The following is a 144,179-nucleotide window of genomic DNA, read 5'->3' as shown; positions in this document are numbered from 1 at the left end:
CTAGAAACCAGATCCTTAGTGCCCTCAATACCCGGATGTCCACAAAAGGCAGAATCGTGACACTCACCCAACAGCTGGAGACAAAATTGTACGGGAACAAACAACTTATCTGTTGGGGTGGATGCCGGTGCCAGATGTTGTTCAGCCTTAATGCGAGCCAAGATATCCTGGGTTAGAGCCGCTAAGAAAATGTTTGCTAATAGGATGGATTCAGGCGGCGTCTCAGTGGGTTGAAAAGCATGGAAGCTCCGAGATAATGTGTCTGCCTTCACATTTTTACTTCCCGGCCTGAACGTAATGGAGAAATCAAAACGGGTAAAAAACAGAGCCCATCAGGCTTGTCGGGGATTCAACCTCTTAGCGGACTCTAGAAACATTAGGTTTTTATGGTCAGTGACAACAGTTACTCGATGCCTTGCCCCCTCCAAAAAATGTCTCCACTCCTCAAATGCCCATTTAATGGCCAACAGCTCCCTATTCCCTATGTCGTAGTTTCTCTCCGTGGGAGAGAATTTCCTAGAGAAGAAGGCACACGGTCTCAGGTTCGTGAGGCTAGCAGGACCTTGTGAAAGGACTGCTCCTGCGCCGTCCTCGGACGCATCCACCTCCACAATAAAGGGTCTCTCCTGATCAGGCTGGATCAGAATGGGAGCGCTACTAAATGCCTTTTTTAATGTTTCAAATGAAGAAATGGCCTTGGTAGACCAATTCTCCAAATCCGCCCCTTTCTTAGTAAGGTCGGTCAATGGCTTAGCAATTACAGAAAAATTCATGATAAATTTACGGTAGTAATTAGCGAAACCCAAAAACCGTTGTAAAGCCTTTAAGGATGAAGGCCTTACCCATTCCTTAATTGCTAAAACCTTACCAGGATCCATCTTAAAGGCGTGAGGAGTCAAAACATGCCCTAGAAACAGTATGTCCTGTACACCAAAGACACATTTCTCTTGCTTAGCGGATAGCTGGTTCTCCCTCCACACCTCTAATACTTGTTTGACATGGGACACATGAGATTCGAAATCAGGAGAGAATATCAAAATGTCGTCAAGATAGACAATAATAAATTTACCTAAGAACTCCCTAAGAATATAGTTCATTAAGTTTTGGAATACAGCTGGGGCATTGCTGAGTCCAAAAGGCATCACCTGATATTCAAAGTGTCCTATCGGAGTATTGAACGCTGTCTTCCATTCGTCTCCCTCCTTGATTCGGATTAGATTGTATGCCCCTTTCAGGTCAATCTTGGAAAACCAGGTTGCCCCCAAAAACTGGTTAAATAAATCCGGAATCAATGGGAGAGAGTATCTATTTTGGACAGTGATTTTATTTAATCTCCGGTAATCAATACAAGGCCTAAGACCACCATCCTTCTTTTTAACAAAGAAAAACCCTGCTCCCATAGGAGAGACTGAAGGTCTAATATGCCCTTTAGCAAGGCTCTCCTTAATATAATCCTCCATAGCCTTGCGTTTGGGCCCTGAAAGATTATAAATTCGACCTTTAGGAAATTCGGCACCCTCAATTAGCTCTATGGCGCAATCATAAGGTCTATGGGGGGGGTAGAACCTCTGGAGTAAGTTACGAGAACACATCAGAATATTCCTTAATAACAGAGGGTAATGTATTAGACCTTACTGAAACCCCAGCCTGGACCACGGACTAGCATGAGTCACACTTAGGTCCCCATTTCACCAACTCTCCTTTGGACCAATCAATTGTGGGGTTATGTAAACGGAGCCAAGGCAACCCTAGTACCACCTCAACCGGTAGGTTCTCCAGGACTAGAAGAGAACATCTCTCAGAGTGGCACACACCCACGGACAGAGAAATTTCAGAGGTACATGACCTCACCGTACCACCAATCAGGGGAGTAGCATCAATAGCCATGACATGGATAGGTGTAGGTAAAGCAAACATTGGAATACCCAATTTACAAGCAAACTCAAAGTCAATAAAGCTGGCCGCTGAACATGAGTCAATAAAGGCCTTACCCGGCCACTTATTAACCCCCAGAGAAATTGTTATGGGTACCAAAAGCTTACCTTTAGAAAATTCAGGGTGTACCTGGTCTTTAGGTTGTCTTGCTTTAGAAGACTTGTCAGAGAGGTCCCTCTTAGGACACTTGTTGATCCAATGGCCAGGATCTCCACAGTAGAAGCACTCTCCGCGTCTGCGACGAAGATTACCCCGGGTCATGCCAACCTGCATGGGTTCCTCGGTGGAGACCTCAGTGTTGTCCCTGGAAAAGGCCTCTGGCTGGACCACCATCTGAGAACAGAACTGTCGTTCTTGTCGTCTCTCTCTAACTCGTCTGTAAAGTCGGACAACTAGGGTCATCATCTCCTCTAAGGTCTCAGGAATTTGGTAATTGACCAATAGATCTTTTAAATTATCAGATAGACCAGACCTAAACTGACTCTTCAGGGCTGGTTCATTTCATCCTGAGGGGACACACCACCGTCTGAATTGGGTGCAATACTCCTCCGCAGGGAGATGGCCCTGAACCAGTGCCCTAAAAGCTGTCTCGGCTACCAGGGCCCTGTCTGGTTCGTCATAGAGGGTACCCAGGGCCTGAAAAAACCCCTCCACAGAAGTTAGACAACTGGCCCCAGGAGGTAACGAAAATGTCCAGTCCTGGGGATCACCCTGTAGTAGAGAAATGATAATCCCCACGCGTTGGCTCTCGGGACCGGAGGACACGGGGCGCAAACGGAAGTAGAGTTTGCAATTCTCCTTAAAGGAGAGAAACCTCTTCCGGTCTCCAGAAAAGGGTTCTGGGAGCTTGATCTGGGGTTCAAAATATGGACTGGAGGACAGAGGAGTGGAAGAACCTTGCCCTAACTCACAAGAACGGAGTTTCTCTCCTAGCTCCTGCACCCTCTGTGTCAAGTTAGAGACATGGTCAGTCAGGGTAGTAAGAGGATTCATGATACAGTGGTTATTGGGCCTGTTAATCTGTAACGGTCACGTCCACACACACACAGGGGGAAGGGTAGTGACCACTGCGCTCCACCCTCACCCCTGGCCCTGCCTACTTGCCTCACGAGTCCTGATGACAGGGGACAACTGGACGGCAATCCCTAACTTAGGATATGTGCAGGGAAGACAGACAAGACAAAATACGGAACATGAACGGACCGGGTCAGAACCAAGAGAGCTACGCAGTACAACGGATTAAGCAAAGAATGGTCAGGAGAAGCCGGGGTCAAATACCAGGAGAATAGCGAAGTACAAGAGGAGTAGTAGTCAGGTGGGAGCCGAGGTCACAATACCAGGATGTATGCGCAGTACAGGAGGAGCAGGCAGAGGATCGTCAGGGAACAGGATCAGGTAAATATTCAGTAGTCCAACAAATAGCCAGGAGCCTAGAAATTAACAGGCAACCTGTAGCCAGCAGGCTGCCTGTATTTATAGTGGGGAGTGAGGGTCATGTGACGTGGCCAGCATCACATGACCGACAGACCAACCAGTCGAGCACCTAGTGATCAGCTCGGCGCTCAAGGCAGACTAGGAGCAGGGAGCCACCCAGCTAGTAAAGCCGCCCTGGGAATGAGGTCAAACACAGAACCTCATTCCAAAAGCTAAGCAACAGTTCTGCGGGCAATGGGGGACCGAGTGCACCTTCGGAACCCCGTGACAAAAGCGTGAGAAGTAGTTTGGAATCCAAATGCGTAAAAAATGCCCTGTGAAATACTAAAGATACTCATTGGAATTTGGGCCCCTTTGTGCACCTAGGCTGCAAAAAAGTGTCACACATGTGGTATCGCTGTACTCAGGAGAAGTAGGGCAATGTGTTTTGGGGTGTATTTTTACATATACCCATGCTGGGTGAGAGAAATATCTCTGTAAAATGACAACTTTGTATAAAAGAAATGGGAAAAGTTGTCTTTTACTGAGATATTTATCTCACCCAGCATGGGTATATGTAAAAATACACCCTAAAACACATTGCCCTACTTCTCCTGAGTACGGCGATACCACATGTGTGACACTTTTTTGCAGCCTAGGTGAGCAAAGGGGCCCAAATTCCAATGAGTATCTTTACGATTTCACAGGGCATTTTTTACGCATTTGGATTCCAAACTACTTCTCACGCTTTAGGTCCCCTAAAATGCCAGGGCAGTATAAATACCCCACAAGTGACCCCATTTTGGAAAGAAGACACCCCAAGGTATTTCGTGAGGGGCATGGCGAGTTCATGTAAAATGTTATATTTTGTCACAAGTTAGTGGAATATGAGACTTTGTAAGAAAAATAAAAAAATAAAAAATAAAAATCATTTTCCGCTAACTTGTGCCAAAAAAAAAAAATTCTAGGAACTCGCCATGCCCATCACGGAATACCTTGGGGTGTCTTCTTTCCAAAATGGGGTCACTTGTGGGGTATTTATACTGCCCTGGCATTTTAGGGGCCCTAAAGCGTGAGAAGTAGTTTGGAATCCAAATGCGTAAAAAATGCCCTGTGAAATTCTAAAGATACTCATTGGAATTTGGGCCCTTTTGTGCACCTAGGCTGCAAAAAAGTGTCACACATGTGGTATCGCCGTACTCAGGAGAAGTAGGGCAATGTGTTTTGGGGTGTATTTTTACATATACCCATACTGTGTGTGAGAAATAGCTCTGTAAAATGACAACTTTGTATAAAAAAAGGGGAAAAGTTGTCTTTTACACAGATATTTATCTCACCCAGCATGGGTATATGTAAAAATACACCCCAAAACACATTGCCCTACTTCTTCTGAGTACAGCGATACCACATGTGTGACACTTTTTTGCAGTTTAGGTGCGCATAGGGGCCCAAATTCCAATGAGTACTTTTAGGATTTCACAGGGCATTTTTACGTATTTGGATTCCAAACTACTTCTCACACTTTCTCACACTTTAGGGCCCCTAAAATGCAAGGGCAGTATAAATACCCCACAAGTGACCTCATTTTAGAAAGAAGACACCTGAAGGTATTCCATGAGGGGTATGGTGAGTTCATGTAAAATTTTATTTTTTGTCACAAGTTAGTGGAATATGAGTCTTTGTAAGAAAAAAAAAAAATTTCTGCTAACTTGTGACAAAAAATAAAAACTTCCATGAACTCTCTACGTGGGGTGTTTCTACTGTCTGGGCATTGTAGAACCTCAGGAAACATGACAGGTGCTCAGAAAGTCAAAGTGCGTAAATTCACATTTTTGCACCATAGTTTGTAAACTCTATAACTTTTACCCAAACCAATAAATATACACTTTTTATTTTATACACTTTTTATAGAAATGTAGTTTTATTTGAAAAAATTTACAACAGAAAGTGAAAAATGTATTTTTTTGCAAAAATTTCGGTCAATTTTGATTAATATCAAAAAAAGTAAAAATGTCAGCAGCAATGAAATACCACCAAATGAAAGCTCTATTAGTGAGAAGAAAAGGAGGTAAAATTCATTTGTGTGGTAAGTTGTATGACCGAACAATAAACCGTGAATGTAGAGTAGTGCAGAATTGTAAAAAGTGGTCTGGTCATTAAGGGGGTTTAAGCTAGGGGAGCTGAGGTGGTTAAATAAAAAATAGTTCCTCTTCAGAGAGAACTCAAGAAATTTGAGGACCAAGTGGTTATGGTCAATAAATTGACGTCCCAGTGTAGATAGAAAATGTGCCACTGCGTGTAGGCACCAATCATGTGGCATGGATGAGTATAAGGCCTCCACATCCACACTTCCTAATATGCACTCTGCTTCCAGTTGGATCCCTTCGAGTTGTTTAAGAAGGTCACCAGTATCCCTTACATTTGAGGGAAGGGATAACACGAAGGGTGCCAGGATTTTATCCACATATATGCCTACATTTTGGCTCAGGCTATCAACACCTGAGACAATTGGACGCCCCTTGAGTGGGTCGCATCCTTTGTGCACCTTAGGGAGGCTGTAGAATGTGGCAATCTGTGGATACTGTGGGAGGAGCAGATCATATTCATCTTGATTAATGAATTTATCATTTTTGGCCACTTCCAAAATGTTTTTTAATTCCATTTTTTACATTACAGTTGGATCGCCCTCTAAAATTTCATAACACTCTCGTGGTGCAAGTAAGGTCTCACACATCGACTGATAGTTAGTAGTATTTAGGATAACAGTGTTTCCACCTTTATCCGATGGTTTGATTGTTATGTTTTTATTTTGGGCCAGGTCATTTAATGTACTCAATTCTTCTTGTGTGCAATTTGGCGATGCAGAGTGTAAGCATGCCGTTTCCAACTCTGTGCTCACCAAATTTAAGAACACATCGATACAATTAGTCTCACCAACCGGTGGTGTTTTTTTGCTCTTAGTTTTAAGGGTCGTAAATGGCCCTTCGCCCACTGCCAATTCATTTTGGGCCGTGAGACTTTGTAATAATTTTACATCGGACACCATATCAGTAGGAACACCCATTTCAAGGCCTTGTTTTTTCTCAATATTACAGAAGTATGTGAACAACCTCAATTTGCGTGCAAAGAGGTTCAAATCAACTATGGTCTTGAATGGGTTGTATCTTGATGTTGGGACAAATGAGAGACCCTTTTCTAGGACATTTGTTTCGGAGAGTGTTAGAGAGTGAGAGGACAGATTAATTATTTTTGGGCCAGTGTTATTGGCGGCTGTTGTTGCGACTTCTTAGGGGGTAGGTAGGGTTCTGATCTAAAAAACCTTGAGCCCCTCTGTTATAGGAGTTGCCCCTGTAGTTTCTTCTTCCCCTACCTCTTCCTCTTATTGGGTTTTTCCTACTCCCTATCTGTTGTTCATTATCAGATTCAGAGTGTTCAGTTTCTGTTGACGATAAATCTGTATCTCTTTCAACTGCCCGCCTTCTCTCGCTGACAAGTGTGTAAGCTTTATTTTCTCTAAAGTCAGATAGATCGCGTGTGAACTGTTTGTGTTTTCTCTCTTTCAAATGATATTGAAATTTCTCCAATGGTGTCTGAAGTTGTTTCTCCTTAGTCCCAAATTCTGATTCTTGAGCAAAAGACTGGGTTATACTAATTTGTTCTTTTAGTTTTATGTCTGGACCCTCAAGTGTGTGGCGTTCTTGTTCAATCAGTAATTTCATGAGGCGAAGGGAACTATTGGTGGCCTCCAATTCCCATTTTGTCATTAATGAGGCATTCCTATAGCTGGCCGAGGGGGTTAGTGTGATTCTCAGACCCCTTTGTACAATGTTATATTCTAGGTAATGTTCAAGGCTCTGGACTTCCCACCATGAAACTATTTGATCTCTGTAGATCTTCTCCAGTTCCTTGAATGCTGCCCCAAAGGATGGGGTATATTTTTTATGTCAAAATATTTTGACAGAAAAAAACCTCTTTGGCTTCTGTTAGCCAACTCTCCAAATCAAAGCCTGTACTCAGTAATCCAGCCATATCCACAAATAATCGTATGAACAATAAATGAGTAGTACCTTCCGCACTAGATAGACGTGCAGAGGTATATGATCACAACCCAAACCAATAATCAAAATATCATGTGAACTGGGTATCTTAAAACATAACTTTTACTATGTATTTGTTAAAATAGGTTTTGAGTGAACCACATTGTGAGACAAGACACAAATAATTAAGAATGCCACCCATTAATTCCATAGGATGAATGGAGAAAAAGAGAAAAAGGGTGGATCTTACCAAATTAAGTAGGGAGATCCACACCTGATGGCGTGATGGTCCTTTCGAGGATGACAGAAGGACAGTTGTGACCGGCACTCAGGTGGTAAACAGCAGTGATGGAATCTCCTATTGTGCCCTAAAATAAAGGGCCTACCTGGATGGGGGTTAGGGACTAGACAGTTCACCTGCCTACCAGACACAGAGCACCTGTCCCTGTATTGGGGCCTATTCCCTATTATTCCCTATTTTACAAAGCCCTACATGCCATGTTTCATCCCGAATTACCAGAACTCATCAGGGGACTTCAAAGAACTTAAGGGAATACTAAAAAAGAGAAAAAGAAGGAAACAAAAAATACACAAAACATTGGTCACTAACAGTCCTATATGACGGACTATATATAGGACTAGCTATTAGATCATAAATGTCAAGATATACTTACTATAATTGACTAAGGCAGGTTCCCCGTCGTATTCGCTGTATGGACTTTTAATAGCAAGCGTCCAAATTCAGGTGTAGGGAAGTGTCCCCTGTCCTCCTGTGTCTCACTGCCAATTGTAGTCGTTTGGGAGAGCGCTGAATTGCGCTAACTCCCCCATTTAAAATGTCCAGCTAATCTAACCCCTAATTGCCCGCCTCACCTGGCTTTCAAAATGTGGTGCGTTTCACGGCACCGGAAGCAAGCGTCACGTGATCGCGGGTTGCTGGAAGTGGGGTGGGAACCAGTGTGTGAACGTCGCCCGCAGCTTAGCAACCAAGCGACCTAGATGTGGGTGGTCTTTAAATAGAAGATCCATTTAGCCTCACACTGGAGAATTCTCTTCTCAAAGTCGCCACGTCTTACCCCTGGTTTGATTTTTTATATACCCATAAATGAGAGGCAATCTGTCCTCCCACCATGCTCAGTTCTTACATGGCGCGAGACAGAGGTGTCCCTGGCATTTTTCACGTCACAGATATGTTCGCCAATCCTCCTTCTTAATTCTCTTGTTGTCTTACCGACATACTCTTTACCACAGTCACAGGTGATCAACTCCTATGGATTTACAATTAATCAGATCCCTGATTGTGTACGTCTTATGGGTATTATTGCTCCTAAAAGTTTTGGCACACTTCATGTACCTTCACGCTACACAACCCCCACATCTGTAGTTGCCATGAACACCTCTCTCTAGCCACGTTTTATTGGTGGGTGCTGGTTTAAAATGACTATTTACCATCCAGTCACGGACACTCCTTGCTCTCCTATACGTGATGCTAGGGTGCTCCTTTATCACTCTACAGATCTCCGGGTCCATCCTGAGTATATGCCAGTGTTTTGAAATTCTCTCCCTAACTGCAGTGGAAGACCCATTATATGTGCTAATGAGACGTATTTCCCTTGTGTTGCCTTGTGGAGCCCATGTAGGCACACAGGGTGGACCGTTCTTCCTCACTGAGGGTAGTTATGCGGGCACTCTTTTCTGAAATCCAAGCTGGCCACACCCATACCATCGACGAGCAGGTCCGGTATCTCCCCCTGGCCGGTGGGTGGGTACCCCTCGCCTGAGAGCATTACGCTAGCCCTGGGAGCTGCTTCTATGCCTTTAGCCACAAAGGTTAACGTGTCAAGAGGAACAGAACGATACTCTGGGCGAGCAGTCTTTAGAGAACTTTGGATGTGAGGTAAAACCCATCGGCAAAAGCACTAGACAGCATTCTAGTTTGTACTGGGTCCTGTTTAGAGAACCCCAGGTCCTTAAACATTTACTCCATTCGGTTTGCAAATTTTTCCACTGACTCTGTCTTATCTTGAGAGTTCACCAGATTGGTGGTCTGTGTGGGTTTAAAAGTCACGTATCTCCCCTGATGGTTTATTTCAGGGGGAGGCTTAGGGGTCTGGGCTTGTCTGGTTAGGACCTCTATTTGTCTGGCTAATCTGGCCACCTCTATATCTCTTTCTCTCTCTCTCTCCATCTCCCCTCCCTTTCTGGCACTCCACATCTCCTCTGTCTCCCCCCTCTGCTGCTCCTGGCAGGTGCATGAAGGAAGGGGGGCTGACAGGGGCACTGACTGCTGGGTCTTGAGGAGGTTTTGTCTCTTCCCCCTCCTGCTGCTCTTTCTGTCCCCACGTCTTCACTCCCATCATGATGGGCACATTCACAGGATTCAGGGGTGCAGTAAGACAGACAACCTGACCCACGGACCGGAGCTGTGTCGTCACAGAGGTCCTCCCACTACTGGAAGAGTGGGCCGGGGGCACCACAAGCAAGACATGTATCTCGGGCATCAGGATTCTGCTGCCTACAATGTGCGCACTTCTATCCTACTGGTTCCCTCACTGCCACCCCACTCGGTGGGCGGAGCCCCTCATAGTGGGCAGAGAGTGCGAGTGTCCAATGGATTTATCCACTTACAACCAAGACAGAAGCAGGCACCTCCTAATTCACACTCCCAAGCAGAGCTCACCCCTGTGCAGGATATTAACTGTTTCCTACCTGGTTACCACGTCTGGTCTGCCAGTCCAGGACTAACCCTCCGCCACTCCAGGCAGATAATTTATAGTCCTCCTGGGACTTCCCGGGGCCACACCCTCTGACAGATAATTTATTGGCCCTTAATTTGAGTCCCACCCGGGGCTAACCGGGCTCACTCCCTCCGTCACTAAGACAAATAAATCAGTAACCCCTAAATCAAGCCCCGTCCCCCGGAGCACCCCGGGACTACTCCCTCTGTCTGGACAGGACAGATAATTTAGTAAACCCTAATGCAGCTCCGCCCCCCCTGCCGGGGGAAATCTCTTGCTCTGCTTAACCATTAACTGTGAAGGTGCCTAACACGAACCACACAGACAAAACACAAACCACAACCACAGAAGAGCAAACTCAAACTTTCCCTCTAAAGTTCTAGGAACTCAGGATTTTACATCAACCGAAGTTTCTACTGCGTACGTAACATCAACACCCTTATTTCTGATATTTAAGGACTGTATACTGACAGGGAGTGTTCCACAGGATTGGTGCATAGCAAATGTGGTGCCAATATTCAAAAAGGGTCCAAAAACAGAGCCCGGAAACTATTGGCCGGTAAGTTTAGCATCCTTCGCGGGTAAACTGTTTGAAGGTTTTCTAAGAGATGCTGTCTTGGAGCATCTCAATGAAAATAAGCAAATAACGCCATATCAGCATGCCTTCATGAGGGATCGGTCATCATGTCAAACTAATTTAATCCGTTTCTATGCGGAGCAGTGATGAGCAAGTATGCTCGGCCGAATACCTGTTCGGTTCGAGCATTGCTATGCTTACTCGGCCGAGTACCACCTGTGCTCTAGAGGCCTGCTCAAGTTTCCTCCCCGCAAGTTTCGCGGCTGCTAAGCAGCCAATAAACGTGCAGGTTAGTACTGCCATCACTGTAATGCCAGTAGCCATGTTGGCTGCTGGGATTACAGAGATTGGCTGTCCGGAACGTGTCATCGGGTGTTATATAGCACCGGATCACGCGGGTTCGGCTCATTGCGAGTCAGGGAGAGCTGCGCTTAGGAAGGGACAGATAGTGTAGGGAGATTGTGATCGTAATATATTCCAGTGAATAACGTTTCAAAGACCCAAAAGTTCTTTTAAGTGCTATTGTGCGTGGTGGTGGCAGCAATTTAATTGTGCAAAGTAGTACTCAAATATTTTTTTATACTTTGCGAAATAGCAATTATTTTGCTACATAGAAGGTGTCTGCAGTAACTTGTGACATCTGTGCAGCAATACCTTCTGTGTGTCAGGGGCAGAGATAGGAAGAATATTAGTAATAACAATAATTTTTTTCCCATAATCCGCATTTTTGCTGTCAACGGTGTAATCCGTGAATTGTGTGATCTGCGCTTCAATACCTTGTGTGGTTGTCAGACCCAGATATAGGGAAAAAATTTTTATACAGAAAACATTTTTTTTGGACCATAATCTATGCACATTTTTGCTGTCAACGGTGTAATCCGTGAATTGTGTGATCTGCGCTTCAACACCTTGTGTGGTTGTCAGGCCCAGATATAGTGAAAAATATAAATATAAACTACATCAGAAAACAGTGTCTGTACCGCAGATTCCAATAATCTGGGGCTAAAATAGTGTCCATATTCTGTGGTGTTCTGTGACATATACAGTACACCATCCGAAATCTGTTTCTTTAGCATAAATTTTAATTGTGGTAGGAGCTAATCGAGGAACAGAGTAGGCATGCCTATGTACTGCCCTGAACCAACTGGCTGGAGTGTGCCCGGTGCCAGTGATGAGGTAAGCCCTAGATAAGTGGGCCACCCAGGAGGAGTTAATGAAAAAGGGGATGGGAGGGAGGGCAAAGTAACGAGCGCCCTCCTGCTTGGACTAGGGGGTTTAAATGGGGGAGGTCGCTCCACCCACAATTACAGGCTGCACGCAGCCTTAACTATTTGTGGTAGGAGCTAATCGAGGAACAGAGTAGGCATGCCTATGTACTGCCCTGAACCAACTGGCTGGAGTGTGCCCGGTGCCAGTGACGAGGTAAGGCCTAGATAAGTGGGCAAAGAGAACCGGCCCGGAGTAGGGAGCAATGTATCTATTGGAGCATCATGGAACCCATAAAGCCCAAAGAACGAAAGGCTCTGACAATCTCAACTCGCGGATTGTGAATGTACCTTGCGTAGCAGGACGACCGTTAACAACCCCCCCTGCGGGTGACGTGTGCCGGTACCTGATGACTGGATGCCGCGGAAGCGGCCCCTACGCGAGAGGAGTGCCCGAATACTGCGCTAGGGTTGAACCCCAACCCTGCCGTCAGGGTGCGGACATTGGAGACAAACTGGGCTGAAGAAGAGGGCCTACCGTTGATTGGGAGCAACGGGTCGACTAACGCGGGAAACTGGAGTGAGGCCAGAAGCTCTTGGAGCGTCTTGACGGGACACCGACAGTTGGCCGAAGGGAAGAACTCTACCTTGGTGGGAGGACCAGCCTGATTGGACTTAATGGCTGGGATGGACATTCAGGCAATGCGAACCACCTGTGGGAAAAGACCTGAGCGATTCAGGGAATATGCCACCTGAGTGAAACAAGAAAACACACAACCTGGAAATACCGCCAAACTGAAGACAGGAAAACAAAACCTGGGTGATTCCGAAAAATACGTAACCTGGGTGAATCAGGAAAACATACCACCTGGAGATACCGGCAACCTGAAAGACAGGAAAATACAAAACCTGAGCGATTCAGGGAAATACCTAAACCTGAGCGATCCAGGAAATACCCGACCTGAGATTCAGGGAAACGTAAAACCTGAGTGACCTGGGCACATACATAACCAGAGCGACCCAGAAAACATGAACCCGGGCGGTTCTGGAAACATAACCCTAGGAACTCAGGTAAATACATGCATCCGGGCGACCCAGGGAAATGCATGGACCCGAGCAATCCAGGAAACACGTAAAACCCGTGCGACTCCGGGAATTACAGGGAGTGCAGAATTATTAGGCAAGTTGTATTTTTGAGGATTAATTTTATTATTGAACAACAACCATGTTCTCAATGAACTCAAAAAACTCCTTTATATCAAAGCTGAATATTTTTGGAAGTAGTTTTTAGTTTGTTTTTAGTTTTAGCTATTTTAGGGGGATATCTGTGTGTGCAGGTGACTATTACTGTGCATAATTATTAGGCAACTTAACAAAAAACAAATATATACCCATTTCAATTATTTATTTTTACCAGTGAAACCAATATAACATCTCAACATTCACAAATATACATTTCTGACATTCAAAAACAAAACAAAAACAAATCAGTGACCAATATAGCCACCTTTCTTTGCAAGGACACTCAAAAGCCTGCCATCCATAGATTCTGTCAGTGTTTTGATCTGTTCACCATCAACATTGCGTGCAGCAGCAACCACAGCCTCCCAGACACTGTTCAGAGAGGTGTACTGTTTTCCCTCCTTGTAAATCTCACATTTGATGATGGACCACAGGTTCTCAATGGGGTTCAGATCAGGTGAACAAGGAGGCCATGTCATTAGACTTTCTTCTTTTATACCCTTTCTTGCCAGCCACGCTGTGGAGTACTTGGACGCGTGTGATGGAGCATTGTCCTGCATGAAAATCATGTTTTTCTTGAAGGATGCAGACTTCTTCCTGTACCACTGCTTGAAGAAGGCGTCTTCCAGAAACTGGCAGTAGGACTGGGAGTTGAGCTTGACTCCATCCTCAACCCGAAAAGGCCCCACAAGCTCATCTTTGATGATACCAGCCCAAACCAGTACTCCACCTCCACCTTGCTGGCGTCTGAGTCGGACTGGAGCTCTCTGCCCTTTACCAATCCAGCCACGGGCCCATCCATCTGGCCCATCAAGACTCACTCTCATTTCATCAGTCCATAAAACCTTAGAAAAATCAGTCTTGAGATATTTCTTGGCCCAGTCTTGACGTTTTAGCGTGTGTGTCTTGTTCAGTGGTGGTCGTCTTTCAGCCTTTCTTACCTTGGCCATGTCTCTGAGTATTGCACACCTTGTGCTTTTGGGCACTCCAGTGATGTTGCAGCTCTGAAATATGGCCAAACTGGTGGCAAGTGGCATCTTGGCAGCTGCACGCTTGACTTTTCTCAGTTCATGGGCAGATATTTTGCGCCTTGGTTTTTCCACACGCTTCTTGCGACCCTGTTGACTATTTTGAATGAAACGCTTGATTGTTCGATGATCACGCTTCAGAAGCTTTGCAATTTTAAGAGTGCTGCATCCCTCTGCAAGATATCTCACTATTTTTGACTTTTCTGAGCCTGTCAAGTCCTTCTTTTGACCCATTTTGCCAAAGGAAAGGAAGTTGCCTAATAATTATGCACACCTAATATAGGGTGTTGATGTCATTAGACCACACCCCTTCTCATTACAGAGATGCACATCACCTAATATGCTTAATTGGTAGTAGGCTTTCGAGCCTATACAGCTTGGAGTAAGACAACATGCATAAAGAGGATGATGTGGTCAAAATACTCATTTGCCTAATAATTCTGCACGCAGTGTAGACCTGGGTGAAATGGGCAAAAAAAAACAAACATGAATTCTGAGCTAATCCGGGAAATACATGAAACCTGAGAATCAGAAGGAAACAGAAATGAACATGGTATGGAAAGGATCGCAACCTAACCGAATCAACGGACAGTGCTGCCAACTCTCCGGCGATACTGAAGACCTAGGAATGGTGGCTTGTGATAAATGAAGGAAGGCTCTGAGCTGCGGAGAAGCGTCACGCCGCCACTCGGCTGGAACTTACCTGAATCCCGGCACCGTGGAGTGACCGGGCATGGGGGAGCCCTGCAATATAACTGAGGATGGATCGACATTCCGGTGGCCTGAGGCCCTGCTCACAGGAAAAATAAGCTTGCGTCGGTACGAGACCCGGAGAGAGGTGCGATCTGGTGGCACTGGAAAGAGGCGATGGAGAATCGGGATGCAGCCTGGGCGGCATGGCCAACTGCTGGGTGACCCTGGACAGCCAGAATCAGAGCCCGAAGTCGCGCCGCATGCAACAAACCTGCGGAAACAGAAATCCAAACACACAGGACACGAATCGGGTACCCAGGAACCAGCCGGACGCTGCTGAACAAATCCCTGAGCGTTACAGGTTGATGCATAGAACCTGCGTCATTCGGGCGATGCACTGACTCCTGAGCGGTTCAGGCGACATGGAATCCTAAGCAACGCAGGCAATTACATGCACCTTCATGAAGATGACGGACACCTGGGAGGGTCGGGCAGTACCTTGAATCTGGTTGGACCTGGCCACTACCTACTCCCTGGGAGACTAGGGAAACACAGAAGCCTGAGCGAATCAGGCTAACCTGACCTTCGTGAATCAGGGGAATACATAACCAGACTGTTGAGGAAAATATGCAACCTGGGAACAACCGACCTGGAAGAGGAAGGAAAACAAAACCCGAATCAGGGAGAACATGGCACCTGAGCGATTTCAGGGAAATACATGACACCTGAGCGATTCAGGGAAATACATGACACCTGAGCGATTCAGGGGACACGCAAGACCCGATCGATTCAGAGAACCTAACCCCTAAGTGACTAAGGGAGGCAACACCAGAGCGATTCAGGGACCTGGCCCCTGAGTCACTTAGGGAAGAAATGGCACATGCGATTTTGGGAACATGACCCCTGTGAATTGGAGAAAACATAATCCTGAGTGATACCGGGAAGACATGACACATGCGGTTCTTGGGTAAATGACACCTGCAATTTGGAGAAAACACGACGCCTGAGCGAATCAGAGAAGACAAAACCTGAATGATTCAGGGAAGACATGACACCTGTGACTCCGGGAACATGACCCTTGCGATCTGAGGAAAAACATGACATGTGAGTGTTTCAGGGAATATTACCCCCGAGCGGCTCAGGGACGACATTACCCCCGAGCGATTCAGGGACGACATTACCCCCGAGCGGCTCAGGGACGACATTACACAAGAGCGATTCAGGGACGACATTACACAAGAGCGATTCAGGGACGACATTGCACCTGAGCGATTCAGGGAAGACATTACACCAGAGCGATTCAGGGAAGACATTACACCAGAGCGATTCAGGGACGACATTACCCCCGAGCGGCTCAGGGACGACATTACACAAGAGCGATTCAGGGACGACATTACACCAGAGCGATTCAGGGAAGACATTACACCTGAGCGATTCAGGAAAGGCATTACACCTGAGCGATTCAGGGAAGACATTACACCTGAGCGATTCAGGGAAGGCACTACACCTGAGCGATTCAGGGAAGACATTACACCTGAGCGATTCAGGAAAGGCATTACACCTGAGCGATTCAGGGAAGGCATTACACCTGAGCGATTCAGGGAAGGCATTACACCTGAGCGATTCAGGGAAGGCATTACACCTAAGCGATTCAGGGAACATATGACACCCGGTGGTTACCGGGACGACATAACATCAGAGCGGATCGGGGAACAAGTGACACCTGAGCGGTTTCAGGAATGACATCACGCCTGAGCGATTCAGGGAAGACGGGACCCCTGGGCCATTTTAGGGCCGCCGTAACCCTGAGGTTCAGGGAAAACCTGGCCCCTGAATTCAAGGAATACCACAGCCCCCCAGGGGGTGACGCTATTATAAACGTAATAGCATGAATGGCATAGGAGCCCAGGGTGACCGGGGCCTGCACCTGGCAGTAAATCACAATCCTCCTTTCCTTCAGCAGTCCGGGGGTTAAGGGCAGCAGGCCAAACAGCCAGGCAGCCAGCGACTCGCCCGCACGGAGAAGCGGCGCCCACTGCAGACAGGGCGGCTGTGCTGCTAGTCCTGCCGCCCGGGACCCCTGCACCAGGGAACATAGTCAGGAAGAAGGCATGACCGCCACAGTGCCAACCTTCCCTGGCAGCCACAACAACCCAAAACTGGTCAACAGATGACTTAACCACAGTAACCACAGTGCCGCATCTGAACTTCCTAACCTTGGTTGGCTTGCAGGCGTCTGAAGTATCGATGTAAATTGTCTTTAGTGCAGGTAGAGGGAAATGAGGAAGGGTAATAAAAATGTTTGTAAGATAACGTACTTACTGTATATTAGTAGTGCGTTTGTGCTGTACTTCTACAGCCAATATTAGGTCTTATAATATAGTAACGAGCGCCCTCCTGCTTGGACTAGGGGGTTTAAATGGGGGAGGTCGCTCCACCCACAATTACAGGCTGCACGCAGCCTTAACTATTAATCTGGGCCTAATCTAGTGTCCATATAGTTTGTGTTTCTGTGACATATACTCTCCTGTATCTGAAAACTGAGTTTTTATTGCAAATTCCCAAAATCTGGGCCTAATCTAGTGTCCATATTCTGTGTGTTTCTGTGACATATACTGTCCTGCATCCGAAAACTGAGTTTGTATTGCAAATTCCAAAAATCGGGGCCTAAGCTACGGTCCATAGTGTGTGGCTTTCTGTAACATATACAGTACTCCATCCGAAAACTGTTTCTTTAGGGCAAATTCCAATACTCTGGGCTTAATATAGTGTCCATATTCTGTGTGTTTCTGTGACATATACTGTCCTGCATCCGAAAACTGATTTTTTATTGCAAATTACAAAAATCTTGGCCTAATTTAGTGTCCATATTCTGTGTGTTTCTGTGACATATACTGTCCTGCATCCGAAAACTGAGATTGTATTGCAAATTCCAAAAATCTGGGCCTAATCTACGGTTCATAGTGTGTGGCTTTCTGTAACATATACAGTACTCCATCTGAAAACTGTTTCTTTAGGGCAAATTCCAATAATCTGGGCTTAATATAGTGTTCATATTCTGTGTGTTTCTGTGACATATACTGTCCTGCATCAGAATACTGTAAATAAATCTGTGCCACATCTAGTGACAAAACCATTAATATGAAGTAGGCGAGCACTAAGGGACGGGGAAGTGGGCGTGATGCTGATGGTGCTTGCAAAGGCCATGGCCCTGGGCGCAATGAAACTGTGCCTGCTGCCAGTGCACCAGAAAAAAAAAAACATCCACCGTACCCAGCTTCATGTCCAACTTAGCTGGGCGGCGGAGGACAACACTGTCCATGTTGGACCAGTGCGAACAGTTGGTCGGTTGAATTGCTGAAGATAATGCTTCCAGTCGGTTAAGCACCACCCTCTCTTCCACCAAGTCTAGTCCCTGTAGCCAAGAGTCTGGTCAACTGGATCCTCTCTCTGATCATCCTTCCTCCCACCATGGAGAGGCTTGCCATATGAGTGATCGCACACTTGGATATTCCGAGGAGCTCTTTCCAGCACCACTATTACATTTGGCCCTTGTGCCCAACATGCGTGAAGAGGGACCTGAGATATTGTGCCCTGATTCCCAACCTCTTGAGCCTTCACAGTCTCAAGAAGATGACGGTGGTGAACGACAATCATTTGTTCACGAGGTGGATGATAATGTGACACAGTTACCAATCACTGAGGTTGTGGTTAGGTCAAGTCAGGAGGATTAGCAGAGTGAGGAAGTGGAAGAGTAGGTGGTTGACGATGCGGTCACTGATCCAACATGGGAAGGTGAAAAGCCGAGCAAGAACAGCAGTAGAGAGGGGGAGGCATCCGCAGCACCGCAACAGGCTGGAAGAGACAGTGGGGTTGCAAAAGGGAGAAGTCGGCCCACACCAAACAGGCCCGCAACCGTTACACCGAGCACCCCTATGCGTAAATCTACCTTGCCAAGGGGTAGCTGTTCCGCAGAATGACGCTTTTTTAAGGAAAGTGCAGACGACAAAAGAGTGGTAATTTGCAACCTGTGCTGTCCCAAAATGAGCCAGGCGTAAACGCTAGCAATCTCACCACCACCAGCATGATCCACCACATGGCATCCAAGCACCTTAATAAGTGGGCTGAACACCTGGGTCCACAATCTGGGTCTGCGGGTCACACCACTGACTCCTCTTCCCCTGTGTTACGCACTGCTGGCCGAACCCCTTTGGAAGGCGCAGGCCGGAGGCCCCTTGCCCTGCACCTGGACCTTTGCATAAACCATCAGCAACTACATCCACTTCCCTGTCCCAGCGCAGCTTCCAAATGTCCATAACACAGTCATTTGAACGCAAGCACAAATACCAGCCACAGGCCATAGCACTAAATGCGCAACTTTTGAAATTACTGGCCCTTGAAATGTTGCCATATAGGCTTGTGGACACTGAGGCCTTCCGCAGCCTGATGTCGGCGGCCATCCCTCGGTACGCAGTCCCCAGCCGCCACTATTTTTCACAGTGTGCCGTGCCCGCCTTACACCAGCATGTGTCCCAGAACATCACCCGTGCACTGACCAACGCAGTTACTAGGAAGGTCCACTTAACACATGGACAAGTGCTGGTGGCCAGGGATGCTACATTTCCCTGACCACACACTAGGTGAATGTTGTGGAGGCCGGGAGTGAGTCGTACCCTGGGATGGCACAGGTGCTACCCACGCCCAGGATTGCGGGCCCTACATCCATCAGGGTCTCCGCCAGCAGATATGTTACTGGCTCCAACCCCCAATTCTCCTCGCTGTTCACAATTAAGGACGATGCTCTGAATGTGGCAGACGAGGAAACGGGGGAGGACATTACACAGAGTGATAGCCAGCCCACCCTCAGTTCGTCTTCTCAGCGCAAATTGGACCATTAAGAGGAGGAGGAGCTGGAGACAGTTGCCTCTGCTACAGAGGGTAGTACCCATGGAACTTTAATTCCATCTGTTCAGCGTGGATGGGCAGAAGAGGAGGACGAAGAGAAGGATGAGGAGATGGACAGTCATCCTGATGTCGACATCGATGTCTTGCCTGTTGGCACACATGGCTGACTGCATGTTAGGGTGCCTATCTCGCAACCCTTGCGTTATACACATTTTAGATAACATGGATTACTGGGTGTTCACCCTTCTCGACCCCCGCTACAAATAGAACTTCTCATCATCAGTTCCAACAAAGGCATGGCAACAATCTCCAAGGCATCGGACACTTTTATGACACCCCGCCAGCAACCTCACTCTGAAGGGCGGCCTAGTGGTACAAGGAGGGAAAAGTTTTGGAAGATGGTGAAGGAATACATAGCAGACCGTGCCAGCGTTCCTAAATGATCCCTCAGTGCCTTACAACTACTGGGTGACCAAGCTGGACATGTTGCACGAACTTGCACTCTACGCCTTGGAGGTGCTGGCCTGCCCTGCCGCAATCGTATTGTCTGAGCGTGTATTTAGTGACTCAGATAAAAATGAACAAGGCCTGGATTGCCCCTGACTTCTCAACTCTACCAGAGGACAGCTGAGCTGATGATGAACATAAAGGCAATTTCAATCTATCATTTATAATGTACTCAATCTACTGTAGTGTATTCTCATGCACCTTTTCCACCACAGAAAAAGAGTATATGCTTGAATCTTGTTTTCTCCTCATCCTCATCCAGATTGTATATATTCCCCCCACTCTAATTTTTTTTAATAGGGTCAGCTCAACTGCAGGCCCTCAATCAAATTTTTTTAATAGGGTCAGCTCAAGTGCAGGCCCTCAACTCAAATTATTTTATAGGGTCAGCTGAAAAGCATGCACTCGCATATAATATTTTAGAGCGTCAGCTAAACAGTAGGCCCTCGCCCCTAATGTTTTAGAGGGTCAGCTCAGCAGCAGGCCCTCGCCCCTAAAGTTTTAGAGGGTCAGTTCAGCAGCAGGCCTTCGCCCCTAATGTTTTAAAGGGTCAGCTCAGCAGCAGGCCCTCGCATATAATGTTTTACAGGGTCAGCTCACCAGCAGGCCTTTGCCCCTAATGTTTTAGAGGGTTAGCTCAGCAGCAGGCCCTTGCATATAATGTTTTACAGGGTCAGCTCACCAGCAGGCCCTCCCCCCTAATGTTTTAGAGGGTCAGCTCAGCAGCAGGCCTTCGCATATAATGTTTTACAGGGTCAGCTCATCTGCAGGCCCTCGCATATAATATTTTAGAGCATCAGCTCACCAGCAGGCACTCACATATAATGTTTTAGAACGTCAGCTCACCAGCAGGTCCTCGCCCCTAATGTTTTAGAACATCAGCTCACCAGCAGGCACTTGCATATAATGTTTTAGAGCGTCAGCTCACCAGCAGACTCTCGGCCCTAATGTTTTAGAGGGTCAGCTCAGCAGCAGGCACTCGCATACAATGTTTTAGAGCATCAGCTCACCAGCAGGCCCTCGCCCCTAATGTTTTAGAGGGTCAGCTCAACTGCAGGCCCTCACATATAATGTTTTACAGGGCCAGCTCAACTGCAGGCCCTTGCATATAATTTTTTACAGGGTCAGCTTACCAGCAGACCAGCACCTAAAATCTTTTACTGGGTCAGCTCACCTGCAGACCCACAACTCAAATCTTTTACAGGGTCAGCTCCCCTGCAGGCCCGCAACTCATGCTGCCTTGCTTTGAAGTAGTAGTCGTTTATTAGGCTCCCTCTCTGAAATCGAACAATGATTCCCCGTTACCGGTGGTCACCATGCTAGGCACATAAAAGAACATCGAAAATTAAAAAGGAAGATATCAAAATGGATCGTGGACATCACGGAGACGTGCGATCAGGCAGAAGTTATCTACCGTCAACAAAGTGGCAGCAGGGCCTCTCCTGTATAACGTTTCCTCATCCAAAATACCGCAGTGATATTCCCAGTAATTTTTACTCATTCCAATAACAGGGCATCTTAAGAGTACTTTATTGTTATTTATCGTCACTACCTAGTCGGAAGTGGGTAATTGTCGCTCACCTGCTGCCTTCCTTGGATTCTTGAACTTTAATAACTTGACCCACCCTCTCTGGGTGGTTCACAATTAGGAAAAAAGTGGCAAGGAAACAACAGCCAATCAGATTTCAGCCATTGACTTTCCTTGGATGTGGTATTCCTTTCTCAAGCTTCTCATCGGCATCGAACCCTGATTCCCTGTTACCCGTGATCACCATGGAAGGCGCAGAAAAGAACATCGAAAACTGATAGGGCAGACATCCAAATGGATTGTCGCCGTCACGGGGACGTGCAATCGCCTAGAGGTTATCTAGAGTCACCAATGCGGCAGAAGGCCCTTGCCACTAAGGTTTTAGATGGTCAGATCAGCAGACCCTTGCTCCAAATGTTTTTGAGGGTCACCAGCAGGCCATCAATCATAATTTTTCAAGGGTGTGTATGATGCCCTCCTTTATGTGTAACAAAGGGTGTTTTGGAGTGTCGGTTCCTTGTAATTTTTGGCAGCCCTTTCACTTAGTGCATAGACTTTTTTAGTGTAGGACTCCCACTACCTGAACAATTGTACCGCAATGTGAATGAGGCCCTCCTTTATGTGATATACATGCTGTTTCGGAGTGCCTCTTGCTTGTAATTTTTTGCAGCACTTGCACTTTATATACAATTGAATATACAGGAAAGAATGTTTCCTAACAATTTTTGCTGTAAAATTGATTTTTTTGGGGGGTTTTGTGCGTATTTTTGTCATTCTGTAAAAGTGGCATGCAACTCGGACAACATGGTTCCCAGCAGCGACCTGGGAGTCCAAGATGCATCCAGACATTGTCCCTATGCTGTTCCCAATCCATTTCGGTGGTGTTTCTGTCACTTTCTGACCTTTTCCAATGGACCAGGCACCCTCCCCTCTTCAGAGCAGAGGGTGCCTGGTTGTCTCCCATTGACTTCCATTATACTTGGGTGCTCGGCCGAGCACACGAATATAGCAATGTGTTCGGCGAACACCCGAATACTTTGGTGCTCGATCATCACTAATTAAGAGGTAAGTTCTAGACTTGACAGCGGCGAATCAATCAATGTCGTATATCAGGACTTCGCCAAAAGCATTTGACACTGTACCGCATAAAAGGTTAGTATATAAAATGAGAATTCTCGGACTGGGAGAAAATGTCTGTATATGGGTAAGTAACTGGCTCAGTAATAGAAAACATAGAGGGTGGTTATTAATGATACACACTCAGATTGGGTCACTGTCACTAGTGGACTACCTAAGGGGTCAGTACTGGGCCCTATCCTCTTGAATATATTTATTAATGATCTTGTAGAAGGCTTGCACAGTAAAATATAAATGTTTGCAATTGACACTAAACTGTGTAAAGTAATTGACATGGAAGAGGACAGTATACCGCTACAAATGGATCTGGATAGATTGGAGGCTTGGGCAGAGAAGTGGCAGATGAGGTTTAACACTGACAAATGTAAGGTTATGCACATGGGTAGGAATAATACAAGTCACCCGTACATACTAAATGGTAAAACACTGAGTAACACTGACATGGAAAAGGACCTAGGAATTTTAGTGAACAGCAAACTAAGCTGTAAAAACCAGTGTCAGGCAGCTGCTGCCTAGGCCAAAAAGATAATTGGTTGCATCAAAAGGGCATAGATTCCTGTGTTGAGAACATAGTCCTACCACTTTACAAATCACTGGTCAGACCACACAGGGAGTACTATGTACAGTTCTGGTCTCCTGTGAACAAGGCAGACATAGCAGAGCTGGAGAGGGTTCAGAGGAGGGTAACTAAAGTAATTACGGGAAAGAAGTAACTACAGTACCCTGAAAGATTATAAAAAATAAGGGTTATTGACTTTAGAAAAAAGACAACCGAGGGGAGATTTAATTACTATGTATAAATATATCAGGGGTCAATTCAGAGATCTCTCCCATCATCTATTTATCCCAACTATTGTGACTGTGACAAGGGGACATCCTCTGCGCCTCGAGGAAAGAAGGTTTGTACACAAACATAGAAGAGGATTCTTTACGGTAAGAGCAGTGAGACTATGGAACTCTCTGCCTGAGGAGGTGGTGATGGTAAGTTCACTAAAAGAGTTCAAGCTAGGCCTGGATGTATTTCTGGAGTGTAATAATATTACAGGCTATAGCTACTAGAGAGGGGTCATTGATCCAGGGAGTTATCTGATTGCCTGAATGGAGTCGGGAAGGAATTTTTTTCCCCTTAAGTGGGGAAATGTGGCTTGTACCCCACAGGTTTTTTTTTTTTGCTTTCCTCTGGATCAATTTGCAGGATAACAGGCCGAACTGGATGGACAAATGTCTTTTTTCAGCCTTATATACTATGTTACTATGTAACAGCAGAACAGATTACCACAGCACAGTGGAGTAAACAAGAGGCAGATGAGATGACCAGAATTTTCTCACCTTGTCTCTGAGGCTGCAGTCGTCGTCCTCAAGTGTGGTCCACCATGCTCTGGTGACCCCAAACTTTGGCTAGCAATGATACTTCTCCTGAGCCCCACATTGGGCGCCAACTGTTGAAGATGGTCTTAATCAGGGCTGATTATGTTTGCTCTACTGCTCCAAATCAATAGTAACCAAAGGGTTTTTTGTGCATGGAAGAAAATAACTGTGACACACACACTGGGGTCAAAGCAAATTCTTATTTATTACAGGAAGTACAGCTGTTTAAAAAGACATCAGAGGGGCATTCCCCCTGAGGCATGTGGCATTGTTACATTGGCTAGAATATGAAAATATGAAAAGAGATAACACTTGGCATCTGCATTGTTTTACTAACTCTGGTATGTGAACTATGTAAATATCTAATTAAAGGCTCCATCTTGCAATGGAGTCTTCACTAACAGCAGAAAAGCATATATGATGTAGCAAGGAGGTGTGTTCTCTTCGGTAGGATGAAACCTTCGTGCACTGGAGAAGATAAGCTGTTGTCTGAGAGCTGGAGTATATGGAAGCTTTCTTAGCTGAATGAAGTCCACATCTCTATCAACCCCTTTAAAGCTTTAACGACCTTATTGTGGCAAAAAAAAAAAAAAAATCTCAAATTATGGTGCACGTCATATTTACACCATAATTTGCAACTTTTTGAGCTTCTGAACCTTTTTCTTAAGTGGAGTGCACAGGGGTGAGGCTTAGCAGGAGGCTTCAAACTGGCTGCCTGATTTATTATAACTTTTGCCAGAAAGTGGCATAAGTTATAGCTCATCTGACTTTCCAGCTCCTGACTGGAGTAGACTTGAGTTTGTGTCATGTCCTGCTCAGACTATGTACGGAGGTCTGCCAGATTAGCAGCACGTGTCTAGTCATTTGTTTTGTTTTGGAGTCGTGCTAGATCCGCCTCCCTTTAGGTTCACTGGGTGGGGTCGTTGGTTTAAATTACTCCCCTCCCAGTGTTCCGCACGAGTTATAGCTTCTCTCAGGCTGTGGAAGCAAGGAGTGAAGGATTGGCTTTTCCTGCTCAGATAAGATAAGTTGGTTTCTGATTTCTTTGGTTTGCTGTCTAGGCTGTTTGTGTGTCGTCTGTCCCCTCATGGTTCTGAGGAAGCAGACTGCCCCTTTTCCCTTTCACCATCTCAGGAATTCTAGGGTATTCTCAGCCCAGGCACGAGGACACATTATTCCCACCTTCAGGGTCTGAATGTAGGCAAAGCAGAATAGGGAGAGCAGTTAGGGATTTGCTAGGAGGTGACCTTATCCCCAGCTTCTCGCCTAGAAAACTTGTTTGTTTAGTTATCTGTGTATCTTATATCCTGTCCGCCGTGACATTATAACCCACCATACTTTGACTGCCATTACTCAGCGGTTTTGTGATGGCGTCAATTGATGCGCTAGTTGACCGCATGCAGGGATTATGTCTAGAGGTTGCGGATCTGCGTAGTTCGGTCACATGGTGTCAGAATGCTCTGGCATCAGGTGCAGGTCAAATTTGTGGGGAGCCTAAAGTCGCTCTTCCTGAGAGATTTGCAGGGGGTGCGGATGATTTTATCAGTTTTAAAGAGTTATGCAAGTTGTATTTTCGGCTGCGTCCATCTTCGTCAGGTGATGAAAGTCAGAGGGTTGTTATAATCATTTCTCTGCTTAAAGGGGACACGCAATCCTGAGCCTTTTCTCTGCCGCCCGATTCTCTGGCCCTCCGGTCGTTGGAAGAATTTTTCAAAAGCCCTGGGATTAATTTACGATGACCCAGATCGGGTCTCGATGGCGGAATCTAAATTGCGTAATTTATTGCAGGGTGAACATACTGCAGAGGTTTACTGCGTTGAGTTTAGAAGATGGGCTACAGAGTCAGAGTGGAATGACCCCGCGTTACGTAGTCAGTTTTGTCAAGGGTTATCTGAGAGGTTGAAAGATGCCCTGGCTTTTCATGAGTACCCAGATACTTTAGAGAATGCTATGTCTTTGGCAGTACGGTTAGATAGACGTATTAGAGAGAGGTGTAAGGCTCCCTCCACGCAAGGGATCCCTTCTGTGAGTGGTTTTGTCTCACCTGCTTCCCAGGGTGATATTACATATAACTCTGGGGTGGGGGAGGAACCCATGCAGCTGGGTCAGATATCTTTCCGTTCTGGTAGTAGAGACTTTAGGAGATTGCATAAACTATGTTACTACTGTGGGAAAAGTGGTCATTTTGTTTTTGCTTGTCCTTTTGTTAAACCGCATGATGATAAGAAAGAGAAAAAAAAAACGTCCTGACTCTTGGTAGCGTGAATAGAGTGGTGGAGCAAGCAGGTATGCAAGCTCCCTGTAATACTCGTTTTCTCCTTCCAGCTACGGTGGCGCTAGACTCAAGAACATTTTTTTTTTTTTTTGTTTTACCACCTCCGGACCGCTGTACGCACAGACGCGTCCTGGAGGTGGTTGATTCATTCCGAGTGGACGCATATACGCGTCATCTCGCGATGGCCGAGATTTCCTGTGAACGCGCGCACACAGGCGCGCGCGTTCACAGGAACGGAAGGTAAGAGAGTTGATCTCCAGCCTGCCAGCGGCGATCGTTCGCTGGCAGGCTGGAGATGTGTTTTTTTTAACCCCTAACAGGTATATTAGACGCTGTTTTGATAACAGCGTCTAATATACCTGCTACCTGGTCCTCTGGTGGTCCCCTTTGTTTGGATCGACCACCAGAGGACACAGGTAGCTCAGTAAAGTAGCACCAAGCACCACTACACTACACTACACCCCCCCCGTCACTTATTAACCCCTTATTAGCCCCTGATCACCCCATATAGACTCCCTGATCACCCCATATAGACTCCCTGATCACCCCCCTGTCATTGATTACCCCCCTGTCATTGATCAACCCCCTGTAAAGCTCCATTCAGATGTCCGCATGATTTTTACGGATCCACTGATAGATGGATCGGATCCGCAAAACGCATCCGGACGTCTGAATGAAGCCTTACAGGGGCATGATCAATGACTGTGGTTATCACCCCATATAGACTCCCTGATCACCCCCCTGTCATTGATCACCCCCCTGTCATTGATTACCCCCCTGTAAAGCTCCATTCAGACGTCCGCATGATTTTTACGGATCCACTGATAGATGGATCGGATCCGCAAAACGCATCCGGACGTCTGAATGAAGCCTTACAGGGGCATGATCAATGACTGTGGTTATCACCCCATATAGACTCCCTGATCACCCCCCTGTCATTGATCACCCCCCTGTCATTGATTACCCCCCTGTAAAGCTCCATTCAGACGTCCGCATGATTTTTACGGATCCACTGATAGATGGATCGGATCCGCAAAACGCATCCGGACGTCTGAATGAAGCCTTACAGGGGCATGATCAATGACTGTGGTGATCACCCCATATAGACTCCCTGATCACCCCCCTGTAAAGCTCCATTCAGATGTCCGCATGATTTTTACGGATCCACTGATAGATGGATCGGATCCGCAAAACGCATCCGGACGTCTGAATGAAGCCTTACAGGGGCATGATCAATGACTGTGGTTATCACCCCATAAAGACTCCCTGATCACCCCCCTGTCATTGATCACCCCCCTGTCATTGATTACCCCCCTGTAAAGCTCCATTCAGACGTCCGCATGATTTTTACGGATCCACTGATAGATGGATCGGATCCGCAAAACGCATCCGGACGTCTGAATGAAGCCTTACAGGGGCATGATCAATGACTGTGGTGATCACCCCATATAGACTCCCTGATCACCCCCCTGTAAAGCTCCATTCAGATGTCCGCATGATTTTTACGGATCCACTGATAGATGGATCGGATCCGCAAAACGCATCCGGACGTCTGAATGAAGCCTTACAGGGGCATGATCAATGACTGTGGTTATCACCCCATATAGACTCCCTGATCACCCCCCTGTCATTGATCACCCCCCTGTCATTGATTACCCCCCTGTAAAGCTCCATTCAGACGTCCGCATGATTTTTACGGATCCACTGATAGATGGATCGGATCCGCAAAACGCATCCGGACGTCTGAATGAAGCCTTACAGGGGCATGATCAATGACTGTGGTGATCACCCCATATAGACTCCCTGATCACCCCCCTGTCATTGATTACCCCCCTGTCATTGATCACCCCCCTGTAAAGCTCCATTCAGACGTCCGCATGATTTTTACGGATCCACTGATAGATGGATCGGATCCGCAAAACGCATACGGACGTCTGAATGAAGCCTTACACGGGCGTGATCAATGACTGTGGTTATCACCCCATATAGACTCCCTGATCACCCCCCTGTCATTGATCACCCCCCTGTCATTGATCACCCCCCTGTCATTGATCACCCCCCTGTCATTGATCACCCCCCTGTCATTGATCACCACCCCTGTCATTGATCACCCCCCCTGTCATTGATCACCCCCCCTGTCATTGATCACCCCCCTGTCATTGATCACCCCCCTGTCATTGATCACCCCCCTGTCATTGATCAACCCCCTGTCATTGATCAACCCCCCTGTCATTGATCACCCCCCTGTCATTGATCACCCCCCTGTAAGGCTCCATTCAGACATTTTTTTGGCCCAAGTTAGCGGAATTATTATTTTTTTTTCTTACAAAGTCTCATATTCCACTAACTTGTGACAAAAAATTAAATCTCACATGAACTCACCATACCCCTCACGGAATCCAAATGCGTAAAATTTTTTAGACATTTATATTCCAGACTTCTTCTCACGCTTTAGGGCCCCTAGAATGCCAGGGCAGTATAAATACCCCACATGTGACCCCATTTCGGAAAGAAGACACCCCCAGGTATTCCGTGAGGGGCATATTGAGTCCATGAAAGATTGAAATTTTTGTCCCAAGTTAGCGGAACGGGAGACTTTGTGAGAAAAAAATAAAAAATATCAATTTCCGCTAACCTGTGCCAAAAAAAAAAAATTTCTATGAACTCGCCATGCCCCTCATTGAATACCTTGGGGTGTCTTCTTTCCAAAATGGGGTCACATGTGGGGTATTTATACTGCCCTGGCATTCTAGGGGCCCCAAAGCGTGAGAAGAAGTCTGGTATCCAAATGTCTAAAAATGCCCTCCTAAAAGGAATTTGGGCCCCTTTGCGCATCTAGGCTGCAAAAAAGTGTCACACATCTGGTATCGCCGTACTCAGGAGAAGTTGGGGAATGTGTTTTGGGGTGTCATTTTACATATACCCATGCTGGGTGAGATAAATATCTTGGTCAAATGCCAACTTTGTATAAAAAAATGGGAAAAGTTGTCTTTTGCCAAGATATTTCTCTCACCCAGCATGGGTATATGTAAAAAGACACCCCAAAACACATTCCCCAACTTCTCCCGAGTACGGAGATACCAGATGTGTGACACTTTTTTGCAGCCTAGGTGGGCAAAGGGGCCCATATTCCAAAGAGCACCTTTCGGATTTCACTGGTCATTTACCTACTTACCACACATTAGGGCCCCTGGAAAATGCCAGGGCAGTATAACTACCCCACAAGTGACCCCATTTTGGAAAGAAGACACCCCAAGGTATTCCGTGAGGGGCATGGCGAGTTCCTAGAATTTTTTATTTTTTGTCACAAGTTAGTGGAAAATGATGATTTTTTTTTTTTTTTTTTCATACAAAGTCTCATATTCCACTAACTTGTGACAAAAAATAAAAACTTCCATGAACTCACTATGCCCATCAGCGAATACCTTGGGGTCTATTCTTTCCAAAATGGGGTCACTTGTGGGGTAGGTATAATGCCCTGGTATTTTAGGGGCCCAAATGTGTGGTAAGGAGTTTGAAATCAAATTCTGTAAAAAATGACGAGTGAAATCCGAAAGGTGCTCTTTGGAATATGGGCCCCTTTGCCCACCTAGGCTGCAAAAAAGTGTCACACATCTGGTATCTCCGTACTCAGGAGAAGGTGGGGAATGTGTTTTGGGGTGTCATTTTACATATGCCCATGCTGGGTGAGATAAATATCTTGGTCAAATGCCAACTTTGTATAAAAAAATGGGAAAAGTTGTCTTTTGCCAAGATATTTCTCTCACCCAGCATGGGTATATGTAAAAAGACACCCCAAAACACATTCCCCAACTTCTCCTGAGTACGGAGATACCACATGTGTGGCACTTTTTTGCAGCCTAGGTGGGCAAAGGGGCCCATATTCCAAAGAGCACCTTTTGGATTTCACTGGTCATTTACCTACTTACCACACATTAGGGCCCCTGGAAAATGCCAGGGCAGTATAACTACCCCACAAGTGACCCCATTTTGGAAAGAAGACACCCCAAGGTATTCCGTGAGGGGCATGGCGAGTTCCTAGAATTTTTTATTTTTTGTCACAAGTTAGTGGAAAATGATGATTTTTTTTTTTTTTTTTTTTTCATACAAAGTCTCATATTCCACTAACTTGTGACAAAAAATAAAAACTTCCATGAACTCACTATGCCCATCAGCGAATACCTTGGGGTCTCTTCTTTCCAAAATGGGGTCACTTGTGGGGTAGTTATACTGCCCTGGCATTCTAGGGGCCCAAATGTGTGGAAAGGAGTTTGAAATCAAATTCTGTAAAAAATGACGAGTGAAATCCGAAAGGTGCTCTTTGGAATATGGGCCCCTTTGCCCACCTAGGCTGCAAAAAAGTGTCACACATCTGGTATCTCCGTATTCAGGAGAAGTTGGGGAATGTGTTTTGGGGTGTCTTTTTACATATACCCATGCTGGGTGAGAGAAATATCTTGGCAAAAGACAACTTTTCCCATTTTTTTATACAAAGTTGGCATTTGACCAAGATATTTATCTCACCCAGCATGGGTATATGTAAAATGACACCCCAAAACACATTCCCCAACTTCTACTGAATACGGAGATACCAGATGTGTGACACTTTTTTGCAGCCTAGGTGGGCAAAGGGGCCCACATTCCAAAGAGCACCTTTCGGATTTCACTCGTCATTTTTTACAGAATTTGATTTCAAACTCCTTACCACACATTTGGGCCCCTAGAATGCCAGGGCAGTATAACTACCCCACAAGTGACCCCATTTTGGAAAGAAGAGACCCCAAGGTATTTCGTGATGGGCATAGTGAGTTGATGGAAGTTTTTATTTTTTGTCACAAGTTAGTGGAATATGAGACTTTGTAAGAAAAAAAAAAAAAAAAAAATCATCATTTTCCGCTAACTTGTGACAAAAAATAAAAAGTTCTATGAACTCACTATGCCCATCAGCGAATACCTTAGGGTGTGTACTTTCCGAAATGGGGTCATTTGTGGGGTGTTTGTACTGTCTGGGCATTGTAGAACCTCAGGAAACATGACAGGTGCTCAGAAAGTCAGAGCTGCTTCAAAAAGCGGAAATTCACATTTTTGTACCATAGTTTGTAAACGCTATAACTTTTACCCAAACCATTTTTTTTTTACCCAAACATTTTTTTTTTATCAAAGACATGTAGAACAATAAATTTATAGCAAAATTTATATATGGATGTCGTTTTTTTTTGCAAAATTTTACAACTGAAAGTGAAAAATGTCATTTTTTTGCAAAAAAATCGTTAAATTTCGATTAATAACAAAAAAAGTAAAAATGTCAGCAGCAATGAAATACCACCAAATGAAAGCTCTATTAGTGAGAAGAAAAGGAGGTAAAATTCATTTGGGTGGTAAGTTGCATGACCGAGCAATAAATGGTGAAAGTAGTGTAGGTCAGAAGTGTAAAAAGTGGCCTGGTCTTTCAGGGTGTTTAAGCACTGGGGGCTGAGGTGGTTAAAAAGCTTTATTTTCAAATTAAGAAAATACAGTATAAACAACACCAACAGTGGTGTAATATGGTACCGAGCACATACATAGCATTTATGATATAGACAGTGCGAACACAGACATATAGCTGTTACAGTTCAGAAAGTTGGAAACACAGCCTGATTATTCAGTTTATCACAATCAGCATGTAGCAGAAAAAGGATCATAATTCCATGTGGATGGACACTACCTTCTTTTATGGAAGGGAGGGTTATACTGTAGATATAAATCCCATGTTCAGGAATTTTTGAAGTGGTAAGACTAAAGGTTGTAGAGGTGATTTAGTATGACCTATAGAGATTATAATCTTAGGTTTATGATGGATTTATAGCGGTAGAAGGGAACCTGTATTGTGTCCAAGGTGACCATTTTTTCATAAATATCAAGTGCGTTCTTGATTCCCATGAGGCTAGCTCTTCAAATCGATGAATTTGATCGACCTTAAGCCTCCACTGTTCCATTGTGGGAACAATTGTTTGTAGCCAATATTTAGGGATCAATAAGCGAGCTGCTAACAAGAGTTGCATAAAAAGGTAGGAGGGAGCTAAGGAGGTCTCTTTGTCAAAAAGAGTAAGCAGCGCCCCATATGGAGTAATGGCCACATTTGAAGAGCAAATCTGGTTACATAATTTGAAGATCTCTTTCCACCATTTGTTGATGGGGGTGCATGACCACCATATGTGAAGGAAGGTGCCTGGTTCTTCTTGACATCTCCAGCATATATTAGAGGAGGGTCTGGTAAAGTGTGCTGATTTAATAGGCGTAATATACCATTGCGACAATATCTTGTAACCGTTTTCTTGGGTTCTTACGCATCTAGATAATTTATGAGGGGTTTCAAATAATGAAGGCAGGGTTTGAAAAGGAATCTCTAGGCCCGTCTCCTTCTCCCAATTAAGGATGAAAGCCGGTTTGGAGGTTAGGGGAGGGGATCTCAGTTTATTGTAGATAAGAGAGATAGGTTTTTTTGGTGGGTTCGAGTTTATAATTAACGCTTCAAACCATGTAAGAGGTCGTTGGAGCTCACCTTTTGAGTTATTTTTTCGAATGAAGGTTTTAATAAGCGGAATAAGCGTAAGATCACAGGGTTGAGGTTTAAGTAGTGATTTGATGGTGTCGGATGTGGGCATTAAGCTTTGAGGCTCTAAAAGATGTAATATAGGGACTGTAGAAGATCTGATTGAATTGGAAAAGGTATTGCGAGGTCCAGAAGAGGCTGAACCTAGAATGTCACTAATCGTGGTCAGCGGGGAAGTAAAGGGGACTGAGCAATGTGATTGGTTCCACCATTTCCATGTTTCAATGGTGGCTTTAATTATTGGATATGACTGAAGGCTGGTGGTGGGAGGAAGATCAGAGCCTAAGCATATGGCTCTTGTTGGCATGCCAATGATGTTTTGTTCTAGAGCGACCCAAGGTTTGTTTTTTGAGTTTCTCAACCAATCAATGACTCTAGTCATTGATATGGCTCTCCCGTATAGTTCGGGGTCTGGCAAACCAATTCCACCTGAAGCTCTAGATCGAGATAGGAAGGAGTAGGAGAGTCTGGCTCTTCTGCCGTTCCATATGAATGCACTGAATTTTTGTCTGAGGGCGGTATAATAAGATTTTGGGATAGGAATTGGTAGTACTTGCTGAAGGTAAGTAAGACGGGGAATGACAAGGGAAGAGAGAAGATTTTTCCTGCCAAACCAAGAGAGTGTCGGAGCTGATTTGTTGAGTTTGTCTAATGCATCAAAAAGGATGGACTTCATGGGGGTAAAATTGAGTGAGAAGAGATCAGAGATGTTTGGACTAATCTTTACTCCTAAATAAGTTACAGTGGGGGATGACCAGTTGAATGGGGAGTCTACCATCAAACAGCGTTTAAGTTGAGGAGATAGACCCGTACTAATAATGATGGATTTGCTTTCATTGATCTTGAAATCTGAAACTTCACTGTATTTCCTTAGATGCTCCTGGATTAAAGGAAGGGAAACTTTAGGGTTGGAGGTCATAATCATAACGTCGTCTGCAAAGGCGGCTAGTTTATGGCTTCTATCTCCCAGAGACGATCCCTCAATCCTAGTGTCTGTTCGAAGTTTTATTAAGAGAGGTTCCATAGCTAGGATGAATAGGAGGGGGGACAATGGGCATCCCTGGCGTGTACCATTGTGTATACGAAAGGGAGTAGAAAGATCTCCATTGACCATGACCTGAGCTGTGGCCTGCTCGTACATGGCAAATACCGCCTTGATATATGGACCAGGCAGGCCGAACAGATCTAGAACACTGTTTAGATAGTTCCAGTTTATGCGATCGAACGCTTTTTCAGCATCAGTACTGAGGAGTAATAGCGGGGAAGAAGTGCATTTGGCATGGCAAAGTATATTAATAACTCTGGCCGTATTGTCCCTACCTTCCCTACCACGAACGAAGCCCACCTGGTCCACATGTACCAAAAGAGGGAGAAGGACTGCCAAACGGTTAGCCAGAAGTTTCGCTAGAAGTTTAAGGTCAATGTTGAGTAAAGATATAGGCCTATAATTAGCACACACTTTGGAGTCCTTCCCCTCTTTCGGAATCAAAGCGATATGTGCAGTCGTCATGTCTCTAGAAAGAGGGATGTTTTGCAGGGTATGATTGCAGACTTTGAGTAGATGGGGTAGGAGTTGTATCTTAAAAGTCTTGTAATAAGAGGCAGGGAGACCATCTGGTCCAGGGCTTTTACCCTGGGGCATTTGGGCCAAAGCTGTGGATAGCTCCCTGATGGAGAATGGGGCCTCTAGGGAATGTTTCTGTTCAACTGATAGGGATGGACATGACAGAGGTTTCAAAAAGGTGTCAATTAATGAAGAGTGAGCCAACGGGGAGAGTGAGGAAGGGATGTTATAAAGAGCTTCATAAAAGTCTCTAAATTGGGCCGCTATTTTTGATGAGGCAAAGATTGACTCGCCTTTCGGCGAGGAGAGTTGGTGTATATAATTGTCTGCCCTCCTGACCTTAATCCTACTTATTAGAAATTTGGTGGCTTTATCGCCGTGAGCATAGAACTTGAATTGGGAGTTAAGGTAGTACTTTGCGGTTTTACTCTGTAATAAGGCCCTCAGTTCTGCTCTAGCTTTGGACAATTCTTGAAGTTGGTTCTCAGACCTAGTTTTTTTTATGGCCTGCTTCAAGCTTTCTTATTGTGGAGAGGAGGCTGTTTATTTTGCCTTCCCGCAGTTTTTTTAAGTGGAAGCCAATGCTAATAAGTTCGCCTCTAATAAAGGGTTTGTGAGCATCCCAAGTGACTTGTGGAGATAATTCTGGAAGGGAGTTAAATTTAAAGTATTCATCTAATAACTTGGTTATTTTTTTAACAGATTCAGCGTTACCTAGGATGTATTCATTTAGTCTCCAGCTGAAGCTTTTGGGTTTTTGCATAGGGAAGGTTATCATTAGATATATAGGAGCGTGGTCAGATAAGTGTATAGACCCTATGGAAGCTTTTTGGCATAGTTGTAGGTGCTCTTTAGATACAAAAATGTAATCTATACGGTGATATGAACCGTGGACGTGTGAGTAAAATGTGTAGTCCAATGTGCTAGGATATAGGGTACGCCACACATCTATCAAGTGAAGATCCCAGAATATGTTCTTAATGAACTTTAGGGAGCGCCTAGAATGGGGGGTTTTATGTGAGGAAGAGTCTAACTGCGGATCAAGGGCTGTATTAAGGTCTCCTCCCACTAAGACTATACCTTCCCTGAAAGAGGAGATTGTTTGAGCAATGGAAGAGAGCCATTTAGCCTGGTTACTATTAGGGGCATACAGGTTGACGAAAGAATACATTTGGGAACCTATGTAACCTTTCACCATGATAAATCTGCCCTCTGGATCTAGGAGGTGATTGGTGGGTTTGAAAGGTATTTTCCTCTTAAAACCAATACTGACTCCTCCAGACGAGGAAACCAAGTGGGGTAGTGAGAAAATTCTATGTTGGGGTAGTGATTAAATCTGAAGTGTGTCTCTTGGAGGAACAGCACATCTGCTCTCTCCTTGCGCAGGATGGAGAAGATCTGGCTTCTCTTAGAGGGTGAGTTGAACCCCTTCACATTATAGGATGCTATATGGATGTCAGCCATAGTTGAATATTATTGTGAACATTAGGGTATCATGTGTGCTGAACCTCCAAGAGAGGACACTTACGGTTTGAAGAGGTCCTACCCCGTCTGGAGGAGAAGCTGGGAAACCGCCAACCTGCATGCACCGCTGATTGATCAAAGAAGTCTGTGTCAGGTACTTAAAATAAAGTAACGGGACAGGGGGAACAATGAGAACAAAAGAAAAATACAAAAAATAACATGAAGTGGAGTGAAAACCACTAGTGTAAAGCATGGGGGATATTTGGTCAAAGACCAGTTTACATGACATTCAGCACATATGAGTGCAACCCAGTAACGGATTATTATTTTAAACAAATAACTGATAGGAACCCTGGTGGGTAAAAGAAAAGAAAGAAAGTAAAGGCCTATTTTAGCTACAATAAAGGAGCCTAGGGTTAAAAGTATAGAGGAAGGCCTATTAAGTATTGATGGTGGACAGGGGTAAATGACATATAGACATGTGTTATGTAAGCAATGTCTAACAATAGCTAACTTGTACATGACAAATAAGAGGCTATATAGTGGATCTACTAGCAGAAATGAATAAAACTGTGTAGTAAAAGGCTAAAGCTCTGGATAGATCCACTGAGGTCCTGCAAATGAATATCACCCCTGTTCATGGTTGTAACTAGGAGAGCAGGAGAGTCAATCTTGAGCCAGTCTCTTAGGTGTCAGTTGACGGCTTCTCTTCCCTGTTTTCTGAGCCTTAGGAGTATGTTGAAGGGAGAAGGCTGCCACCTCCGGGACTTCTGGTAAGGCACAGAGGTCTTGGAATTGATCCCAATTATCTATTTGCATAGGTGGGACTTGAAGATGGTCGTAAACGGCTCCCAGGTCAGCATGTGAGGCAATGTTGAAACGTCTGCCTCCTTGGGAAAAGGACAGGCCAAACGGGAAATTCCACTTGTATAAGATTCTGTTAGCCCGCAACCACTCCGTTAGGGGCTTAAGGTGTTTTCGCTTTTTCAAGGTGGATGGGGCCAGATCTTGAAAGATCGAGATTAGCGCACCTTCAAATAGGATGTCGGATTTATTTCTGGCTGCTTCTTGGACTGCAGACTTAATCTGGAAGTTCAAAAACCTACAGATAATGTCCCTTGGTGGTTCATCCATTTTCGGTTTAGGCCGCAACGCTCTATGTGCCCTCTCAATTGTAATCTCTGAGGTGAATTCAGGGCCTAGGAGGGAGGCACAGAGGGAAACTACAGCCGCAGGAACATCAGAAGGGAGGACGGTTTCAGGGATCCCTCTAATCCGCAGGTTGTTCCGGCGTCCCCTATTCTCCTGGTCCTCCAAGGCGTTCTGCATCTCATTCAGGTATGTACTGCATTTTCGGAATGAACTTGTTGTGGCCCTCTGGTGGTCCAGCATCTGGGCCTGGTTATTTTCTAGCGTTTCGACCCGCTCGCCCACTTGCCTCATATCTTGTCGCATTGCTGCAAATTCGTTGAGCAAGGGCTCCAGCGCTTTGTTTAAAGTGTTCTTCAGGTAGTTTCTAGTAATCGGAAGAGCCCCTCTACCTTGTAGTTCTTCGGTTTCGCTCTCCTCGTCCGATTTATCATGCTGGCCTGCTTTCTGTTGCTGAGTCGGCGCCATCTTCGGGTCTCTAGCGACAAAAGCTGCAGCCGCCTTTTTAATAAATCTGTCCATGTCGCCCCCTTGGGCATGGTTCTTATTGGAGCTGGAGTGTTCCCCTGCCTTGGGGTTACCTATTTTCACCATTTTCGGGTGGAAGGCAAAAGATTGCTTGTGCTGAGTACTGTCAGTGAAACGGAGCTCGGAATCAAGCTGCCATCTCAGACCGGCGCAAGCTCCGCCCCAGACTCAAGAACATTTTTGTTGATGTATTCATTGACTGTGGTGCTGGGGTAAACCTTATTGACTTTCTTTTTCTTCAAAATCTGGGTCTAAGTACTTGCACTTTAGAAAGAGAGATTCCGGTTTTTGCAATTGATTCTTCCCCTCTTTCTCAAAGGAGTCTCACTCATATTGCTCATGGTATTCAGTTAAGGGTGGGTGATTCACATGTTGAGATTATGTCTTGTTTTGTCATGAAGGATTTGCCCACTCCTATAGTCTTAGGGTTACCGTGGTTGACAAAACATAACCCAATTATAGATTGGCAAGCAAGACAAATCATTGGTTGGAGTGAATTTTGTTCGGATAATTGTCTTGGCACATCTATCTCTGGTGTGTCCACTACAGCTCTACCTCAGTATCTCTCAGATTTTGTGGATGTCTTTTCGGAGGGTGGGGCTCAGGAATTGCCCCCTCATCGTGACTATGATTGTCCAGTTAATCTCATTCCTGGGGCTAAGTTGCCAAAGTCTCGGCTTTGTAATCTTTCTCAACCCGAAAGAGAGGTCATGCGGAAGTATATTGCCTAGAGTTTGGCAAAAGGTCATATTAGGTCATCTAAGTCTCCGGTGGCAGTAGGTTTATTCTTTGTAAAGAAAAAGGATGGATCGCTGAGACCTTGTTTGGATTTCCGGGAATTGAACCGTATTACGGTCCGGGATCCATATCCCCTTCCTTTGATCTCAGACCTTTTTGATCAGATTGTTGGTGCCAAGGTGTTCTCTAAGTTGGATTTGAGAGGGGCCTACAATCTGATCAGAATCAAGGAAGGGGATGAGTGGAAAACGGCCTTCAATACGCACGAGGGTCATTTTGAGAATCTGGTTACCGCCAGCGGTATTTCAGCGATTCGTCAATGAAATTTTTCATCATTTGGTGGGGAGGTTCCTGGTAGTTTACTTGGATGACATTTTAATTTACTCTCCTGATCTGAAGACCCATCAGGATCATGTGAGACAGGTTTTGACGATCTTTCGGAAGAATAAATTATATGCCAAATTGGAGAAATGTGTGTTTTCTGTGCAGGAGCTTCCGTTTTTGGGATATCTGCTTTCTGACTCTGGTTTTCGTATGGACCCCGAAAAAGTCCGGGCAGTTCTGGAATGGGACCGACCAGAGAATCAGAAAGCTTTGATGCGGTTTTTGGGGTTTACTAATTATTATAGAATTATTTTTTTAAAATATTCTACCATTGTAAGACCTCTGACTGATAAGACTAAGAAGGGCGCCGACGTCTCTGTTTGGTCGGATGAGGCATTGCAGGCCTTTTCGACTATTAAGGAGTGTTTTGCGTCTGCTCCCATTCTGGTGCAGCCCGATGTGTCTCAGCCATTCGTGGTGGAGGTTGATGCATCAGAAGTGGGGGTTGGAGCGGTGCTGTCGCAGGGTTCATCTCCTGGCAAGTGGGTCCCGTGTGCTTTTTTTTCCACGAAGCTCTCGGTCGCCGAGAAGAATTATGATGTGGGAGATAGAGAGTTGTTGGCCATCAAGTTGGCCTTTGAGGAATGGCGTCACTGGTTGGAGGGGGGTCTCACCCCGTTACAGTATATACGGATCATAAGAATTTGGCTTACCTGCAATCTGCCAAGCGTCTGAACCCTAGACAGGCCAGATGGTCACTGTTTTTTACCAGGTTCAATTTTGTGGTTACTTTTCGCCCGGGGGTTAAAAACTTCAAGGCAGATGCGTTGTCTCACAGTTTTCCTGGGGGATGTGATTCAGAGGATCCTGCTCCGATTTTGGCTGATGGGGTGGTGGTCTCCGCTCTGTACCCTGAATTGGAGATGGAGGTGTTGGGAGCCCAGGAGGGGGCTCCTGGTTCTTGTCCCCCAGGACTCTGGGGTCGAGTGGAGGGTGGACCATAGGCGCAAAACACAACCAGAGTTTGTTTCAAACCAATAGGTTTTTTTAATTATTTTTGTTATCGTGACAACGCGTCACAGCATCTGGACGCCGCACGTGCCAGAAGCTGGGAGCAGCGCAATTTCCATCAGCAGCATTTTCACCGACTTGAAAAAGGGGTCCACAGTACCCCGAAACGCGTTGTCACGATAACAAAAATAATTAAAAAAACCTATTGGTTTGAAACAAACTCTGGTTGTGTTTTGCGCCTATGGTCCACCCTCCACTCGACCCCAGAGTCCAGTGGATACATACTTCATACACTGACCCGGACGGCGGCCTGGCCCCCGCCAAAGGTGAACACGCACCAACCAGCAACACTTAAACCACTTCTACTTGCCTCCAGTACAGTTGCACCGAACATTAGGTGCAACAACAACAGGTGAGCAGTACCACTCTTCCTGTATTTGGAAGCTTGTTCTGAACCTACTCACCCTATGAGTGCCTTTTTCCTCCTTTGGCCACTTCTTACTTGTCCCCCAGGGAGGTTGTTTGTTCCTGAAGAACTGCGATATAAGGTATTCAAGGAACTTCACGATACTGTCCTTGCTGGACATCCTGGTGGTAAGACCACCTGTAACCTTGTGTCCCGGAGGTTCTGGTGGCCCGGGTTACGTAAGAGCATTGAGGATTACGTGGCAGCTTGTGAAACCTGTGCACGGTCAAAGGTTGCTCATACTCGACCGGCTGGTTCACTTCTTCCTTTGTCGATTCCGTCTCGTCCTTGGACGCACTTGTCGATGGACTTTATTACGGATCTGCCGAGTTCCTCCGGGAAAACAGTAATTTTGGTGGTAGTTGACCGTTTTAGTAAAATGTCTCACTTTATATCGTTAACTAGTCTGCCTAATGCCAAGACTCTTGCGCAGATTTTTGTTGATAATATAGTGAAATTGCATGGTATTCCTTCGGATGTGGTTTCGGATAGGGGCACGCAGTTTGTCTCCAGGTTTTGGAGGGCGTTCTGCTCTCGGCTTGGCATTCAACTTTCATTCTCTTCGGCTTTTCATCTGCAGTCGAATGGACAGACAGAGCGTACTAATCAAAACCTGGAGACCTACTTGAGGTGCTTTGTGGCTGAGAATCAGGAGGACTGGTCCTCATTCTTGTCCCTAGCAGAGTTTGCTTTGAATAACCAAAGGCAGGAGTCCACGGGTAAGTTGCCATTTTTTGGCGCATACGGTTTTCATCCTCAGTTTGGTACCTTTTCTGGGACTAGTTCCTCTGGGATGCCAGAGGAGGAGAGATTTTCTTCTGCCTTGTCTTCTATCTGTCGGAGGATCCAAGTGAATTTGGAGAAGATGGGTGAGAGGTATAAGCGAATGGCTGACAAGAGACGTGTGACTAGTCCGGACCTGTGTGTGGGTGATCTGGTGTGGTTGTCCACTAAAAATATTAAACTGAGAGTGCCATCTTGGAAACTGGGTCCAAGATTTATTGGTCCGTACAAAATATCTGCGGTGATCAATCCAGTAGCGTTTCGGCTGGATCTTCCGCAGACTTGGAGGATCCATGATGTGTTCCACAGGTCTTTAGTGAAAAAATATGTGAAACCGGTGGAACTATCACCATTGCCTCCTCCCCCTGTTCTGGTTGATGGAAATTTTGAGTTCAAGATCTCCAGGGTTCTTGACTCTAGAGTTCTTCGGGGTTCCCTTCAGTACCTGGTACACTGGAGGGGATACGGCTCTGAGGAGAGGATGTGGGTTCAAGCGCTGGATGTCAGTGCCAGCCGACTGGTGAGGGCTTTTCACAGATCCCACCCGGATAAGGTTGGTCCGGGGTGTCCGGAGGTCACCCGTAGAAGGGGGGGGGGGCTACTGTCATGTCCTGCTCAGACTATGTACGGAGGTCTGCCAGATTAGGAGCACGTGTCTAGTCATTTGTTTTGTTTTGGAGTCGTGCTAGATCTGCCTCCCTTCAGGTGCACTGGGTGGGGTCGTTGGTTTAAATTACTCCCCTCCCAGTGTTCCGTGCGGGTTATAGCTTCTGTCAGGCTGTGGAAGCAAGGAGTGAAGGATTGGCTTTTCCTGCTCAGATAAGATAAGTTGGTTTCTGATTTCTTTGGTTTGCTGTCTAGGCTGTTTGTGTGTCGTCTGTCCCCTCATGGTTCTGAGGGAGCAGACTGCCCCTTTTCCCCTTTCACCATCTCAGGGATTCTAGGGTATTCTCAGCCCAGGCACGAGAACACATTATTCCCACCTTCAGGGTCTGAATGTGGGCAAAGCAGAATAGGGAGAGCAGTTAGGGATTTGCTAGGAGGTGACCTTATCCCCAGCTTCTCGCCTAGAAAACTTGTTTGTTTAGTTATCTGTGTATCTTATATCCTGTCTGCCGTGACAGTTTGTCATTAAATTTTTTCCTGTAGAGAAGGTGTTGGAAAAACGCCTAAAGAACGCTACAATATGCTATTTTTCTGAAAAGAAGCATTGATAAACAAAAAAAATTGCCTATGGGTCTTCAGAGCTGAAGTTTTTACAGCAAAACACTGCAAAACCATGTGTATAAAAACTGCAGAAGCAGTTCAGAAAATACCACTAAATATCTATATCTGAATGCACTCTAAGACTATGTCCACATGTGACAGAAATGTTGTGGATTTGCCATTGCAGATTTTAATGCAGCAAATACATTGCATTGTACAGTTCCAGCAAAACTGATGACATTACCCTATTTTCACCCTTTGCAGTGGAGGGGGTAAAGCTAATTGCTGTGCCACGAGCCACCAGTCACAGCTCCAGCAGTACCAGCCACCAGTCAATGCCTGCCATCTCAGCTATCAGTCAGTGCCAACAACCACCAGTCACAGTGCCAGCCGTCTCAGCCACCAGCCAATGCCAGCAGTCTCAGCTACCAGTCACTGTTGGCAGTCTCAGCACCACCAGTCAGTGCCAGCCATCTCAGCCATCAGTCAGTGTCACTAGCCACATCCACCAGTCACAGTGCCAGCAGACCACCTAAGTAGATTTTCAAAATCTTATCTACATAATAAATTTTTTTAAATGTGCAGCATGTCATTTGAGCAGATTTTCTATGCAGATTTCACCCATTGCAATGCCACAACAAAATCCATGACAAAATCCACAGGTAACACATGAGGGTTTTGGTGTGGATTTGGTAAGAAACCGCAGGGAAATCTACTGCATGAAAATCCACCTGGAACATATCCACCAGTGCATATGCCATTAAAAGGGTTGTCCGAGTTATTTTTTTTTTATTCATTCTATGTTTCTAACTAGGCAAATGAAACAGCTTTCCAATAAACTCACTTTATCTCCAGTGGCTGGCTTCTCAGATTTCACTGAGGGTCACATGACCTCTGATGTCAGCTTCTCTCCCTGCTCTGATAATGTTGATGCACAAGCCTGAGAGATCTGTACACCAGACATCACTGTGCTGGCCACGCCCCCCTGCACTGCCGGCTGCTGCTTATTGCTCTCTCCCAGGATTCTTAACCCCTTCAGCTAAACAGACTAAGGGCTGAAGTGTTTACTGTGTAGCTGCAGGTAGTGAGGAGACAAATGCTGGGCACAGGAGCTGAAAGAGAAGTTCTGCAGAGAAAGGGGTAGGGGCAAGATCCTGTGTGTATTAGCAGTGTCATTGTACAACTAGGACTTGTAGTTTTATATACACTCACCTAAAGAATTATTAGGAACACCATACTAATACAGTAATGGACCCCCTTTTGCCTTCAGAACTGCCTTAATACTACGTGGCATTGATTCAACAAGGTGCTGATAGCATTCTTTAGAAATGTTGGCCCATATTGATAGGATAGCATCTTGCAGTTGATGGAGATTTGAGGGATGCACATCCAGGGCACGAAGCTCCCGTTCCACCACATCCAAAAGATGCTCTATTGGGTTGAGATCTGGTGACTGTGGGGGCCATTTTAGTACAGTGAACTCATTGTCATGTTGAGGAAACCAATTTGAAATGATTCGAGCTTTGTGACATGGTGCATTATCCTGCTGGAAGTAGCCATCAGAGGATGGATACATGTTCTCATTCTGTTTACGCCAAATTCGGACTCTACCATTTGAATGTCTCAACAGAAATCGAGACTCATCAGACCAGGCAACATTTTCCCAGTCTTCAACAGTCCAATTTTGGTGAGCTCGTGCAAATTGTAGCCTCTTTTTCCTATTTGTAGTGGAGATGAGTGGTACCCAGTGGGGTCTTCTGCTGTTGTAGCCCATCCGCCTCAAGGTTGTGCGTGTTGTGGCTTCACAAATGCTTTGCTGCATATCTCGGTTGTAACGAGTGGTTATTTCAGTCAACGTTGCTCTTCTATCAGCTTGAATCAGTCGGCCCATTCTCCTCTGACCTCTAGCATCCACAAGGCATTTTCGCCCACAGGACTGCCGCATACTGGATGTTTTTCCCTTTTCACACCATTCTTTGTAAACCCTAGAAATGGTTGTGCGTGAAAATCCCAGTAACTGAGCAGATTGTGAAATACTCAGACCGGCTCGTCTGGCACCAACAACCATGCCACGCTCAAAATTGCTTAAATCACCTTTGTTTCCCATTCTGACATTCAGTTTGGAGTTCAGGAGATTGTCTTGACCAGGACCACATCCCTAAATGCATTGAAGCAACTGCCATGTGATTGGTTGACTAGATAATTGCATTAATGAGAAATAGAACAGGTGTTCCTAATAATTCTTTAGGTGAGTGTATACAACATGCTGCTGAGTCTCCCAGCAGGCAGAAATGTCACTCAGGGCAGCACTTATATTCACTCCCTTAGCAGTGCAGGGCCAGAAGAGAACCAGGGAAATGAGAAAATAGATATTTTTTGCCTAAAACTTGCTTAGCTAAGTTATATATCGCTGACCATCAGATTTACAGTGCTATATCTTTTTTTTCCATAACTCGGACAACCCCTTTAAGATACTCACCTATTTTTTATGTAGCATACTTACGTATGCTTTAAAAACAGAGTTTAAAGGTGATTATTGCTTTTTCTAGTTGCTATGTACAGTAAATGCAACACTGCCTGTGTGCCAGTAGATGGTAGCATTTAGCTGCCTTTTATATGCTAACTAGTCTTATTCTTTAGTGCAATGCAAATATAGGAAAATATCCTCAGAAATATATTTCTCCAAATTAATTCAGCTAAAAAAGCCTATGTACTGTAAAGCATTTAACTTCACATTCTCTGTTACTCAAACATTTAATTTATTAAATTAAATAGTCTTGCAACTTGAATGTATGTTGTTCTCAGCAAATTGGAATTTGCTAACGACATGAAAGTCACAGCAGTTAATCAGAGATGCTTAAAAAAGTGTATTTTATTATTTCATGTGGCAGTTTGTATGAAGCCTGATGCATGTTATATGGCACCACATTACAGCAATACTTTTAGGGCACAATGCCTTCATAATTCAACATCCAACAGAGCATTATATTTACAGATAAGATAAGTTTTCAAACATTCAATTTGGGCACTTTGCCGAATTTGTCCAAAAAGTTTTGTTTGTTCTGAATTAATTTGTTCAGCTATTTCCCAGCTTCAGGGAGAGTGTATCTTGAGGTACATCACTGTGCATTGAAACAATATGCATAGCTAGTTCCTTTCTGGTAGTGTAACACTTACTGTGCGTCAGTATGACAGGCAGGACACATACAGTATATGGATGAGTTCACACTTCACTTATTTGGTCCGTTACAGGTCCAAAACAAAGAACAGATACCTTCCTCATGATACCTTATCTGAGAGTAGGATTGGTTCCTGATTTTGGATCACCATACAGTAACTGCTGGAATTAAAGGGGTTGTCCGGGCTTTTAATATTGATGACCTATCCTCAGGATAGGTCATCAATATCAGATCAGCAGAGGTCCAACACGTGGCACCCATGCCAATCAGCTGTATGAGGAGACGGTGCGCACAGTGTGCATGTGTCGTCTCCCTTTTCTCTTCCTGCTCGCCGTGCAGCGTGCCAGTCCCTAGGGGTAGAACATGTGAGGTGCACGGTGGGCCGAAATGTACATACAGTTCATCGGTTACTCAATGGGTGCTGAGTGCTTGTGCGACTGGGCCCCTGGTTTAGGTTTTGTCATGATGCCAGCACCTTGATGGTGCAAAATGTTGAGTGTAGATTGGTAGTGGTGTGGAGTTAGAAGAAGGAGGCAGGTTTAAATCCAACTAGGAACTTTACTATAACCAGGTTCTTGATAACAGTTTACATAAAGTTATTAAACAGTCTCTGATACACATGCAAGTTGGATGTGATTAATCCCAGTAACAGGCTGTGCTGGTGGTATTTAGAGATGTCCCGAACTATTTGCCGGCGAACAGTTCCCGGCGAACATCGCTTGTTCGCGTTCGCCGCATATGCGATGTTCGGTCTGCCCCCTATACATCATCATTGAGCAAACTTTGACCCTGTACCTCACAGTCAGCAAACACATTCCAGCCAATCAGCATACCCTCCCTCCCAGACCCTCCCACCTCCTATCAAAAAGCAAGGACAGCATCCATCTTAGATTCATTCTGAAGCTGCAGTGTTAGTTAGAGCAGGGAGAGTGCTGCTGCTGCTGAATTAATAGGGAAATCTTTAGCTAGGCCAGTGTTCTGTGACCACTCCAGTCCTCAAAGACTCATCTGCTGTAAGGACAGCGTCCTGACAGCACCCCAAAAAGCCCTTTTTAGGGCTGGTACATCAGTCTGCTTTTTTTTAATTTTATATATATATATATATATATATATTGCAGTTGCCTGCCCGTGTGTGAGAGGCCACAGGCCCACAGACTGTACTGTGTGAACACCACTCATATCGGGTGGCACAGTACCTTGCAGATAAAAAAGTCATAATTTTTTTTCTCTGTAATATAATTGCAGTTGCCTGCCAGTGAGTGTCAGGCCCACAGACTGTACTGTGCCCACTGCCCACCACTCATATTGGGTGGCACAGTACCTTGCAGATAAAAAAGTCATTTAATTTTTTCTCTGTAATATAATTTCAGTTGCCTGCCTGTGTGTGTCAGGCCCACTGACTGTACTGTGCCCACTGCCCACCACTCATATAGGGTGGCACAGTACCTTGCACGCATAGTACCACTAATCTAAAAAAAAATGACAGGCAGAGGCAGACCACCCCACAGGGGGCCGTCATGGTCATGGTGCTGTGATTTCCTTTGGCCCTAGAATAATGCCCAGTGTTCAGAGGCCACGTACCCTGAACTCGAAAAATTCTGAGGACATAGTTGACTGGCTTAGACAGGACACCCAATCTTCTACAGCTTCCGCTCGGAACCTTGACGCACCATCCTCCTCCAGCTCAGCTTCGGGCACCTCTCAAGTTACCACTCGCCTGCCCGCCGCCACCACCAACACTAGCACCACAGCCGCTTCACTTGATCTGTCAGAGGAGTTATTTACACATCAGTTGGAAGAAATGAGTGATGTGCAACCATTATTGCCAGAGGATGTAGATAACAGGGATATGTCTCAGTCAGGCAGCATTACACACATGGACGTACGGTGTGATGATGATGATGTTGTACCCGCTGTTGCTTCCTTTGCTGAGTTGTCAGATACAAGTGAAGCGGTTGATGATGACGATGTGTCTGTGGATGTCACGTGGGTGCCCGCTCGAAGAGAAGAAGAACAGGGGGAAAGTTCAGATGGGGAGACAGAGAGGAGGAGGAGACGAGTTGGAAGCAGGGGGAGGTCATCGCAAGGAGCTAGTGGCACAGTCAGACAGCATGTATCGGCACCCGGGGTCAGCCAGACAACACGCCAATCAACGCATGCTGTTGCCACCACCAGAATGCCGTCATTGCAAAGCTCAGCAGTGTGACATTTTTTTTGTGTGTCTGCCTCTGATAACAGCGATGCCATTTGCAACCTGTGCCAAAAGAAACTGAGTCGTGGGAAGTCCAACACCCACCTAGGTACAACTGCTTTGCGAAGACACATGATCTCACATCACAAACACCTATGGGATCAACACATGATGAGTACAAGCAGCACAGAAACTCAAAGCCACCATCCTCCTCCTGGTCCAGCATCTTCAGCCACGTCAACCACTGCTGTCCTCCTTGCCCCCTCTCAACCATCCGCCACTCCGCCTCTCACCTTCAGCAGTTCCTGCTCATCTGCCCACAGTCAGGTGTCTGTCAAGGAAATGTTTGAGCGTAAGAAGCCAATGTCACAGAGTCACCCCCTTGCCTGGCGTCTGGCAGCTGGCTTGTCGGAACTCTTAGCCCGCCAGCTTTTACCATACAAGCTGGTGGAGTCTGGGGCCTTCAAAAAATTTGTAGCTATTGGGACACCGCACTGGAAGGTACCCGGCCAAATTTTTTTTTCACAAAAGGCAATCCCCAACCTGTACTCTATTGTGGAAAAGGAAGTCAGGGCATGTCTGGCACACAGTGTTGGGGCAAGGGTCCATCTGACCACTGATGCCTGGTCTGCAAAGCACGGTCAGGGCAGGTATATCACGTACACTGCGCATTAGGTAAACCTGCTGATGGCTGCCAAGCATGGAATGCGTGGCTCTGCAGAGCAGTTGGTGACACCGCCACGACTTGCAGGCAGGCCTGCTGCCACCTCCTCTACTCCTCCTACTCCATCCTCTTCGCTAACCTCCTCGGCTGAGTCCTCTTCTGCTGCTGCGTCTTGCTCCACATCAACTGCACCCCCCAGCTCCCCAGAGGCTATTCCACATCCTGGATACGACAGTGTCACGCCGTCTTGGGGTTGACTTGCCATGAAAGAAGAGCGTCACACTGGACCAGCGCTCCTGTCCGCCCTGAACACACAGGTGGATCAGTGGCTGACCCCTCACCAACTGGAGATTGGCAAAGTGGTGTATGACAATGGAAGCAATTTGTTGGCGGCATTGAATTTGGGCAAGTTGACACATGTGCCATGCATGGCACATGTGTTGAATCTGATCGTACAACGCTTTGTGCATAAGTACCCAGGCTTACAGGACGTCCTTAAGCAGGCCAGGAAGGTGTGTGGCCATTTCAGGCGTTCCTACACGGCCATGGCGCACTTTTCCGATATTCAGCGGCAAAACAACATGCCAGTGAGGCGCTTGATTTGCGACAGCCCGACATGTTGGAATTCAACACTCCTAATGTTCGACCGCCTGCTCCAACAAGAAAAAGCCATCAACGAGTATTTGTATGACTGGGGTGCTAGGACAGCCTCTGCGGAGCTGGGTATTTTTTGGCCGCATTACTGAACGCTCATGCACAATGGCTGTAGGCTCATGCGTCCTTTTGCGGAGGTGACAAACCTGGTCAGTCAAACCCAAGGCAACATCATCGACCTCATCCCATATGCGTTTTTTCTGGAGCGTGCCCTGCGAAGAGTGCTGGATCAGGCCGCAGATGAGCATGAAGAGGAAGAGTTGTGGTCACCATCACCACCAGAAGCAGCCTTGTCGTCGTCAATTGCTGGACCTGTGGCAACGCAGAGAGAGGAGTCTGAAGAAGAGGAGTCAGAGGAGGAAGGTGGTTTTAAGGAGGTGGAAGACCAACCACAGCAGGCGTCCCAGGGGGCTTGTTGTCACCTTTCGGGAACCCTTGGTGTTGTACGTGGCTGGGTGGAGGAAGAGACCTTCAATGACGTCAGTGAGGACAAGGAACGGGACATGGCTAGCTTGGTATCCAACCTTGTGCAAATGGGGAGTTTGTGGTTGTGCAAATGGACTGTTTGCGGTTGTTTGCGGTGCGTTAAACGGGGAGTTTGGTCTGTCACTGTGAAGCGGGCGTAACCCTTACACTACCTGATCGATACAACATCATACCTGATGTTTTACAGCATGTTATTCCAAACAATTTAAGAATGTTAGGTGATTTATGCCCTTTATGGATTAAAACCCGACACTGCGTCAACTACGTAATTTTCCATGGGAGTTTTGCCATGGATCCCCCTCCGGCATGCCACAGTCCAGGTGTTAGTGGCCTTGAAACAACTTTTCCATCACTATTGTGGCCAGAAAGAGTCCCTGTGGGTTTTAAAATTCGCCTGCCTATTGAAGTCTATGGCGGTTCGCCCGGTTTGCCCGTTCGAGAACATTCGCGAAAATTTTATGTTCGCGACATCTCTATTAGCTAAGGAACAATATTGGCAAAAAAGTTATATTATATATTTGACAGAGGTAGTAAGTAATGGAGATATTATTTCATTTGTAGAATTATCAGAGAGAGAAAAAGCACAGAAATTATTATGGTTTCGGTATCTACAGTTAAGATCGGCACTTTTGAGTACAAAGGAAAAAAATTGGTTTCAAATACACACTTCAACACAATTTAATGAGTGGATAGGGAATTTGGATCAGAAGATGAAGATTTCTCACCTTTATAAAAATGTACTTATAACTCGATTTGGAGGTGTCTCTTCTACTGGCCAGAGGACTTGGTAAAATGAGTGTCCAATGATTCATTGGGATGACCAGGAGAAGGTAACTTTGAATTTAAAATTGGTCTCACATAATTTTAATCACGTTGTGGTGCAGTTTAATTCTACATAGACTTTATGTTACACCTCTCTGGCTTAATAGATGTGGGATTAGGAATGACTGTAACTGTCCTAGGTGCGATGCTCCTGAAGCGGATTATTTGCATATGTTCTGGTCCTGTGCAGAGTTGAAACACTATTGGGGGGCTATTCATAAATATATTAAGGGAAAATTGAAGGTGCGGATCTCTTTCTCCGCTGAATGTTGGGTATTGGGTGAGCTGGTCAAGGTGAGCTGTCAGCAACATAAAAAAATCTTTTAAGATAATGTTTTTGGCACGACTTTTGATAGCACGTTCTTGGTTTTCGCGAAACAGTCCCACTATGAATACATGGTTAAATCTGGTGAATACTACTAAGGGATATGAATATATTTTGTATAAGCAGAGAAATACTGAGAAAAAATGGATTAAAATTTGGGGAGACTGGAATTTATAGAGCTTCTCCACTCTTCACCCGTCACCACTACTCCTCGGTCTTAGAACGGAGGAGTGGTGGTGAAGGAAGACGCATCGCAGGATGGGGGGGGGGGGGTGGGGTTAAAGGGAAATATGTTGATATATGTTAATAATGACATGTTTTATATAAAGGTTATTGCTGGACGATTAATAAAGTGTTTAAAAAAAAAAAAAAGCATCATAACAAATATTATATTTACTAGAAACTAAAGATTAATGCTATACTTTCCAAAGGCATTGTGGCTTTCAAATAACTAAAAATGAAGCAAATTAAGGAAAATAAATTCTTAAATGAGAAGTTTGTCGTGAATAAAAATGTAGTATTTTTGTCTTGTGTACAGTATGTAACAAAATAACTGTGGATCTGCAAAATATGGATAATGGACATGTGCATTTCATAACTTTCTCACATCCATCAGTAGGAATGGCTATTCTAGTCCTAAAACCAGAAAATAAATAAATCTACTGTAAATACAAAAAAACTTCATGTCGTCTACAGGATTTCTTTTTGTCGTTATCGGCCTTCAGCATTGTGTTACCCATTACTTCAAGGACCTGATAGGGTCCTTCCCAGTTTGCATCCCAAGGACCGGCCCGACAGAAGATTTTTACCATCACCAGCTCTCCTACAGAGGGCATCGGTGTCTCCCCCTGTAGATACGGTTTGTGCAGCAGTATCGCTGCATGAGGCAGTAACTCTTTCAGGTTCTGTTGAACCTGTTGGAGAACCATGTCTCTAGCGATGGCGTTCTTTATGGGCTCTGACACTAGAGGTTCATTGGGCAAGCATAGGGGCATTTTGCGTCCGGTCATGAGTTCAAACGGAGTGATACCGGTACTGGTAGCCTCGGTAGCTCGGATTACCATTAGCACAGCTAGAAGAGTTTCCTCATGGGTAACCTCTTTCTCCAGTAGTGCTTTGGGAAGTCGTGTCTTAATGGACCGGTTCATCTGCTCAACGATGCCCGCAGACTGAGGGTGGTAAGGCACATGAAACCTTTTCTTTATGTCTAAAAGACCACAAAGCGCTTTCATTACCTTCCCCGTGAAATGGGGATACCCCATCGTGACAGAACCTTCCCAGAGAACACGGGCAGTGGTTGCAGCCGAATCGTTGACCGTGGGGATGGCTTCTATTAATTTAGAGAAGACATCCACTACCACCAGTGCGTAACGACAGTTACGACTTCCTTTTGGTAAAGGTCCAATAAAATCAATTTGAATTGCTGACCACGGACCATCTGCAGGAAGAACTCGCTGCAACACCGGCTTCAGGGCTAATGCCCTTGGGTTAACCTTAGAACATACCAGGCACTGTTGTGTAACTTTCTCTACTGTATTGGACATTCCTGGCCAGTATAATTTGTCCCTCAGAAGAGACAAGAGTTTATTCCGGCCAAGGTGTCCAAACAGTTGGTGGTTCAATCTCGTCAGCTCTGCTTGCAAATGCTGCCGGACCAGGGGAAGAGGAAGTTGCTGTGTACCGGTATCGTAACACAGGATCCCTTGTTGTTTTGACCAGGGATACTGTGGTGATGTGAGGTGTGTCATTAAAAGAGGATGTTTGGCTTGTTCCTCCTCAAATGACACCGGGCCTTTTTTCAGATTGGTAAGAACTGCAATCCGGTAAGCAGGTAATGGCTCAGTGCCTGTTTCCCGAAGGATCCCAGACACTGCCGATAGTTTGGCCAATTCATCCGCCTTGTTGTTGCCTAGCGTCAAAGGCTTGTCCCCTTTCTGATGTGCAGGGATTTTAATGATGGCTGCTTCCACCGTGTGTGCCATGCCCCATTCCCATAGTTTATTCAGGACTGACACATGAGCCAGAGGTTTGTTTTGGCTGTCCACAAATCCTCTTTTTTTCCATGTGTCCAGGTGCAGGGTGAGAGAACGAACTACATATGAACTGTCGCTATATATAGTTTGTTTCCCTGGGGGTTGAAGAAGCAGAGTTTTCTTGACCGCCTCCAGTTCTGTCCACTGTGCCGACATGTGACCTGGTAACCTGACGAGACTCTGGGTACCTGTGGTCTCATCCAGTACAGCAAAACTGGTCACATAAGTCCCATCCATGTAGAATCGAGAGCCATCAACAAAGATGACTCTGTCTTCTGGATGTCTATCGGTCATGAACATTTGTGGCGCATTGATTTGCGCTGGTTGGCCACAATCATGTTCAGTTCCAGTCAGGTTCAGCAAATGAAACAGAACATATTTGGCTTTGTGGTTCACCTGCAGACTCCGGCCACTGAGATTCATAATCCACCTCTTGAATCTCTGTTGGGAGACTCCAGGGAGTGTATCACGAAGAAAGAGGGTGTAAAATGGAGAGTGTGGAGTCTTCAAGGTGAGGGGCCTTAAGCCTACAATATGCTCGGTGGTTTTGACGGCAAAGTGTATGGCTGCCAGTTGTTTGGCACACTCATCGAACCCTCGTTCAACAGGCGAAAATAACCTGGAGAAGTATCCGAGCGGTCTAGTTTCATACCCTATCTGCTGTAGGAGGACCGCTGAAGTAGACTCCGTCCCTGCATGTGCCTGTATGGCCATTTCCCCTTCAGAATGAGGAGTGGCCAGTACAGGGGCAGAGGAGAGGTCCCTTTTCAAAGGAGAAAAGGCCTCTTCCTGTGCATCAGACCAACCTTTGATTGAAGGCTCTTCTCCTCGGAGGAGTTCATAGAGAGGTTTCGCTTTGGCAGCGAAATCCTCTATGAACTGCCTCATGAAATTGGCTACTCCCAGGAATTTTCTCAAATCCTGTACAGTGCCAGGCCTAGGTAACTTTACCATGGTTTCCACTCGGGCCGCCATGATTCCTTTGGCTCCAAAAGAAATTTGGACCCCAAGGAAAGTCACCTCTGCTTTGGCCAAATTTGCCTTGTGGGGACTCAACTTGAGTCCTGACCTGGCCAGGAGTCCCAATAGCTCTCTCAACAGAACCAAGTGTTCTTGTATGGTTTCCGTGTGCAAGAGCAAGTCGTCCATGTATTGCAGAAGACATTCCGACTGTGAAAACACACTCACTACGGCCGCCAATGCCTGGTGAAAATACGTGGGACTGCTGTGGAACCCCTGGGGGAGTACACCAAACATGTACTGTTTGTCCCCCCACCATAAAGGCAAATTTGTACCTGCAGTTATCAGTGAGTTCAATGGAAAAGAACCCATTGGCAACATCTATGGTCGAGAATACGTGACTTTTGTCGCTTATTCTGGCCATGATGTCGGGAGTCTGTGGCCACCACTGGAGCGGACATTGGGGTGTACTTGTTAAGGACCCAGAGGTCTATGGTGAGCCTCCATGCATTGGTGTCCTTCTTCTTTACTGGCCAGAGGGCATTGTTGCATTTAGAATTTCCCTCTATGACCACACCCCTAATTTTCAATTTCTGGACGGTGTCCAAAATTGAATGGGTGGCTTCTGGTGGAAAGCGGTATTGGAATTGAGGTGGAGGGTCGGGAACTTGTATGTTCACCTGAACTCCAATCAGTCTGACACAATCATTTTTGCTCTGGGCCCACAAATCAAGGTGCTCATACACAATAGGCTCAAGGTCTGGATTATGCGAGACCTCCGGCCATTTGTGTTAGAGTACTTCAGTAGAATTCTCTACTGTTGGCAATGATGGTCCCAGACACTGGCGTTGGATGACAAACACCTTGGATTGTCTGGGACCCTTCCTTACAATACCATTTGCCAGATCTAGGATCCAGCCATTTTGTGTCATTATGTCGGTTCCAATAATGTTGTCAGAACCCGGGGTAATGCCACATTGGGATCCTAAGGGTCATGTAACTGGTAATATGGACAATTACCTCTTCGATTCTGTGGGCCTTCACCCCCCCTTGTTGGTGATCAAATCGAATCACCACACACTGAGGGCTGTTGGGATGTAATTCATGTTTGACGTTTGTAATGGAGATTTCCGCACCAGTGTTAAGCATGATTTCAGCATCTTGGTTCTTTATTTCGGCTTTTAAGTGGGGTCTCCCTGAAGAATTCAGTATGATAGGACATGATGGCACCAGATCTTTAGGGACCCCTGATCTTCAATCAAATTCTACCAGACTCCCAGTAGGTATCTGTGAGGTACATACTGCCACTTGTATGTTCTTGTCTTGGACACTTGGTGTGGATTCCTTGGATTCCACACCCCTTACTGCTGCTGCAAAGGCCAATAAGATAATGGGTTGCATCAAAAGGGGCATAGATGCCCGTGATAAGAACATAGTCCTACCACTTTACAAATCGCTAGTCAGACCACACATGGAGTATTGTGCACAGTTCTGGGCTCCTGTAAACAATAAGACCAACCTATAAGACAAAACTCATATTGGGTATGAAAATACACTGGGATCTACAGGGTGGGCCATTTATATGGATACACCTTAATAAAATGGGAATGGTTGGTGATATTAACTTCCTGTTTGTGGCACATTAGTATATGTGAGGGGGGAAACTTTTCAAGATGGGTGGTGACCATGGCGGCCATTTTGAAGTCGGCCATTTTGAATCCAACTTTTGTTTTTTCAATAGGAAGAGGGTCATGTGACACATCAAACTTATTGGGAATTTCACAAGAAAAACAATGGTGTGCTTGGTTTTAACGTAACTTTATTCTTTCATGAGTTATTTACAAGTTTCTGACCACTTATAAAATGTGTTGAATGTGCTGCCCATTGTGTTGGATTGTCAATGCAACCCTCTTCTCCCACTCTTCACACACTGATAGCAACACCGCAGGAGAAATGCTAGCACAGGCTTCCAGTATCCGTAGTTTCCGGTGCTGCACATCTCGTATCTTCACAGCATAGACAATTGCCTTCAGATGACACCAAAGATAAAATTCTAAGGGGGTCAAATCGGGAGACCTTGGGGGCCATTCAACTGGCCCACGACGACAAATCCACTTTCCAGGAAACTGTTCATCTAGGAATGCTCGTACCTGACACCCATAATGTGGTGGTGCACCATCTTGCTGGAAAAACTCAGGGAACGTGCCAGCTTCAGTGCATAAAGAGGGAAACACATCATCATGTAGCAATTTTGCATATCCAGTGGCCTTGAGATTTCCATTGATGAAGAATGGCCCCACTATCTTTGTACCCCATATACCACACCATACCATCAATTTTTTTGTTCCAACAGTTTTGGAGGGATCTATCCAATGTGGGTTAGTGTCAGACCAATAGCAGTGGTTTTGTTTGTTAACTTCACCATTCAAATAAAAGTTTGCCTCATCACTGAACAAAATCTTCTGCGTAAACTGAGGGTCCTGTTCCAATCTTTGTTTTGCCCATTCTGCAAATTCAGTGCGCCAATCTGGGTCATCCTCGTTGAGATGCTGCAGTAGCTGGAGTTTGTAAGGGTGCCATTTATGAGTAGCTAATATCCGCTGAAGGGATGTTCGACTAATGCCACTCTCCAGTGACATGCGGCTAGTGCTACGCTGTGGGCTCTTGCTGAATGAAGCTAGGAAAGCCACTGATGTTTCTTCATTAGAGACAGATTTCATGCGTCCACATTTTGGAAAATCCAACATTGAACCAGTTTCACGAAACTTAGCAAGCAGTTTGCTAACTGTAGCATGGGAGATGGGTGGTCTTGTAGGGTGTCTTGCATTGAAATCTGCTGCAATGATCCGGTTACTGCGTTCACCAGACATAAACACAATTTCTATCCGCTCCTCACGTGTTAACCTCGGCGACATGTCAATGGCTGTAAACAAAGAGAAACTTGTAAATAACTCATGAAAGAATAAAGTTACGTTAAAACCAAGCACACCATTGTTTTTCTTGTGAAATTCCCAATAAGTTTGATGTGTCACATGACCCTCTTCCTATTGAAAAAACTAAAGTTGGATTCAAAATGGCCGACTTCAAATGGCCGCCATGGTCACCACCCATCTTGAAAAGTTTCCCCCCTCACATATACTAATGTGCCACAAACAGGAAGTTAATATCACCAACCATTCCCATTTTATTAAGGTGTATCCAGCCAACCAACAAAAAGAGACCAATAACCCCATAAAGAATAGGAGAGCACACATATAAAATATATGTAGTTTATTAAAGACACAAATCAATAACAATAAATATGACACAAAGGCACAAGGTAAAGGGGGGGGGGGTGAGATGCCCCATGTATGGGACTAAAAGCAACCACCCTCACATATACCCGACCAACAGGGAAAAAGGGGTCACATACACTGAGTATAGAGCCGCATATTATTGGGAGAGCTGTAAGTTCGCCCAAAGTAACCTATGAACATGTGTGTGCTGCATACAACAAGTAGAAAAATCAATGTGGTCACCCATAGAAAACTTGTCCACCTATAATGACATAGATGACCATCAGATAAATGCAGATGGCCAAATGGTATCGCAGTCAGGGGCGAAACAAGGATGCAATGTGTAAGCAATAAATAACACTAAAATAGCAAACTAGCCATGCATGAAGCAAAAACACAAATTACCCATGGTATGCCGGAACCCAAAGTCTGTGACCAGAGCTGCACCTCGACGCGCGTTTCGCCGAGAAAGGCTTCGTCAGGAGGTAAGGATAACAAACAGTGTCCATCTTTAAATAGTGTGGTCCACAGCTGGCAGTTAATTAGCGCATGCTCCTAGTGATGCAGGGCGTGACATCATAGAGGCGCGCCACCCAATCCCAGAAACCAGGTGATGCACTCCCATCACGCCACATGACCAGGCAGCGGGGAGGGAGCCGCACTAACAGCGTGCAGCCACACCCCCCTCTCCCGTCCGATCACATGACATGAGGGCGCGCTCCAGCCGGCTCACAAGGGACAGGTATAGGAGCACCGCCACAATGCCCCCCCCCCCGCAGGGCACCAGTGTGATGCGAAGCTGCCAGGTGGAGATAAGGAGTGGAAATTCCAACAGGTCACAGTGTTTGTCCAGATATATTTATCAAGGATCCGGCATATCAAGGTAGCGATAAATGGACAATACAATACTAAGAGAATGACAAAACACATCTCAGATGCAATATATCTTCCATTATGATGCATATGAGATCGAAGTCCCTATGTAAACCCCACATTGGCATACCTCTAAAATGAAAACAATCATAGAGATAAATGGAATGGAGAATAAAAAAGGGGTAATAAAATCTTGGCTCCTGTAAACAAGGCAGACATAGCAGAGCTGGAGAGGGTCCAGAGGAGGGCAACTAAAGTAATAACTGGAATGGGGCAACTACAGTACCCTGAAAGATTATCAAAATTAGGTTTATTCACTTTAGAAAAAAGACGACTGAGGGGAGATCTAATTAATATGTATAAATATATCAGGGGTCAGTACAGAGATCTATCCCATCATCTATTTATCCCCAGGACTTTGACTGTGACGAGGGGACATCCTCTGCGTCTGGAGGAAAGAAGGTTTGTACACAAACATAGAAAAGGATTCTTTATGGTAGGAGCAGTAATACTATGGAACTCTCTGCCTAAGGAGGTGGTGATGGTGAGTACAATAAAGGAATTCAAGAGGGGCCTGGATGTATTTCTGGAGCGTAATAATATTACAGGCTATAGCTACTAGAGAGGGATCGTTGATCCAGGGAGTTAGTCTGATTGCCTGATTGGAGTCGGGAAGGAATTTTTATTCCCCTAAAGTAGGGAAAATTGGATTCTACCTTACAGGTTTTTTTTTTTGCCTTCCTCTGTATGGACAACAGGTCGAACTGGATGGACAAATGTCTTTTTTTCGGCCTTATGTACTATGTTACTATGTATTGTAAACTCAGGAAGCATCAAATGTTTCCTGTCCTTTCCAATGGCGAGGCCATGGGGCGAATAGTTGAATTGGATTTGGTGTGCTGTACAGGTTCATCTTGAGATTTAACCTGTACAGGCACACGCTCCCTCACTTTGACAGATTTCTTTTTATTGTGCAGCGTATCCTGTCTACACTGCTCAATAACCATGGCCGCATTTGTGAGGGATGGCTCCCTAGCTGCACTCAGCCGGATTGCAGTGTCAAGGTATGGGAATTTTTCCACAAACATACGTATCATACCCTGTGGAATTCTGATACCCTGATCCTTTGTAACCCTTCTGTACATAGCTTCAAACCGACTACACAGAGACAAAGGATGATCTTGTATAGTTGGTTTGAACTTAGACAGGATATCTGGAGTGATGTCCCAATGGCCCATTGCCAGTCTCATCAGTATGGAGAGGTTCCTCCTTATCATAAAACTGTCCATTCTTGGGGTGCGTCCTCCCCATTACCTCATACCTTTGGTTTAGGTGTGTAGGTAACCACAGCTTGAATAACTCCATATGATATTCTGGGGCCACTGAATATTTGTTACAATGACCCTCGAAAATATCACATGAAGTGAACAGATCTACATAGGGATCGTATTTTGGGATCTCCTTGCAGATCCGTAACAAGAAATGTATCCTTTCCATACTGGAATGGTTAGGATAAAACTCCTCCTGTCTTTCCGGACATGTTGGCGGATTGGAAGTAGTAAATGGCCAACCACTTTCCTCTCCCCAATGGTTGTCCTAATCCTGGAAGCGGCTGCTATATCTGTTCTGCCTGGGTGTTGGGGTGAAATGTAGCGTCCGTTCCACCTGTCCCCTAGTGTCTACCGCATCAGATGTTTGATCCGTGGGAGACCTTGGTGCTGTCGTCGCTTCCTCCCCCTGTGCTGTTCCCGAAACACAAACCTGTTTCGTGGGCAACATGCTGTTAGCACCAGGCCGTGACAGATTCGAGATTACCTGTTGCAAAACCGCAATGGTTTGCATTTTCGCAGCCAGGTCCTCTAGAAGTTGAACAATCATGATATCCGTAGATACCGCATTGTTCCTGAACTGATTTATAGCAGTGTACAGTCTGAGCAGCTCTTTGTCCATGTCAGAGTAGAAACTCTCCTTGTCCTAGAGCCTAGACTCTAACACGCAAATCTCGCTGCCCCTCTTGACTGTACACTGGGCCTTTTCTTGTAGTTGTGTTTGTAATCTGTGTACCTGTTTGATGTTCTCAACACAACAATTGCAGTGAAAGTTTGCCATGTTGGAAACTTCCTCTGCCCTTGTTGTGCTGGTGAGTGTTTCAAGATGTTCTGGCTTCCAAATGGTATCCTCAAAGGTGTGAGCCAATTTAGCTAACATTTGGAGCTGTTTTTTTTTTTTTTTTAAACACTTTTATTAATACACATTTATCGTGAGCGTATGCCTGGTCCAATAAAGTGGACCATAGCAGCTCAGTGTATTTGTAAGTGGTGGGGATGATGGGGTTGAATGTGCTGTGTTTGCTTAGGTGTTGCAGTGTGGAGTAATCCATACTCACTTTTTGACAAGAGGCCATCTTATTTGGTGCTGTTCTTTATTGTCCTTGGTTGCTGCGTGGAGGAGGTCGTTCAAAATCCGGAACGCCTTAGCCCGACCAGCCAGACGACTTCTGTTCAGCTCCAACGGTGATGGTTCTCTCTTCAGTGATGTATGTGACAACTTTTCTCCAGTGTTCAGTGGGCGTGTAAGGTAATCAGTAAATACTTAATACACAAAACAGAAAGATTTAAATTCTCTCCTGTAGAGTTTGGCCTGCGTTAGCTCTGATTGAAAAATCGCGTTATGTCCTAATTATCAGGCCCTGGACGCTCAGAAACCACTGACTTGCCTGACTAAGTTACAGAATAAGCGACTTTCTTCACCAAAGCCAAACACGGGACACAAATTTTTAGCAGTGGGGCTGGCTCGCCAATGTTAAGGGAAATATTAATTATTGATATTTTGGATAATACCAATAATTAATAATCACAAATAGGCGTAAGTCGTCTAGTGATGCCTCCACCTATTTATATCTTAAATAAAAAATACTATTTGCTCAATTGCCTTACTCTATACTGAACTACCTGCTGCTATTGCTGCGGCGCCTAATACAATAAAAAGACTACACGCTGTGCTTAAATAAAAGGTATTTATTAACACACTACAAGTCTACAGTCTAATTATTGCTTATAATTATATATATCTATATCAATGGGAATATATATATATTTATAGCAGCACACATTAATATATATAATTATACTATAACACAACACTATACTAATGCAGGGGTTAATGCAGAGTTGGTGGTATAGGGAGGAAAAGGGGTTAAGTGTATGCAGGGGTTAATGCAGCATTGGTGGTATAGGGAGGAAAAGGGGTTAATTATATAGTTGGTGGTATAGTGATACTTATCCCAATATGCTTGTTGTCCAGGAGTTGATTCCCGCTTGTATATGCTCGTCTCTCTAGGGGATGATCCTCTCTTGTATCGGGCTACACGGCTCAACTGCCAAGCGCAGTGCCGCCGGGCTATTTAAATCCGGCGGCGCTCACTCCCGAGCAGTCTGCAGGCAAGGACACGTGGGATGGCGCAGCAATATGACATGACCGCACCAGCCCGCGCGTCCCCGCCGTGCGCATCTCCTGTGACCGCGCATCTCGAGAGGTACGTGTGCATATCTCTGGAGATGTTATCAAAGGCAGAGAATCATAATTTATCCCCTGTCTTTTGAAGTAGCCGCACCTGGATATAATTGTCTAGCTATCTTGGTGGCATCGCCCTTCTGCGGGCAGGTTGGAATGTGCCTGCAGGAGGATTTGGCTAGGGAAGGGGCACCCATGATGGGGGGGATGTTTTATGCTTTATAAGTATATACATATGTATACGGACACTTGGGCATATACATATATATATATATATATATATATATATATACACAGCAAATTATAATAAAACCTGGGGCAAATTATATAAGTACATATATATAGATGTATGTAATAACTGGGGCATACACACATCTATATATATATACAGTTTCAAGAAAAAGTATCTGAACCCTTTGGAATTATATGGATTTCTGCACAAATTGGTCATAAAATGTGATCTGATCTTCACCTAAGTCACAACAATAAACAATCACAGTCTGCTTGAACTAATAACTGTCACGACTGTGACTGATCCAGACAGGTCTGGGAGGAGAAGGTCGCAGCGACTTGCTACTCGCGATAGCTTGTGAGTTTGCTCCGTGGTTCAGGGTATGTCATCCGGGTTTTGCCTTGTGAACCTTTTTGTCCTGACTGGGAGTTTGTAGGCATCCTTCTCAGGTGAGTCCTGTCTGCCACTCCCAGATACTATATTAGTTTCAGTTTCACTTGCAGTCATTGCCAGATATAGTCCTTACTTCCAGTGCTATTCTGACCTTTGAAGGAGATCGTTTGACCGTGTTGCTGTGGAGCTCTTGTCCGGCGTGGACTGTCGTGTTTGGGATCGCCTTCTCTGCTCGTGACTGGATAAGTCTATCTCTGCTGTTGATTGTTTGTTTGTTGCTGTCTTCCCCTGTTGTTCTCCTAGACGTGAGTGATGGTGACTAGTTCTTTCCCCAGTCTAGTCTTGTTAGGGTGACTGAGGGTTTAGGCATCCTGCTCGCCGCACGGGTTCACACCCTGTCTAGGGTATCAGGGCAGACAGGTGCTAGCTTAGGGTTAGTCAGGGGTGGCCATTCTATTTCCCATCCGTAGATAAGGGTCCCCCTTCCCCTCCGTCTGGTGCGACATGACTGCTGCTGGGATAGCGGTCGTGACAGTATATCTGGCCTTTTAAAAAAAAAAAGGGACATTTCTTTTTTTTTTTTGCTTGCTGTTTTGCTTTGTATTTTTTCTGTTCCACTATGGATCCGGTTACGGTTTTGGCGAAACAATTACAGGGGTTATCCCTTGAAGTGGCAGGATTAAAAGCAACAGTGCTGCAGCAGCAATCCTTGGGTTCCACCGTTGCTACGGGAAACCAAGGTACTCCTGAGCCAAAAGTGGCTTTACCTGATAGGTTCTCAGGAGGGAGAGACCAATTTGTAACCTTCAGAGAAGCTTGCAAATTGTTCTTCAGGTTACGCCCTAGATCCTCCGGCGGTGAGGAACAACGGGTGGGCATTGTAATTTCTCTCCTGCAAGGAGATCCGCTGGCTTGGGCTTTCTCCCTACCATCAGACTCTCCGGCCTTACGATCATTGGAGGAGTTTTTTGAAGCCCTGGGTCTCGTATATGATGACCCGGACAGGGTCTCACTGGCTGAGTCTAAGCTACGTAGACTTCGGCAAGAGAACCGGTCTTCTGAACTATATTGTTCCGAATTCCATAGGTGGGCTACTGATACGTTATGGAACGACTCGGCCCTTAGGAGTCAGTTCTGCCAGGGGTTGTCTGAAAAATTAAAAGACGCGCTGGTGGTATACGAGGTCCCTGGGTCTCTTGAGGCTGCTATGTCTCTGTCCATAAGAATCAACAGACGACTCAGGGAGAGACTATTAAATTTTACGGAGGCCTCTATAGGGCAGGGATCGGTTTGTTATGATCCAGTCGAACCAATGCAAATAGGGGGCGCCACTAGACAGGTGAATCCTCCTAAGTTCCGCCGTAGGTCAGAGGTTTGTTTTCGTTGAGGCGGGCAATAAGACTGAGATCTGTTCTGTCTTTTTGGACAGTGGGGTGGGGGTCAACTTGGTGGATTCACGGTTTGCTCAGGCTCTGGGTTTCACTCCGGAACCGGTACGCAGAACTATTCCTGTTTTTGCCATCGACTCCTCCCCTCTTACTCAGAGAGAGTTAATTCAGATCATCCATAATATCCATCTGCAGGTAGGGGACCTCCATAAAGAGCATATCTCTTGTTATCTCCTGGACGGTCTTCCGGCTCCTATGGTATTGGGGCTTCCCTGGCTGGTGACTCACAATCCAGTGGTGGTTTGGCAGGCCGGGGAGATTGTGGAGTGGAGTGAACATTGTAAGGACAACTGCTTGAGTAGTAGATGCTCTACACTCTCTGTAACATCTTTACCTGCCTTTCTGTCAGATTTTATGGATGTGTTCTCTGAGAAGGGTTGTCAGGGGTTACCACCTCATCATCCATATGATTGCCCGATTAATCTATTACCTGGGGCAAAACTACCTAAAACCCGATTATACAATCTTTCCGGCCCGGAGAGGAAGGCTATGCAAGATTATATTTCGGAGAGTTTGGCTAAAGGACACATCAGACCCTCTTCTTCACCCGTGGCTGCAGGGTTCTTTTTCGTTAAAAAGAAAGATGGGCGCCTGCGTCCTTGCCTGGATTTCCGGGAATTAAACCGGATAACTATCCGAGATCCCTATCCTCTTCCTCTCATTCCTGACCTCTTTAATCAGGTTGCTGGTGCTAAATGGTTCTCCAAAATGGATCTCAGAGGAGCCTATAACCTGGTTCGCATCAAAGAGGGGGATGAGTGGAAGTTGGCTTTTAATACTCCGGAAGGGCATTATGAAAATCTGGTCATGCAATTTGGTCTTACTAATGCACCTGCGGTGTTCCAACATTTTGTCAACGATATTTTTAGTCACCTTATCGGGAGATTTGTTGTGATATATCTTGATGACATCCTGGTCTATTCCCCGGATCTGGATACACATAAGATCCATGTGAGACAAGTGCTGCAGATATTAAGGGCCAACAAATTGTTTGCTAAATTAGAGAAATGTGTGTTCGTCGTAAAAGAACTGCCATTTCTGGGGTATGTGTTGTCAGATTCAGGTTTCGGCATGGATCCAGAGAAAGTCCGGGCGATTATGGACTGGGATCTGCCTGAGAACCTGAAGGCATTGCAACGCTTCCTGGGGTTTGCCAATTTTTATAGAAAGTTTATAAAGAACTATTCCTTGGTGGTCAAACCACTGACGGACATGACCCGAAAGGGATCCGATTTTTCCAAATGGTCACATGCAGCCAAAACTGCCTTTACATCTCTGAAGGAGAGATTCACCTCGGCCCCTATTCTCGTACAGCCAGATGTCTTGCTTCCTTTTATTGTAGAGGTTGACGCATCAGAGGTGGGGGTGGGAGCGGTACTATCTCAGGGCCCGAACCCTGGTGAATGGCGTCCGTGTGCTTTCTTTTCGAAGAAATTGTCTACTGCAGAAAGGAACTATGATATTGGCAACAGGGAACTTTTGGCTATTAAGTTGGCCTTTGAGGAGTGGCGTCATTTTTTGGAGGGGGCGGTTCATCCCGTCACGGTGATTACGGATCACAAAAACTTATTATATCTGGAGTCTGCGAAATGTCTCACCCCTAGACAGCCTCGCTGGTCGTTATTTTTTACTAGGTTTAATTTTGTAATAACCTATCGCCCGGGGGCAAAAAATACTAAGGCGAATGCATTGTCCCGAAGTTTCCCTGGAGGGGGTGATGTTGATGTACCAGAGCCTATTTTGCAAAAGGGGGTGGTGGTCTCTGCATTACACTCAGGTTTGGAGGGGAGGGTGTTGGAAGCTCAGGGGGACGCCCCGGCCTCCTGCCCCTCGGGTAAACTGTTTGTGCCAGAAAATTTATGCCTGGAGATACTAAAATAACACCATAACTCCACACTGGCAGGACACCCAGGTAGTAGGGCAACCTCTGAGTTAGTGTCTCGTCGGTTCTGGTGGCCTAAGTGGCGCCAGGAGGTGTTGAATTTTGTGTCTGCATGTGCTACCTGTGCTCGTTCTAAGGTAGATCATACTCGTCCGGCAGGGCGTCTTTTACCTCTGACCATCCCCAACAGGCATTGGACGCACCTATCAATGGATTTCATTACGGATCTACCAGTATCAGCGGGGAAGACTGTTATTCTTGTAGTTGTTGACAGATTCAGTAAAATGGTGCACTTTATTGCTCTTGCCGCATTGCCTAATGCTAACACACTGGCTCAGGTTTTTATTGACCACATCGTGAAGCTTCACGGGGTCCCTTCCGATATTGTTTCAGATCGTGGTACCCAATTTGTTTCTAAATTTTGGAAAGCTTTTTGTTCTCGTTTAGGGGTTCATCTGTCGTTTTCTTCATCTTTCCATCCACAGTCCAACGGTCAGACTGAACGTACCAATCAAAACCTAGAGACATATTTGAGATGCTTTGTTTCCGAAAATCAGGAGGAATTGTCATCTTATTTACCGTTAGCCGAGTTTGCCATTAATAATCGTCGTCAAGAATCTACCGATAAGTCACCATTTTTTGGTGCGTATGGTTTCCATCCTCAGTTTTGTACGTTTAGTGAGGGGGGGCCGTCTGGGATTCCAGAGGAGGAATGATTTGCGTCTTCACTTTCTTCAGTGTGGCAGAGTGTGCAAGAAAGTTTGAAGAGAATTGGTGGTAGATACAAACGTGTGGCTGATAGGAAGCGCTCTGAAGGTCCGGAACTTGGGGTGAATGACTTGGTGTGGTTGTCTACCAGAAATATCAAGTTGAAGGTTCCCTCGTGGAAATTAGGTCCGAGATTTATTGGTCCTTATAGGGTAATTAAGATCATTAACCCGGTGGCTTTTCGTCTGGAGCTACCTCAGACGCTAAGGATCCATAATGTCTTCCACAGGTCTCTGCTTAAGAGATATGTAGAACCTCCTGAACCATTGCCACTACCGCCTCCACCAGTGGTTGTTGATGGCAGTCTTGAGTTTCAGGTAGAAAAGATTGTTGATTCACTATATGTTCGCCGCTCTCTTCAGTACCTGGTGCACTGGAAAGGTTATGGTTCCAAAGAGAGAATGTGGGTTCCAGCATCAGAGATAAAAGCGGACAGACTCATTCGGGCTTTTCATAGCTCCCATCTGGAGAGGCCTGGTCTTGAGGGTCCGGGGGCCCCTCAAAGAAAGGGGGGTACTGTCACGACTGTGACTGATCCAGACAGGTCTGGGAGGAGAAGGTCGCAGCGACTTGCTACTCGCGATAGCTTGTGAGTTTGCTCCGTGGTTCAGGGTGTGTCATCCAGGTTTTGCCTTGTGAACCTTTTTGTCCTGACTGGGAGTTTGTAGGCATCCTTCTCAGGTGAGTCCTGTCTGCCACTCCCAGATACTATATTAGTTTCAGTTTCACTTGCAGTCATTGCCAGATATAGTCCTTACTTCCAGTGCTATTCTGACCTTTGAAGGAGATCGTTTGACGGTGTTGCTGTGGAGCTCTTGTCCGGCGTGGACTGTCGTGTTTGGGATCCCCTTCTCTGCTCGTGACTGGATAAGTCTATCTCTGCTGTTGATTGTTTGTTTGTTGCTGTCTTCCCCTGTTGTTCTCCTAGACGTGAGTGATGGTGACTAGTGCTTTCCCCAGTCTAGTATTGTTAGGGTGACTGAGGGTTTAGGCATCCTGCTCGCCGCACGGGTTCACACCCCGTCTAGGGTATAAGGGCAGACAGGTGCCAGCTTAGGGTTAGTCAGGGGTGGCCATTCTATTTCCCATCCGTAGATAAGGGTCTACCTTCCCCTCCGTCTGGTGCGACACGACTGCTGCTGGGTTAGCGGTCGTGACAATAACCTACAAAAAATTAAATGTTACCATGTTTTTATTTAACACACAATGTATACATTCACAGTGCAGGTGGAAAAAATATGTGAACCCCTAGACTAATGACATCTCCAAGAGCTAATTGGAGTGAGGTGTCAGCCAACTGGAGTCCAATCAATTAGATGAGATTGGAGGTGTTGGTTACAGCTGCCCTGCCCTATAAAAAACACATACCAGTTCTGGGTTTGCTTTTTACAAGAAGCATTGCCTGATGTGAATGATGCCTCACACAAAAGAGCTCTCAGAAGACCTACGATTAAGAATTGTTGACCTGCATAAAGCTGTAAAGGATTATAAACAGCCTTGCGGTCCATCAGTCCATGGTAAGACAAATTGTCTATAAATGGAGAAAGTTCAGCACTGCTGCTACTCTCCCTAGGAGTGGTCTTCCTGTAAAGATGACTGCAAGAGCACAGCGCAGACTGCTCAATGAGGTGAAGAAGAATCTTAGAGTGTCAGCCAAAGACTTAGAAAAGTCTCTGGCATATGCTAACATCCCTGTTAGCGAATCTACGATACGTAAAACACTAAACAAGAATGGATTTCATGGGAGGATACCACAGAGGAAGCCACTGCTGTCCAAAAAAAACATTGCTGCACGTTTACAGTTTGCACAAGAGCACCTGGATGTTCCACAGCAGTACTGGCAAAATATTCTGTGGACAGATGAAACCAAAGTTTAGTTGTTTGGAAGAAACACACAACACTATGTGTGGAGAAAAAGAGGCACAACACACCAACATCAAAACCTCATCCCAACTGTGAAGTATGGTGGTGGGGGCATCATGGTTTGGGGCTGCTTTGCTGCGTCAGGGCCTGGACGGATTGCTATCATCGAAAGAAAAATGAATTCCCAAGTTTATCAAAACATTTTGCAGGAGAACTTAAGGCCATCTGTCCACCAGCTGAAGCTCAACAGAAGATGGGTGTTGCAACAGGACAATGACCCAAAGCATAGAAGTAAATCAACAATAGAATGGCTTAAACAGAAGAAAATACGCCTTCTGGAGTGGCCCAGTCAGAGTCCTGACCTCAACCCAATTGAGATGCTGTGGCATGACCTCAAGAAAGCGATTGACACCAGACATCCCAAGAATATTGCTGAACTGAAACAGTTCTGTAAAGAGGAATGGTCAAGAATTACTCCTGACCGTTGTGCACGTCTGATCTGCGACTACAGGAAATGTTTGGTTGAAGTTATTGCTGCCAAAGGAGGTTCAACCAGTTATTAAATCCAAGGGTTCACATACTTTTTCCACCTGCACTGTAATTGTTTACATGGTGTTCAATAAAAACATGGTAACATTAAATTCTTTAGTTTAAGCAGACTGTGATTGTCTATTGTTGTGACTTAGATGAAGATCAGATCACATTTTATGACCAATTTGTGCAGAAATCCATATCATTGCAACTGTACATACCCAGACATACCTGTGGCAATGCATGGCCACAACCTGGGGGATACAAATCTACCCTCAAATATTACTGGCCACTCAAGGCCAATATATATGTATGTATATATTAGAAATATATATATATAGATATATATAAATATTCTTCAAATCTCACCCTTCCCTTTACAGAGACCTATAAATGTAAAGTTGAATGAGTAGAGTTCTTTCCTGGCCACACATTCTACTGTATAATCGACGGCTGATGACAGTGTGAAAGAGGAGGAGTGGACTGGTAGAAGGAGGACACTTTTGTTTGCTGGCAGCCAGTTCTATTTCCTTACTGGATAGGGTAATGCCACTTTACGTGCTGCAAAATAGCTATGGTGTGTACAGATGACAGTGTGAAAGTGGAGGAGTAGTCTGAGCAGGAAAAGCAGTAACTGATGATGATGACAGGGACACTGTACTGCATGTGGAAGCTGCTTGTCTGCCACAAAGGAGACCGGGAAAAGGAGGACACTCATGTTTTGATTGCTGGCAGCCAGTTCTATTTTCTTACTGGAACGGGTAATGGCACTTTATGTGCCTCAAAATAGCTATGGTGTCTATGTTGGTGTTTGAACATCCATATCTTATTTTAATCCTGCAGATCTTGTAAACAGCAATGATTTTGTCTTCCAGCACTGTGAAGAAAAACTGACAGATGGGTGATACAGTGAGCTAGTGGCAGATAAGCTTGGCTTAGAACTGGCACGTTTTGAGCCTGCGCCCACAGTATCAGCTGCATCACCAGTTCCCCATCTGACCATAATAGAAGCAGTTTTGGGAGGTTTTAGCAATACATTGCCTCTGATCTTTATTGCTGCAGCCACCTCCCTTCTTCTCAGCACCCCAATCTGGCTCTTAGGTCCTGTCCAACGCACAATCATTTTCATAATTCTCAGCCAGTCTTTTATCAGACTGTGATATTTCTGTATTTGCTCCAAGTGACACTATCAGCAGGGCTACCAGTGCCCCTACCACCACCACCATGGCTACAAGCTCCACTACTACTAGCACCACAATCAGGGGCGTAGCTAAAGGTTCATGGGCCCTGGTGCAATAGTTCAGCTTGGGCCCCCCTTCCATCATTGCTTTGTGGCCAGGGGCTGGGAAGCACAAAGCCTTCCTGCTGCTTGAGGCAAAAATTGAAACCGCCTCCCCACCATGCCAAATTCTTGACCTAACACTTTCCCTCCAGCCAGAGGTGTAACTGAACCAGTATGCACCTTCTATAAAACAGGTGTCTTCTCATGTGGTACAAGGGTCTTTGGGGCCCCTCAGGCTCCTGGGCCCGGTAGCGACTGCTACCTCTGCACCCCCTATAGCTACGCCCCTGACCACAATCATCGTCATCCTGACCCTCTATGCCATTTTTATCAGACTGTGATATTTTATTGTGGGCTCTTTAAATCTCTCACGATTCCTTTCTCTGTATTTGCACCGAGTGACACTGTCGCTATCAATGCCCCTACCACTACCATGATGGTTACAGGTGCCACTATAACTACCACCAGTACAGCTTTGCATGAGACCCTCTATGCCCGCCTGAATCTCCCCTCCATGGCAATCCAAATGCTGACTGTTCTCACACAAGTCATCAACAGGGAAACAATCTTGAGAATCACGTTGGGATTTGGTGCCTCTTCTCAGAAAAAGAAATGAAAAAAAAAAAAAAAAGGTGCACCACTAGGAGTAGTCAGAGATAATGCAAATGATAAGCTTTTCTGGGACCACAAGGAGGAGTAGGATGAATGCCGTGAAACTTGGCTCCAAGGCAAAGTGTCAGACTCAGAGGTGATATCCACATCATCTTGCTATGATTAAGAGGCCATCCAGTTTACAATGTCATTCCCTTTTAGAGATGGCCTTGCGGTTCGCCCGGCAGTGGTTTCTCGGTGAACTTTGCTCGTTCGCGGTTAGCCGAACGGGCGAACATATGGCGATGTCTGCCAGCGCCATATTCTTTTATATTGTGAAGAATGACACATCCATCAGGTGGTACAGGACAGCCAATTGAGAGCTTTCAGCACAGGGACACACCCTCTAACTTATAAATAAACCCGATCTGGCCACCATTTTACATTCAGTCTTTTGCCAGTGTAGGGAGAGGTTGCTGTCTGGAACAGACTTTTAGAGACACCAAAAGCTAGCTAATAGGGCCACAAAAGTCCATTTAAGGACTGGTATAGGTGTGCTATCGATAGATGTCACATACTGAGGGGTGTGATATACTTATAATATACTTTCTAACATAGAAAGTATATTATAGTGCATTTGTATTGTGCAGCAGATGTGTGCGTTTCTGCAGCGATACTGCAGCTATACAGAGGGTCAAAAGCTCTTGGAACAAATAATTTCAACTGGTGTGATATAACAGTTGCCCCCCCAAAAAAGTGATTGAGGCAGGGGTGTGATATACTTATAATATACTTTCTATATAGGGCACTTGAGTAGTGCAGCATTTGTTTGTGGTTCTACTGCCTTACCGCAGCTACATAGAGTAACAAACGCTATTGGACCAAATAGTTTCAACTGGTGTGATATACTAGTTGCCCCCTCAAAAAACTGATTGAGGCAGGGGTGTGATATACCAATAATATACTTTCTATATAGTGCATTTGGGTAGTGCAGCATTTGTTTGCGGTTTTGCTGCGTTACCGCATCTACACAGAGTGACAAACGCTATTGGAACAAATAATTTCAACTGGTGTGATATACCAGTTACCCGTAAAAAAATTAATTGAGGCAGGGGTGTGATATACCAATAATATACTTACTATATAGTGCATTTGTATTGTGCAGCAATTGTGTGTGTTTCTGCTGCGATACTGCAGCTAAATAGAGTGACAAATGTGATATACCAGTTTCCCCCCAAAAAACTGATTGAGGCAGGGCTGTGATATACCATTAATATACTTTCTATATAGTGCATTTGAGTAGTGCAGCAATTGTTTGCGGTTCTGCTGCGTTACCTCAGCTACACAAAGTGACAAACGCTATTGGAACAAATAATTTCAACTAGTGGGATATACCAGTTGCCCCCCCAAAAAACTGATTGAGGCAGGGGTGTGATATACCATTAATATACTTTCTATATAGTGCATTTGGGTAGTGCAGCATTTGTGTGCCCTTCTGCTGCATTAACACAGCTACACAGAGTGATAAACACTATTGGGACAAATAATTTCAACTGGTGTGATATACCAGTTCACCCTCAATAAAACTGATTGAAGCAGGGGTGTGATATACAAATAATATACTTTTTATTTAATGCATTTGGGTAGTGCAGCATTTGTGTACGCTTCTGCTGCAATACCACAGCTACAGAGAGTGACAAACGCTATTGGAAAAAATAATTTCAGCTGGTGTGATATACCAGTTGCCCCCCAAAAAACTGATTGAGGCAGGGGGGTGACATAACTATAATAAATAGTGAGCATGCTCAGCCGAGCACCGGTTCGGCTCGAGCATCACTATGCTGGCCGGAACACATGATAGCAGTTTATATAGGAGCCGATGTCCTGCACTCGGATCATTCAGCGTCAGAGAGAGCAGACAGTAGGCAGGGACAGATAGCGTTTTGCTGGAAATTCACAGATTTACCTCCAAAAAAACTATTGAAAGACCAAACAGTCCTCTTAAGGACTACCGTGTTTGACAGCAGTGCAGAACCATTTTTTTTTTTTACTGGGGGTTAAATTCAGTAGTATCAGGGACAGGCGTCTTCAGGAAGGAACAGATAGTGCAGGGCTGGAAAATCGCTTTTTTAAGTACCCATAAGCATTTAATAGACAGAAAGATTTGATATTAGTGAGATCGACAGTACGCCATCAGAAAGCAGTGTGGTTAGCAGACATTATAAAAAGGGGCTTATTCACTAGAGTGTGACTGCAAGTGGGATCTAGAGTATGCATCAGAAAGCAGTGTGTTTAGCAGACATTATAAAAAGGGGCTTATTCACTATAGTTTGTCTGCAAGTGAGATCTACAGTACGCCATCAGAAAGCAGTGTGTTTAGCAGTCATTAAAAATAGGGGCTTATTCACTAGAGTGTGTCTGCTAATGAGATATACACTGTGCCATCAGATTAAAAAAAAATTCGGTGGAAATTAACCTAATTTGTGCCACATCTGTGTGTGCGTTCAATCCACAAACGTTATATACAGTATTCCAGCAGAGAATAGCTTTTATTTTTGAACAAATTTAACTAGTTTTAGGCACATCTGTTTGCGTTCAATCCACAAACGTTATATATAGTATTCCAGCAGAGAATAACTTTTATTTGGGACAAATGTAACTAGTTTGGGGCACATCTGTGTGTGCGTTCAATCCACAAACGTTATATACAGTATTCCAGCAGAGAATAACTTTTATTTGGGACGAATTTAACTAGTTTTAGGCATATCTGTGTGTGCGTTCAATCCACAAACGTTATATACAGTATTCCAGCAGAGAATAACTTTTATTTCGGACAAATTTAACTAGTTTGGGGCACACCTGTGTGTGCGTTCAATCCACAAACATTATATACAGTATTCCAGCAGAGAATAACTTTTATTTGGGACTAATTTAACTAGTTTTAGGCACATCTGTGTGTGTGTTCAATCCACAAACATTATATACAGTATTCCAGCAGAGAATAACTTTTATATGGGACAGTAGTAGATGGGGATGAGGAAGTGGAAGAGGAGGTGGTGGACGATGAGGTCACTGACCCAACTTGGGAAGGTTAAAAGCCGAGCGAGGAAAGCAGTACAGACGAGGAAAGATCTGCAGCACCGCAACAAGCTGTAAGAGGCTGTGGTGTGGCAAAAGGGAGACGTCGGCCCACACCAAACAGGCCCACAACCGTTACACGGAGCGTAAATTTCCCTTGCCAAGGGGTAGGTGTTCCCCAGTATGGCACTTTGTTGCAAAGAGTGCAGATGACAAAAGAGTGGCAGTTTGCAACCTGTGCCGTACCAAAATGAGCCGGAGCGTGAACACCAGCAACCTCACCACCACCAGCATGATCCGCCACATGGCATCCAAGCACCCTAATCAGTGGGCCGAATGCCTGGGTCCACAATCTGGGTCTGCGGGCCACCCCACTGCCTTCTCTTCCCCTGTGTTACGCACTGCTGGCCAATCCCCTGTCGAAGGCGCACCTGGGCCTTCGCATGCACCATCAGCAACTACATCCACTTCCCTGACCCAGCGCAGCGTCCAATTGTCCTTGTCCCAGGCATTTGAACGCAAGCGGAAATATCCAGCCACCCACCCACTGTCCATGACACTAAATGCACAACTTTCAAAATTACTGGCCCTTGAAATGTTGCCATATAGGCTTGTGGAGACTGAGGCCTTCCGCAGCCTGATGTCGGTGGCCGTCCCTCGGTATGCAGTCCGCAGCCGCCACTATTTTTCACGGTGTGCTGTGCCCGCCTTACACCAGCATGTGTCCCAGAACATCACCCGTGCCCTGACCAACGCAGTTACTGGAAGGTCCACTTAACCACGGACACATGGACAAGTGCTGGTGGCCAGGGACGCTACATTTCCCTGACTGCACACTGGGTGAATGTTGTGGAGGCCGGGAGTGAGTCGTACCCTGGGATGGCAAAGGTTCTCCGCCAGCAACTATATTACTGGCTCCAACCCCCACTTCTCCTCCTCTTCCGCCGCTACCTCCACCACTTCTACCTCCAGCAGTCAGCCATCAGTCGTTAGCTGGAAGCAGTCTAGCACTGCTGTGGGGAAACGTCAACAGGCCGTGCTGAGGCTGATCTGTCTAGGGGACAAACAGCACACCGCTGCAGAGCTGTGGCAGGGTATAAGGGACCATACCGAGCTGTGGCTGTCGCCACTCAACCTACAACCAGCCATAGTTTAGTTATGTCGGACAATGGCCGTAACTTGGTGGCAGCTTTGGAGCTCGGCAACCTGATGCACGTGCCATGCCTAGTGCACGTATTAAACTTAGTGGTTCAGCGCTTTATTAAAACATACCCAAATTTGACAGAGCTACTAGTAAAGGAGCGCCGCGTGGGTGCCCATTTCCGCAAGTCGCCCACAGCTTCAGCCGGTCTGTCAATGCTGCAGCAGACCTTGGGGCTTTTCAGTTCACTGACTGTTGTGCAACGTGAGCTCGCGCTGGAACACTACGTTCTCATTCTACATGTTTTCCAGGCTTTGTGAGCAGCAGAGGGCAGTTGTGAAATACCAGCTGCAACATGGTCGTCGCCTTTCGAGTCAACTTCCACTATTAACAAGCATGGAGTGGGCATTGATGGCAGACCTCTGTGTGAGGTTTTAAGAAACTTTGATTAATCCACACAGATGGTTAGTAGCAATAACGCTATAATCAGCGTAAGCATCCCACTTCTGTGTCTACTCAAACGATCGCTGCTCACAATTAAGAATGACGCTCTGAATGTGGCAGACGTGAAAATGGGGGAGGACTTTAGTGTGGGTGATAGCAAGACCACCCACATTTCGTCTTCTCAGCGTGAATTGGACCATGAGGGGGAGGAGGAGTAGCTGGAGACAGTTGCTTCTGCTACAGAGGGTACTACCGACGGAACTTTAATTCCATCGGTTCGACGTGGATGGGCACAAGGGGATGAGGAGGAGGATGAGGAGATAGAGAGTTATCCTGACGTTTACATAGACGTCTTACCTGTTGCTACTCTGGCACACATGGCTGACTACATGTTATGCTGCCTTTCCCACGACCCTCGCGTTATACGCATTTTAGATAACACTGATTACTGGGTGTTCACCCATCTCGACCCCCGCTACAAAAATAACTTCATATCTCTCATTCCTGTGGTGGAGAGGGCAAGTAAAATGGTGCAATACCAGAAGGTCCTTGTTGAGTAATTGTTCCAAACATTTCCTTCTGACAAAGCTGGCGGCAGAGTCCGTACTTCCATAGGCAAACGAGGAAGGCAGACAACGGGAACACACTCCAGTTCCAACAAAGGCAGGGCAGCACTCTCCAAGGCATGGGACACTTTCATTACACCCCGCCAGCAACCGCACCCTGAAGCATGGCCTACTGTCCCAAGGAGGGAAAAGTTTTGGAAGATAGTGAAGCAATACATAGCAGACCGTGTCAGCATCCTTAATGATCCCTCGGTGCCTTACAACTACTGGGTGTCCAAACTGGACACGTGGCACGAACTTGCGCTCTATGCCTTGGAGGTGCTTGCCTGTCCTGCCGCCAGCATATTGTTTGAGTGTGTATTTAGTGTTGCTGGTGGCATTATAACAGATAAGCGTATCCGCTTGTCCACTAACAATGCTGAAAGGTTGACTCAGATAAAAATGAACAAGGCCTGGATTGCCCCTGACTTCTCCTCTCCACCAGAGGAAAGCTGAGCTAATGAGGAACAAAAACGCAATTAACATGTATGATTTATAATGTACTCAATCCACAAGTTTCAGATGCAAGCTTTTCACCGCAAAAAAGGGTATATATTTGAATCTTGTTTTCTCATCCTCCTCCTCCTCTTCCCTACAGTATATCTTTATATGGTCTGCTCACCTGTAGGCCCTCACTACAATGTTTTATAGGGTCCGCTCACCTTCAGGCCCTCACCTCCAATGTTTTATACAGTCTGCTCACCTGTAGGCCCTCACTACAATGTTTTATAGGGTCTGCTCACCTTCAGGCCCTCACCTCCAATGTTTTATACGGTCTGTTCACTGGTAGGCATTCACCTATAATGTTTTATGCGGTCTGCTCACGTGTAGGCTCTCACTACAATGTTTTATAGGGTCCGCTCAGCTTCAGGCTCTCACCTCCCAATGTTTTATATGGTCTGCTCACCGGTAGGTCCTCACTACAATGTTGTATAGGGTCTGCTCACCTTCAGGCCCTCACCTCCAATGTTTTATACGGTCTGCTCACCTGTAGGCCTTCAATAAAATGTTTTATATGGTCTGCTCAGCTGTAGGCTCTCACTACAATGTTTCATAGGGTCTGCTCACCTTCAGACCCGCCCCTCACCTCTAATGTTTTATATGGTCTGCTCACCTGCAGGCCCTCACTACAATGTTTTATAGGGTCCGCTCACCTTCAGGCCCTCACCTCCAATGTTTTATACGGTCTGCTCAACTGTAGGCCCTCACCTCTAATGATTTATACGGTCTGCTCACTTGTAGGCTGTAGGCCCTCACCTGTAATGTTTTATGCGGTCTGCTCACCTGAAGGCCCTCACATATAATGTTTTAGAAGGACAGCTCAGCAGCAGGCACTCGCCCCTCATTTTTTATAGGCTCACCAGCATGCCCTCGCTCCAAATGTTTTGGAAGGTTACCAACTGGCCATCAAGGATAATTTTTCAAGGGTGTGTATGATGCCCTCCTTTATGTGTAAGAAAGGGTGTATTGCAGTGCCGGTTCCTTGTAATATTTGGCAGCCCTTTCACTTAGTGCATAGGCTTTAGGAGTGTAGCAGTGTACCTGATCAATTGTAGCACCATGTGAATGAGGCCCTCCTTTATGTGATATACAGGCTGTATCGGAGTGCTTCTTCCTTGTAATTTTTGGCAGCACTTATATATGCAATTGAATATACAGGAAAGAATGTTTCCTAACATTTTTTCCTCTAAAAAGTTTTTTTTGGGGGGGAAGGGGGGGCGGGGTTTTGGGTGTTTTTTTGTCGGTCTGTAAAAGTGGCGTACAACATGGTTCCCAGCAGCGACATTGGAGTCCAAGATGCATCCAGACATGGTCCCCCTGCTGTTCCTGATCAATTTCAGAGATGTTTCCATCACTTTCAGACCTTTTCCTATGAACCAGGCACCCTCCCCTCATCCGAGCAGGGGGTGCCTGGTTGTCCAATGACTTCCATTATACTCGGGTGCTCGGCTGAGCGGACGAATATTCCTATGTGTTCGGACCGAGTACCCGAATACCCGAACACTTTGGTGCTCGCTCATCACTAATAATAAACGTTCTATATAGTGCATTTGGGTAGTGCAACATTTGTGTGCGGTTCTTCTGCGTTACCGCAGCTACACAGAGTACCAAACGCTATTGGAACAAATAATTTCTAATGGTGTGATATACCAGTTGCCCCCCCAAAAAAACAGATTGAAGCAGGGGTGTAATATGCCAATAATATACTTTCTATATAGTGCATTTGGGTAGTGCAGCATTTGTTTGCGGTTCTGCTGCCTTACCGCAGCTACACAGAGTGACAAACGCTATTGGAACAAATAATTTCAACTGTTGTTATTAGGAATGAGCGAACCCGAACTGTATAGTTCGGGTTCGTACCGAATTTTGGGGTGTCCGTGACACGGACCCGAACATTTTCGTAAAAGTCTGGGTTCGCGTTCGGTGATGCAAAGCAGCCAATCAACAAACGTCATACTACTTGCCCCAAGAGGCCATCACAGCCATGCCTACTATTGGCATGGCTGTGATTGGCCAGTGCAGCATGTGACCCAGCCTCTATATAAGCTTGGGTCACGTAGCGCTGCATGTCACTCTGCTGTTACAAGTGTAGGGAGAGGTTGCAGCTGCGACGTTAGGGCTAGATTAGGCAGTGATTAACTCCTCCAAAACACTTAAGACAGTGATCGATCTACAGCTGTGGATCATTGAACTGCTGCTATTCAATTGCTCACTGTTTTTAGGCTGCCCAGAGTGTTTTTCAGTCACTTTTTTCTGGGGTGATCGGCGGCCATTTTGTGGCTTGTGGTGCGCTAGCACAAGCTGCCACCAAGTCCATTTAACCATCAATAGTGTGGTTATTTTTTGCTATATCCTACATCAGGGGCAAGCTGTCACCAAGTCCATTTAACCATCAATAGTGTGGTTATTTTTTGGCTATATCCTACATCAGGGGCAAACTGCCACCAAGTCCATTTAACCATCAATAGTGTGGTTATTTTTTTGCTATATCCTACATCAGGGGCAAGCTGCCACCAAGTCCATTTAACCATCAATAGTGTGGTTATTTTTTGGCTATATCCTACATCAGGGGCTTGGCTGTGCTTGCTATTTTATTGAGGGGTGAAATACAATTGCCAAAATAGCAGTACCCTAAATCTGGTGTTTCAGCTGTGGCCAGCCAATTGTAATACTGTCTGCTGTCTGGCAAAGGATATATTTTTGTTCTGGGTTGAAATACAATTCCCAACTTAGCAATTTCCTAAATTAGTGGTTTCTGCTGTATCAGGGCTACTTTAAATCTATCCATTAAAAGGGTATATTAGATTCAAGGTGCTGATAGGGTCATTCTCAATAACTTCACACACACACGCTACTGTGCATATCCAAGTCTAATTCTGTCCGTAAACGTATACCTGTCACCCAGCGCCTAAATAATAGGCCTCAAATTTATATTCAGCTAAATCTGTGGTTATTGCTGTAGCTGGTCAAGTTATATTGTGTCCGTCAAAGCACAGTTTTTGTTCTGGGTTGAAATACAATTCCCAACCTAGCAATTTCCTAAATTAGTGGTTTCTGCTGTATCAGGCCTACTTTAAATCTATCCCTAAAAGGGTATATTAGATTCAAGGTGCTGATAGGGTCATTCTCAATAACTTCACACACACGCTACTGAGCATATCCAAGTCTAATTCTGTCCGTAAACGTATACCTGTCACCCAGCACCTAAATAATAGGCCTCAAATTTATATTCAGCTAAATCTGTGGTTATTGCTGTAGCTGGTCAAGTTATTTTGTGTACGTCAAAGCACAGTTTTTGTTCTGGGTTGAAATACAATTCCCAACCTAGCAATTTCCTAAATTAGTGGTTTCTGCTGTATCAGGCCTACTTTAAATCTATCCCTAAAAGGGTATATTAGATTCAAGGTGCTGATAGGGTCATTCTCAATAACTTCACACACACGCTAATGTGCATATCCAAGTCTAATTCTGTCCGTAAACGTATACCTGTCACCCAGCGCCTAAATAATAGGCCTCAAATTTATATTCAGCTAAATCTGTCATTACTGCTGTGCCTGTATTAGTGTAATACGGTACCTAAATGAAATGCTGTCATTTAGGTTGGTGGACACAGACAGCATCAAACAGCTCATGTCGCTTGCTGTCCCACAGTATAGTGTTCCCAGCCGGCACTACTTCTCCAAGAGAGCCGTGCCTTCCCTGCACAACCAAGTATCCGATAAAATCAAGTGTGCACTGCGCAACGCCATCTGCGGCAAGGTCCACCTAACCACAGATACGTGGACCAGTAAGCACGGCCAGGGACGCTATATCTCCCTAACTGCACACTGGGTAAATGTAGTGGCGGCTGGGCCCCAGGCGGAGAGCTGTTTGGCGCACGTCCTTCCACCGCCAAGGATCGCAGGGCAACATTCTTTGCCTCCTGTCTCCTCCTCCTCCTACTCAGCTTCCTCCTCCTCTTCTTCCACCTGCTCATCCAGTCAGCCACACACCTTCACCACCAACTTCAGCACAGCCCGGGGTAAACGTCAGCAGGCCATTCTGAAACTCATATGTTTGGGGGACAGGCCCCACACCGCACAGGAGTTGTGGCGGGGTATAGAACAACGGACCGACGAGTGGTTGCTGCCGGTGAGCCTCAAGCCCGGCCTAGTGGTGTGCGATAATGGGCGAAATCTCGTTGCAGCTCTGGGACTAGCCGGTTTGACGCACATCCCTTGCCTGGCACATGTGCTGAATTTGGTGGTGCAGAAGTTCATTCACAACTACCCCGACATGTCAGAGCTGCTGCATAAAGTGCGGGCCGTCTGTTCGCGCTTCCGGCGTTCACATCCTGCCGCTGCTCGCCTGTCTGCTCTACAGCGTAACTTCGGCCTTCCCGCTCACCGCCTCATATGCGACGTGCCCACCAGGTGGAACTCCACCTTGCACATACTGGACAGACTGTGTCAGCAGCAGCAGGCCATAGTGGAGTTTCAGCTGCAGCACGCACGGGTCAGTCGCACTGCGGAACAGCACCACTTCACCACCAATGACTGGGCCTCCATGCGAGACCTGTGTGCCCTGTTGCGCTGTTTCAAGTACTCCACCAACATGGCCAGTGGCGATGACGCCGTTATCAGCGTTACAATACCACTTCTATGTCTCCTTGAGAAAACACTTAGGGCGATGATGGAAGAGGAGGTGGCCCAGGAGGAGGAGGAGGAGGAAGAGGGGTCATTTTTAGCACTTTCAGGCCAGTCTCTTAGAGGCCAGGTACAAATGTGGCCAGCCAGGGCCCACTACTGGAGGACGAGGAGGACGATGATGAGGAGGAGGTGGAGGAGGATGAGGATAAAGCATGTTCACAGCGGGGTGGCACCCAACGCAGCTCGGGCCCATCACTGGTGCGTGGCTGGGGAGGAAACGCAGGACGATGACGATACGCCTCCCACAGAGGACAGCTTGTCCTTACCTCTGGGCAGCCTGGCACACATGAGCGACTACATGCTGCAGTGCCTGCACAACGACAGCAGAGTTGCCCACATTTTAATGTGTGCCGACTACTGGGTTGCCACCCTGCTGGATCCCCGGTACAAAGACAATGTGCCCACCTTACTTCCTGCACTGGAGCGTGATAGGAAGATGCGCGAGTACAAGCGCACGTTGGTAGACGCGCTACTGAGAGCATTCCCAAATGTCACAGGGGAACAAGTGGAAGCCCAAGGCGAAGGCAGAGTAGGAGCAAGAGGTCGCCAACGCAGCTGTGTCACGGCCAGCTCCTCTGAGGGCAGGGTTAGCATGGCAGAGATATGGAAAAGTTTTGTCACCACGCCACAGCTAACTGCACCACCACCTGATACGGAACGTGTTAGCAGGAGGCAACATTTCACTAACATGGCGGAACAGTACCTGTGCACACCCCTCCACGTACTGACTGATGGTTCAGCCCCATTCAACTTCTGGGTCTCCAAATTGTCCACGTGGCCAGAGCTAGCCTTTTATGCCTTGGAGGTGCTGGCCTGCCCGGCGGCCAGCGTTTTGTCTGAACGTGTATTCAGCACGGCAGGGGGCGTCATTACAGGCAAACGCAGCCGCCTGTCTACAGCCAATGTGGACAAGCTGACGTTCAAAAAAATGAACCAGGCATGGATCCCACAGGACCTGTCCATCCCTTGTCCAGATTAGACATTAACTACCTCCCCTTAACCATATATTATTGTACTGCAGGGCACTTCCTCATTCAATCCTATTTTTATTTTCATTTTACCATTATATTGCCGGGCAACCCAAAGTAGAATGAACCTCTCCTCTGTCTGGGTGCCGGGGCCTAAAAATATCTGACAGTGGCCTGTTCCAGTGGTGGGTGACATGAAACCTGATTCTCTGCTATGACATGAAGACTGATTCTCTGCTGAGTCGCTGACATGAAGCCTGAATCTCTGTTATGGGACCTCTCTCCTCTGTCTGGGTGACGGGGCCTAAATTATATGACAATGGACTGTTCCAATGTTGGGTGACGTGAAGCATGATTCTCTGCTATGACATGAAGACTGATTCTCTGCTGACATGAAGCCTGAATCTCTGTTATGGGACCTCTCTCCTCTGCCTGGGTGCCGGGGCCTAAATATCTGACAATGGACTGTTACAGTGGTGGGTGACGTGAAGCCTGATTCTCTGCTATGACATGAAGACTGATTCTCTGCTGACATGAAGCCAGATTCTCTGCTATGGGACCTCTCTCCAATTGATATTGGTTAATTTTTATTTATTTTATTTTTATTTTTATTCATTTCCCTATCCACATTTGTTTGCAGGGGATTTAACTACATTTTGCTGCCTTTTGCAGCCCTCTAGCCCTTTCCTGGGCTGTTTTACAGCCTTTTTAGTGCCGAAAAGTTCGGGTCCCCATTGACTTCAATGGGGTTCGGGTTCGGATCCCGAACCCGAACATTTCCGGGAAGTTCGGCCGAACTTCTCGAACCCGAACATCCAGGTGTTCGCTCAACTTTAGTTGTGATATATTAGTTGCCTCCCAAAAAAACTGATTGAGGCAGGGGTGTGATATACCTAAAATAAACTTTCTATATAGTGCATTTGGGTATTGCAGCATTTGTGTGCGGTTCTGCTGTGTTACCGCAGCTACACAGTGACAAAAGCTATTGGAACAAATAATTTCAACTGGTGTGATATACCAGTTGCCCCCCAAAAAAACTGATTGAAGCAGGGGGGTGATATACCAATAATATACTTTCTATATAGTGCATTTGGGTAGTGCTGCATTTGTTTGCGGTTCTGCTGCCTTACCGCAGCTACACAGAGTGACAAACGCTATTGGAACAAATAATTTCAACTGGTGTGATCAGTTGCGCCCCAAAAAAACTGATTAAGGCAGGGGTGTGATATACCTTCTTCCACAAATACTGCTCTTTCATACTTTGTCACAGGGTTATTTTGAAAATGAACAGCAGAGGAAGAGGCAGGCCATTCCCAGAGGTGGTAGGGGTCGGACTGGTGCACCAAGTGGGAAGATGCAGAAGGTGCGTGCGATTACTTCAAAGGACACACCAGAGTTGGTTCAGTGGCTCACTCAGCCTTCCGCTTCTGCACTCTCCTCATCCTCTCTATCTGCACCCTCTTTACTCTCTGCTATGTGCACCCCCAAAGACACCACCACCACCATATCCCGTCCACTCGAGTCAGAGGAATTATTTTCCCATCCATTACAAGACCTTACCGATGTGCAGCCATTCTTGGCATCGGATCAGGAAGAGGAAGTATCAACGATCGCCACCCAGCAGTCTGACGCCATACCCAGATCAGCCCAAGGAGGGTGGTCCCCGCTGTTGCTGCCTACTCCGAGATCTCTAATGTCAGTTGTGGTGAAGTTGATGATGATGACGTGTCGATGGACATCACGTGGGTGCCCACAAGAGAGGAAGAGGAGGGGAGTTCAGAGGGAGAGACGGAGCAGCAGATAGGGAGGAGAAGCAGGCAGAACTTACAGTGCACAGGAGGCAAAAAGCAGACTGCTAATGTATCTGGAACGAGCCATCCACCATGCACGGTCACATCTGGCACTCTCAGAATGCCGGCACATGGCTCCGCAGTGTGAGCTTTTTTTAACGTGTCCGCTGCTGACAATAGTGTTGCCATCTGCAGCCTGTGCTGTCAACGCATAAGTCGTAAGCCCAACACTCACCTAGGGACGACCGCCATAAGAAGGCACCTGGCCTCCCATCACCGAGCCCAGTGGAAGCAACACTGTGAGAACCCACAAAGCCACACTCCCGGTGCTCCATGGCCTACCTCTTCTCCTTCTCCTCTCTTTTACCATTTGCCTCCACTCCATCTTCCACCGTGCCATTGTCGTATTCATTTGGCAAAAGGCAGGCTTCCGTGGCCCAAATGTTCGAGTGTAAAAAGTTGATGACGCCGGATAATAACCCTCTTGCCCAACGGCTGACTGCCGGCTTGTCGGAACTGTTATCCCGCCAACTACTGCCATATAAACTGGTGGACTCAGAGGCCTTTAGAAAATTTGTGGCCATTGGCACACCGCAATGGAAGATCCCTGGAAGGAAATATTTCTCCCAGAAGGGCATCCTGGAGCTATACGGCCAAGTTCTGCGGCATGTGAATGTAACTCTGGCTTACAGTGTCGGTGACAAAATACATCTGATCGCAGACACGTGGTCTAGCAAACATGGGCAGGGAAGGTACATAACTTTTACTGCCCACTGGGTGAACCTTCTGACGGCCATCAAGCATGTAACCCGTGGCATCCGTGTGGATTTGATGTTACTGCCATGGATTGCATGCAGGTCTGCCTCTTCTTCTCCTCCTCCGACTCCATCCTCCGTCTCCTCCTTTGCTGACTCCTCCTTTTCCACTGCTACGGCCTCTTCAGCTGCACCCCCCAAGCTCCCCAGAACCTATTCGATGTGCCAGGTGAGAGGTTGCCATGCTGTGCTGCGGCTGTTGTGCCTGGAAGCCAAGAGCCACACCGGTCCTGCACTGATTTCAGCTCTGCGGTCACAGGCCGATCAGTGGCTAACCCCGCTTAATTTGACAGTTGGTAAAGTGGTGTGCGACAACGGTGCCAATCTGCCGAGCGCTCTGAAACAGGGCAAAATGACACAGATGCTGTACATGGCACACTTCCTGAACTTAGTCATGCAGCGATTCATTGCCAAATACCCCTGGGTCCAGGATGTCTCGCGGCAGGCCAGGAAAATCTCTGCCCATTTTAGAAGATCTTACACGTCCATGGCTCGCCTTGCTGACGTTCAGCGGCAAAACCACCTGCCCATCAGACGTCTGATTTGTGACTGCCCGACACGCTGGAACTCCACCTTGCATCTGCTTGATAGGCTGCTCCATCAGTTTCGTGCAGTTAACGACTACCTGTAAGAACTCTGCTGCAGGACACGTTCTGGGAAGCTTCTCCGACCATTTGATGAGGTCACCAAACTGGTCAGTCGCAGCCAGGTCGCCATCAGTGACATCGTACCTTACGCTTTCTTTCTGGAGCGAGCATTGCGTCGTGTCATTGATCAAGCCGTCGAGGAGCAGGAAGATGACGAAGTCGCAATGCTGGATGAATTCCCAGGGTGGTGAGGTACTTCATCTGAGACAAGTCAACAGGAGTCTGAAGAGGAGTCAACGGAGGATGGAACAGGGGTGGTGGAGGAGGAGGAGCAAGAAGAGCATGCTTTAAACTTCTCTGGAATCCCTGGTGTTGTCTGTGGCTGGGGGGAGGAGACTGAGAATGACATTATCTTGGAGGATGAGAAGGAGTCAGGCCACTCCACTGCTTCCAGTTTAGTGCAAATGGGGGCCTTCATGCTCCAGTGTTTGAAGAGGGAAGCATAAAGGTCAAAGACCAATACTGGGTGGCAACGTACTTAGACTCCTGGTACAAACACAAAATGGCAGACATGTTACCAGCACCACAGAGGGCTGTCAGAATGCAGCACTTCCAGGCCTTGCTTCGAGAAATGCTGCATTCTGCTGTTGCGGACGCTGGCAGAGGAATTTCCACTCACAGAGAAATAGTTGCGGGTACATATCCAACAGCTCATGCAAGAAGAGGACGGTTTGAAGATGTGTTGGTCACTTCGGATATGAGATTATTCTTGTAGCCAACCCATCGACAGCCGCCCTCCGGATCCAGCCTCAGGAAATGCCTAGACCGACAGGTGTCCGACTCCATCGGGTTACCAGCCGATGTGGACTCTCTGAGAAGCGAGGAACCCCTGGACTACTGGGTGTGCAGGCTTGACCTGTGGCCAGAACTGACACAATTTGCCATGGAACTCTTGGCTTGCCCCTCGTCCAGTGTCCTGTCCGAAAGGACGTTCAGCTCATCAGGGGGGATCGTGATCAATAAGCGCACTCGCCTAGCTCACGACAGTGTGGACTACCTCACATTTCTAAAAATGAATGAGGCATGGATCTCGGAGAAAGTCAATACCTGTGACGACCACATTTAATCAAATTCCCTCCTGCCAGGCCACACATATTCTACAACACCAAGAACAAAGAATGGTCTCTGTATTATGTAAATAATGAGGCATAAAAGGCGTTTTCTGTCCGTTAAATGCCTAATGTTTTGGGCCTCGGAGGAATTCAACACCTGTGACGACCACGCGTTTAAACTATTATCATTATTTTTTTTTCCATTTTTAGTTCTTTTAAACATATGTATTTGACCTGTATTTGTACTGGCCTTCAGTAAAATTGATAGCCATTGACCGTGTAATATACCTCCGGCCACATAATCACTTGATCTTTTATGTACGGTTGATGCATAATTTTTTGGGCCTGGAATCTAAAAGTAAAAAATTTTATACGGTGACCGCCTAATGTACCTCCAGCCACATTATTATTTTTTCTTTTCTTTACAGTGAAAGCATAATTTTTGGGGCCAGTAGTCCGCTGGCCTCCGTTAAAATTTATATCCAATGACCGTGTAATCTACCTCCAGCTACATTCTTACTTATTCTTTTTTTTCTGCTGAATGCATAATTTTTGGGGCCTGTAGTCCACTGGCCTGCAGTAAAATTGATATCCAATGACCGTGTAATCTTCCTCCAGACAAATACTTACTTGTTCTTTTCTTTATGCTGAATGCATAATTTTTGGGGCCTGTAGTCCACTGGCCCGCTGTAAAATTGTTATACAATGACAGTGTAATCTACCTCCAGCCACATACTTATTTGTTCTTTTCTGTCCGATGAATGAATAATTTTTGGGGCCTGTAGTCCACTGGCCTGCTGTAAAATTGATATCCAATTACCGTGTAATCTACCTCCAGCCACATATTTACTTGTTCGTTTCTATACGGTGAATGAATAATTGTTGGGGCCTTGGAGGAATTTAACACCAGTTGACGATCACGATTTCAACTATCATTAATGTTTCTAATCCAATTTTATATTTTTAATTCTTTGATACATATGTATTTGACATCTATTTGTACTGGCCTGCAGTAAAATTGATATCCATTTATCCATTGTAATATACCTCCGGCCACATAATCACTTGATATTTTCTGTCTGAGGGGAGATCTAATTACTATGTATAAATATATCAGGGGGCAGTACAGAGATCTATCCCATCATCTATTTATCCCCAGGACTGTGACTGTGACGAGGGGACATCCTCTGCGTTTGGAGGAAAAAAGGTTTGTACACAAACATAGAAAAGGATTCTTTACGGTAAGAGCAGTGAGACTGGAACTCTCTGCCTGAGGAGGTGGTGATGGTGAGTACAATAAAGGAATTCAAGAGGGGCCTGGATGTGTTTCTGGAGCGTAATAATATTACAGGCTATAGCTACTAGAGAGGGGTCGTTGATCCAGGGAGTTATTCTGATTGCCTGATTGGAGTCGGGAAGGAATTTTTTATTCCCCTAAAGTGAGAAAAATTGGCTTCTACCTCACAGTTTTTTTTTTGCCTTCCTCTGGATCAACTTGCAGGATAACAGGCCGAACTGGATGGACAAATGTCTTTTTTCGGCCTTATGTACTATGTTACTATGTTACTATGATGAATGCTTAATGTTTGGGGTCTGTAGTCCAATGGCTTACAATAAAATTTTCATCCATTGACCGCACAATGTACCTCAAGCCACATAATCAGAATTTATTTTATGACAGGTGAATGCCTAATTTTTAAGGCCTGTACTTCCATGGCATAAAATAAATATTTTCTAGGCTCCAACAGGGAACATTTCAGAGAATTTCCCTTTAAGACGCATAAAAATGCCCTCTGATTAAGATACAAATTTTTTGTTGGAATTTTTGTCATTGATCCCCCTCTAGTATGTCACTGTCCATATTGAGGGACTATATGTGCACTTCTACTAAATATTTGGTGGCTGCAAATATGAGCTGAAGGTTTTGCAGGTTCACCTGCAATTAAAGTGAATGGGGCCCACTGCGAACTTGCGGTTCGCGAACATTTGATCGCGTTCGTGAACCGTCCCGGCCGATGTTCGTCCATCACTATTCCCTTTGTCCTCAATAACAAAGTGATATCTATTGGAAGCCAAAGAGAACTATGGCCTACTACTGTCACGACCATGGTCATGGTTGTGACTCAGGATCCGCATGCAGTTGCCTGCGGTTTGGTTTTATTGTCAACAACATGGTGAGGGCTGCTGGTATGTTGCCTCACGTGTGGTTGCCGCTGGCAACATGATTTGGTACTTGGCAGTATAGCAGCCTGAGCTGTTGCTAGGCAGCTTGCTGTCAAGTGCATGCGGTTACACCTGGTTGGGTGTGTGTGTATGTATGCACTTTGTATGTCTGGTGTGCACGAGGTTTATGTAGGTGTGCACTGTGACACTTCCCTTCACTGTGGCTGCCCGTGGCAACGTTTGGTATTGTGTACATGTGGTGGCAGTGTCTCGGCCTTCTGGCTGACTCCCAGGACATGGTTGCCACGCATGTCGTTGCCTGCGGTAACAGCTGCAGTGTGATGTTTATTTGGACACTTCCCCTTTAAGTGACTTTTCCCTTGCCTGCTGTAGGAAGGGTTAACTCCCTTCTTAGTTTGTGAACACTGGGTGTGTGTGTGGGTGTGGCCACTTGGGGCTATTGTCACGAGGGTGTCAAGAACCACGCCTAACTCCGTTATACCCGGGGTCAGGAAGTCGCAGCGGTTGGCTGCGCGCTCTATGTAAGATAGGGCTGTTTCCTTATGGTAGCTTTCTGGGTTTGCTTTGCAACCCTTTTGGCTCACTCAGGGATCCGTAGCTCTTTCTCCTCAGCTGTTCCTTGTCCAGCACTCCCAACCTCCTTATATTCCCCTCTCACACTTTTCTGGTTGCCAGATATAGAGCTTCCTGCCTGGACATCTATTCTGACCCTCTGGAGCTGTGTTGCTGCGTTCTCTGGTTGTTGTTCCAGAGCGTTACCCTCCGGATCCCTGTTGGACCTTTGTGGTCTGCTGTGGTCGCCCATCTGGGTGTATGTGCTTGTCTGTATTGTCTGTCCTCTCCCTGGTGTTTCCCTCTTAGTGTCAGTGGTGCAGACTAGCGATCCCACCGGCCCGTTCACTATCTAGGGCTCATTTTAGGGAAAGTCAGGGTTTAGGCACGTGATCGCCGCACGGGTGAGGAACCCGTCTAGGAACGTCAGGGCAGTCAGGTGCCAGCCGCAAGGTGAGTCAGGGGTCACCACCTTTCCCTCTCCCTTGGGCAGGGCTTTCCCTTTTCCCTCCCTGTGCGTGACGCCGGTCATTACAGCTATTTAGCTCCTGCTGGATGCCAGACTCTGAGGGGTACTTCAGCCATGGTTAGCTGAAGTCATCCTCCTGGCTAATACCATCTGTCAGTGAGGGCCACCCTTGTGGTCATAAATTATGTTACATGGTGTTATGAAGATGTGTGTGTGGTCTCTTTGTTTTTGCAGCTTATGGTCCTGGGTTCCTGTGTGATGTGTGGTGTGTGCTATGTTCGTTTGTGTTCTGGACAGCAGCACTTGCACATGGGTTCCAGGCTTTGTTGTATGTGGCAGGTGAGTGTTGTGTTTGCATTTACCTGCCATTGCCATAAGTTGTTTCTGTTCCCCTTGTAGCTTGGCCACTTTAGACTGCTGTTTCTCCGTGTCCAGGAGGAACGGGCTGTCTACCCAGCTCCTAGCTCAGGGATCGGCGCAGGGTCAGTAGGGATCCGAGGTTCCTGAGCATGAGCCCTCCTACCTTCAAGGGCAGCTCATGCAGCTAGGAGTCAGGGTCAGATTAGGGAAGCTCTAGGAGGTGACCTGCTCCCTAATTCTGTGGTACTGGCCAAGTAGCGACCTTCCATCTTCTGGCATCGCACCGCTGAGGGTTTTCCCCATCCTCAGCCATGACAACTACTACTGGCCTTATGGCTGGTGCTGCTACTGGTGTTTGCACTAATATTCACATTCTGACTGTCATTTTGAACTATTCCGCTTACCAGATATTTTATTATGAGGCCTATAAATGAACAATCACAGGTTTAGTTCATAAAAGAAAGGATTTTCTTAGGTCCACAAAACAAACTATTATATAAATAAAGAAAGAAATGCGAAGTATACAGTATGGTACTGACAAACCAGCAAACTATAGAAATATGCAATATATATATTGGTTAATTATTGTGATGTTCTAACAATAATATCTACTTGCATGAGTGGTTCTGGCTAGAGACAGAAACCTAGAATTTAAGTATCTTCTCCAGGTTCGTACTGTGAGGAGCACTCACTGGGCTCATTCACAATAATGGTATTATAACATTATAGGTAGAGTTGAGCGAACACCTGGATGTTCGGGTTCGAGAAGTTCGGCCGAACTTCCCGGAAATGTTCGGGTTCGGGACCCGAACCCGATCCGAACTTCGTCAAGAACCCGAACCCCATTGAAGTCAATGGGGACACAAACTTTTGGCCACTAAAAAGGCTGTAAAACAGCCCAGGAAAGAGCTAGAGGGCTGCAAAAGGCAGCAACATGTAGGTAAATCCCCTGCAAACAAATGTGGATAGGGAAATGAATTAAAATAAAAATTTAAAAAATAAAAATGAACCAATATCAATTGGACAGAGGTCCCATAGCAGAGAATCTGGCTTCACGTCAGCAGAGAATCAGTCTCTTCATGCCATAGCAGAGAATCTGGCTTCATATCAGCGCAGAATCAGTCTTCATGTCATAGCAGAGAATCAGGCTTCACGTCACCCACCACTGGAACAGGCCACTGTCACACATTTAGGCCCCGGCACCCAGACAGAGGAGAGGTTCATTCAACTTTGGGTTGCCCCGCAATATAATGGTAAAATGAAATTAAAAATAGTATTGAATGAGGAAGTGCCCTGGAGTAGAATAATATATTGTTAAGGGGAGGTAGTTAATATCTAATCTGCACAAGGGATGGACAGGTCCTGTGGGATCCATGCCTGGTTCATTTTTATGAACGTCAGCTTGTCCACATTGGCTGTAGACAGGCGGCTGCGTTTGTCTGTAATGACGCCCCCTGCCATGCTGAATACACGTTCAGACAAAACGCTGGCCGCCGGGCAGGCCAGCACCTCCAAGGCATAAAAGGCTAGCTCTGGCCACGTGGACAATTTGGAGACCCAGAAGTTGAATGGGGCCGAACCATCAGTCAGTACGTGGAGGGGTGTGCACAGGTACTGTTCCACCATGTTAGTGAAATGTTGCCTCCTGCTAACACGTTCCGTATCAGGTGGTGGTGCAGTTAGCTGTGGCGTGGTGACAAAACTTTTCCACATCTCTGCCATGCTAACCCTGCCCTCAGAGGAGCTGGCCGTGACACAGCTGCGTTGGCGACCTCTTGCTCCTCCTCTGCCTTCGTCTTGGGCTTCCACTGGTTCCCCTGTGACATTTGGGAATGCTCTCAGTAGCGCGTCTACCAACGTGCGCTTGTACTCACGCATCTTCCTATCACGCTCCAGTGTAGGAAGTAAGGTGGGCACATTGTCTTTGTACCGGGGATCCAGCAGGGTGGCAACCCAGTATTCTGCACACGTTAAAATGTGGGCAACTCTGCTGTCGTTGCGCAGGCACTGCAGCATGTAGTCGCTCATGTGTGCCAGGCTGCCCAGAGGTAAGGACAAGCTGTCCTCTGTGGGAGGCGTATCGTCATCGTCCTGTGTTTCCCCCCAGCCACGCACCAGTGATGGGCCCGAGCTGCTTTGGGTGCCACCCCGCTGTGAACATGCTTCATCCTCATCCTCCTCCACCTCCTCCTCATCCTCGTCCTCCTCGTCCTCCAGTAGTGGGCCCTGTCTGGCCACATTTGTACCTGGCCTCTGGTGTTGCAAAAAACCTCCCTCTGAGTCACTTTGAAGAGACTGGCCTGAAAGTGCTAAAAATGACCCCTCTTTCTCCTCTTCCTCCTGGGCCACCTCCTCTTCCATCATCGCCCTAAGTGTTTTCTCAAGGAGACATAGAAGTGGTATTGTAACGCTGATAACGGCGTCATCGCCACTGGCCATGTTGGTGGAGTACTCGAAACAGCGCAACAGGGCACACAGGTCTCGCATGGAGGCCCAGTCATTGGTGGTGAAGTGTGTCTGATCCGCAGTGCGACTGACCCGTGCGTGCTGCAGCTGAAACTCCACTATGGCCTGCTGCTGCTGACACAGTCTGTCCAGCATATGCAAGGTGGAGTTCCACCTGGTGGGTACGTCGCATATGAGGCGGTGAGCGGGAAGGCCGAAGTTACGCTGTAGAGCAGACAGGCGAGCAGCGGCAGGGTGTGAACGCCGGAAGCGCGAACAGACGGCCCGCACTTTATGCAGCAGCTCTGACATGTCGGGGTAGTTGCGAATGAACTTCTGCACTACCAAATTCAGCACATGTGCCAGGCAAGGGATGCGCGTCAAACCGGCTAGTCCCAGAGCTGCAACAAGATTTCGCCCATTATCGCACACCACCAGGCCGGGCTTGAGGCTCACCGGCAGCAACCACTCGTCGGTCTGTTGTTCTATACCCCGCCACAACTCCTGTGTGCGGTGTGGGGCCTGTCCCCCAAACATATGAGTTTCAGAATGGCCTGCTGACGTTTACCCCGTGCTGTGCTGAAGTTGGTGGTGAAGGTGTGTGGCTGACTGGATGAGCAGGTGGAAGAAGAGGAGGAGGAAGCTGAGTAGGAGGAGGAGGAGACAGGAGGCAAAGAATGTTGCCCTGCGATCCTTGGCGGCGGAAGGACGTGCGCCAAACAGCTCTCCGCCTGGGGCCTAGCCGCCACTACATTTACCCAGTGTGCAGTTAGGGAGATATAGCGTCCCTGGCCGTGCTTACTGGTCCACGTATCTGTGGTTAGGTGGACCTTGCCACAGATGGCGTTGCGCAGTGCACACTTGATTTTATCAGACACTTGTTTGTGCAGGGAAGGCACGGCTCTCTTGGAGAAGTAGTGGCGGCTGGGAACAACATACTGTGGGACAGCAAGTGACATGAGCTGTTTGAAGCTGTGTGTCCACCAGCCTAAATGACAGCATTTCATAGGCCAGTAGTTTAGAAATGCTGGCATTGAGGGCCAGGGATCGAGGGTGGCTAGGTGGGAATTTACGCTTTCTCTCAAATGTTTGTGAGATGGAGAGCTGAACGCTGCCGTGTGACATGGTTGAGATGCTTGGTGACGCAGTTGGCACCTGTGTTTCGTCATCATCAGAGACGTGCTGAGGTGGTATTCCCATGTCCTCATCATCAGGAAACATAAGTGGTTGTGCGTTAGTGCATTCTATCTCTTCCACCCCTGGTGAAGAGCTAGGTGGATGCCCTTGGGAAACCCTGGCAGCAGAGTCTTCAAACATCATAAGAGACTGCTGCATAACTTGAGGCTCAGACAGTTTCCCTGATATGCATGGGGGTGATGTGACAGACTGATGGGCTTGGTTTTCATGCGCCATCTGTGCGCTTTCTGCAGAAGACTGGGTGGGAGATAATGTGAACGTGCTGGATGCACTGTCGGCCACCCAATTGACTAATGCCTGTACCTGCTCAGGCCTTACCATCCTTAGAACGGCATTGGGCCCCACCAAATATCCCTGTAAATTCTGGCGGCTACTGGGACCTGAGGTAGTTGGTACACTAGGACGTGTGGCTGTGGCAGAACGGCCACGTCCTCTCCCAGCACCAGAGGGTCCACTAACACCACCACGACCATGTCCGCGTCCGCGTCCCTTATTAGATGTTTTCCTCATTGTTCCCGTTCACCACAATTTTGAGAATGGCAAATTTGGGAATAGTTTTTCAACCCAGAAAAAAAAGTGTGCTTTTACGGTCACTACAAATAACTTGAGCAGCTAAAACAGTACAGATTTGCTTGAATAGAAATGTGAGACCTGTTTTTTTTTGCGCTGTGTGACAGGTATAGGTTTAATCACAGAATCAGACTTCTATCAGCACGCTAGTGTGTGTCTTAGGTTTTTCTGAATGACACTATCACTAGCTTCAATGTAAGATATTCTTTTTGGGATAGATTTCAAGTAGGCCTCAAATACCAGAAACTAGTTATTTTGAGAATGGCAAATTTGGGAATGGTTTTTCAACCCAGAAAAAAAAGTGTGCTTTTACGGTCACTACAAATAACTTGACCAGCTAAAACAGTACAGATTTGGTTAAATAGAGATGTGAGGCCTGTTTTTTTTTGCGCTGTGTGACAGGTATAGGTTTAATCACAGAATCAGACTTCTATCAGCACGCTAGCGTGTGTCTTAGGTTTTTCTGAATGACACTATCACTAGCTTCAATGTAAGATATTCTTTTTGGGATAGATTTCAAGTAGGACTCAAATACCAGAAACTAGTTATTTTGAGAATGGCAAATTTGGGAATGGTTTTTCAACCCAGAAAAAAAAGTGTGCTTTTACGGTCACTACAAATAACTTGACCAGCTAAAACAGTACAGATTTGGTTAAATAGAGATGTGAGGCCTGTTTTTTTTTGCGCTGTGTGACAGGTATAGGTTTAATCACAGAATCAGACTTCTATCTGCACGCTAGCGTGTGTCTTAGGTTTTTCTGAATGACACTATCACTAGCTTCAATGTAAGATATTCTTTTTGGGATAGATTTCAAGTAGGCCTCAAATACCAGAAACTAGTTATTTTGAGAATGGCAAATTTGGGAATGGTTTTTCAACCCAGAAAAAAAAGTGTGCTTTTACGGTCACTACAAATAACTTGACCAGCTAAAACAGTACAGATTTGGTTGAATAGAAATGTCAGGTCTATTTTTTAGGCGCTGGGTGACAGGCTCAACTTGCCCCTGATGTAATATATGGCCAAAAAATAACCACACTGTTGATGGTTAAATGCACTTGGGTGACACAGGCTCAGCCTGCACCAGATGTAGTATATGGCCAAAAAATAATCAGACTGTCAATGGTTAAATGCACTTCGGTGACACAGGCTCAGCCTGCAGCTGATGTAGTATATGGCCAAAAAATAACCAGACTATTGATGGTTAAATGCACTTCGGTGACACAGGCTCAGCCTGCAGCTGATGTAGGATGTAGCACAAAATAACTACACTATCGATGGTTAAATACACTTGGTGATAGCTTGTGCTGGCGCACCACAAGTCACAAAATGGCCGCCGATTACCCCAGAAAGAAAAAAGTGATCTAAAAACGCTCTGGGCAGCCTCAAAAAAGTGAGCAAGTCAATAATAGCACTTCAATGATCCACTTCTGCAGATCGATCACAGAATGAAGTCTTTTGGAGGAGTTAATCTGCCTAATCTCGCCCTAACGTCGCAGCTGCAACCTCTCCCTATACTGATCATAGCAGAGTGACGTGCGGCGCTACGTGACTCCAGCTTAAATAGAGTCTGGGTCACATGCTGCACTGGCCAATCACAGCCATGCCAATAGTAGGCAAGGCTGTGATGGCCTCTTGGGGCAAGTAGTATGACGCTTGTTGATTGGCTGCTTTGCAGCCTTTCAAAAAGCGCCAAGAAAGCGCCGAACACCGAACCCGAACCCGGACTTTTACGAAAATGTTCGGGTTCGGGTCCGTGTCACGGACACCCCAAAATTCGGTACGAATCCGAACTATACAGTTCGGGTTCGCTTATCCCTATTATAGGGCTTCCATAGTTCATGTGCTGTCCACTGTACTTTTGCATGCCTCAAATTTCATATACAGGCAGGGCTTAATAGATAAATTACTATGACAGGCTTGGAAGACTTAAAAAGGCCCCAGGCTGCCATAGAATCTGAACAGCCTCCTCAATATCATTTTGTGGGGAAGGGATGGGGGATGGGAGAGTTTGATCACTGGAGACCGAATGACCACTCAGATACTGTTGTAAAAGTTAACTGCATCTGACAGGTTAAATGTTCGTGACTGCAGACCACAGACGCTGCACAAAACAGCAGGCACCAAACAGCTATGGCACCAATCAGATCCTGAGCAGAATCAATGTTTAAAGTCCTGACATGGAACCGTACATGTAATTAGAGATGAGCGAATCGAAGTTGACAAAGTGGAATTCGATCCGAATTTCAGGAAAAATTGGATTCGCAAGGAGAGACATCAGCAGGCGCTAGGAACAGTAATTAGGAAAGACTTCATTGTATTTGTAATGAAAACCGTACCCCGACTGACAGTGGACGTCAAATACATAGAGCCAGTGAGATACGGTATGGTCACTGGTTACCAATGCGTGACGTTACGCCGTTCCTGAGGAGCAGGTATGATCAGCTTGGTACAGTGTTCACAGACTCCTCCTGTCCACACGGGCACAGAGAGGCAGCAAGCTGAGGGAGCCTTTTCACTGCCCCAGTGAAACAGTGCTTCCTCAGGTCGGGAAGATTGCCACCAGTTTCTCGTTTGATATAAGCCCGGTCCGCTAATGGGCTCACTAGACATAACACAATATACACAGAAAATATATACAGTGGTCTGAGTGGTAAATACAGATGGCGTGGTACAAACAGGGTTAAGCAGAATAAAAAGTCAGTTTACCAGGTATATGAGTCCTTTGGGTTGTGATGAGTTCTTAGCTATAGTCACATGGGAAGCAGTGATGTCAGCAGGTTGCAGGTCCCTCTAAACACATGGCACAATGTGACCTCCCTTCAGAGAAAAGACACGCCCGCTTGCTGGCACAAGCCTTTAAACCTGTAGCCGACCCCTCCCGTCCCGGGCCTCTGGGAGGGGTCCACTACCCCTCTGCTGGGGCTGGCAGCAGATAAGCCACAAAACCGATAAGGGCTCATGTCTCCAGACCAGAATTACGCAGGGAGGTGGTTCTGGGACCAATGGATTCACCTGGGTTCCAGCTACCAGTAGAGTCCAAGCATGGTACCATTTGGTTTCTGTGGGGAGATATGTATATATCCCCTCACAGGCATCCCACCACCAAACTATGACCACTGGCCTGTTCATCGTGGCCACAGGAACACAAATATGATTCTGGTTTATGTCTGTGATGAACGGGCGATTCATAATTCCTTATGAATTACCGGTTCCAATATGTCTAATAATCTGATTGAAGTGGTGAATGGCTTAGACTCCCTGCAGAGAGTTTTTTCCTGTTCAATTAGCTGGGTTCCTGGCTGGCTGGAGTAGAGGTGTAAGATACAAACAAAGGTGGCCTTCTAGAAGTTCTCTGCAATTCGACTGGGCTTTAAAGCAGGGCCCCCCTGTGCAGTTCACTACCTCTGCTATCTGACAGCAGATGGCTGGTGTGAGAACATGGCTGACATTAAATAATAATCCATATTCCTCACACCTCCCCCTTTTAGAGGGCGTCAGGGGGTAACACATTCCTGTGTTCCCCCGTGAGCCCATTCGCACCCTCTCCTTGCCAGGATATCCCATCAGCGTTCCCGTGGTCACGGCCCTTCTTGTGGCAAATGGTCAAGTGATGCTGCTGGAGCGCGGGGCTCCAGCGTAGCAGCCTTCCATTCGTCCCTGACAAGGTGTTCAACCAGCTGAGTGGGTTGTGGTCTCCACAGTGAAACGGCGCCCGTATAAGTACAGCTTCAACCGTTGCAGTGCCCAGACAATGGCCAGGCACTCCTTCTCCATTGTGGAGTAACCCACCTTCCAGGAGTTTCCGACTCAGGCACAAAACGGGGTGTTCCAGGCCCGTAGTTCCAGGCCCGTAGTGTCGACCTGGCTGAGTACAGCACTGAGGCCAAAATCACTGGCATCGGTCTGTACTATAAATGGCCGTGTGAAGTCGGATGCTCGTAGTACAGGGAAGCTCGAGTTGTTTGTCCAATCCACTGCGGAGGGCAGCTTCTTCTTGGTGAGGTCTGTCAAGTGCTTTGCCTGGCTACTATAGTGGGGGGGCCAACCTCCTATAGTACCCGGCCGTGCCCAGGAAGGACATCACCTGTTTATTGGTCCTTGGGGGTGGGCCAGGATGCAATGGCATCCACTTTTCCAGGCTCTGGCTTCATGCCCCCCCCCCACCCGGTGCCCCAGGTAGTGGACCTCGCTCATGCCCAGCTGGCACTTTTCCGGTTTTATTGCCAAGACTTCCTGGCGGATCCGTCCAAGCACCTGCGTCAGGTGCTCTAGGTGATCCTCCCATGTGGGACTGAAGATGGCAATGTCATCTAGGTACGCGGCCGCGTACCCTACAAGTCTTTTAAGCAGAGTGTTGACCATCCGCTGAAAGGTGGCAGGGGCTTTCTTCATAGTGGACTCTGAAAAGGGGTGATAAAGGCAGAGCGTTCCCGTGCCTTACAGGTCAGTAGGAATCTGCCAATACCCCCGTATCAGATCCATGGCATCCAAGCGCTGTTGGATGCCTGGATGACCCCCAGCTTCAGCATCTAGTCGATCTCCTGGCACATGTGCTGCTGTGCTTCCAAGGAAACCCAATATGCTGAACGCCGGATTGGGAGGTGATCCCCGGTGTCCACATGATGGACGGCCAACTCTGTCCTTCCGGGCTTGTTGCTGAACAATTTCTGGAACGGGTGAAGGGTGGCCCACAGCTGGGACCATTGGCCCCCCAAGAACTGTTGGCCCACCTCCACATCCTCGATGCACCCTCCCGCCTTAACCTCGGCGAGCATGTCCAGGAAGGTCTCCTCCTCACCCTCTTCTGGAAGGTCGCATTCAGGGAGGGCTCATGCATCACTCTCATAATGTGCCTTCATCATATTCACGTGGAAGGCATTCCGCCTTCCCCAGGCGTGGTCTAGGGTGACCAGGTACGTTATGGCGTTGAGACACTGGTGCACAAGGTACGGGCCCTTCCCAGGCCGCCTGAAGCTTGTCCTGAGGCACAGGTACCAGTACCCATACCTTTTGACCCACCTGATAGGTCCTCTCACAAGTGTTCTGGTCGTACCATCGCTTCTGGACGGCCTGGGCTCGCTCCATATTGTCGTGCACCAATTGCAACAAGGCCTGCATCTTGTCCTGGAAGCACATGTCATACTCGACGAGCGACACTCCCGGGGTGGCTACATCTCCCTCCTAGGCCTCCCTACTTCTCCTGGGACAGCCCTGACCTTTTTTGCATCCTCCTCCGCAGCAGCTGTCTGTCCCCTGCTTGTCCCCTCAGTCACCACACCTGAGGACAACAGATTCCAGCAGACTTGCTGGCTACACCCTGGGGCCTCAGCACAGCTGGCGTGAATGACCCCCTCCCCACTGAGGGGAGAGGCATGCATTACATCCCCCACCCCCACATCCCCATCAACAGGCATGTTATGAACATTCACAGTATCAACAGGGGAGGACACGGCATCACATTCTGGGGGATCGGACCTCGGGGTGTAAGCGGCCACGTACTTAGACACAAGACACCCCAGGTCTGTCCCCAGCAGAACACTGGAGACAGTACCCTTACTCCTCGACCGGCACTCCAGTCCAAATTCTCCTCCAATTCCGGAGACAGTAAGTGATCTCCCGGGCAATAAATCATGGGGTGCCACCAGTTCAGGCCGTACCAGAGTCATTTCAGCGCTGGTGTCTCTAAATCCCATGACCACGGCCTGGCACACGGTGACCGGTTGAAAAATTGTCATGGGACCTCCCACACACAACACAGTGGATGGTTTTCGGGTCGATGACTGGGACCGGTCCCTCAGGCGCGGGGGACACATGGCCTTGAATTGTTCTGGCTGCTTACAGAGGTGGCAAAGTCTGTATTCCCCCACTGACGTGGAAAGTGAAGCCAGTTCCGGTGCCCACTTGGGCCTAGGAGCAGTAGGGGCAGATTGTGTCTTACCCCCTCTCCAGCCGACAGGTTTCCGGGCCTCTTAAGTCCTGTTGTTAGTATACTCATCGGCCAGGGCTGCTGTTGCAGAGGCTCCCTTTGGCTTCCGGTCACGGAGGTTCTGCTGGAGGTCCGGGCAATTCCATGAGAACTGCTCTGTGGCGATGAGCTTCTTCAGCTGTTGAACGGTGGAGAGCTCCAATCCCGTGATCCATTGGTCAACTGCTCTCTGCAGGGACGGCATGTGATCGGCCCAGCTCTGGGTAGGACCCCGCTGCAAACTTCTGAACTTTTTCTGGTATGACTCAGGGGTTAAGTTTTACTGCCGGACCAGAGCCTGCTTGATGTCCTCATTGCTCAGGATGGTCTCGCTGGGCAAGTACCCAAATCTTTCAAGGGCTTTTTCCCTGAGATGTGGCATTAGGAATCTGACCCACTGGTCCTTGGCAGCTGGTACTGATGGCAGGCCGTCTCAAACGCCAACAGGAAAGTATCCAAGTCCCCATCTTTGTCCAGTAGGGGGAAGTCCCCCACCTTCAGTTTTAGACTACAGATCTCTGGAGACTCACATCGGGCTGGAGAGGGCTGCTGGAGTTGGAGCTGGAGCATTTGTAGCTGGTTCTCACGCTCAGCCTGCTCACAACGTTCTGCAGCCTCTGCTTGCTCGCAACGCTCTGCAACTGCCATGAGGATCTCGTAGGAAGCTTGGTCTCCGGCCTGGAGACAGTCTAGGGCAGCCTGTAGGAGAGCAGCCGAGCCTGCCTGGCTGGGGGGATGGGCAGGTGAAGTGAGGTCCACTGCGGGCCTCACCGCCGGCAAGTGGCTCCTTGGGGAGCTTTGGCTGTGCTCCCCCTCACCTTGAATAAAGTTGCCTTTCACCTCCTCTTGGCCCCCTATCTGGACGGCATCCTCCCCGCCACCGCTCATAGCCTCAGCCATCTCCTTAGCCTTGCTTCTTGTGATAATGGCCATCATTGCCACAGATGATCACTGACACATACTGCAACCTAATGCACACACACACACCTTATTGTACAGTTGTGTTCAAAATAATAGCAGTCAGACAACACTAACCTGATATTTCTACATGGCAAATAATTTACTAGCAGGTGTAGTAAAGTAATATAAACCCAACAGACCCAACAGTCATGACATTTTATTCAGTCCCTTATTGAAAGGGACATGTTCAAAATAATAGCAGTGTGGAGTTCAATGAGTGAGGTCATTCATTCTTTGAAAAAGAGGTGGCAATTATTGCCCTTATTTAAGGAAGGAAGGCAGCAAATGTTGTACATGCTGGTTACAGTGCATTTCTCTCTGAAATTCTGAGGAAAATGGGTCGTTCCAGACATTGTTCAGAAGAACAGCGTACCTTGATTAAAAAGTTGATTGGAGAGGAAAAAACATATAAAGAAGTGCAGAAAATGATAGGCTGCTCAGCTAAAATGATCGCAAAAGCTTTAAAATGGCAACCAAAACCTGAAAGACATGGAAGAAGGCAAAAAACGACCATTCAAATGGATAGAAGAATAGCCAAAATGGCAAGGACTCAGCCAACAATCAGCTCCAGGAAGATCAAAGAAGGTCTAAAGTTACCTGTGAGTACTGTTACAATTAGAAGAGGCCTATATGAAGCCGAACTATCTTCAAGAAGTCACCGCAAAGTCCCACTGTTGAAAAAAAGACATGTGATGAAGAGGTTACAATTTGCCAAAGAGCACATTGGCTGGCCTAAAGAGACATTTTGTGGACTGGTGAAAGTAAGTATGTTCTTTTTGGATTTAGTGGCCGGAAACAGTTTGCCAGACGACCCCCAAACACTAAATTCAAGCCACAGTACACTGTGAAGACAGTGAAGCATGGTGGCAAAAGCATGATGATATGGGAATGTTTCTCATACTACGGTGTTGGGCCTATTTATCGCATACCAGGGATCATAGATCAGTTTGAATACATCAGAATACTTGAAGAGGTCATGCTGCCCTATGCTGAAGAGGAAATGCCCTTTAAATGGGTGTTCCAACAAGACAATGACCCCAAACACACCAGTAAATGTGCAACATCTTGGTTCCAGACCACCAAGATTGAAGTTATGGAGTGGCCAGCCCAATTCCCGGTTCTTAATCCAAGAGAAAACTTGTGGAGTGACATCAAAAATGCCGTTTCTGAGGCAAAACCAAGAAATAGAAAAGAACTGTGGAATGTACTCCAATCATCCTGGGCTGGAATAACTGTTCACAGTTTGTTGACTCCATGCAACACAGATGTACAGCAGTTCTCAAAAACAGTGGTTATACAACTAAATATTAGTTAAGTGATTCAAAGGGAAATAAACCTACTTCCTATTATCTATTCTGCAGTGAATTGTGATTGTTATTTTTTTTCTTTTTTTGCAACCTGGGCCACACCAAAATGAGCCGGGGCGTGATCACTAGCAACCTCACCACCACCAGATTCCGCCACATGGCATCAAAGCACCCTAATAGGTGGGCCGAACGCCTGGGCCACAATCTGTGTCTGCGGGTGACACCACTGCCTCCTCTTCCCCTGTGTTACGTGCTGGCCAATCCCCTGTCCAAGATGCAGGCCCGGATGCCTACCACCATGCAGCTGGACCTTTGCAAGCACCATCAGCTAGCACATCCACTTCCCTGTCCCAGCGCAGCGCCCAAATGTCATTACTCCAGGCATTTGAATGCAAGCGCAAATACCCAGCCACCCACCCACAGGCCATAGCACTAAATGTGCAGCTTTCCAAATTACTGGCCCTGAAAATATTGCCATTTAGACTTGTGGACACTGAGGCCTGCAGCAGCCTGATGTCGGTGGTTGTCCCTCGTTATGCAGTCCCCAGCCGCCACTATTTTTCAAGGTGTGCCATGCCAGCCTTACACCAACATGTGTCCCTTAACACGTTCCCTGACCAAAGTAGTTACTGGGAAGGTCCACTTAACCATAGACACATGGACAAGTGCTTTCGGCCCGTGACTCTACATTTCCCTGACAGCACACTGGGCGAATGTTGTGGAGGCTGAAAGCGACTCGTTCCCTGGGATGGCACAGGTGCTACCGACGCAAAGGATTTCGGGCCCCAATTCCATCAGGGTTTCTGCCACCACCTACGTTACTGGCTCCAACCCCCACTTCTCCTCCTCCGCCTCCTCCTTCATTTCCACCTCCAAAAGTATCCGTGTGCAGCACCAGTCAGTCATCAGTCGGTAGCTGGAAGCAGTGTAGCACTGCAGTGGGGAAGCGGCAACAGGCCGTTCTGAAGCTGATTTGCCTAAGTGACAAACAGCACACCGTCGCAGAGCTGTGGCAGGGGATTAGAGACCAGACTGAGCTGTGGCTCTCACCACTCAACCTTGAACCAGACATGGTTGTGTCTGATAATGGCCGTAACTTGGTGGCAGCTTTGGAGCTGGGAAACCTTAGACACATCTCATGCCTTGTCCATGTATTAAACCTTGTGGTTCAGCGGTTTCTATAAACATACCCCAATTTGCCTGAGCTACTATTGAAGGTGCGCCGTGTGTTTCCACATTACCACAAGTCACCGACAGCTTCAGCTGGTCTGTCAACGCTGCAGCAGCTCTTGAAATTGCCAGCTCACCGGCTGTTGTGCGACGTGAGCATGCGCTGGAATTCCATGTTCCACATGTTGGCCAGGCTTTGTGAGCAGCAGAGGCCAGTTGTGGAATACTAGCTGCAACATGGTCGTCAGCCTTTCCAGTCAGCTTCCACTATTCACAAGCGAGGAGTGGGCTTGGATGTCTGACTTCTGTGAGGTTTTACGCAACTTTGAGGAATCAACACAGATGGTGAGCGGCGATAACGCTATTATCAACGTCACCAACCGACTTCGGTGTCTTCTCAAACACTCGCTGCTGACACAATTAAGGACAACGCTGTGCATGTGGAAGAGGTGGAAATGGAGCAGCAGGAAATGCTAGCAGAATGTTTGGGTGTATAGGGAGAGGCATTAACAGTAGAAAGAGGGAGGTGCTCATCCCGCTCTACAGAGCACTAGTGACACCTCATTTGGAGTATTGTGCTCAGAACTGGAGACCATATCTCCAGAAGGATATCGTTACTTTGGAGAGAGTTCAGAGAAGAGCTACTAAACTAGTACATGGATTGCAGGATAAAACTTACCAGGAAAGATTAAAGGACCTTAACATGCATAGCTTGGAAGAAAGAGGAGACTGAGGGGATATGATAGAAACTTTTAAATACATAAAAGGAATCAACAAGGTAAAAGAGGAGAAAATATTTAAAAGAAGAAAAACTGCTACAAGAGGGCATAGTTTTAAATTAGAGGGGCAAAGGTTTAAAAGTAATATCAGGAAGTATTACTTTACTGATAGAGTAATGGATGCATGGAATAGCCTTCCTGCAGAAGTGGTAGCTGCAAATATAGTGAAGGAGTTTAAGCATGCATGGGATAGGCATAAGGCCATCCTTCATATAAGATAGGGCCATGGGCTATTCATAGTATTCAGTATATTGGGCAGACTAGATGGGCCAAATGGTTCTTATCTGCCGACACACTCTATGTTTCTATGTTAAGATATTACACAGGTTGAAGATAGCCAGACAACCCTCAGTTCGTCTTCTCAGTGAGAATTGGAGGCTGAAGAGGAGGAGGAGCAGGAGACAGTTGCCTCAGCTACAGAGGGTAGTACCCATGGAAGTTTAATTCCATCTGTTCTGTGTGGGTGGGCAGAAGAGGAGGAAGAGGATAAGGAGATTGGGAGTGATCCTCCTGATGACGACAACGAAGTCTCGCCTGTTGGTACTCTGACACACATGGCTGACTTCATGTTAGGCTGCCGTTCCTACGACCCACATGTTATACACATTTTAAACAACGCATATTACTGATTGTTTACCCTTCTTGACCCCCGCTACAAAGAGAACTTCTCATCTCTCAGTCATCTGATGGAGAGGGCGAGCAAAATGGTGCAATTCCAGAAGATCCTTGTTGGAAAATTGCTCCAAAATTTTCCATCTGACAACACTGGCGGCAGAGTCCGCACTTCCTTGGCCAACCGAGGAAGGGAGACAAAGGGAACACACAGCAGTTCCAACAGAGGCAGGGCAACACTCTCCAAAGCCTGGGACAGTTTCATGACACCCCACCAGCACCCTCACCCTGATGTGCGGCCTACTGCCACAAGGAGAGAACATTTTTGGAAGATGGTGAAGGAATACATAGCAGACCGTGTCAGTGTCCTCAATGATCCCTCAGTGCCTTACATCTACTGGATGTCCAAGCTGGACACGTGGCACGAACTTGCATTCTACTCTTTGGAGGTGCTGGCCTGCCCTGCCGCCAGCGTTTTGTCTGAGCCTGTATTTAGTGCTGCTGGTGGCATTATAACAGATAAGCATATCTGCCTATCAACTGAAAATGCTGACAGGTTGACTCATATAAAAATGAACAAGGCCTGGATTGACCATGACTTCTCGACTCCACCAGAGGAATGCTGATGAACATAAAGGCACTTTACATGTGTTGCTTTTAATGTAGTTAATAGACTGTATTCCAATGTACCCCTTCCACCACAAACAAGGGTATATGGTTGAATCTTCCTTTTCTCATCCTTCTCCTCCACTTTCATCTTATCAACATGCATTGCTTATTCGTCATATATAATGCCCTCGCATATATGGCGTTCCAATATAATTTTTTAGAGGGTCCGCTCACCATCAGGCCCTCACATCTCATTTTTCACAGGGTCCACTCACCATCAGGGCCTTACATATAATTTTTTACAGTGTCCACTCACCAGCAGGCCCGCAAGTCAAATCTTTTACAGGGTCAGCTCACCTTCAGGCCCAAACCTAAAATCTTTTACAGGATCAGCTCACCGGTAGGCCCGCAACTCAAATCTTTTACAGGGTCAGCTCACCTGCAGGCCCGCAAATCAAATCTTTTACAAGATCAGCTCACCTACAGGCCCGCAACTCAAATTTTTAATAGGGTCAGCTCACCTGCAAGCCCGCAAGTAAAATCTTTTACAGGATCAGCTCACCTGCAGGCCCGCAACTCATGCTACCTTGCTTTGAAGTACAAACCGGATTCCAAAAAAGTTGGATCACTAAACAAATTGTGAATAAAAACTGAATGCAATGATGTGGAGATGGCAAATGTCAATATTTTATTTGTAATAGAACGTAGATGACAGATCAAACGTTTAATCCGAGTAAATGTATCATTTTAAAGGAAAAATACGTTGATTCCAATTTTCACGGTGTCAACAAATCCCCAAAAAGTTGGGACAAGTAGCAATAAGAGGCTGGAAAAAGTAAATTTGAGCATAACGAAGAGCTGGAAGACCAATTAACACTAATTAGGTCAATTGGCAACATAATTGGGTATAAAAAGAGCTTCTCAGAGTGGCAGTGTCTCTCAGAAGCCAAGATGGGTAGAGGATCACCAATTCCCACAATGTTGCACAGAAAGATAGTGGAGCAATATCAGAAAGGTGTTACCCAGCGAAAAATTGCAAAGACTTTGCATCTATCATCATCAACTGTGCATAACATCATCTGAAGATTCAGAGAATCTGGAACAATCTCTGTGCGTAAGGGTCAAGGCCGTAAAACCATACTGGATGCCCGTGATCTCCGGGCCCTTAAACGACACTGCACCACAAACAGGAATGCTACTGTAAAGGAAATCACAGAATGGGCTCAGGAATACTTCCAGAAACCATTGTCAGTGAACACAATCCACCGTGCCATCCGCCGTTGCCAGCTGAAACTCTACAGTGCAAAGAAGAAGCCATTTCTAAGCAAGATCCACAAGCTCAGGCGTTTTCACTGGGCCAGGGATCATTTAAAATGGAGTGTGGCAAAATGGAAGACTGTTCTGTGGTCAGACGAGTCACGATTCAAAGTTCTTTTTGGAAATCTGGGACGCCATGTCATCCGGACCAAAGAGGACAAGGACAACCCAAGTTGTTATCAACGCTCAGTTCAGAAGCCTGCATCTCTGATGGTATGGGGTTGCATGAGTGTGTGTGGCATGGGCAGCTTGCATGTCTGGAAAGGCACCATGAATGCAGAAAAATATATTCAGGTTCTAGAACAACATATGCTCCCATCCAGACGTCATATCTTTCAGGGAAGACCCTGCATTTTTCAACAAGATAATGCCAGACCACATTCTGCATCAATCACAACATCATGGCTGCGTAGGAGAAGGATCCGGGTACTGAAATGACCAGTCTGCAGTCCAGATCTTTCACCTATAGAGAACATTTGGCGCATCATAAAGAGGAAGGTGCAACAAAGAAGGCCCAAGACGATTGAACAGTTAGAGGCCTGTATTAGACAAGAATGGGATAGCATTCCTATTTCTAAACTTGAGAAACTGGTCTCCTCAGTCCCCAGACGTCTGTTGAGTGTTGTAAGAAGAAGGGGAGATGCCACACAGTGGTGAAAATGGCCTTGTCCCAACTCTTTGGGGATTTGTTGACACCATGAAATTCTGATTCAACATATTTTTCCCTTAAAATGGTACATTTTCTCAGTTTAAACTTTTGTTCCGTGATTTATGTTCTATTCTGAATAAAATATTAGAAGTTGGCACCTCCACATCATTGCATTCAGTTTTTATTCACGATTTGTATAGTGTCCCAACTTTTTGGAAATCCGGTTTGTACTAACTGTAGCCGTTTATTAGGCTCCCTCTCCGAAATCGAACAAAGATTCACCATGTTAGGCGCATAAAAGAACATCGAAAGTTGATAGGGAAGATATCCACATCCAAAATACCGCAGTGACATTCCCTGTAATTTTTTATTACTCTTTGCAATAACAGGGCATCTTAAGAGTCCTGTATTGTTATTCAGCGTCACTATCTCCACGAGTGTCGGGAGTGTGTGATTTGCGCGCCACTCGCTTGCCTTCCTTGGATGTGGTAGCCGTTTCTCAGGCTCCTTCTGCGGAATCAAACACTGATTCCCCGTTACCCGTAGTTTACAATGGTTTTAAGCTGACAATTACATCAAAAGTTGATAGGCCAGACATCCGAATGGATCGTCACCGTCACAGGGACGTGCCATCGGCCCCAGGTTAACTAGAGTCACCAAAGCGGCAGCAGGCCACCACCCATAATGTTTTAGATGGTCAGATCAGCAGGCCATTGCTCCTAATGTTTTTGAGGGTTACCAGCAGGCCATCAATCATAATTTTTAAAGGGTGTGTATGATGCCCTCTTTTATGTGATATACAGGATGTATAGTGCCTCTTCCTTGTAATTTTTGGCAGCATTTGCACTTTATATACTGTACAAGTAAATATTCAGGAAAGAATGTTTTCTCAGAATTTTTTCTCTAAAATAGATTTTTTTGCCCCTTGGTTTTGTGCATATTATTGTCATTATGTAAATGTGGCGTACTATTCGGACAACATAGTTCCCAGCAGCGACCAGCGAGTCGAAGATGCATCCATACATCCTCCCCATGCTGTTACAGAGCTATTTTGGTGGTGTTACCAACAATTTCATAAATTTTCTTATGAACTAGGCACCCTCCCCTCTTCAGAGCAGGTGGTACCTGGTTTAATACTCGGGTTCTCCCATTGACTTGTATTTATCACATGTGGACTGGGTATATTTAAAATATAACTTTTACTCTAATAACACTAAAAGCATTGGTGGTTGCAGTGGGACAATGGACAAAATAACATACACACATATAAACACATATATTGCCACCATCCAGAATCGTCTGTAAGAGAATAATAATAATATATACCTGGTGCATAGAGATATATTACTGTACATAAGTCTCCCATTGACTTCCATTATACTCGGGTGCTCGGTCGAGCACCCGAATATCACAATGTGTTCAGCCTGAGCCCCCGAGCACTACGGTGCTCGATCAACACTAGTGAAGATGAATCAGGTGTGGATCGGCCAGGATTTTCAAACACCAGTGCATGATGCATCAGACTAGATCATCCATGGTGCCACACCTACACTTTGACAAAAGAGACCTGTTTCTTCTGGCCACCTGCTTCTGCTACTATTCTGATCCTGCCACCCACCCCTGCTGCCAGATGCTCCTACAGCCACCCATCATCTTCAGCTGGTGCTGGTATTTTCCCTACCTCCCCACAATGTCACTGGGCTACTCTCTAGTCTACTCATGCTGCTGCCCCCTCACCACAATGTCACTGGGCCACTCTGTGGTCTCCTCATGCTGCTGTCACTTCACCACTCTGTGGTCTCCTTATGCTGCTGCAACATCACCACTCTGTGGTCTCCTCATGCTGCTGCCAGCTCACTACTAGGTCACTGGGCCACTCTGTGGTCTCCTCATGCTGCTGCTATATCACCACTGTGTCACTGGGACACTCTGTGGTCTCTTCATGCTACTGCCACCTCACCACTCTGTGGTCTCCTCATGCTGCTGCCACCTCACCACTATGTCACTGGGCCACTCTGTGGTCTCCTCATGCTGCTGCTACCTCACCACTCTGTGGTCTCCTCATGCTGCTGCTATCTCACCACTACGTCACTCGGCCACTCTGTGGTCTCCACATGCTGCTGCACCCTCACCACTATGTCACTGGGCCACTCTGTGGTCTCCTCATGCTGCTGCTATCTCACCACTGTGTCACTGGGACACTCTGTGGTCTCTTCATGCTGCTTCCACCTCACCACTTTGTGGTCTCCTCATGCTGCTGCCACCTCACCACTCTGTTGTCTCCTCATGCTGCAGCAACATCATCACTCTGTGGTCTCCTCATGCTGCTGCCAGCTCACCACTATGTCACTGGGCCACTCTGTGGTCTCCACATTCTGCTGCTATCTCACCACTGTGTCACTGGGCCCCTCTTTGGTCTCTTTATGCTGCTGCCACTTCACCACTCTGTGGTCTCCTCATGCTGCTGCCAGCTCACCACTATGTCACTGGGCCACTCTGTGGTCTCCACATGCTGCTGCTCCCTCACCACTATGTCACTGGGCCACTCTGTGGTCTCCAGATGCTGCTGCACCCTCACCTCTATGTCACTGGGCCACTCTCTGGTCTCCGCATACGGCTCTCACCTCACCACTATGTCACTGGGCCACTCTGTGGTCTCCAGATGCCGCTGCACCCTCACCACTGTGTCACTGGACCTCTCTTTGGTCTTTTTATGCTGCTGCCACCTCACCAATCTGTGGTCTCCTCATGCTGCTGCCAGCTCACCACTATGTCACTGGGCCACTCTGTGGTCTCCACATGCTGCTGCTCCCTCACCACTATGTCACTGGGCCACTCTGTGGTCTCCAGATGCTGCTGCACCCTCACTACTATGTCACTGGGCCACTCTCTGGTCTCCGCATACGGCTCTCACCTCACCACTATGTCACTGGGCCACTCTGTGGTCTCCAGATGCTGCTGCACCCTCACTACTATGTCACTGGGCCACTCTCTGGTCTCTGCATACGGCTCTCACCTCACCACTATGTCACTGGGCCACTCTGTGGTCTCCTCATGCTGCTGCCACCTCACCACTCTGTGGTCTCCTCATGCTGTTGCTACCCCACCACTCTGTCACTGGGCCACTCTGTGGACTTCTCATGCTGTTCCCACCCTCCCCACTCCATGACTGGGCCACTATTTTGCCTTTTTGGCCTGGTTGACAATGTCATTTATTTGACCCTTCTTCTGATCTGTCAGAAGGAAGGAAAAATGAGATGCACAACGGATCCTGTCTATGTAGCAGCTGTAAGACCTGTTTGACATAGTCCCTATTTTGCATCAGAATTGGCTTATGATTTGGTAACCAAAAGCAGGAGTGGGTACAAAACACAAAAGACAAGCAAATATTCCATCCACGTGTCATCTCTGTTTTGGATCCACTCCTGTTTTATATTGGCTTTAACAATACTGATGGATTACTGACCAAATGCTGACCGAGTGAAGGCCCATGCTCAACAGACAGGATCTGTTTTTTGGGGGTTATTGTTCTGACAGATCAGAGGAAAGGCAAAATAATCAGTGACGTCAACATAAACTTACTGCTGACATCCTCTCCACTCATGATGCTGCCACCTCACCACTATGTCACTGGGCCACTCTGTGGTCTCCTCATATTGCTGCCACCTCACCACTCTGTGGTCTCCTCATGCTGTATGAGCGTTTAATAGAACAGGTTTTGTAGACATCTATATGGAATCAGCTGATGACAGTGTAAAAGGAGTGCACTCTTTCACGCTACAGTAGGATCTTGGGCCTCTTGCATGGTTCTTTATACCTGGCGCTAACATTGACCTGTAAGGCTGAGTTTACACTTGAGTTATTTGGTTAGTTTTGGCCCCGTAATTGACCAAATGAGTGAAGTGTGAAGTGATTCTAAGAGCGACGCCTGTCATCTGCATGTCATACTGACTCACGGTATTGTTTCACTACCACAGCAGACTCCCTATGTGTGTTTCTGCAGGACACAGTGTTCTACACCACTTTACAGGCTCTCTGCAGCCAGGAAATAGCTGTTTTTTTAACGTGATTCTCCACGAATAAATTCGAATCAAATCAAATCTTTTCTGAAAATTCGGCAAAGCTCATCTCTACATGTATTGTATGGAAAATGACACAAAGTGGATGCTCCTGTCTCCTTAAAAGTTTTGGTCACTTTATGATGAAATTGCAGATATTCTATTACCTAATATGTAATGCCGCACTGAATCCCCTGCTGCGCTATGGTACATATGTAAACACTAATTGAGGTGTCATTGTGTCCATAGATCACAAAATGGCATCGGTCATGTGATTTACCCACATGATCTCCTCCCCAGAAGGACTTCAATATAGGGTCTGCAGTAGGGATGCACTATTTTTGCGTTTCATATGTCATTACACATTAGGTTTTGACATCTCTGAAATTTCATCAGAAATTAGTCAACCTGTATAAACCGTACTACTTAAAACTTGTTTAACAGCAGTTTAACTTGACAGTAATTGTGATCCTTTGGTATGGGCACATGTAGATATGTTCTCTTCCTCACACAGCTCATGCGCGTTCTCTCTTTAGTGGCCAGGCTATGGGCAACTAGCACTATTGCTAACTTGTTGGAGCTTTTATGATGATCCTGGCAGTATGTAGCCACTGCCTAGGCCTAGACCTCTGCCCAATCTCTCAGCAGAATGTACTTTTTCCTATGTACACTCATTAGAGTTGCCCAAAAAATGCTTATTTGCATGCACCTAACTCTCACTGACTGACAACTCCTCCGGGTGCCAGCTCTGACGGGGGTGCCAGCAGGCCCAGAAGCAATGAGCGCTTCCATCAATACAGATGGAAGCGCTCATTGCTGAAGCGATGACACCCGTGACCCAGTCCCACATACTGCAGCAGGGCACGGAGCGCATAGTTCCCTGCCCCGCCGCCGATCACCGCAATAGGCTTCAGGCCTAGTAGGCCTGAAGCCTATGCGGTAGTGAAATCCGTGCGCAGGCACGCGTGATGACGTCATCGCGCGCCCATGTGCTGGGACTCAGCAGCACAACAGCAGGGACTCTGCAAGCAAGTGCAGGTAAGTATTTAGCTTTTAGGGTTTCTTTCTTTCTTTTTTCTTTTATGTGGCAACTTTGGGGGACAAGAGGGGGCCGGGGGGGGGGGGGACAGGAAACGTGTGGGGGCAAACTTTTATTTTATATTATAATGTGGCAACTTTGGACGGACATGAGGGGCCGGGGTGCACACAGGACAGAGGACGTGTGGGGGCAAACTTTATTTTATAATGTGGCAACTTTGGGGGACATGAGGGGGGTGCACACAGGAGGACATGGGGGGATATGGTGAGATACTGTGTGACACAGTGGGGAAAAATTTATTATGGGAGGGATGGCAATGTGAGGGACACTGCAGTGTGGGGGACACTCCTGTGTGGGGGGACTACTGTGTGGGGGGACTACTGTGTGGGGGACACTACTGTGTGGGGGGCAGCGCGGGGGACACTACTGTGTGGGGGCAGCGTGGGGGACACTACTGTGTGGGGGGCAGCGTGGGGGACACTACTGTGTACGGGCAGTTTGGGGGAAATTACTGTGTGGTGGATACTACTGTGTGGGGGGCAGTATGGGGGAAATTACTGTGTGTGGGGCAGCAATTGGGCCTTGCTATTAAGGAGGCACTGTAGGGGCCATTCTATTATTTATGGGGACACTATACAGGGATTATTACCTGGAGCACAATATAAGGTGTTATTATTACTGGGGGCACTCTAGGGGACATTATAGCTGCTGTAGACACTATAGGGACATTTGGGGTAATTTATCAAACTGGTGTGCCCATGTGCCCATAGCAACCAATCAGATTCCACCTTTCATATTTGACAGCTCTTTTGGAAATCCAGTTCTACTTTGCACCAGTTTGATAAAGGACTCCAATTATGTCTATTAGGGTCACTATTTTTTCAGCAGTATAGTACCTGGGGCATTGGGGTACACAACGGGCACAGTATTGGGGGTGACAGCAGGATGACACTGTGGGGACACCAGGATGGGGAGGTTGATGGAAAAATTGAGAAATCTAACGTGTCTGTGTTACAAACTCTGTAGAGACGAGATGCGGATGAAAGAATTTCTTATGGCGGTCTAACGGAGGAGAAGAGGAAAGAGAAGGTTTACATGACAGGAGATTTCCCTGGATGTAAGAGGTTTGTGGTCAAGTATAATGGGGGGGGGGGGTGGTGCCAGAGAAATGAACCGCCCTGCGTACCAAACACCCTGGGCACGCCACTGGCCCAATGAACAATTCTATGATTGAAAAAAACAAGTGGATTTTAATAACCATAGCTATTATATAGGGAATATGTTTCTTTTACGTTTTGATGAGCATTACAATTTGTTGCTTTTCTACAAACCTAATTGCCAATTTAATATTCAGCATTTCTTATGTGATCGTACACCTTTGCTGCAACTACCATTAAAAACATGAAAATCTCTTTATAATTATAGTTTAGGTATACACAGGGGATACATCATGCTCATTCATTAAAACTATATATAGACTTGCCACTACTAAAGGCTCTTAGATCCCATGGAGTTCCGTTATGTATGCACCTTTTGAATGGTTTTTCATTCTTTTATTTTTGGTGACACATCTGTCATGGTTTAGTTGCTTTATCCTGCTCCGCTTGTAAATGCAAAATATACAACAAAGACGTCAAGGGCAGACATGTTAATTATGCCATGAATATACTGCTACTACTTTTTGACCAATATTCTTAATTGTATATAATGAATCTTTCTCAGTGGGTCACCTTTGTGGTTTAAGTATAACAGAATGGAGTATTAGCTCTTTTACCAAAACTATACATATAATTACTATTGCTACATCTGGGCAATTTAATTTTGAATATTTTAGAATACAGTCTAACTTCTAACATTCTTCTCTGCATGATTTTTCTCATATTTATATGATCTTAATATGTTTCATAGGCACAGTGTGTGCACAATTAGTCAAGTGAGTATTTTGAATATCATCATTTTATGCATATTTTCCAACTCCAAGCTGTATAAACTTGAATGATTATTGAATTGAAATTGAAGCATAGTAGGTGATGCACATTTGTGTAATAAATGAGGTTGTGGCCTAAGGAAATCAAGACCCTATATCAAGGTTTGAATAATTATGAGGCAGAAAGGGGCAAAAAAAAAGATTTAACTGACTCTGAAAAGTCAAAAAAGTTGACTTTCAGAGGGAAGCAGCACTCTTGATCACAGAACCCTCAAACTGACTTTTACTTTCTTAAATTTTCAGGTTTGAAGTTTATTAATATTTTGGATTGACTGACAGCACTGTAGTTGTTAAATAATAAAATGAATCTTCAAAAATACAACTTGCCTATTAATTGTGCATACAGTGTAAAAACAAGTATAGCAATGCCACTGTTACAAAACTGTTTATTGTACAAAGAATGTGTTACTGTGTGATAAGCATTTGATCACAATCATTATTAGCATCTAAAACATCACTCTCTCAGAATATCACATGTACAGCTTATAGCCCAGGGGATACATCATTCTCACAATGATCTATAAAACACCCCTCCAGCATCCTAAGCATTTGCATGCTTTAGACAAAAGTATGAAACTATTTATTTATATTAAGACTAGAGATGCACAAATTGATTATTTAGAATCAAAATTTGACCCATTTTTTTTTTTAATTGGAGTTGTTAGAATAAGATTTTTTTTTTCAGATTTGATTTGAGTGAATTTTTCTGAGAGAGACATATCTTTAGACCTAGAGACACATTCCTACACCTATCTGCCTCAATAATGTTATTACAGGCCATGAAGAGCACTTTATTGAAATTCCTTATATTTTTTTATTATAGTGCTTAAAAAGCACTGTATTGAAATCCCTCATATTCTTATATTTTATTCTTCTCCAGTTGTCTGCAATTAATACAGCCAGAACCGTTTACAGACTCCATATAAACTGTATTTTAAAGCTTTCAGCACTAACAGGTGCGCTATGTATTTTAGAATCAATGGATTTTGATGTTTTAATAAATTCACTTTTAAAACTAAAAAAATCCCCAATGTAAATAAATGGCAGAATTCTGAGATTACCGTAAAAAAATTGTAATATAACCCGAGCTGCTTAGTGTACAGACTATGTTCAAACTTTGTTTCAAAGCGCTCAGAGCTGAGAGGTGTGCTATGTATTTTTACAGTCAACTTTTTATAAATTTACATTTAAAAAAAATAAATAGAATCCCAAAGCAATAGCAATGGCCCTTAAATACTGTGCCCATTTTTGTTATTGCATTTTTTATCTTTTCCTCCCCACATTCCATAGCCATAAATTTTCTGTTCACTTATTTTCTGCTTGAAGATGTATTTTTTAATGGCACTATTTAATTTACCATGTCTTGTATTGGAAAACGTTCACTGTGCCTTAAAAATGACATGATGTTGTTATTCTGTGGGTCAATATAATTATGGCGATACCAAATTTGTATAGTTTTTATTTTGTTTTATGACATAAAAAAATGAAAAACCTTTGAAAATGTTAAAATGTTCTTTGCATTGACATTTTCTGGCAGTCGTAACCTTTTTTTATATTTCTGTCTACAGAGCTGTATGAGGGCTAGTTTTTTGCAGGACGAATGTAATGTCATTGGTAGTTTTGGGGTATGTACAACTTTTTTATCAATGTTATTGTTTTTAAGGGGCAATATGGCTAAAGATGGTGAATCATGTGTTTTATTGTATTATTTATTTTTTCCATTATGGTGTACACCGCACAGGAAAAATATGTTTATATTTTAATAGCTCAGACATTTTTGGACATGTGATGGACGGTGATACCTGTTTTGATTATTATTTCATTGTTTATTTAGTTTTATATGCAAAGTTGGGAAAGAGGATGATTTGAATTTTTTATCCTTTTATATTTTTTAACCTTTTTTTATTTAATAACTTTTAGCCCCCTTAAAGGGCTAGAACCTGGGATCTTCTGATCGTTTGTCCCATAGACCAAAATAGAGACCCATTATGGTCTGTGAGATTTCGATTGCCTGCCTATGAAGCTGTGCCTCATGCGCTGTTTTACAGGCAATTTACTAAGACAGACATGGGGACCTTCAAAAGCCTGTCATGGTAACCGATCCGAGCCTCACAATTTCACTGTGAGGACTTCGATCAGAAGGCAGAGGGATTTCCCTCACTCTACTTAACTTTACAGATGCTGCAAGTGACAGCAGCATCTGAGGGGTTAAATGAACAGTTTCTGCAGCCAGCAAATGCCATGTATGGAGCGGGCTGAGCACAGCAGCCTGATAGTGTTGAATGAATCAAAATATCCGAAGTGGACTTCGATCTGAATTTCCACCAAGCTAAACTTCCTCTCACTTCGTGGTAATGAATCAATTTTTCATAAAATGGTGGCTAAAAAAAAAAATATATACTCGCCTCATCCAATTTCTCACACAACGGCCATCTGCTCCCATCTCGATTAAAGAAAACTTGCCAAAGGACCTGCAGCGATCGTGAAGACATACCCACGTGAGGATACTGGCCATGCACGGTGATATCATCAGTGTCAAATCTTTTTAGGAAATTCGAGTTTCTTGATGAAGTTTCTGCAAAGCTACCAAATAAAAATTTTCAAAACTTTGCTTAACTCTACAGGCCGCTCCAAACAATCACTTGTGCATAATGCCAGCATTATGCACTAAGGGGTTAATGCAGCCCAAAGCTTTTTCTCTCTCACTTTCACACACACAGCTCTCTTCAAGTACTATGTATTTCTTCTTCTTCTCAAGGTTTCTGCGATTAATACTGCCCAAATTGTTTTTCATAAAGACTGCGTTTTGAATGTCTCGGTGCCAGGAGGTTTGCTATATATTTTTGGAGTCAATTGGATTAGTTGTTTTTAATAAATTTATATTTATAAAAAAAAATATCCCACATAGAATTGAATGGTGGAGATTCAAATGTTCAGAGATTCAAATTTGAACTGCAATGGATGATGTTACAGACACAGTCTAGCTACCGCCCAGGCTCAAAGACACAGCACACATGTATGGACTTCTTCTCACTCTATCTATTTCACACACAAGCACACACACACACTTTCAGGTCTTTTTATGCACTATGGGCCTCATTTCTCAAAACTGTCTAACAGGAAAACTGTCTTAGTCGCCCATATAAATCAGAGCTCACCTTTAACCACTTCCCAACCTGACTATTTTGACTATAAACATTCTGGACTGTTGGTTTTATATTTGAAAGGATGTTTTAGAGATTGCAGCTACACGCTAATCGGGCCGTGGAAGTGCAGGCCTTCCTGATGCTGTACAGCGGTCTATAGTGCCGTACAGCCTATCTGGTTTCTCTATTTATCCTGTAACTGTGGCCACTATGTCAACCCTCATCTACAGGTGAAGTCCCCCAGAGGTCTTGTATGACCTTAAACAAAGTGTAAAATAAAAAATAAAAATGTGTTTTATAAAAATAACCAAAAAAGTTACACATGTTAAAAAACATCTTTTCCCCAATTAAGTCATTTAAAAATTATTAAAAATAGAAAAAAATAGACATAGTTGGTATTGTCACGTCCCTAACTACCGGCTCTATAAAAAATCACATGATATACCCCATCAAGTGAATACCGTAAAAAAAAAAATATACAATTATCCCCAAAAACTTTTTTTGTGATCTCGCCTCCCAAAAAACATACTGTATTTTTCGCCCTATAAGACACCCTGCCCCATAAGATGAACCTTAGAGGAGGACAATAAGAAAAAAATATTTTTCAATAGTCCCCAGGTCAGACCACCAATCAGACCCCCAATGTTAATCAAACCTCAGCTGACAGCCCCATTTGGACCCCAAATGTTAATAAGACCTTCAATCAGACCTCAGATCAGACTCCCAATTAGACCTCAGCTCAGACCCCAATGTGAATGACCCCCAATAAGACCTGAGATAAGAGCCCCAAAATAAATAAGACCCCCCATTCAGACCTCAGATCAGCCCCCATGCCTCTCATCAGCCCCCAGCCTCATATCACATAAAGTAAAAAACACACTTACCTCTCCTGCTCCGGACACCACTGCTCCTTACCACCAGCGGTCTTCTTCCTCCTGCCGTCAGCTGTGCTGTGACATGACGCACACAGCGTGAGGTCACAGAGCGCCCCATGCTGTGTGCAGCCACAGCCCAGCCGTCAGCAGAGGACCAGGAATAAGTGAGTACAGAGCCTTCACCGCTTCCTGATCCTCTGGTACTAATGAGAGCTTCCATAATGAAAGCGCTTACTAGTATTTGCCCCATAAAAGGGCCAGGAAAATGTAAAAAAATATGACTGTAATAAAATGGCAACACAAAAACATTTTTTTCTTCTAAAAATGCTCTTATTGTGTAAAACGTAAAAAAAAAATAGACACATTTGTTATTGCCTCAACCGTAACAATCTGATCTATAAAAAAATATTACATGATCTACCTCATCAAGTGAATGGCATAAAAAAATTATGGGGTGTTTCTGAAAACTGCAGAATCAGGGTAATACATATTGAGGTTTGTTTTGTTGTTAACCCTTGATGTGTTACAGGAAAAAATGGATTAAAATTAAAAATCTTTAAAAAAGTGAAATTTTTTAAATTTCACCTCCATTTTGCTGTGGAATACTTAAAGGATTACCAAAATTTCTAAAACAAGTTTTGAATAGTTTGAGGGGTGAAGTTTCTAAAATGATGTAATTTATGGGTGGTTTATATTATGTCAGTTCTTCAAAGTGACTTTAGAACTGAACTGGTTCTTAAAAAAGTTGTTTTTTAGACATTTTCTTAAGGTATTACTATCTGTATTAAAAGCAGAGAAATAAAAATTTAGAAAATAGTGATTTTTCCATATTTTCAGCGTTTTTTTTTTTATAAACAAAGGAAAAACATATTGACTTTACCATTTAACCATAAAAATATTGACTTTGCCATTAACATGATGTACAAAGTGTCACGAGAAAACAAACTCAGAATGACTTAAGTAGAAGCATTCCAAAGTTATTACCACATAAAGTCAGATTTGCACGTCAGATTTGCAAAATTAGGCTTGGTCAGGAAGGGAGCAAATAGCCTGGTCCGGCAGTGGTTAATTTCTTAAAATGTTTACATTTCAAAACTCTTAGCTCTGAGAGTTGTGCTATCTATTTTTGGAGTCAATCAGATTTATCGTTTAAAAAAAAAAAATCCTCAATAAAAAATTGTTCAGAGAATCAAACTTTAATAGCCATGGATGATGTCACAGTATAATTACCACCCAGTATCATAGATAAATCACACACAAACACATGGCCTCTTCTCTCTCACTCTTAGGGCACATGCACACAGCCATTGGTCGGCCGTTCCGTGCATTGGGGACTGCAAATCTGAATGGGTCCGTGATCCATCCATACCGCAAAAAACTAGAACATGTTCTATTTTTTTTGCAATGTGGAGGCACAGAGAGAAACCCCACATTAGCACTTTGTGATACGGTGTACACATGGCCGGTATATTGCGGACCCTCTGTTTGCGGGCCACAATACGGCAACAGTCAAATCAGAACTTCAAATTAATAGATGATGTGAACAAATAAAATGCAATTTTAAGTGGACTTAAGAAAAATATGAACTGTATTTTCTATCATTTTTCAGAATGTCGGATGTGTTTGTAGATAATAGTACAGACTTCATTTTTCTTGGATTACCAATGTTCCACACATGGCACTGGAGTGTGTTTGTGATAATTTTAGTCATGTACATCTTAACAATCACAGGAAATATCATTATTATAACCATAACCAGCACCAACGTCCATCTTCACAGGCCCATGTACTTCTTCATCAGCAACCTGTCCTTTATTGAAATTTTGTACACATCTGTAACAATTCCCCAAATCCTTGTTCTTTTAACGGGGAAGAACAAATACATCTCCTTTAGAAATTGTATTACACAGTTTTATTTTTTTTTCGCCTTAGGGTCCATTGAATGTTTTCTTTTATCAGTTATGTCCTATGATCGATATTGTGCAGTCTGCAAGCCACTCCATTATCAACTAATTATGAGGGGCTCTGTGTGTCGTAACCTAGTTCTGGCATGTTGGACGATGGGCTTTTCTACAAACCTAATTCCCACCTTCATAATCGCCAATTTAAAGTTTTGCGGTAGAAATATTCAGCATTTCTTTTGTGATCTTTCACCTTTGCTGCAACTATCATGTCAAAATACAAACAAGCTGCAGACCTTCAATTTCTTCACTGCTTCTTCTATAGTTTTGGTTTCATTCACTTTCACTCTGGGAAGCTATGTTCGTATTATAATGACAATATCAACAATTCCTTCCTTTACTGGGAAATTCAAGGCTTTCTCGACTTGTGCGTCACATCTTGTAGTTGTTCTTATATTCTTTGGGGCGGTGGCTTTTGTATATGTTCGCCCAAGAGCCAGCATAGATTTTGAATTAAATAAAGTAGTGTCTGCTGTTTACATAGTAGTTACCCCTGTAGTAAATCCTCTCATATATAGCTTTCGTAACAAGGATGTAAAGATGGCCATAAAGAAACAGTTTTTTTGAGCAATATCATAATCCTTAGCTATTCAATAAGGATAAGCGAACTGGTTCTACTGGTTCGGAATTTGGTCCAAACTAGTCAAAACGGCCATATTCAGTCAAATCCAATTTTTTGGTCATTTGTTTCAGGCAAATGATAGACTAGTAGGGAGCTCTGTGTTTCTCAACAATATGTATGCATTGTCTAAGGGATACGCTTTGTCATTATGGAGAGCCCATGGTATGCCTAGAATGCATTCACAGTATTGTATGCCCCTACTATGCCAAGTAGCTGAGCATGTGTGCTTGTAGTCCAGGTGATATGCCTGGTATGCCGAGCACCTTTTCAATGTTAGTGCTGAATTATTTTCACACATACCAAATTGGCAGAGTTGCCATCTAAACAAGCTTATGCAGTGAAGAAAGAAAAATCCCTAAATCAGCTGCATAGCCATAAGTAATTCTTTCAGAATAAAAGCCCATAATCAGAATAAAGCAAAAAAAAAAGCTCTGTCTGCAAAGCCTTAGGGGGAACCTCTGGATGGGAGCTATTTCTATTATGGAGACCAAATGATACATGTGAAAACTATTGAAGGCTAGAAAACACCCCTCTGAATTTCTGGATAAAATATATGCAAATTATCATGTCTCACATCTGCCAGTGTCAGATAGGTTTAGGAAAGCTAATTTGAATATCCTTCCCAGGAACCCAGAGGTGCATAGCCTGGTCTACAATCTGCACATTCATACTTGGCATACCATGTGCTCTCCATAGTGAAAAATAGTACTTCTTAGACAACATATATATTGTTGAGAAACAGATGGTTCTGTATCTAAAGCTACATCAAATTTACTTACAAGTCCTAAACATAGATAAAGATAACCAAATCAACCAAATAAGTCAAGAATATTATTCTTGGTCATTTATTTGAGAAAAATCGTCCAATATTACATGTTTGTGTGTAGCAAAAGCATGTGAACCCTTGCTTTCAGTATCTGATGACCCCTTTGTGTAACAATAATTGCAACTAAATGTTTCTGGTAATTTTTGATTAGTCCTGCACATTGTCTTAAGGAATTTTTGCTTACTTCTCTCTACAAAACAGTTTATGTTGGTGGGTGTCTCCCCATGAAATACTCCCTCAAGCACCTCTCTATCTAGCCATCCAAAGTGATTATACAATAAACTGAAGAACATTATAGTGAATACTTTTTGCTATATTTGCCCTTATGTTTGCATTTCTAAATACTATAGTCCAAGTTAATGATACAGATGTAAAAAAAGGTATATATTTGTATGTAACCATCCTTAAAGTCCACCCTTAATAGTTTTCAACCCTTATGAACTGTTTCATATGTTACTGTGTAAATATATAGATTTTTATTTTTATTTGTTTATAAGAGCTAATAAAAAAAAACACATAGTAAGTCAAACATATAATTTCACTGTTAAAAGTGAGAAAGGAAATAGTGTCATGTATGAGAGACTGAATTAGAAACTAATACAGTACATTAAGTATCAAAAGAGACCATAAAACTTAACCAAGACACCCAATAGTTCAGAACATGCAGAACATTGCCTTAAACCCAATAACCTGGCTTATTTAATATAATTTACAGCTCACTTTCCTAGAGAACCTATAAGGCCCTCCCAGTGGTAACATGATCTTGAAACAATAACATACTTCCCTGTATCCTGTATGTCCTGTGAGAGATAATACAATAAATGGTGGGTTCCCATTTTTTTTTTAAGTCACTCTGTGATGACACTGGGATTTAACTAAACATGCTGAGTTAGCCAACAGCACATGTGCATTTTTGTTTATATTTATATCCTCATGTGTATATGGTAATCTTTGAACAAATTTTTACAGCATAATTACATTGGAGAGCAAGAGTTTATCTATTCAGCAGTACTAATGTAGAAACTAGTCAGGCAGAGGTGTGCCATGTAGTGTAATGCTACTGTGATAACAATGGGTGTGGACCCACTGTACTAACCAACTGGTTTGACTGTGGGCTAACTCTAAGGGTGTTATCCTGGCAGTCCCCTTTAACCCCTGTAGAGGGATCTGGACTTCACTGGGGGGTAGCCACCAAACTTATACATCCTGAGATAATCCTGGTGTGATTGTCAGCTTACCCATGGGGGTCAGAGACAACAGTGTGCAGCACCGCAGAATCTGTCACTAAATATAGTCTGAATACAGGCCAAGGGTAGGGCAGGTGGATTTCTAGAGTAACCAGAAGACAGATCTGAGGTTGAGGCAGTTGGCTAAGAGGCAATATGACGAACAAAGGACAGGGCAGGCAGCATGGAGTCAGAGATGGTTTTCAGGCAGGAGTTTGATACACAGGTCTAGACAGTATATAGTACCTTTGCTGGTATACTACACACTAGAAACCTAAAGATGAGGCACATTTTCCCTGGCTAAGATCCCTTAAATACACACTATTGTCCAGCCACTATGCAGTTAGATGTAATGATAAAAGTTCTAAGAATATTACTTTACACACAGAAGATGCTTAAAAGACTTTTTTGTCTGGCATCACTGTTGTTTTTTTGTTTTGTTTGTTTTTTGCCTTTTCTCTTACATAATTGTTGATTGGGTGTTGTTGAAATATTCACTATGCCTTCTAGGTGAATGCATGCACCAGGGAATTTAAACAAGAAATACTTTTTCTCGGGTACGTTGCCTATAGTATTGGCGCTGCAAGTCCAAAGCGTGAAGTGGGTAAAGTTCACAATCGGTATATACTTGTAAGTTGGACTGCGCTGCCTTTGTTGCTCGGAAGATAATCCTCCTTAAATCAAAGCCATCAATATGTGCGGTGTTAGAAGGTATAAGGAATCATCATGGATAAGTACGTGTCACCGAGGTTCCTGGCCTCGGTGGAGTAAGAGACGTTTTTTATATGTCAGCAGCAGTTGCTGTTTGACACCTTAATACTTAGTATGGCTGTATAGCTGATTCGGGACAGCTCTAACTGGGAGTAGTCAAAGTGCTGGGTGGGTTACTACTCCCCATGTTCCAGGCCGGGTTTTACCAGGCCTAAAAACAAGCCAGCACTGCCAGATGGGGAGGATTACCTCAGTCTGACAGTGGAGCTCAGGAGGTGTGTGTGCTGTGATCTTAGGCTTGTGCCGTGCTGGAGGGCTGAGACCTGTCTGTAAGGGAAACGGGCCCCCCAAAAGCTTGCTATGGACTGCTGGAGGCAGAACTGCCGACAAGGTGATTTTTCCTATGTGGACTTTCTATTGTGTGTGAACTAACACTAAGACTGCAAAGTGACATTTTGTTTTTTCTTTATGTGTGAATGAACACGGAAGTTTGATTTAAGAACTGGTAATTTGCCTCTGTACTGCATCCGCACACCCTGTCTACCAGAGCGAATCCCCACAGCGGGTATAGGAAAACATCGGTCATCGCAGATATCTACTTTTCTTGTTTGGACAATACTGCGGAACACCAAAGAATCACATCAATAGTGAAGCACTGGCAACAAGGGTCAAATATAAAAAACATTTACTATACTCACAAACGAGTTAAAATAACGAGCATATCAATGCAATCAGACACTTCTCCTGCTTCTGCCTGACCCGGGTTTCGCTCTGCGTGCTTTGTCAGGGGCGATACTCCTCTGGCGTGGAGGAGATCCTATTGTGCAGATTAATCGCTGCGAAGTAGAATGGATATATAAACTCAATACGTTACAACCACATGGGCTAAATGTGGAGTTTGACCTTAAATCTTGTTTAATTTGAAGGTGTTTGGACCGAAAACTGAAGGTAATATAATTCAGTAAGCTTGAGAATAAATGAGAGATCAACTAGGACCTTTATGAATGGAAGATGTGTAGTTTATGATAGGTGGATACTTATCATGTGAGCGGTTCCCAGCGAAGTCATGTGTTGCTAGAGATGTATGAATGGAATTAGTGAATCAGTTTGAAACAACTAGGGGAGGGGGTTAGACTAGAGTAAGCATGACTATAAAAGCTATTTAAGGAAGTGGGGGTATTTAAGAATAGTTTAGAAGGTTTATGTATTACTAAGGGGAGAATTATTTGATGTTGATGAAATAGTATGTTGAAATTATGTTTTTATTAGTATATTTATGTATTAAGATTTTTGTTAATTTACTATGAGCATTGTACGCTGGGCTTACCTGCGTATTTAAAGACATCCCCGTAGGGGGAGGAGTATCGCCCCTGACGAAGCGCAGAGCGAAACCCGGGTCGGGCAGAAGCAGGAGAAGCGTCTGATTGAACTGACATGCTTGTTATTTTAACTTGTTTGTGAATATATTAAATGCTTTTATATTCGACCCTTGTTGCCAGTGCCTTCACTATTGGTGTGATTCTTTGGTGTTCCGCAGTATTGTCCGAACCAAAAAAGTGGATATCTGCGATGACCAATGTTTTCCTATACCCGCACATATTGATGGCTTTGAATTAAGAAGGATTATTTCCGAGCAACAAAGGCAGCGCAGTCCAACTTACAAGTATATACCAGGGAATTTTAAATGGTCCTGGGTAAAACCTAAAAGTGGCCCCAAGTTGTAGATTAGACCAAATTGACAGAAGGTGAGAGGTTTTGAGAAGTTTCTGCCGTGCATTAATTGTATTGATAGTGGTCAGAGGAGGACACTTACACATGCAGAGAATGTCTTGGATGGTCGAGACACACATATGCATGTCAAGATCAGCATATAAGAATAGCTGCTGTATCTCAAAGGACAGTCATGGCATCACAAAGCAAGTTGAAGCAAGACTACATTCAAGCACCCCACTAGTTTGTTCACCACTGAACTCTCATCATTGTCAAGAGTAACTGCAACACCAGGTGTCATGGTATGGGACATCATTAGCTACCATGCCCAGCTCCTTCTGGTATTCATGGAGGGAACAATGACCAGCTTTTACTATGTCAAGAGCATAGTGGAACCAGTCCTAGTGCTTTTTTTGACTCAGGCACATGGTGTTCCAACAAGATAATGTCCACTCACACACTGCACACACTACACAATGTGAACTTCAGGGTATCACACAGCTCTCCTGACCCAATGGGTCACCAGATCTCTCCTGCACTGAGAATGTATGGACCTCGAGGGATGCGGGATTTCCACACCTTGGTTGAACTATGGGTCCTTAGTTGAAAGAGCTTGAAATAACATACCAGAAGAGGATATCTAGAATCTGTATGACTGTTACCATGCTAAAGTGGCAGCTTGTATCACAGCAAGTGGAGATTCCTACCAGTAATAATGTGACTTTGTCTCAACATATATCCTTCTGCATGATCATTGACCAAGCACCACTAGAAATTTATCTTTCATCAATATTTTTTTCATTTTTCACTAGTCTACATGTACCTATGATTAACGCCAGAGGACCTTTATTTGAATGTACTTAAAATGTAAATAAAATTGCCAGACATAAAACATGTTTATTGTAAAAATATAAGTTACATTTTACACAACATTAGAGGGGAACTATCTTTGTACTACTGTATGTAATCTTATAGGTGAAGGGAATAATATGCGCATATCATTATATGTGTTCATGTGTAAGGGTATATTTGAAAATAAAAATACAATGCCCCAAAATAATAGTTTGTCTGTCTTCTTTATGGGGACACTGTACTGTACCCCTTCGGGACCTTGCCACTTTAAGTGTTAATAACTTTGGAATGCTTTTACTTGTTCAAGCCATTCTAAGATTGTTTCTTTGCAACACGTACTTTATGTTATGTTTTTACTTATAAAACTAACCCAAAATTGATGTAGATTTTATAAAATTCACAAATTTCTCATTTGGAATTTCTCTTCTTTTAAGACATATAGTGATACCTCATAAAATACTTATTAATTAACATTCACCATATGTCTACTTTATGTAAGCATTATTTTGTAAATATAATTTTATTTTTTAATAACCAACTCAGTTATGAAGTCACTTTGAGGGGCTTACATAGTAGAAACCACTCATAGCTACACAACTCAACTTATTTAAAAATCTTGCTTTTTTTTACAGACTTTCCATTTTAATCCATTTTCCATTAACACAGCAAGGGTTAACAACCAAACAAACCTCAATATTTATTAGGCTACTTTCACACTGGCATTTTGGTTTTCCGTTTGTGAGATCCGTTCAGGGCTCTCACAAGTGGTCCAAAACGGATCAGTTTTGCCCTAATGCATTCTGAATGGAATAGGATCCGCTCAGAAAGCATCAGTTTGCCTCCGTTCTGTCTCCATTCCGCTTTGGAGGCGGACACCAAAACGCTGCTTGCAGCATTTTGGTGGCCGTCTGATGAAACTGAGCTGAACGGATCCTTTCTGACACACAATGTAAGTCAGTTTTCTATGACACAATCTGGCACAATAGAAAACTGATCCGTCCTCCATTGACTTTCAATGGTGTTCAAGACGGATCCGTCTTGGCTATGTTAAAGATAATTCAAACTGATCCGTTCTGAATGGATGCAGACGGTTGTATTATCTGAACGGATCCGTCTGTGCAGATCCATTAAAGATCTGCACCAAACGTGAGTGTGAAAGTAGCCTTACCCTGATTTTGCAGTTTACAGAAACACTGCTGAATGAGCACACTGCAGAAGGGAGGAAGCACCATATGGTTTTTGGCATTTGAATAGACTGTGAGGTACCCCTACAGTGTATAGTCTCAAAAAGTGTCCCCATTTTAGAAACTACACCCCTCAAGAAATTTAACGAAGAGGGTGTTGAGTGCTTTGACTCCACAGACATTTCATCGAATTTAGAAACTTGGCTGTGAACTTGGCTATGAAAATGAAAAAAATTTTTTTTTCCAATAAGATATTACTTTTTTTGCTTACACATATTTCATAAGCTGTAACAGGAGACAAATAACACCAGAATTTCTTACGCAATATCTTCTGAATATGGAAACAACTCATATATGGTTGTAACCAATATTTGCATATTTCACTGTAATGGTTTTTTGTACCATGCTGCATTAGAAGAGACCTTCAGGTAGCCCTACAGTGTACAGTGGAAACCCCCCAAGCAATGACCTCATTTTGGAAATCATACAACTCACTTCAATCACTTGCACGCTTGGCCCTTTTCTTGCGGTGGAAAAGGCAAAAACTATTGTTGCCTTGATTCATTCTCGTCTTGATTACTGCAACTCATTACTAATCGGTCTCCCTCTAATTAAACTCTCCCCCCTTCAGTCTGTCCTAAATGCTGCAGCCAGGCTCATCTATCTATCTATCTATCTATCTATCTATCTATCTATCTATCTATTGCCCATCCACCACAGAATACAGTTCAAACTTCTCACCCTCACCCACAAAGCTCTCCACAGTGCTGCACCTTCATACATCTCCTCCCTCATTTCCGTCTACCACCCTACTCGTCCTCTCTGTTCTGTTAGTGACCTAAGATTAACATCCTCCATAATTTGTACCTTTCACTCCCGTCTTCAAGACTTTTCTCAAGTTGCACCTACGCTCTGAAATACTTTGCCCCGGAACATTAGGTCAATTCACAACCTCTCCACCTTCAAACATGCCCTAAAAACACATCTTTACAGGCAGGCTTGTCAAGCTACCTAAAATGACTATTCCCTGAGTAAACCTCTCCCCCACCAACTCCTCTGGCCTGAACTTGATCCTCTAGCAGTCCCACACCCAAAGCAGATCGACCTACACCACTGCTTTCAGTACAATAATGGCTTGAATACTATTTATCACAATCAACAACCTTTTGTGTTACCCAAAATCCTCATAGATTGTAAGCTCTCGTGAGCAGGGCCCTGACTCCTTGTGTTTCAGTTGTATATTAGCCACTTGTATTTGTTTTGTACATGAACCCTATGAAATTGTAAAGTGCTGCGTAATATGGTGCCGCTATATAAGTACATATTATCATTATTATTATTATTATTATTATTATTTTTATTAACTCACATAATTTACCAAGGGGTGTTGTGAGCATTTTGACCCCACAGGTGTTTTTCAAAAATGTATACACAGAAGATGGTGCAAAGTGCCCAGCATATGCGAGTGTGAAAAGCAAGCCCTCTTATTATTATGCTGTGTTTCCTGATTTTAGAAACACTTTATCTATGGCACTATTGTTTTGCTTGGACATAAAAAAGGGCTCATTAGTAGAAAAGCACTATGCCCTTTTGAGGCCCAATGTGGTGACAACTGTAGAGGGTCTGGGGTGAAATAATAAATGGAAACCCTGAGAAGTGACCCCATTTTATAAACTACACCTCTAAATATCTTGTGGAGTGAGCATTTCGACTCCACAAGTGTTTTGCAAAAAATAATGCACAGCAGATGGTACCAAGTAAGCGTTGTAAGGTTTTCCACAGATATAGCATTTCAGTGAGCAATATGTTAGGCCTTCGTGTGCCAGTGTGGAAAGTCAGCCCTTTTACTACATCATCTTTTGCCTGAACGTATGAAAGTGCTCAGAAGTAAAAGAGCACCAGGTATATTTTGAGGACCAGTATGGGGATTTACACATGTTGTGCAGACAACTGTAGAGGCTATGGGTTAAAATAATAACAGGAATCCCTGAGAAGTGACTCAATTCTGGAAACTCCACCCATCGAAGTATTGAGGGTGAAGCAAATATTTGACGTCACAAGTATTTGGCAGAAATTAATGAGAAGGTGTTTGTGCAAAATGAAAATTGCAAGTTTTCCACATATCTGGCATTTCAGTGCCCAATATGTTGTGCCCAGCTTGTACCATCTGAGACACATCACGTCCCTTCAAATTGTTAGGTAGTGCTGGTAGATGGGCCCGACAGACGTTTGATCAAATATGTGCGCTAAGAGCTTCCATTAACTCATTTATAGTCGGTATTGTACTTATTATTAGAATGACCCCCATTTCTTAGCTCTATTGTTTTTATGTATAATGGTGTGCAGCCATTTTATTTTTTATCTACTACCTCCTCAGGATATTGTTTCTCAAGGAATTGATTCTTCATTACTAATGCCTTTTTTTTTAATTGTTCCTGTCTGGTACAGTTTCTGTTTAGTCTTCTGAACTGACTAGTTGAACCATTGAGAAGCCATCTGGGAAGATAACAACTTGTATTCAATATAAAACTGCTTATTGCCACAGATTTTTGATATGTACTACTTATAAATCTGTTTTCTTTCATTTCTATTTTTAAAACTAGATATTCAACCATGTGCATGCTTATCATTGGTGTTAACTTAAGGTTTATTTGATTGAAGTTTATCTCCTCTAAAAATTGTGTAAGTGCAACCTGTGATTTATCCCAAATTAACAATATATCATCTATATCCTGACTAGAGATGAGCGAATCGAAGCTGACAAAGTGGAATTTGAACCAAATTTCAGGAAAAATTTGATTTGCACCGAATCCGAATTTCCTCACGCTTCGTGGTATCAAATCTTATTTTTTCCTAAAATGGCTGCTGCGCGTGTGAGGACATGGAGCAAGGAACTCTGGGAGTTTCAGCAGCCAATCAGCAGCCACCCAGCCAGCCCTGTGATGTCACAACCCTATAAATAGCCTCGGCCATCTTGGATTCTGCCATTTACCAGTGTACTTAGTGCAGGGAGAGATGTCAGCAGGCTCTAGGGACAGTGCTAGAAAAAACTTCTTTGTGCTAAAAAAAAACCGATTTACAAGTGCAGGGAAAGATTATTCAAGGTGTAGGGAAAGGATAGAGAGCAATCATTCCACAGCATTTATGTTGAACAGGGTTTAGTAGGGGAGGTTACAGCCTAGGTAATAGGAACAATCCTATTACACCTTGCTGCACTGATTGTGCACCCAAATTGCCATTATACAGCTCTGTAATTCCAGCAAACCATTCTTGTTATTGGGGTGTTACAGCCATTAACAGGGTTTATTGCAAGGAAATATTTCTACATCTTATTTGCCCTTGTGCGGTGCAGTTAAATGTTCTAAAACATTTTTTGGCTTGGATTAGTGGGAAAAAAGAGCTTATTGGCCGATGTGTGGTGAAATGCTAAAATTATAGCACTTTTTGTTGTGTATTAGTTCGGGTGTCAGCCTGGCCGTGCGGAGGCAAACGGATCCGTCCAGACTTACAATGTAAGTCAATGGGGATGGATCTGTTTGAAGTTGACACAATATGGCTCAATTTTCAAACGGATCCGTCCCCCATTGACTTTCAATGTAAAGTCTGGACGGATCCGTCTGAACAACTTTCCCACTTAGAATTTTTTCAAAACTATAATGCAGACGGATCCGTTCTGAACGAATCCAAACGTCTGCATTATAGGAGCGGATCCGTCTGTGCAGACACCAGACGGACCCGCTCTGAACGCAAGTGTGAAAGTAGCCTTATATGTTCTAAAGACTTTTGTAGCGTGTATTAGTGGCAAAAAATATATATATTTGCCGTTTAGCGGTGCGTTTATATGTTCTAAAGCCTTTTGTAGCGTGTATTAGTGGCAATAGAAAAATATATTTTCCGTTCAGCCGTGCAGTTATATGTTCTAAAGCCTTTTGTGGCGTGTATAAGTGGAAAAAGAAAAATATATTTGCCGTTCAGCGGTGCAGTTATATGTTCTAAAGCCCTTTTTGTCGTGTAATAGTGGCAAAATAAAAATATATTTGCCGTTCAGCGGCGTAGTTATATGTTCTAAAGCCTTTTGTGGCGTGTATTAGTGGCAAAATAAAAATATATCTGCCGTTCATTAGTGCAGTTATATATTCTAAAGCCCTTTTTCTTGTGTGTGGCAAAAAAATAATAAATTTGCCGTTCAGTGGTGCAGTTATATGTTCTAAAACCTTTTGTGGCATGTATTAGAGGCAAGAGAAAAATATACAGTCAGGTCCATAAATATTGGGACATCGACACAATTCTAAGATTTTTGGCTCTATACACCACCACAATGGATTTGAAATGAAACAAACTAGATGTGTTTTAACTGCAGACTGTCAGCTTTAATTTCAGGGTATTTACATCCAAATCAGGTGAACGGTGTAGGAATTACAACAGTTTGCATACGTGCCTCCCACTTGTTCAGGGACCAAAAGTAATGGGACAAATGGCTTCTCAGCTGCTCCATGGCCAGGTTTGTGTTATTCCCTCATTATCCCAATTACAATGAGCAGATAAAAGGTCCAGAGTTCATTTCAAGTGTGCTATTTGCATTTGGAATCTGTTGCTGTCAACTCTCAAGATGAGATCCAAAGAGCTGTCACTATCAGTGAAGAAAGCCTTCATTAGGCTGACAAAACACAACAAACCCATCAGAGAGATAGCAAAAACATTAAGCGTGGCCAAAACAACTGTTTGGAACATTCTTAAAAAGAAAGAACGCACAGGTGAGTTTAGCAATACCAAAAGACCCAGAAGACCACGGAAAACAACTGTGGTGGATGACCGAAGAATTCTTATCCTGGTGAAGAAAATACCCTTCACAACAGTTGGCCAGATCAAGAACACTCTCCAGGAGGTAGGTGTATGTGTCAAAGTCAACAATCAAGAGAAGACTTCACCAGAGTGAATACAGAGGGTTCACCACAAGATGTAACCCATTGGTGAGCCTCAAAAACAGGAAGGCCAGATTAGAGTTTGCCAAACGACTTCTAAAAAAGCCTTCACAGTTCTAGAACAACATCCTATGGACAGATGAGACCAAGATGAACTTGTACCAGAGTGATGGGAAGAGAAGAGTATGGAGAAGGAAAGGACTGCTCGTGATCCTAAGCATACCACCTCATCAGTGAAGCATGGTGGTGGTAGTGTCATGGCGTGGGCATGTATGGCTGCCAATGGAACTTGTTCTCTTGTATTTATTGATGATGTGACTGCTGACAAAAGCAGCAGGATGAATTCTGAAGTGTTTTGGTCAATATTATCTGCTAATAATCAGCCAAATGCTTCATAACTCATTGGACGGCGCTTCACAGTGCAGATGGACAATGACCCAAAGCATACTGCAAAAGCAACCAAAGAGTTTTTTAAGGGAAATAAGTGGAATGTTATGCAATGGCCAAGTCAATCACCTGACCTGAATCCGATTGAGCATGCATTTCACTTGCTGAAGACAAAACTGAAGGGATAATGCCCCAAGAACAAGCAAAAACTGAAGACAGTTGCAGTAGAGGCCTGGCGGAGCATCACCAGGGATGAAACCCAGCGTCTGGTGTTTTCTATGCATTCCAGACTTCAGGCTGAAATTGACTGCAAGGGATTTTCAACCAAGTACTAAAAAGTGAAAGTTTGATTTATGATTATTATTATGTCCCATTACTTTTAGTCCCTTAACAAGTGGGAGGCACATATGCAAACTGTTAACTGTAATTCCTACACCGTTCACCTGATTTGGATGTAAATACCCTCAAATTAAAGCTGACGGTCTGCTGTTAAAGCACATCTTGTTCGTTTAAAATCAAATTCATTGTGGTGGTGTATAGAGCAAAAAATGATAGAATTGTGTCGATGTCCCAATATAAGTGGACCTGACTGTATTTGCCGTTCAGTGTTGCAGTTATATGCTCTAAAGTCTATTATGGTGTGTATAAGTAGAAAAATAAATATATATTTGCCATTCAGCGGTGCAGTTATATGTTCTAAAGCCTTTTGTGGCGTGTATTAGCAGAAAAAGAAAAATATATTTGCTGTTTAGTGGTACAGCTATATGTTCTAATGCCTTTTGTGGCATGTATTAGTGGCAAAAGAAAATATATATTTGCTGTTCAGCGGTATTTTGTGGCGTTTATAAGTAGAAAAAGAAAAATATATTTGCCGTTCAGCGGTGCAGTTATATGTTCTAAAGCCCATTTTGTCATGAAATAGTGGCAAAATAAAAATATTTTTGCCGTTCAGCGGTGCAGTTATATGTTCTAAAGCCTTTTGTGGCATCAATTAGTGGCAAAAGAAAAATAATGTATATTCGCAGTTCAGCGGTGCAGTTATATGTTCTAAAGCCCTTTTTGTCATGTAATAGTGGCAAAATAAAAGTATATTTGCCGTTCTCGGTGCAGTTATATTTTGTAAAGCCTTTTGTGATGTGTATTATTGGCAAAAGAAAAATATATTTGCTATTCAGCGGTGCAGTTATATGTTCTAAAACACTTTTTTGAGTATATTAGTGTGGAAAAAAAAGGCTTATTAGCTGTTGTGTGGTGAAGCGAGAAAATTACAGACTTTTTTGGGGTGTTTTAATTTCCTTTTTATTTATTTGATTTAACAGTACCTCAGACATAGACGTGCCAGGTCCTGCACAGGGGAGTGGCAGATGCCTAAATGTTTCTGGCACAGGCACAAGGTAAGGGGCCATGCCAGCAGGGGTCACTTCGAGAGGCCTGAGTATCCAGTGTCAGCTAGCGGTCGTGTCTTAACTCTTGTTGAGCGCGAATATTCGAAAAGCAAATTTTTTTTGCGAATATTGGCACTTGGAGAATTTGTGAATATTTAAAATATAGTGCTATATATATGATGAATATTTTTTTTTTTTTTTAACACATACACATACACATCAGGGTGTTAGGCAGTGTAATAGGTTCTGCTGTCCATACATACATGCTTCAGACATAGTGCTGTAATGTCACAAGTTGCACGTATTGCGAAAAAATATGCGCATCACTAATTGCTAAAAAATTCGCAAGCGCAAATATATTGGAGCACGCTATCTTCTGTAGGAAAGTTCAAGGGGCCATCATTGATGGAAGATATGTGTCACCGAAGTTCCTGGCCTCGGTGAGGTAAGAGTCGGTGACTGACTGACACTATTGATTATTTAGTGTGGCTGTAAAGCCACACTAAATCCGGGCCGGCTCTTACTGGGAGCAGCCAAAAGTGCAGGGTGGGTGGCTGTTTCCCACGTTTGAGGTTGGGTTTTGGATAGGGATAAAACCCATACAGCAGTCTCAGCTGGGTGGATTATCCTCCATCTGATAGTGGAGCTTTGACAGTCTCGGTGTTGGAGCCTGAGAGTTTGGGCCGGGATTACGGCCTGCTATATTGTTTGGGAAAAAGCACGTGGACTTCTGCTTCACACAAGGACGTATGTGCTGCTGCCTGGTGTGAACAAACACCAGACTCAAGGTGACTGTTTTTCCTTAAAACTGCCTTTTTGTTGTCACTTTACTCATGTGTGAATAAAACACTGCACTGTTTAAGTTAAAGACGTTGTCATTGCCTCTGTACTGCGTCCGCAAGCCTGTCTACCAGAGCAAATCCCCACACTGCATATAAAGCTATTCTAATGTTCTGCCGTGCCAACCATTTTCTGCAGTCTCAGGAAACTTATACCAGCTTGAAAAATGTAACATACGTGACCTACGCTGGTATTTTGCGCGCATTACGCGAATAATACACTGCCAATTTTCGCAATCAAGAATATAATATTGAATTCTCAAATTCGCGAATATGACAAATATTCTACAAAATATTCACGAAATATTGAAAATTCGAATATTGCCCCTGCCGCTCGTCACTAGTCTTAACCAGCAACCCATCGGTTCTTGAATGTTTGACTAGATCTTCGACTTTGTCGCAAGTGACATCAGACACCCCAAGCCAAGAGTCAGACACAACCCTTAGTTGACATGGCCCGGGAGCAGGCCCTGTGCTCTCACCTGTCCTCAACCTGCCTCTGTCCTTTTCTGTTCCCTCAGCCAGAGAAGTATTGTATGCTGTAGGCTCAGCTCCACTACACAGTGAGGACGAACTACTAGAAGACAGTCAGCATGTGGAGGAGACATCCACCGTTTCCTCCACTAGGCAGGCAAGTAGTGATGAGGAGAAATGCTTCGGAGCTGGTGTTGCGAGAGGTCAGGCTCATGACCCACAGACAGTTGAGGAGGACATGTGAAGAACAGACAGTATTCGATGATGATGATGTAGCTGATCGCACTTGGGAGCCGGGTGACGAAGAGGCTTTATCATCATCGGGAGAAGAGGTTGGCTGCTTGCCCGTGAGGCAGCAGCGGAGCCAGAAAGTCACTAGCGTGGCTGGGAGTCAGCAGAGTGGCAGTAGTGGGAGGTCGGGAGCCAAACATTCCCAGGGTACACCACCCACTTCGCAGGAGCCTACCTGCCCGGGAAGTAGCGGTGCACTGGGTCACGTAGGCAGCGGTGGTAGCTGTCAGTCATTGCGTAGTGTTGGGGGTAGAATCAACTACTCGGTGGTGTGGCAGTTTTTTGTTAAGCCGCCGGAGGAGGTGAACATGGCCATATGTAGAATCTGTGGGCAGAAGGTTAAGCATGGCCAGGGTGTCAATGCTGGCACCATGGCCTTGCGTCAACACATGCAGCGTCACCATAAAGTGGCCTGGGAAAACCGTGGCTCCAATGTGGTGGTCCAGACCACCTCAGCCGAAGGGAGCTGTCTGACCTTCCCATCATCTGCTTGTCCTGATGTTCCTGCTCCTCACCCTCCTATTCCACATCAGTCATTCCGTCAGCAATCGATCACTGAAGCGATTGCCAAGAGACAACAGTATGCGTGCACTCATCCAACGGCGCAGAAGCTGAACGTGTTCCTGTCCAAGTTGCTGGTGCTGCAGTCCCTCCCTTTCCAAGTGGTGGAGTCTGCACCTTTCAGAGAACTGATGGCTTGTGCTGAGTCGAGGTGGAGAGTCCTAAGCCATCATTTCTCTGCCAAAAAGGCAGTACCAGCCCTGCACACACATGTATAACAGAAGGTGGGCCAGTCCTTGAGCCTGTCGGTGTCTGCCAAAGTACACGGCAGTGCCGATGTATGGAGCTGTAACTATTGTCAGGGACAATACATGTCCTTTATGGCCCACTGGGTGAATGTGGTTCCTGCATAGCCGCTTCTGCCTCTCGTTCTCACGCCATTGGTCCTGCAACAATATCCGCCTCTGCCTCCTCATCCTCCACTGTGTCCTCAGTCTCCACTGCAGGGACAATTCACAGTGCCCCTCCAGCATAACACATGTACAGGGTGTCACGCCGGTGTCACGCTTTCTGAACCTTGTTTGCCTAGGTGAACTGAGTCACACAGGGAAGGAACTGCTCTGTATCTTTCATCAAGAAATTAAATCCTAGCTTTCTCCATGACATTTCAAAATCAGAACCATGGTAATCACAACAGGAAGAACATGGTGTCGATGCTGCATCAAGTAGGGCTGAGCCATGCGCCCTTCGTGGCGCACGTGTTCAATCTGGTTGTCAAGCGGTTTCTGAAGTCTTCCACCCATCTGCAAGATATCCTAAAAATTGCCAGGAAACTTTGCATGTACTTCAGCCACTCGTACACCACAAAGCACAGCCTCCTTGAGCTGCAGCGGCAAAACGACACCCCCCAACATAGGCTGATAGGCGTCATTTAAACCCGTTCTACCCTCCATATGTTGGACCGACTATACGAACAGAGAAAGGCCATAAATGATTTCTTGATGTTCCAAGCAGACAAGAGTACTCCTCTGTGTAACTTCGATTTCAGACAGTGGCAGCTCATGCATGACACGTACCGTTTGCTTAAGCCCTTTGAGGAGGCCATGTTATTTGTCAGTCGCCAGGACTACGGTATGAACTATTTCATTCCACTGCTTCATTTCCTGGAACAGATGCTGGTAAATCTGGCCTAGATCTTACGGCCACGTGAGCCATGTGGGGGCTGAACTTGAGTAGGAACAGGACATTGGAGCACAAGCAATGAGCAGCGAAATGGGTGACAGGAGAGGAGGAGCAGGAGCAGCTAGAGGAACTACAGGGGGATGAGGAAGAGGAGGCAGAGGACCCAGACAAACCGCGGCAATATGCAGTGGAGATGGAGGCAGAAAGTCCCTCCTAGTCACTTGCACAAATGGCATGCTCACTTGCTTGCGTTGTGACAGCCAAATTGACACCATTCGGCAGAGGGATGACTTCTGGCTCTCCACCTTGTTTGACCCTCGCTACTAGTTCTAAATGGGTGCCTTTTTTACACCCACTGAGAGGAAGGACAAACTGAACTACTATAGAGACATTCTATGTAGTCAGTTGTTCGCTGCCTATCTGCGCCATCGTCCATCCTCTTGAAAGTCTGACCGGGTGGGCCCTCTGCTCTCATGTTCCATGGCTGCTGGGGAGGGGTGGGGTGGCAGGAGCAGTGCACCATCAGCAGCAGCCTAAGTCTAGAGTCGCTGATAAGCAGCTTTCTTCACCCGCCTAGTGAAGAAAATACTCAGCAGCAGCAGGTGGTGACATACTTGGACAGCACACTGACACCCCAAAGTAAAGATACGCTGGTCTACTGGGCAGCCAAACTGGGTTTGTGGCAGCAACAGGCAGAGTTTGCCCTGGAAAAGCTGTCCTGCCCGGACAGTAGTGTGGCATTAGAGCGGGTGTTTAGTATGGCGAGGGCCATAGTTACCCTAAGAAGATCTCACCAGTCCACCCAAAATGTGGAGAGACTGACCTTTGTCAAGATGAATCAGGCATGGATCAGCCAGGATTTCTAACCACCAATGCCTGATGCATCAGACTAGATCATCTATGGTGCCACACCAACACGTTGACAGAAGAGACAAGTTTCTTCTGGCTACCTGCCTCAGCTACTATTCTGATGCTGCCACCAGCCTGATGCCACACATCTGATGCCATATGCTCCTTCTTACACCCACCATCGTCAGTGGGTACTGTTATTGCCACCCACCTTCCCACTCTGTCGCCTGGTCACTCTGTGGTCTCCTGATGCTGCTGCCACCTCCACACTATGTCACCTTGCCACTCTATGGTCTTCTCCACACTATGTCACCTTGTCACCTTGCCTGTCTGTGGTCTTCTCATGCTGCTGTCACCTCCACACTATGTCACCTTGCCACTCTGTGGCCTTCTGATGCTGCTTCCACCTCCACACTATGTCACCTTGCCACTCTGTGGTCTCCTCATGCTGCTGTCACCTCCACACTATGTCACCTTGCCACTCTGTGGCCTTCTGATGCTGCTTCCACCTCCACACTATGTCACCTTGCCACTCTGTGGTCTCCTCATGCTGCTGTCACCTCCACACTATGTCACCTTGCCACTCTGTTGCCTCCATGCTGCTTTCACCTCACTACTATGTCATAGGGCCACTCTGTGGACTTCTCATGCTGTTCCCACCCTCCCTACTTCATGACTGGAACACTATTTTGCCTTTCAGCCTGGCTGACATCATCATTAATTTGACCCTACTTCTGATCTGTCAGAAGGAAGGAAAAATGAGATGTACAACGGATCCTGATTAGGAACGAATGGGCGGCACTGTGCTTCCTTCAGGGTCCAGGTGCACGGTCAATAGGTTGAATCCCCAGATACTTATGATAAGAAGACCAGCACTCCGTGATTCCAATAATGAAAAAGGATTTCTTTATTCGTCACCCATATGTGACGCGCGTTTCGACACCAGTCTGTGTCTTTGTCAAATTACAGGTGATAACAGCTCAATTCCACATATACAATGCACCATTTAAATACAATTCAAATAACCCGCCTCCTAGTCACGTAAGTTGTCACATGACCGGGATCGGGCTGATCCGCCCCCAGCCATGTGACCAGTCACGTGACTGCAGCATCATATTGCTACGCAACCAGCCCAAACTAAATTGAATCTATCTAAAGACAGAGTGCGGAAAGGTATGTATCTGGGTCCATAAGCTACTAGATATCTGGGTAATCAGTAATCGATTACAAATCAGAAATAAACATTTTTCATAATACACCGTTCAGATACACTTGAATTAAACCGCCTCCTAATCATGCAAGCGGTCACGCGACTCGGGTCGCAACCCAGTCACATGGCCAGTCACATGATCATGACATCATATTGCTACGCAACTCGTCCAAACAAAGTTAAATCTGTCACACGGCAGAGTACAGTACGATATATATCAAGATCCATACTTTGTTTAAACATCTGAGGCATCCGTGATCAATTACAGAACCAAAAACAAATATTTATGCAAGAAACACTTAGTAATCATACGTTCCACATATTGAATCAGATAAAACTGCTCAATGAGTATTCCTTATTGAGGCCTTTGGGGGCAAGCGTCTCAAGTCGATGGATCCAATATGCTTCACGTTGGTGGAGCATCTGGATCCGATTTCCTCCACGTCGAGGTAGGGTCACTTCCTCTATAATTTGAAAACGCAGTTGTGAGATGCAGTGATTTTTTTTCTTTAAAATGCTGAGGAATAGGTAACAAAGTGTTTTCCTTCCTGATCGTGGACTTATGTTTCCCTACTCGGTCTTTTATGCGCATAGTTGTCTCTCCAACATAGCACAACCCACAAGGACATTTAAGTAAATAGATCACAAAACTGCTGTCACATGTAAAGTGACCCCGAATGGGGATTTGTTGCCCTGTATGTGGGTGCGAGATGTTGGAGCCTTTAATAACGTGAATTGTATTTAAATGGTGCATTGTATATGTGGAATTGAGCTGTTATCACCTGTAATTTGACAAAGACACAGACTGGTGTCGAAACGCGTGTCACATATGGGTGACGAATAAAGAAATCCTTTTTCATTATTGGAATCACGGAGTGCTGGTCTTCTTATCATAAGTACAACGGATCCTGTCTGTGTAGCAGCTGTAAGGCTTGTATGGTCCCATCAGAATTGGCTTGTGATTTAGTAGCCAAAAGCAGGAGTGGGTTCAAAACACAGAAGACATGAAAATATTTCATTCACGTGTCTGTTTTGGATCCACTCCTGTTTTTTTGGGCATTAGCAATACTGATGGATTACTGACCAAATGCTGACCGAAGGCAGATGCTACACAGACAGGATCCGTTTTTTGGGGGTTATTGTTCTGACAGATCAGAGGAAGGGAAAAATATTCAGTGATGTCAACACAAACTTACTGCTGACACTCTCCACTCTGTCAGGGGGGGGGGGGGGGGGGGGGGGGGGTTCTACTCGTATAAGCGTTTAATAGAACAGATTCTGTAGACATCTATGTAGAATCAGCTGACGACGGTGTAAAAAGAGTGCGCTTCTTCTAGACACTAACATCGACCTGTAAGTCTGAGTTTATACTGGAGTTATTTGGTCAGTTTTGGCCCCTTGACTGCCCAAATAAGTGAAGTGTGCAGTGATTCTAAGAGCGATGCCTGTCATCTGCATGTCATACTGACTAACAGTATTATTTCACTAGCACTGCAAACTCCCTATGCGTGTTACTGCAAGGCACAGTGTTCTATACCACTATAAAGGCTCTCTGCAGCCAGGAAATAGCCGTTTTTAAAGCAATTTGCCACAAATAAATTCGGATCAAACCACATTTTTTCAGGAAATTCGGCGAACCGGCCGAATCGATTTTTTGAAAAATTCACTCATCTCTAATCCTGACACCAGAGCCCTGGGCCAACCTTCAGTTTTGGTGTCACCACTTGCTGTTCCCATGCTGCCATAAAAATATTGCCATAGCTGGAGGCGAAACTGGTGCCCATGGCAGTCCCCGTGGTTTGTAGATAATAATTAGAATAAAATAAAAACAATTGTGTTACAATACAAATTTTATTCCCTCTAAGATGAACTGAACTTTGTTCTCGCTTCAAATTCCCTGCCCAGTTCAGAATCTTTGACACTGCTTCTATACATTGGTTTTGATTAATGCTAGTATATGAGGAACTGACATCCATAGTAGCCACTATCCAATGTGGTTGGCAAGGCAAATTTTCAAGTAGTTTCACTAATGTCCTAGTGTCCTAAAAATAGTGGGATTGTATTGGACATAAGGTTGAAGAAATCGATCCAAATACTGGGATAGATTTGATGTTATAGACCCTATGCCAGAGACAATGGGCCTTCCTGGAGGACTGATTGGATCCTTCTGCAAGGATCCTTGTGCAATAAAATACCGGCAACCTTCTTGGGGTCCCTAATATAAATTCTGACTCTGATTTGTTCAATATACATTTTTTAAAGCATTATCAAACATGGAAATTAGTTCATTATAATACACATTCCTTGGATCCATATCTAACCGTTGATCGGTGTCTTTGTCTATATATATTTATCAGTATCAACGATGATGATTGCCCCACCTTTGTTTGCTGGGCGAAGAGTGATGTGTTCGTTCTGCTGAAACAGTTTAATGGCTTTTATTTCCTCGTTTGTTAAATTCCTATTTTTATGATTAACTAATGTTGATTTTCTAATATCTGCTTCTACTACCCCTCTAAACGCTGCAATTTCCTTCCCATTTTGATGTATTTTTTTTATTTTATTTTTAAACTAGCAGAGGGACCCAGATTCACACAGGTATATTTCATTAAATTTATTTAATGTTTATGAGTGTCGTTAAAAGATATCGACAGTATCTACTATAACAGTGACATCTACAGTACCCCGCCCCTTTAGTAGTGACCTCCACAGCAACCTGCCCCCTTAACAGTAACATCCACAGTGCCCTTTAACAATGACCTCCACAGCGGCTGCCCCTTTATTAGTGACCTCCACAGTACCCCGTCTCGTTAACAGTGATTTCCACAATAACCCACCCCCTTAACAGTGACATCCGAAGAGCTCCGTTCCCTTAAAATGTGACATCCACAACACCCTGCCCTCCTAACAGTGACCTCTACAGCACCCCTCCCCTTAACACTGACCTCTATAGTAGACCGTCCCCTTAACTATGATCTCAACCGTTCCCTGCCCCCTTAACAGAGACCTTCACAGCGCTTGCCCCTTTAACAGTGACCTCCACAGCATCCCTCCTCCCTAACAGTGACCTCCACAGCAGCCTGCCCCTTTAATAGTGACCTCCACTGTTTCCCACCCCCTTAACAGTGTCCTCCACAGCAGCCCACCCCTTTAACAGTGACATCCACAGCTGCAGCCTCTTTATTAGTGACCTCCACAGTACCCCATCTCCTTAACAGTGGTTTTCACAACTCCCCACCCCCTTAACAGTTGCCTCTACAGCAATCTGCCCCTTAACACTGACCTCCATAGCAGACCATCCCGTTAACTGTGACCTCCACAGCAGCCTGCCCCTAGGGTGGCCAGAGGTTCGGTTTTAGGCCAGACAGTCCAGCTTTCAGACTCCCTGTTCTCCGTCCAGCGCAGGTTCTGCAAGGACACAGGGATGTCCTTTTGAACAGCACTCTCAGACAGCAGCACTGTGCTGTCTGAGTGTGAGCTACAGGGAGAAAGTCATCCTCCCTTACACCCCTGCAGATGACAGAAGTTGATTTTTACCTTCATTTTTTGAATCCCTGTCGGCTGTGGAGTGGGATGGGCGTAGTCTAACCAGTCAGGGGCGTGGCTTAGTGGGACCTGGGGGCAGGGTTTTTAAGTCTGTCTTTTGAGGGTGGTCTAAATGTCTACCCTACCTGCCCCCTTAACTATGACCTTCACAGCACTTCGCTCAGAGTGTCATCGACAGCGCCCTGCCCCTTTAAAGCTGACCTACAGCAGTGAAGAAAAATGGCTGGGTTGTTATGGAAACCTGGTATAAAACTGTGTGTATGTAGAGACTAAGAGCTTGTGAGCTTCTATTGGCTGATAAGGGTCATGTGACCAGGCTTCTATTGGCTAATACATTTTTGGAGAATATCTCAGGAACGGTATGTGCTAGAGAGCTAAGACCCGGTCTAAAACATTCCTGGGTGCTACGGTGAGGATTCCTTTAGCGGACATACACACATACACTCAGCTTTTTATATTAGATTAACATGTAAATATTCTGTTGTTAGAGGAGCTTCACCTACTATGGGAAGTTTTCTAATGTATTTTTCCACCCCTATATATGCATCGAATTTATCCAAAGTGGCACTCGAGACATAATTTTATAACGGCTTGATTCTGTAATTGGGGTGAAATAGCGCTCTAACACATCACTTTTTCACTTATTTGCTTTTACACCTTGATTTATAGAGAAGTAATTCCAATATGCCTTGATTCTCTAATTTGAGTTAAAAAGTGGTGTAATACTCCTGCTATTATAGTTACTGTTACTAATACTACACTTACAGTTACTGTTACTGTACAGTATGTCCAACAGACAAATGCCATGGCCTTCCAAAGGAACAGGCAGTGGCAAAAATGTTTCTGGAGCTGGCAGAAGTAGCATCAGAAATAGGGGAGGTGGTAGCAGCAGTTGCTGCAACAGGCCAGACCTGCCAATGTCATCCAACGGTCGTGTTTTGACCAGAAACACAGCTGTTTTTGAATGATTGACTCATTCTTTACCATCATCTCAACTGACATAAGACACCCCCAGCAAGGAGTCGGTGGGTTCCTCTGACACCACTTTTAGTTGGCATGATCCTCTGCTTCCTCATCTAGGTGAGCAAGTAGCGCTGATGAGAGTCGCAAGGAAGAAGGTGTTCCGGGCGATCAGGCACACTG

Source organism: Bufo bufo, chromosome 2 (assembly GCF_905171765.1).
Source record: "Bufo bufo chromosome 2, aBufBuf1.1, whole genome shotgun sequence".
NCBI classification, from domain to species: Eukaryota; Metazoa; Chordata; class Amphibia; order Anura; family Bufonidae; genus Bufo; species Bufo bufo.
Note: the sequence above shows the minus strand (reverse complement) of the source record.